Source organism: Melanostigma gelatinosum (assembly GCF_949748355.1).
Source record: "Melanostigma gelatinosum genome assembly, chromosome: 23".
Classification (NCBI taxonomy): domain Eukaryota; kingdom Metazoa; phylum Chordata; class Actinopteri; order Perciformes; family Zoarcidae; genus Melanostigma; species Melanostigma gelatinosum.
Window position 1 is genome coordinate 7,056,652 of NC_136656.1, and position 138,673 is coordinate 7,195,324.

At 45.5% G+C, this 138,673-nt stretch overlaps 8 protein-coding genes and 3 long non-coding RNA genes across 13 annotated transcripts; 2 read left to right on the forward strand and 9 right to left on the reverse strand.

The window, feature by feature from the left end:
* Positions 1-842: 842 nt before the first annotated feature.
* hgfac (HGF activator) lies at positions 843-10,388 on the reverse strand. The gene is made up of 14 exons (XM_079295723.1): positions 10,131-10,388; positions 9,964-10,027; positions 9,372-9,465; positions 8,113-8,186; positions 7,895-8,035; positions 7,099-7,230; positions 6,143-6,253; positions 5,668-5,842; positions 5,111-5,208; positions 3,945-4,209; positions 2,809-2,948; positions 2,367-2,507; positions 2,073-2,215; positions 843-1,168 (listed from the first exon to the last, which is right to left on the reverse strand). The coding sequence occupies exons 1-14, from the start codon at positions 10,194-10,196 to the stop codon at positions 995-997; spliced, it is 1,818 nt and encodes a 605-aa protein (XP_079151849.1). The 5' UTR covers positions 10,197-10,388; the 3' UTR covers positions 843-994.
* A 2,470-nt stretch (positions 10,389-12,858) lies between these two features.
* rgs12a (regulator of G protein signaling 12a) lies at positions 12,859-43,187 on the reverse strand. Of its 2 annotated transcripts, XM_079295417.1 has the most exons (18): positions 43,062-43,187; positions 40,254-42,139; positions 38,601-38,693; positions 27,060-27,081; positions 25,494-25,663; positions 24,668-24,760; positions 24,135-24,278; positions 23,322-23,504; positions 23,062-23,212; positions 22,209-22,306; positions 21,782-21,967; positions 21,480-21,553; positions 21,237-21,363; positions 20,666-20,762; positions 20,380-20,438; positions 19,808-19,919; positions 19,054-19,620; positions 12,859-13,950 (listed from the first exon to the last, which is right to left on the reverse strand). In XM_079295417.1, the coding sequence occupies exons 2-18, from the start codon at positions 42,054-42,056 to the stop codon at positions 13,670-13,672; spliced, it is 4,260 nt and encodes a 1,419-aa protein (XP_079151543.1). In that variant the 5' UTR covers positions 42,057-42,139; positions 43,062-43,187; the 3' UTR covers positions 12,859-13,669. The 2 variants fall into 2 exon arrangements, with proteins under 2 accessions (XP_079151543.1, XP_079151544.1); XM_079295418.1 differs by lacking the exon at positions 23,322-23,504.
* Positions 43,188-44,732: 1,545 nt separating this feature from the next.
* Positions 44,733-47,479, reverse strand: msantd1 (Myb/SANT-like DNA-binding domain containing 1). Its single transcript, XM_079295288.1, has 3 exons — positions 47,124-47,479; positions 46,724-47,020; positions 44,733-45,333 (listed from the first exon to the last, which is right to left on the reverse strand). The coding sequence occupies exons 1-3, from the start codon at positions 47,375-47,377 to the stop codon at positions 45,042-45,044; spliced, it is 843 nt and encodes a 280-aa protein (XP_079151414.1). The 5' UTR covers positions 47,378-47,479; the 3' UTR covers positions 44,733-45,041.
* A 1,684-nt stretch (positions 47,480-49,163) lies between these two features.
* Positions 49,164-59,736, reverse strand: dtx4a (deltex 4, E3 ubiquitin ligase a). Its single transcript, XM_079296018.1, has 9 exons — positions 59,618-59,736; positions 59,156-59,370; positions 56,376-57,543; positions 52,108-52,169; positions 51,814-51,975; positions 51,641-51,702; positions 51,192-51,512; positions 50,992-51,081; positions 49,164-50,883 (listed from the first exon to the last, which is right to left on the reverse strand). The coding sequence occupies exons 2-9, from the start codon at positions 59,361-59,363 to the stop codon at positions 50,653-50,655; spliced, it is 2,304 nt and encodes a 767-aa protein (XP_079152144.1). The 5' UTR covers positions 59,364-59,370; positions 59,618-59,736; the 3' UTR covers positions 49,164-50,652.
* A 2,117-nt stretch (positions 59,737-61,853) lies between these two features.
* Positions 61,854-63,584, reverse strand: LOC306796963. The gene is made up of 4 exons (XR_013773085.1): positions 63,446-63,584; positions 62,915-63,022; positions 62,485-62,625; positions 61,854-62,177 (listed from the first exon to the last, which is right to left on the reverse strand). It is a non-coding gene; the product is annotated as an uncharacterized lncRNA (long non-coding RNA).
* Positions 63,585-65,663: 2,079 nt separating this feature from the next.
* On the reverse strand, positions 65,664-71,849 carry coro1b (coronin, actin binding protein, 1B). Its single transcript, XM_079295957.1, has 12 exons — positions 71,647-71,849; positions 71,388-71,524; positions 70,228-70,433; positions 69,850-69,972; positions 69,451-69,580; positions 68,967-69,148; positions 68,741-68,860; positions 68,511-68,615; positions 68,252-68,397; positions 67,730-67,787; positions 67,277-67,615; positions 65,664-67,193 (listed from the first exon to the last, which is right to left on the reverse strand). The coding sequence occupies exons 3-12, from the start codon at positions 70,429-70,431 to the stop codon at positions 67,071-67,073; spliced, it is 1,530 nt and encodes a 509-aa protein (XP_079152083.1). The 5' UTR covers positions 70,432-70,433; positions 71,388-71,524; positions 71,647-71,849; the 3' UTR covers positions 65,664-67,070.
* Positions 71,850-74,198: 2,349 nt separating this feature from the next.
* Positions 74,199-84,000, forward strand: LOC306796224 (oxysterol-binding protein 1-like). Of its 2 annotated transcripts, none has more exons than XM_079295055.1 (16): positions 74,199-74,441; positions 75,357-75,529; positions 75,799-76,007; positions 76,104-76,272; positions 76,593-76,704; positions 76,853-77,036; positions 77,122-77,239; positions 77,506-77,563; positions 77,755-77,919; positions 78,833-79,078; positions 79,763-79,883; positions 80,146-80,249; positions 80,985-81,080; positions 81,204-81,388; positions 81,693-81,928; positions 82,036-84,000. In XM_079295055.1, the coding sequence occupies exons 2-16, from the start codon at positions 75,393-75,395 to the stop codon at positions 82,329-82,331; spliced, it is 2,436 nt and encodes an 811-aa protein (XP_079151181.1). In that variant the 5' UTR covers positions 74,199-74,441; positions 75,357-75,392; the 3' UTR covers positions 82,332-84,000. The 2 variants fall into 2 exon arrangements, with proteins under 2 accessions (XP_079151181.1, XP_079151182.1); XM_079295056.1 differs by lacking the exon at positions 74,199-74,441 and having other exon boundaries at positions 75,369-75,529; positions 82,036-82,074; positions 82,189-84,000.
* Positions 84,001-85,584: 1,584 nt separating this feature from the next.
* LOC306796710 (N-acyl-aromatic-L-amino acid amidohydrolase (carboxylate-forming) B-like) lies at positions 85,585-88,219 on the forward strand (the record flags this gene model as incomplete). Its single annotated transcript, XM_079295777.1, has 6 exons — positions 85,585-85,838; positions 85,915-86,110; positions 86,266-86,359; positions 86,444-86,551; positions 86,665-86,777; positions 87,977-88,219. 6 exons carry the CDS (start codon positions 85,585-85,587, stop codon positions 88,217-88,219), a joined length of 1,008 nt encoding a protein of 335 aa, XP_079151903.1.
* A 103-nt stretch (positions 88,220-88,322) lies between these two features.
* On the reverse strand, positions 88,323-92,790 carry LOC306796275 (claudin domain-containing protein 1-like). The gene is made up of 4 exons (XM_079295127.1): positions 92,041-92,790; positions 91,718-91,825; positions 90,612-90,749; positions 88,323-89,770 (listed from the first exon to the last, which is right to left on the reverse strand). Exons 1-4 carry the CDS (start codon positions 92,324-92,326, stop codon positions 89,550-89,552), a joined length of 753 nt encoding a protein of 250 aa, XP_079151253.1. The 5' UTR covers positions 92,327-92,790; the 3' UTR covers positions 88,323-89,549.
* A 9,750-nt stretch (positions 92,791-102,540) lies between these two features.
* Positions 102,541-104,014, reverse strand: LOC306796894. Its single transcript, XR_013773077.1, has 4 exons — positions 103,898-104,014; positions 103,252-103,316; positions 103,007-103,152; positions 102,541-102,911 (listed from the first exon to the last, which is right to left on the reverse strand). It is a non-coding gene; the product is annotated as an uncharacterized lncRNA (long non-coding RNA).
* Positions 104,015-127,211: 23,197 nt separating this feature from the next.
* On the reverse strand, positions 127,212-128,701 carry LOC306796718. Its single transcript, XR_013773071.1, has 4 exons — positions 128,585-128,701; positions 127,939-128,003; positions 127,694-127,839; positions 127,212-127,598 (listed from the first exon to the last, which is right to left on the reverse strand). It is a non-coding gene; the product is annotated as an uncharacterized lncRNA (long non-coding RNA).
* Positions 128,702-138,673: the final 9,972 nt, after the last annotated feature.

Below are 138,673 nucleotides of genomic sequence, written 5' to 3' on the forward strand. Positions count from 1 at the left end.
GCACACCAGTTCAATTGCACAAATAGCTAATCAGCCAATCACATGGCAGCAACTCAATGCATTTAGGCATCTAGACGTGGTGGAGACGACTTACTGAAGTTCAAACCGAGCATCAGAATGGGGAAGAAAGGGGATTTCAGTGACTTTAAACGTGGCACGGTTGTTGGTGCCAGACGGGCTGATGAGTCTCGATTTCAGCTGTCACATTCAGATGGTAGGGTCAGAATTTGGCGTAAACAACATGAAAGCATGGATCCATCCGGCCTTGTATCAACGGCTCAGGCTGGTGCTGGTGGTGTAATGGTCTGGGGGATATTTTCTGAGCACACTTTGGGCCCCTTAGTACCAATTGAGCATCGTGTACCCATCTTCTGATGGCTACTTCCAGCAGGATAATGCACCGTGTCACAAAGCTCAAATCATCTCAAACATGACAATGTTGTACTCCAATGGCCGACAAATCTGCAGCAACTGCGTGATGCTATCATGGCAATACAGGAATGTTTCCAACACCTTGTTGAATCTATGCCACCAAAGAATTAAGGCAGTTCTGAAGGCAACAGGGGGTCCAACCCTCGACTAGCAAGGTGTACCTAATAAAGTGGCCGGTGAGTGTACATGTTATTTCAGAAAGGGAATCAGGTCGCAAAATAGTAGAAGTGGCCCTTCAAATGTGTACGTATGTAGTACACAGAAGTTTATATCCATACCTATGAAATGCCACATCCTGTGTTGAAAAGAATGACCTCGCGGCCAAAACATTTTATATATTTAAACCATAAAATCAAGGTTACACATATCTGCATCTTTGATCTGAAGTAGTTGACACTCAAAGCTTTATCAAGTCATTAAAGGTTTATTCAGTCACAAAATGTTTCACAGTTAAAATAAGGACAACCTATAAACTTCCACAAGCATGACAAATAAAAAACTGTTAGAATACAATATAGTACAACGTCTCATATATTAAAGCTAATGTCCGGCTGATGTTCATTCATGAAGCCTTGGGTTTGCGTGCGATCACAGAATTGATCCAATCGATATAGTTCACCACTTTAGTGTAAACACCAGGTTTTCCAGAGCGGCCGCAGCCCTCTCCCCAGCTGATGATCCCATACAGGAAGCTCACGTCATCCCTCTCGCAAGCCAACGGGCCCCCGGAGTCGCCCTGGGGAAACACATAAAGTATCTACAGTTCGTACACATACATGCTGGGATCAAAGCGGAGTCGCACTAAACAGCTGAGTCACGCACTTTCAACCCTAATTCATTCCTAAAAAGTGCACGCTACCCGAGAGGTAAACAGATAACGGAGACATTCCGTGAAAGAGGAAAGGAACTTCAATGTAGTACACACGGCAGGTTGAGTAGCTGCAGACAGACCCTCGCTAACTTCCCTCTGGCTCTTCACTCAGGGGAATCCCTGCTGAGATCTGAAGTGTTGTTCCATTACTCCGATGCCTTGAGTCAACATACTGATACCGGCCAAGGGAGGAGGTCAACAACTATGTGGGCTCTGGGAGTCCATGTCGCCCACAACACTTTATGATCAGTTGTAATGTTCAGAGCAATAAAGGGGGGGGGGGGTATCATTTCATCCCATTAGAAGGGAGCCAAGCCATGGCTTTGTCTTTCAGGGCCATTAATGGAGTGAAGAGATCTCTCCTATTTCAAATGATATGTTTCTATCCTGCCCAGCAGATAGAAGGATACCCCATCATATGCCCTGGCAAGCAGATTATGTCAGTCTGTGATTCATGGTGCATGAGCTGACTTCCACTGTTGGACAACATAATAGCAGTCTGGACACATTCAGTATAGATGGAGGGAACGATGTCTTTCAGGGTGGACGGATGAATTACATGCAACGTGACATTTCTCGGAGCGAAACTTGGGTTAGATACAATAAACAGACCGGATCAAGCAAAAACGTAAAAGAAAAATGTTCCCGACAGTGCCGGTGGTAGCACTTTGTGCTTCGTCATACATTGACGATGAGGAATTGTGAGGACGTAACCACCAACTTGGCGGCCTTGGATTTAATAATCACCGTCTCGGAATGGCTTTCCTACCTGGCAGGCGTCGGCACAGCCGTTGAGCCCCGCGCAAATCATGTCAGCGGTGACATGGTTGCCGTAAACATCTGGCTTCCTACAAGCTTCGTGAGGAATCAGCCTCACTCCGGCCTCCTGCAGACGAGAGTAACCCTCGGCCTCTGTCAGAATACAAGCAGGAATAACGCATCACATGTTAGTATGAACAGGGCCTCAACAACAGTCGAAATCTTTATGTATTGTCATGTATTGTATTAATATGAATGCAGATAGGTGTTATGATGACACGGCCATGATGCCCTCATCACTCACTCTCATGCATGTGTCCCCAGCCGCTAATGGCACAGCAGTAGTCATCAGGGAACGTCATGCTTTTGTCCGGGAGACAGATGGGTCTGATGAACGGGGTTCTCCTCACACAGCGCCCGTCCTGCTTCGCCAGTTTGATCAGGACTGCCAAACACAGAGGACAGACGACGAAGAAGAGCAGTTAAAACGATGAAGCGAGCGGCAGACTCGGAGACTCCGTTGCCCAATGAAAACGACACACCCAGCAGCCCGTGTGTGTGTGTGTGTGTGTTTGTGTGTGTTTGTGCGGGGGAGCACAGGGACACAGCTGCTCAGTGACGCACACACAGCTGTGCACGCAGACTGGGGTCTTTAGTGAGTTTGTGTTTTTCTGAATGGGGACAGGAGGTCTTCTAGTTTACGTGAGTCACTAGTGTGTGTGTGTGTGTGTCCACTTAATGCTTACCAATATCATGTAGCGTTGGGTTAAACACTGAGAACTCTTTTGGAAAGATGTACTCCTGCACTCCAAATGTCCTGGTGTTGGGCCCAGTGACGTTGACATTCTGCTGGCCGAGCACCACTCGAAGCTGAGACTTCAGGGGGCTATAAGGGAAGACACACTGCTGTCAGTCCACGGTGCTCCAAAGTACGTACTACTAATACTCATGTCTGTGAAAACTACCCGCTGAATTTCCTTAAACTTTGATCCCCAGAGGGTGAACCGCGGGGATGCCGCCTCTCTTTTGTCACCAACATTGATTGGCCGTAAAATGCACAAGAAATATGGAAACCTAATGAGCAGATTCCCATTAAATATATCTCGTACATGGATGCTCCCCAGAGGATGAACCCTCCCCATGTCGGACCTGATTTAATGATCTCTTTCCCTCGGGACAAATATCAACACTTTCAGACCCAAGACTCTAATCACAGCTCAATCTCGAGCACGTTGTTCGTTATGTTCTGTGTGTTTGTACTGAGGTGTGTAAGGAACACTGTGGACTCTTGTTCTGCTTTCATTCGTCCAATCAAGTCCCAGCTGATACTGAATCCGTTTAGCAGTGACAGCATGTTTAGAAGAAAGCCTTGCAGGTATTATGGTCTGTATCCTTTTTTTTTAAAACCCTGAAAAAACTACTTTCAATCACTGCTGTTGGTGTCCAATTCAATGATGTCATGATTTAGCTCTTTGAACTTGAGCAGTGACAACAGATGCCTGTTTGCTGGCATCAAAGGGGAAATGTGTGCACTTGCATGTAAACAGCATCTGCGCGTGAGACGTTTTTAGGTTTTCCTCGAACTGGATGTCTAAATATAGGGCGTTCATGATGCTGAGGAGTCAAAGCCTTTGAATCACGTGCCATGTTCAGCTGCAAAGGTCAGAAAATGCTCCCCTCTGATCTATGAACGATTAGGTTTCTTGCTGACTCAAACTGAGCGCTTTCAGTCTTTTACACACAGGCCGAAAAGAGCTCCCAAGAACATGTCTTTTTTTTTCTGTCCCAAAGTTTCAGAGCGCACTTGGCTACTACAAAACCGTTGCCTTTTCTGCAAGTGACATCAATGCAAATACAAGCCTGAAGTGCACCCAGGACATACTTGCGGAAGAAGCAGTGAGCTGCAGAGACGATCCAGCAAGAAGAGACCAGGGTGCCGGCGCAGAAGTCCGATTTTCCGATATAAATGGCTGCTATCCAGGGGTGAGTACCCGGCAGAGCAGAGTTCCCGCCCATTATCCGGCCCCTGGCTACCGATAACCTCTTCTTGTGCTTTTTGCCGCACACATGCTTTTTGGTGGTTTTGGAGGGGTTGGGTCTTTTAATGGCGGGCAGGACATTAAACGGCATAATCCTTCGAGAAGAAGCTGCGTGAAGAAAAAAAACATTAAAATGCGTGATTATCTCAGACTTAGTGGCATTAATGCGACTACAAACTACAACTTCTAAACAGGAATTAGAACTACAACAACTATATTTTGCTACCACACTCCCTAGGATACCTCTTCTGAATGCTTTCGTGATTGTCGCTGGCTCATTCTCCCTTGCAAGAAAGCACAAACAAAAGGGTAGCAGAGCAACCCCGTGCTTTAAATCACATGTTGTGGATTCTGTGCATACCCCTGGCATCATGACAACTGCGCCAAATCCCACTCGCTACGTAAACAATTGGCAGCACCTGACGTGACATGTTGATTGAGGGTGAGTCATGCCTTATGCCTTCATCTCATCGAGCCCACGTTATTAAAAACAAGCTCTGCCAAAAACCAGTCAGCTTGGCTGAATTCCACGTTTTTTGGAGCAGCGTGACTCCACACAGCAGCTGTAGTCTCCGCCCGTCTTTATCATAAATGCTGGATTTCTGATTAAAAGTCGAGGCGTTTATCGAGGCGTCGAGAGGTTTCTGAATTTGACCCTGAATGAGTCATATGACCGAGGCAGAGAATAAAGATATTGAATGATGCAGTGGCCTTCGTGAATCGTCTTAGCTTTTCATTCCTGATAATAAAAAACATGTTTTAGCTTCGACTTACCTCAACAATGAGGCCGAGAAGAACCAAGGCCGGTAATCAATGGAAAGAACGGAGTGAATGCACGACTTCTTTCGCAAACGATGAAAGCAACATCAAGCTGTTATATCTGGCCAATCTAACAGATGTGTCATGCTTTACCAACAGGGAAGAGCATCGCTGTATATCGATGCAGCAGTTCAGTGATGGAACCAACTACACGACAAAAAGAAAACTCCTTTGCTGCCCGTTTACTCACACACAGGCATCACACAGGAGGGGACGTCGCAGTACTCCCAGGAGATGGCGCCGTCATTTAGTGTGTAGCACCACGGCCTCTTGTCCTTATCTGGGTTTCTACACACACACACACACACACACACACACACACACACACACACACACACTTGGCTTAAAGTTTCACTGAGCTGCAATGTGAAACTTTCCCGGCAATAAAACGTGTGTGCTAGTGTGTTTGATTTTCTTTGAAGTTTGGGACATTTGTGGTGCGCATGCCATATGGCTGCTGGGTAGTCATAGCAACAACGAATGAGGAAAGCTGGAAGAGGAGCGAATGTGGAGTAGATTAGTTGTTTTTTTTACGATACACAGGCTGGATTCATGTGCTTCTTTAATGCTCATGGTGGTTGTATGGTTGCCTCTGAGCTGCCCCAGCAGGCGGCTCTGCTAGCTCACGCTAAGCCCGTCGCTACCGCAGCAAACCGCAAGATCAACACAACGTCTCCTCAAACCAGAAGCGGCCTTCGCCTGTCATGTTGCTGGCTACCAGAATTAGCGGGACGTCCCAACACACACCTGCAGTAGGCGTGCTCCCCGAGGCCCTTGAGGGGCGAGGCGACCACCGTTCCCACGTGGAGCTCGTTGTACAGCAGGTCCGAGTTCCACGCCACGCACCTGGCGCCGGACACCGTGGTGCCCACCAGCCCTCTGTAATCTGTGCCCCTGCTGTTATAGCACTCGGTCTCCGGCTCTGCACACACACACACACACACATACACAAACCACAGGCGGAAACAGACAAAACAAAAAATGTCTCAAGCATGTTTCGATTTCGCAGTACAACGCAAATATGTAAACAATATGAATGCAATCAGACGGATGATGATGATGGATATCTTGCTTTCATACAAAAACAAACTCTCTGCAGACCAACCGAGCGCAGCTTGCCCATGTCTTCTCCTGCCACCATTAATCAAACCCATTGTCACGCACACACGTGCATGAACACGCATACATTACGAATAACACCACAGTCCTGCTTTTTACTCACCGAAGCTGCAGTACGGCCCGCTGTGGCCGCGTCGGCAGTTGCACACTTCCTTGCCGGTGGCTGTGATCAGTCGACACGTTCCGTCATTCTGACAAGGGTTTGAACGGCACGCTGGGGACACAGAGGGAAACCAGGTCACACATACATACTCTATATTTCCACAAAAAGCTTTATATCCGAATATGTCTGGTTTACAAATGGTTTAAACCCGGAAGAGAGTCGTACACACAACACTCACATATCGTAAATGGCAAATCTAGCTCTGTTTTTGGTCTCTACCAACTCGCGAGGGAAATATCTGGCTCTAGCATAGCGTCGTTTTCAGCCGCAGCAGTCAGCTGTTTTCAACAAAAAAAAGCTCTAATAAACTGACGTGTGCGCCACCAAACAGCAGACAGACAAAGCTACTAGCTGGTAAACGCGGAGGAGCGTTTAGCAGCTAAAGAGACAGATCTTTCCCTCAGAAGTTGCTCTGCTGGTTGGGGAAATGAGAAACTGTGACAAAAAACAGGTTTCGGCTCAGCGAGGATGAAACCACCTCACTGCCGTTCTCTTTTATAAATGCCCGTGAAGATCTCCCCCCAGACACATGGAGATGAAAGCACCTTACGGACCCATGGGGTGTGTCCTAAAACACCATTCCTGAGTCACAGTGAGTCATATAATCTGTCTTTTCTTCGCTGGCTTAGTCGTGTAACTATGGCGCTGTGATCAAAGAGAATAAGCATGTCTCCGGGCTGGAAGGAGACCTGACACGTATGAAAAAGCTTGTGAAATCAAAAAAGAAAAAAAGCATAAAGACGTCATTCCTCAGAGAGCGCTAATCTACATTCATCAGTCAGTATTTTACACACACATCCCCTTATTGGGTTTCACTCTCACCTCAACAAAAAGCAGACCACAGAGCAAAAACAAGACACAACTGAAGCAGAACAGCAGCTGAAAGCACATCTTACTTGTGTAGCGAACTCTTTCGCACTTGATTTCCCCCGCCACACATGTGCACTGTTCCACATTACGGAGGTGAATTCGTCCCCAAGACTCTCCGGTGTCGTAATAGCGCAGGTGTGCGGTTTCATAGCACCTCTCTGAAAAGCCGACACAGACGCATAAAAAAGCATGAGGGTGGAAATGCGAGAGGAGATTGAGGAGCTCAATGGAGCGTGCCGAGCAAAGATGGGCTGATGCTCTGCAAGCTTCTTTCGAAGTGGAAACGTGTTTGTGTGTCTTTTTTTGTGTTTTGCTTTTTGTTTGATTGTGAGCAATTTAAATGACTTTGAACGTAGAGTGAAACCGCTTTGGAGACGACGTCTCTGAAACGAGCGAAGGGAGTTAAGACAGGACAGAAGTCGAGCGTCAAATTTCATTCCTGATCTTGGAAATCATATTTGGCAAAAAAAAAAAAAAGAATCAAATTCAAGAGAAGACATCGTTTGAATATTGCCCGTGTGATTTCATTATATTGCAAAGCATGTCACATTTAGGACTTTTCTAAATAAACATCATGAAGCTGATGATGGAGTTTGTAATTTGCCGGCAGGGACTTTTGTTTCCTTCGGCAGCTGTCAGGTGATTGGCAGCCAAATGTGCACAATGATATGAAAACACTGAACTCGGGCACAATGAAAACATGACTGCAGAGAGAATCTGACAAAACAAAAACAAACAAAAACACATGTTGGAAGGATACCCATGACAACAACAACGGTGGTATTATATAAAATAATCACAACAATCCTAAATTGTACCTACTCTGCTCACAGAGTGTGCCAGTGAAGCTCTCAGGACAGGAGCACTCAAAGCGTCCGTGTGGGACCAGCATGCAGACGCCTCCATTCTGACACGGGCTCACCTGACATGGATCTGTGATCCTGCGTGACGTGTGGACAAAAACTGAAACAGGCCAACGGAGAAGACAGTTACAGGATGAACAACGCAGGATCAGGATTGATGGTGTTTAGTGAACTGACCCTCTGGCTGAGTTGTCTCCGGTGCACAGAAGCCCCACTGCCGGTCACGGTCAAAGTTACTCGTGAGGGAGCACCTGCAACAGAAGAGACAGAAATAGATCACAGTCACCAGCTCGTCGCCTGGATTACAAATGGAAGGAACATTGGCATTGTTGGCCAATAGGACCGTATTTTAAACTGTCAGAGATCTCTCCATTTAACGCCATCCTGAGGAATATTCAGTGATAACACATTGATTTGTCTGAATATTTAATATGTTTATATTGTGACATAAAACTACTTGTACCATGAGAGGGGATTTTTTTATCCACCTCTAAATGACATATTTCAACAGGCTGCTCGAACAATCGGAAATGCTGCACTATTTGAGGTCCAGTTTTATTCTGAGAAAAAAAAAGGGAAAATCTTTCTGAAGCATTAGCTCCCTAACTCCGTCAATCATCCACTACTTTAACCAAAGTAACGTCAGCAGACTCCTCGCTCACTGCATCTGCGGTACATAATCACAAACCTATCATGACGCTGAGCTCGTGAGCACATCACATAAACACGCAGAGTCACATTGTGTTTACTTTGTGTTGGTGGACCAGATATAATTACATTGATGCTGCTCCAACTTGCTGCTGGCAGCCACCCATGTCCTCTCAATTCCAAGGAATGATGACTGGAAAGCCCTTCAGCAAGTCTCTCAAAATAATCCAATAAAAGGATGATTTTGCAAGTAAAAATGCACCGTGATGGTTTAACTGTGACAGCTGTTTATCTACCCTCAGGATAAACTGCAGGAAGTCGTAAAAGTGTTATAAACTACCGCCATCGTCACAGTTTAAGATGGATGTTCTACATTCTATCTTATGTCACCTTTAAAATCTGGTTATAATAACGTCATAGTACCATATTCTAGTTGGGGGCACGCAAATCATTATAAGGCCCATCAACGCTTCATCAATGAGCAATTTACTGAAGCGAATGAGCTCCTTAACCTCATTAAATCGAACTTTTTGGGGCGAGTCATACAAACACCTGTGACGCAACACCTGCGGTCTGTGTGACAGAGACGTAGACAAGGTGTGTAGCTTATGAGCGGGCGTCTGAATGAAAACCAAATATGACGACGCAGCACTTCTACCTGTCAAGGGTTGCGAGACGTCTCTTGTGGAAGTCGAAGTGTGTGGTAACCTCGTGTGGCAACGCACGCGTTAGTGGTTTGTGTAACCAAAACAGCGGAGCCAGATGGGCCGGCTAATATGTGGACTCACCATGGTTTTGAGGATAGGATGGTGAGGCAGTGATGATGAATCCTTCCACCCTGACGAAATGGGAATTTACATTCTTTGTCCGTTGTTGTGAGAACTGGCAGCAGAGCAAAACAAACAAAAGAAAACACAGCTTGTTATTTTCAATGAACACAGATGGGCAAACACACAAAAGAGGGAAATCACAAACTGTTTCCCCCCTGCACCTCACGCACAAAGACTTCTTTGACTTTGTACATAGCTCTGATCAGAGGACAATAAATCCATGATCCTCTTCTTGATTCGCTAAATCGTCACAATCAGAAAAGGTTTATTGCCAAGTGTGTTTGCACATACGAGCAATTTGACTTGGTGACAAAGTAGCATGAAATCTGAAACTAAAAACATGACAATTCACAACAGAATATGAAAAAACAAAGAAATATGTTATGTTATTAAATAGATCATCAAGTCATGCTCCCACATGTTTTAGCTTTATGTTGCACCACTAACTTTCTCTGTTACTTCAGCTGGAAATGCATCCCATTCACTGCCAGTTCAACGTGCTCCCTCCTTTTTCCTCTAAATCAAACATACGACTGAGGTCGAAACCTACCTTTCCGGTTCTCCCTGACCGGCTCTTTGAAGATGACTCTTTCATACGAAGGGACTAATATGCGCTGAAATCAGGGAAGATACGTTATTGCACTTTTTCTTGGTTTTAGCGCACGCAAAATGGATGAAAAAGACGCGCAAGGCGTGCGTAAGAAGGGTACAACTTACCGCCCGTGTAGTGAAAACACAAGGTAGAAAAAGTAAAATAAAGTATGCCATCATGGAAGTTTGCATCTGCTGGTCCCTGGTGTCCGGAGAAACTTGCTTCCAGGAGTCGGAAGAGGTGTCTGTGTGCCTGTCACGTTATATCAGTAAGTTTCCGAGTCCTCAGTCTGGTTTTGGTCATAGGGAACGTGGGAAACCCTGCAAGTATTATCCTGTTCCTCACAATTCCAAGCTGTATTGAGTAAACCCGTTGCGTCATTGGGCTTGTCTATCTGTGAGGCATCCTATGTCCCGGCTGGTGTTCCCTGACGCCCACGGTGTATCATTGTGAGGACAAACCCAAATTTCCAGAGGCAGAGGCGGCTCATGGTGCTGCAGGATCCCTCCTCTCCAGCGTCGAGGTCCGTGTAACGTTAACGCGTTACTCCGGTGACTATTCATGTTACTTTTTTGCCAGGGTCACATAGCGCTTTTAAATGAGTTTAAGATGTTTAACATTAACATTTAAGAGTTTAACATTAACATTCTGGTTGTTGTCGTTTTTTTAAAAACGGTTTTTGTTGATAAAGCTGTTTGTATAAACAATGTCTACTTTTGACAGGTAGCGACAGTGAATATAACTGTCAGCTAATGGGGCTAACGCAAATTAAGCTATTAGTAGCGATTAACGTTAGCATGCTAAGCTAGTTAGCATATACACTAAGTTAGTTAGGTATGAGAAATACCTTAACTTAGACATAACAAAGCGATTTGCGGGTTTATAACAAAAACATTACATTAAATAACATGTCTAACATTAAAGCATGACAGAGGATTAAGCTAATACCGAACGATTTAGGGTTAAATACTGAAATCAATCGCATTAGTCTTTAGCTAACGTTAATTCCACAGGGAGTTCAGTTTTGTGACATTCTACATGAAACCTCTCGTTATTTTTGCATGCTTAGCAGTTAGCTTAAAGTATGATGAGCTCACTAAGTACTTAGTAGCTAACAAAACGTGGTTGGCTAACGTTAGTTAGCTAGCTAACAAAACGTTAGCCTGCCATTTAACTGTTGCTAAAACGTCGACCTGTCAGAGCATGTGACCCAGGCTGAAGTAGCTAACGTTACAACAAGAGGTGTTACTTGGGATTTAGTTTAAGTGCTCAAACAGGTTGAAGTCGCTCTCTATGTCGCACTACACAGTGCCTAAGCGGCTATGGGACCTGGCAGAGAAGCAGTCTAGACATGAAAACATCCACAGGTGGGTCATTAGTAGTGATGGCGAGATGAAGCCTCATGAGGCATCGAACCACTTCAGCCAATTGGTTCGAGAAAGAGTTCATTTCTCGAAGCTTCATGTGCACACGATACCACCTACTGGCCAAGTGTATAATCACAGGCAGCTGTATCTGAACCACATAATGTGATGCATTGAATTTTGTGTCTGTTATGGCTGTTGGGAATGACTGAATTACAAAAATGTATGACCAAATCATTTCTGTACATAAATTATCACATATGTGCATAATAAAATATTTTTTTAATGTATTCTGTGTGTGTACATTTTCCCAAAATGGTAGTATCATGATATGGCAGGTTGTGTAATAATGTTATTATGTCACTTTAGGAAAATGGCATGGGCTTAAGCAGGCAGAGGACAGTGAAAGTGCTTGTGGAACTAGGAAGAGGGGACTAAATATGCTTGTGTAACTTGGACAGTGATGTAAGTTACAGGACAGGGGACATTTTATTCATTTGTATTCAGAAATAACAGTTTCTCAACAGTTTTTGGTTTTAAACGATTCCTTTTTTTTGACACAACCTCTCCGGCCTTTGAAAACACCCTTTCACAGGGTACAGAAGATGCTGGCGTGCACAAAAACGCAAGAGCAACTCTATATCAATTTTGATACAGGAATTTTTGCCTCTCCCAGTACTCCAGAGGCAAAATCTGTACCACTTCCCGAAGCAGTCACGTGGTACAGCCGGGCAGCGAGGCTTCGGACGTCATCATTTATGGCTCCTCCCCTAAATGAAGCAAGCCTCAATACGCACTTCGAGGAAACGCCCCCTCCATTACTCGACACACGCTTCGAAGCGTCGGCACATCTCGTAACATCACCAGTCATTAGGCTAAAGATAAAATAAGTCCATTTTGGGGGTGTATCAAGGAGTTGTAAGGAAAAAGCTACTGTTCTAAGTTAATGAAGAATTCAACAATGACAGTGCCTTTGAAAAAGGGAAGTAGGAAAGTGAAGGGCCCAACCCTCTCACATGCCCCATGTGTTGTCAGCATTCTAGCAGTAACATGCTGTGTCAAGACTAACCCCATAGTCTAACCTCTAATTTCCACCATCTGTAATAATCTCCCCAGATGCTGAGCTAAAAATACAAAGAGGAGGCTGTACGACTGAACAGCATGTCGACATTGGACAACAACGTGTTTCCAAAGAGGAAATTGTTCAACTAAGACAACCATTTCTGTTAATTATTGGCATTTCTGACTAACTTAGCAAACACATTTAGCTGGCCAAATATGACAAGTAGGAGAATGCAGAGCTTTTTAGACAAGGGGGGGCTAGAGGTTAGGATGGGATATACCAGAATTAATCATATACATGTAACAAAAGAGAAGAGCGTCAGTTTTGTTGGAATTTACAGCCATGAAAGCTTTTTAATCATTTAACATGTGGACAACCTCAAAACCACAGAAGCAGGAAGTACAGGCAACAAAGGTACCGTCAGTATCTGCAAAACATAGGAATGATATCGAGGAAATATTTAAATATGCATTAAAAGTGTGATTTGCCTCCCCTTTGATCCTTAAAACAGAGTCCTGTCTAGCTTATGGTCCAACAAAAGTGGGTACCGCTTTCTAATAGGGCAAGAGTTGTTTGAGAAAAAATTCAAACTCAAGGTTCACTCACTAGCTTTTTTTTTTTAGCTTTCAACTGCATCTCACAGCCTTCCTCAGCATAAGACGAGCTGGAAAAGATAGTAGGTGGACATTAAGTCAAACTTCATCAATACTATTAGTTGTAATTAACAGCTTCATTAATGGTTAATCCCTTGGCTTGTATTGTTAGCTAACATAACTTACTTTTTAGTTATATAGCTATTTAATTAATTTTGAAGGTTTATTAGAAAGTAAAGACTTAATAAAAACGATAAATAAACCCACTAATCACAACTTGTAAACCATTTGCAATATATGCTTTACTTAGAAAGTAGTACCCAAAAGTTCATTCCCGGCTTCTTCCATGGTTGTCCTTGGTCTAACATGGCTCTTAATACAATTGCTTTGTACGTCATCATCAAACTAAACCATAACAAAAACATGTCACTGTCTAAAAATCACAACCAGTACTAAAAATCAACAAGAACACGCCAGAATTCGTAACAAATATACAATATCTATCACTGTAATATAGATTTTTTTTCTTCATTTTTTTTTTTTTGGAGTGTACATGCAGTCCATCGTTCAACAAATTCCCTTTCGAAAAGACAGTGCCTCAGGCTGAAAAAGTGCAGCAGTGGGGTGAGGGTGGGGGGGTCCCTTTAGACAATCGTGGCCTTGTAGAGGTCCGTCTTGCAGTCCTTGCCCTCCGGTGCGTTGCGGCCGTTCTGGGGCATCTGGGTACTCCTCAGCTTGCTCTGGCACTGCCGCAGCTCAGCGACGTAGCCCTGGAAGCTCAGGCTGAGCTCAGAGTCCTCTCCCTGGGATGTTTCGTGCGTCCTCTCCTCCAGGTGAACCCCCTCCACATCCATCACCTCCTGAACCGTCTGTGCAGCGTCGGCTCCGTCGGTGGGGGATTTGGTGTCCGCGTTTGGGTTTGTTCCTTCAGAGATACAGACAGACAAGGAAGATTTAAGAGGAGTTGTTGCATGAAGGACGGCCATGGTTGACTATTTATGAGCGTGGTCACTATGAGTTATCCCTTTCACATCGTAACTTCATCCATTGTTTGTGTAGAAATGTTGATGACTTCAGCTTTAAACAAGCAAATTAAAACAGGCAAACAATCTTGCTATCAAAAATATGTTGTTATATAATGGTGACTAAATATAGGTACAAAAAATGGTCCCATCTCTGTGCAGCTTTGACTCACATGGACCTGCAGGCCTCCTCATTAGACTGCATGATGACCAGATGCTTAGCATGAACGTATGAGACTTCAGAGGATCTAAGAAAATGGAAACGCTGTCACCCATGGCGTGGGTGCGCATGCATTTTAGCTCTACGCCGCTCAAGTGAACACATCAGTTTCATATGCGGGCGTAATCGGACAACTGTACAGCTGTGTTATGCATGTGGACCCCGTTTGTCCCCGTCTTCTCATGCCAGTGCACTCAGGCGGCTGCGAACCCAAGTTTCCGGGATGCAGGCATTACGGGTTATGACGACGGATAAACTCTCAACTTCTCATGTGAACCCTGTGGCCCCTCAGACTCTAAACACAGAGGCCCGAGTTACTCAAACACGGAACTTCAACACACAGACTCTCCTAGCTCTGCTGACTGTGATTCACTGCTGTTCAGTGCAGATGTAAACACAGCCTGTGAGCGCCAACAGCTGACCTTACACGGACCCTCAGCCACACAGCGACTTCAACCACCGAGGGGATCGCCAAAGATATTCAGGGGCTTTTCAGCAACTGTCACGGTCTTGTCTGAAGTTCAAGGACATGGTCCTGACATGTGTTTGGCAGTTAATTCGAATTTAAATATATAATATTAAATATTTTGTATAGTTGATACATCAACATGAATCTATCACAGGGTTTTTCCGCAGGATGTGATTTATTGACGCTGGTATGCAGAGTGGCAAGGTGACTCATGTCGTTAAATTGGGCTTTGTCGAACTCAAAACGAATTGTGCTTTCGACATCATGAATGTATTCATCAATCCATTCTTGGCCCCTACTCTCATCCACTCTCTGCACCCGCGGTTCCCAACCTGGGTACCAGGACCCCTCAAGGAGTCGCAAGAGAGATTTTAAGGACAATGAGATGATTTTAGGCAATACGAAAAATCCTTCATCACCTGCAATTTGTTTATAATTGCAACTCTCCTGTGAAATACTAGATTTTACCTCTTCAGGCTTACAAAATGTATTTTTATTTTTTTTTAAAGTTCAGCAAAATATAAAAAGTAAAAATCCCTTCTTGACTCAGGTCTTAATTGCTCATGAAAATAGTTCACCTTCGTCAGTTAACTTCCCTGCTTTATAAAGGCTCCCAAGTAGGACTGTAACTTATTTTTGCTTAATTATTTAAATAGTTGACTATCCTACTGTAACCCTTGCGCCACCACACCAATAGTTTTATTTACAAGAAATGGCTCAGCATCACGTTGAGATAGTTCAAACATGCCTGGTTTTGCAAACTCTCATCTCTGGAAGAAGGGAAACTCCAATGCGATGCATTCATTTTAAATTCTATGGATCAATCCGCACCTCTTGCCTTCTCTACATTATTTACCCAAAACCTTTTCTCAAACATGTGCTCTCTCTGCTATGACGTGGAAACACAATGTTAAACACACCGTGTCACCGCGTCTCCCGTGGAGAGTCTCGTCCACAGGCACGTCAGCAGCCGGGTGCTGAGACGGACCAGCCAGACTGGAACGGACCCAGCTACAGTCCTCACTGAGGCCGACTGCCAAAAGAGCCGCGTGGAGCCCTCCTCTGACCGCCAGATGTACGACAACGCTGGCCCAGGGTCAGAGGCTGCCAGCTTCGAGAGCTGACACAGAGACAGAGAGCCTGATGGTCCCTCAGGTCAGGTGTGCCGAGTCATTACAGAGCACTGTGTGTAGATAGAATGACTGTCCCATGTACTCCCAGGAGTACTTGAATCTTCTCGTATTGGGCCAAAACTTTCCTCTGAATTAAAGCCTTCAGTAGAGGGGGAAAGGAAACTTAATTTCTACAATTTATTAATATTACTGAGCATGAAACTAAAAGCTCATGGCCGTGAGTTCAAATCAGTCCTATGAATGGAGTTACACTGTGTGATGTCGCCCTCTAGTGGGCGGCCTCATCCCCACCAACCGGGCCTGCTGACCCAACGCTTGCCAGAGAGGTGATTAGGACATGATTGTGGTAACAACGGGCAGCAGTTCTCAGTTCTGGTCCTCTGGATACAGACCAGAGGCCTTTTGGTTTTGATTTCAGCAGTCTTAACTCTGGGATAATTCACACTTGATATGCCGAGTAAATGCAACTACCTGTAGGGCTAGAGGCACTCTGGGTACTCAGACTGTGCCTTAGAGCCACTGCTTTAGATGCAAATGCTTAAACTGATGTCAGGGTATAATGGTTTTTAGTCCAAAAGAAATTGCACCCCCTAAAAGAAATCGGTGAGGTCTATAAACACATTTTCTTGTGCTCCTTAAATGCATTCATGAGTTTGATGACTTTGCAGTACAATCAGAGGAAACAAAAGAGTCATAGTATTTTTTTGAAGGAGCTTATTTCTCATATGAAGAACATTTATCCGGACTTAGTCCTCTGCGTTTCTTTCGTCCTTTATTGTTTATGGCACAGTGGCAGTGATGTCTGAGGAAGATGTCGATCCGCCTCATCAGCAATTATTTATTCCCTCGTAACAGCAGAGGGCGTCCGTTTAACAGCGATACAATCTGTCAATGGACGTGTGCAGCGGCTGGAATCAAGCAGATTGACGCAGTAAAAAGAGCACAACTGCTCCTGAACCCCTGTTAACTTGACGGCCTGTCACTTATTCAGTGGGTGGTTTGTCTCGTAAAACACATTATTAAGCCCGTGAGCATGACTTTCCACTGGAATTTTAAAAAGTAACAACTTCATAAAGTCTCTAAAAAGAGTGGCGGCGTGTTAACTTGGATCCCTCACAGACTCAGAGTTAGAGAGAGATATACAGGCCTGAATCACAGCTCTGCTTCTATTATAGCTGGTGGGAGAAAGGGAGAGATGGAGAGAAATAGGATGGGAGATAGCAAACAGTGACAGTTTCTATCTGGAGCTCAAGTCAACTCGTGGATAAGGTTACCATGGCGCACAGGTGGTGGGAAGAATCAGGCTGATGCCCTTAGCAACCAGAGAAGAGGAGCTCCGATCCTTCCTCGCCGTCGTGTGTAACAGACCGTACATTAAAAGCCTTTCAACACAAGGCAGTAAGCTCAGAGCGAACATGCTCGTGCACCTTCGATGACGTGCTTTGAAGTGCGAGGGACCCGTCAGCTTTGTTGTTGGCGAACACGTAGAGCGCGATTATTTTCTCTTCCTGTAGAGTTCACAGGGTTTCAAAAGAAGCTTTCCTGGGATAAAAAAAAACAACGTGTGTTGCCTCTAATTGGATATCTGAAGACAGAAAGCTTTTGGCCTCAGTTGATGTATTCTGCTGTAGAAAAAACCCATCACCATCACGAATCAATTCACCACTTCATTGTGTACATTATGTAAGAAACAAACACAGTGGAGGAGTGTGTGTGTGTGACATGGATGGGGAAATAGAAAATGAGATCCATCTGCGGGAGATGATGATGATCTAGCACTCCATACACAAAGAGTCGACACACAACGGCAAGCTTTGAAAACACAAGTTTGAAAGAAGACGGACTCAAACGGACCCCGAAACGCCACGCTTAAGGCAACACACGACAGAGCGGTGACCCCGTCTGATAACACCGAGCAGGTGGAGCAAGCGGCGTTTTAACGAGGCCTCACAAACACCGACACACTGAGCAATCTGAGCAGAACACACACACACACACACACAGCGAGCGGCGACACACAGAAAAGTACACAAAGGAGTGGGAGCTGATGAGAGCAGAAAGCCACAGGATAAGAGTGAGACAGAGCTGAGGGAGAAAGGGGAGGAGGCATGCGGAGGAGGAGGATGAGGAGGAGGAAGGCGGGGGAGAAAACTGAGCTCACAAACGTGTAAAAAGACAGACGAGAGTGATTTACAATTCTAACATTTATTAGATCTACTCAATCACAGGTACAGAGTTCATTGGCAGTGATTATCTACAACAGGCATCTAGCGAGAGGGAGTGAATGACCCGGATAGAGGATGACGGGCAATTCAACAATGTCACCAGCGCTAAGGAGCACTTGTCCTCCGGTGACGAATTATTTTCGCCATTGCTCAATTTGCCGACACCATTTAATGACTCACTGGTTTGAGAGATACACAAAAAAAAGAAGAAGAAAAAAGAAGCTTTTTGACATTGTTGAATTGCTCTTAACTTGAGATGGTGGGATGGAGAGGAACACAGTATTTATATTGTACTGACTGTCAGCAGCCACAGGTCCAACACTGTAAAACAATTGCATGGGTCTGGTTTGCTGCGATGTTTTTTTTTCTAATTGCACATAATGAACCCGTATGCCAGGAAACACAGCTGCTAATCGCATCACTTCCAGTTGTTCTCAATTCACCGACTGCAGCGCTGTCGAATAGTGTTCATTAATCTGTATGCACTACGCATATATTATTAATATCCACACGCTCTGCAAATCAGTTACATCAGCATTCTCAGGCACCCAAAAACGACAAAATAAACTGAATATCTAACCGGAGTGAAGTCATCCCAGTCATGTGGCGAACCCCGACAATTTGTGGCGTGGGAAGTGACATCCAAGTAAACGTTGCTCACTGAACAAAATATACACATCGGTATTTACAAGACGAGATCTGAGTGTAACGAGGATCAATCACACACATGCTTTGCTAAGATTAATAAAACAAAATCAGTTTAAATGAATGGCAAACTGAGAAAGAGTCAGTATCAATTTGTCATTAAAGTGCATCAGAGTCAGTGTAGAGGGAGTTTAATGGTGAAGGTGGTCGGGTTGAGACCACCGGTTGGGGGGGGGTAGCGCACGCATGCACGCATGCACATACCACACACACGCAAACACACGGAGCACTGGTTTATTACACTGTAGAAGTACCTGAAGTGGACTTTCCCTTTCCACCCGCGTCTTGAGACCGGGGGCAGGGTGGTGGCGGTGGGGTGAAGTTGGCTTCGGGCAGGCTGCTGTTGAAGGACTGCATGGGGAACGGCGATGGAGGCAGCAGGGTGCTGTTGGGGCTGCTGATGTCGCCCTCCCCCACGAGAGTCAGGTCGCTGTGGGCGTCCTCCTCGACGGTGCGGAGGATCGGCCGGGTGTCCAAGGGCCGGGGGATGGGGGAGAGGTGGGTGCCAAAGGTCGAGTGGCGAGGAGGGGGCATCAGGCACCGCCTGGTCCCGGAGTGTCTGTTGGCGCTGGAGCTGAGGGAGGAGTCCAGGCTCTCCGAGCGAAGGCCGGCGGTGAGGGCCCCCCGCAAGGAGACGCCGTTCTCCCGACTTTGTTTCAGGGAGTCCGGAGTGGAGCAGGCCAGGTTAGAGGAGGTGGAGCAGGAGGAGGTGGGTGGGACTAGGCGCAGGAAGTCGGGAAGCACCAGGTGTTCTTTGCTCAGGAGTCCGCGCTGGTCGTTGGCTCGGGAGCTCTGCGCCCGGCTCAGCAGCTCAAAGAATTCTGCAACACAGATCAAACAGGTTCCCTCACTTAGACTTTCCAAATAGGTGAGCGCCTGGAAGGAAATGATTAGTTGAGGGTGTTAACATTCAGCGTAGCATCCTCACACCTGACGGGGAAAGCAAAGCAAAGCAAAGCTCAGAAATCCACCAATAAGTCAAAGAAAGAGAGAAAGAAGGACATTTACCTTCAGCTTCATCTATATTAATCTTTTTCTGTTTTCTCTTTTCCCCTGGGAGTGCTGAGTCTGGTCCACTTGCTCTCAGGGAAAAGTCCTTTGGTGTTGACCTCTCATCTCCCTGCAGATGCAACAATAACAATGCAATCTGTTAGGGGATGGGGGGGAGGAGGAGGAGGGGGGGGCATAAAGGGGAGGCTAAGCATGAGCTGCAGAGCACCCTACTGAGCAGAGTGCCCGGATTTACTGACACCCTCGCGTAAAAGATGAGCCATCTGCTGGCTCTCCGCGTCTTTACCGACCTTGCTAGCGTCCAGACCGAGTGCTATCTGCCTACGTACGGTGCAATAACTCACGCATGGAAAGGGAGCAAGTGAAGTCAGCCACAGGCAGCGTTAGGCCAAGGGATACAAACAAATCGGGAACCCACCAACTCAAAGCTTGTCAAAAGATTGTAAATGTTAATCAGGGTGAATGTGGGATGTTGCATAAGCGGCGCAGCAGCGGAAAGGGACAAGACACCACAGCGGGACATTTTTAAGCAGCATATATATGAGAATAAAGATGTCGGGAGTACTTACTGTGGCAGAAAAACTTCGACTTGGAGGGTGGTTTTTTAGGGAGGACGACTTAGATTTGTCTATTTGAAAAGAGAGCCGGAGAGAGATGTACAAGAAAATGAATCATCAGGCTGAGAAATTAGTGAGACAAAAATGAGAGGAGAGGACATTTTAGAAACCGTTGTTTACAAGTTCCAGTCGTTAAAACAACTTTTCATATTTAAAATTGAAATAAGTTCTTGTTTGCTTTTGTCAGTTTGTAATATTTAGCGTTGATATTGTCCTGCAGTGTGTTTGATGGTCTTACCTTTCCCTGAAGCTGGGTCGATTCGATCCAACACAACTCGTAGGCCATCCAAGCTCGATATGGGGGCGCCCAGGTCCAAAGGCTCCGTTTCGCCGCTCTGAAACGAAACACAAATCGATGGTCAACACGTTGCAATCTTCACCTGTTGTGCAGAAGTCTAAATATGGAATAATTCGTCTTAGTATGACGAGCACATGGCTGATATCTGAGTTCACGAGCCTTTGTTTAATTTATAAACTATTCCTCAGCTCTGGACGACTGTATAATACTGTTATAATGCCTGAAAACCCACAGGACTAAAATAAAATCTTCTGGCAGGCGTCTCGGGGAGGAGTTGGCATGTTTAAGGAGTGTCGTCATTCTTAATTATAGCCCCGGTGCTCCATCTTCGGAGGCTGAGTCACAGCGCTAACCACCGTGTACAGATGGAAAAGGATGCGGTCGCTTCCCTCCCCTGACCATGACACTCCACCCTGTGGCACTGTCACACACTACACAGGCTGCTCCCCGGACACACACGGAAGCTTCAACAAAATAGATTAAGGCATCGTAGCCACCGGGGACGACTTACTACTTTGGCCACAAGATCGCTGAGGTGGAGGCCGTATTTGGCCACCACGGGACGCAGGACCTCGGTGACTGGTTTGGTGGGTTTGGCTTTCAGCCCCACGGAGCGGTTAATGGGTACCAGGTCCAATCTAGGAGCAGAGAAAGAGCACAAGCAAATGTCAGAGCAGACATGAAAGTATGGACAGAATAGGTGGCTTTCAAAAGAAATTGACAGATCCGGCAAACTTTGATGAATTATTCATACCTGAACAAAGTCCGCTTCTCCACTCGCAACTCTCGAGAGCTGAGGGTCATGCAGTCTTGGTCCAACACCAAAGGCTGTGAGGAAAAACAATAAAACTACCCATTAGCAACACATTAAGCTCCAGTAAAACCAAAACCAAAACACTACATACTGTACATATCGTCCACTTTTAGAATTAGAAATCTTTTCAATTGAATTCAGCTTTTTTTCACCCAAGTTCGAACAATAACGCATGTGTAAATGGCGAGTGAAGAGGAGCTCGCAGCAGCTGTTTTTTAGCATGAATCGGTCGTTTCCCTCACCTTCTCCCCTCCCACCAGGAAGAGGTCAACAGCAGCCATGTTGATGCTGATGCTCTGACAGAGACCTTGGAGGACTTCCCTTATGGAGGCGCCGGGCCGAAGGCTGATTGAAGAGCAGGAACCGTTGGGCAGCACCACGCTGCATTGTTTGGGGGAACGCTCCCACACCGAGTGGCGATTATCAGACTACGGAAGCAAGATTTGGGAGAAAAAAAAAAAAAAAAAGAGTAAAGATCTGGATTATGGCTTTTAAAGTGTTAACGATACACGGATTCAGTTGAAATTGTAGCTCGTTGTTCTCTACTCTCTGATCTATGCCGTCCACAAACAAACAATGAGTGGGCTGTTCAACCTGCAACCTGTTACGATGACTTCATCAGACACAGGGCTCTGTGTTGCCATGGTGATCTGTCCAGAGGAATCTTACCTCAATCTTGCCGGCAGAGCAGGAAGTGGCCATCTCCAGACTGGTACCGGACGACAAGGAGCCCTGGGACTCCCTCCGCCCATTACTGCCCGAGTAGTCTGCACAAAACCGCACAGAGGAGGATGAACTCGTGCAGATAAGAGACACCAGCGCTCTACGAGCATTAAAAGCACACGTACGATCTGTAACACCAAGCGAGCGGCAAGCTGTAGCACGACTTACGGTGCGGCTACATTTACGTTGAAGCACCGGTGTGATATTTGGCTCAATTTAGCAAGAAATCACATGATTGAAATGGAGATAATTAAGATGGTGTCAAAAGTGTGCTGTCTGCAATGTTTTGTACACCAGAATGACTACTTTCAGAGAATATTTACAAACAAAGAAATGAATTTCCGCAAAGCTTGAAAGTGTAAAAACAAATCTGAGAATGACATAAAAGTCAATTGAAGCCTTTAAAACAAGACCAACTTTAAGCTATAATTTGATGTTATAATAATCAAAATCCCAAACGATGGTTTCAGAATCAATACTTCATTTTGGTATTTTGCCACCTTAAAAACGTTGGCCCTTTGCGGACAACACCCTCTCCAGCGGGTCAAAATGCCAGAGTTTCAACAAGTATGTTTCTGCTCGTGTAGCAGGACTGTGTATGCAATACTTTGAGGACTGCGGCGCAGCTGTGTTTCTACGTGCCTCCCCCGCATAGAGTTCATGGCAACCCTGGAGCTGACAGCGATTTTGGTGTCTAGTTCAAGGACACATCAGCACTTTGGAAGTTTGTGTGTGGCAAAAAAAAAAAACTTTCAAAACTGTAACCAGAAGGCAACCGGCTTGTTGATCAGATTCTTACCGAGGTTAATGTCTCCTATGTCCTTCTTCTTCGGGCCCTTCCCAAAGCTCCTGTTGCGTGACCACGAGAAGAAGATGCTGCGTTTCTTGTCAGCGCTCTCATCCCGGCTTTCTTCAGTCGGGGATCTCCCGGACCGCTGCTTTCTGGCCTCCTGTCGGTCGGAGAACAAAAAAAAAACAACAAAAAGATTTGAACTCTCGTACCGGTACGGCGAGCGAAGGACCAGTGGCTTTGACACAGTCGAAAAGCAATCGCGGCACCTTTTTGGGAGTGGAGAGGGCCGAGCGGTCAGAGGTGGCGCTGTGCTTCGAGGGCGCGGGACTGCAGGGAATCTGGTACGGGTCCGGCAGGGGTCGGCCGTCCACCTCGGCACGCATGCACTCCTTGTAAAGGGAGGACTTGAGGAATCGCGAATAACTGTCAAACTTCATCAGGTTGAAGATCTGTCGACGTAAAGAGGAAGTGTTTGTGAGTAAATCAAAACAATGAAAGCGACGGAGAGGTAGAGGTAAGAGACACACGAGGGTCAAAAATAAGGGGTTGAGGAAGCGAAAATGACACCCGGACAGAAACAAGAGAGACGAAACTACTCGTGTTAACATATGGTTACAGCTGATGTTATGACAGATCTCAACAGTGAGCGTTTTTAATCATGCTCGTGCGCAGCCTGAAAATATACAGAACACTGACTGCGTGTCTATGTGTCAGTGTGTAGAGGACGCGCTAGATTCTCCGTGGGCGTACGCCAGTTTGTGTTTATCACTCTTGTAAAGGCTCGGGGCCCTTTCGTAAACAAACCCAGATGGCCACCGAAGAAAACCCAATATGCTCGGGCAAAGTGACTAAAGGCTAGATGAGAAGCAAACCCCCTACTGTCAAGAGAAGCGTCTCCATCTTCAGTGTGAATACAGAACAACTCAACGCGCGTGTAAAGCCCCCCTGAGGCATTTGTGATGTTGAACATTGTAAATACACTTGAAAGTCGAAATGAACCAAAGACAAAAGCCAAATATTTAAAGAAACAATGTCTGTGTTCGGAGACGAGCTAACTACTGGGACTGTCTTGTTGGTACCTGTAGCTGCTGCGTCTTGAACATGTCGGGCCGCGGGGAGGTGAGCACGTCGTCGGCCAGCTGGGCTTGGCTGTCGATGTTGACCGGCATCGTGGCCTTGCTGGACAGGAAGCTGTTGTAGATCTCGCCCGCTCTCTGGCCCAGCTGCAGGACAGAGAGTTTGGATGATGGAGAATTTAAAGACCAAAACGTACTATTTTTATGGATATATTTTACATATCACATAAGCATCCAGATGTAATTTAATGTGCCCTTTGTAAATAGTGGCGACATCACTGTGATTCTAACAGAGAATTAAAAAACGTACGTATACCGGTACATATATTTTATCTACCCCATCCAAGCCTCTAAGGTTATTCAAATTCTACAACTTGAGGGAAGGAAAACTCACTTGATATTAAATCTGAGAGGAGAAGCCACACAGACTTTATTTTGTTTTGACGGTTTTATTTACCTGCAAATAGGTTGGGAACCATTCCAATCCGTGTGTGTGTTTGTAGCAATGGGATTTGCCTCATACTGTGTGGACTTACCTGCTTTTTATCAGCTGCAGGGACATGACTGAAGTATTCGCAGGCCTGCCAGAACAAGATGTTCTCCTCGCTGAATTCTTTCTTGAGAAATTCCTGTGGAAGTCACACGGCGCAAGAGTTTCTATACGATCTCAAACTCATTCTCTCTCTCATATCGTTCCAGCGCAAGTGTTGTCGAGAGCAGTAGTGAGGCAAGAAAAAAAAAAGCGATTGGGTGTGATGTTGCGAACAGGATTGGTGTAAAGCGTAGGCGTGGGATAAGTGTAGGCGCGTAGCTCTGATCGGCGCTGAGGGGAGGTGAGGAGCGAGGTGGTTCTGGGACGCCACAACTTAGCGTTGAGCCTCCTGAAAGTGGTGTGGGCTAAAATTCAAAGACACATCTTTTATGTGGGAGGTAACATAAATGAGGTGCCTGTGCTCAGAAAGGTTGGACATTGAGAAGTGGTTCTGAACTCGAACCTGTTCCAAATCTATATAAACCTAGGATTTGTCAAAAAAAAAAAAATAAAGTGCTTTCCAACTGCTGTCAACTCTCCAAAGTCTGGCAATGATTGAGAAAAACATACAACTAAATGTAACAGAAGAGCACTACGCACGAGTAAAACAAGTGTAAAACTAAAGAGGGTATTTTTCGTCAGGCTTCAGTAAGAAACAGAATTAAAAAGCAAAAATCAATAAAATCCAAACAACACTTCCTGCTCGCCCACTTTCTTTTACTCTTAAACCTGAAGCACCGAGACGCTTCACGCTGCTGGTTTTTGACAACACTTTTCGGTTCAGTTTGACGGGATTCAATCAATCTCGGACACTTTTTTTGTTTCCTTACCGAGAAGTAGCGCACACCCACTGGATCCTGGAGGAGGCGTTCGAAGCAGGCGGCCCAGCTGGCCACGCGCTGCTCCGGAACCCCTCGGAGGCTGCCTGCTCCTGGGAGACTGCCATTGCTGTTCAGGCTGCTCTGGCTGCAGCATCCCTGCAACTGGACTCCACTATAGTCTGCAAGACGGAGGAAAAAGGTTAGTGGGCTCCTACGTTAACGGGTAATCCGAGCCAGAGGGAACGTTGGAGCAATTCTGCTGTGTGCCCTGCAGCATTTTTGTGTTTTTCGTTAATTTTATCTGAGGAGGAAAACACAGCTTTCATAGAGATTTTTTATATCTTCAAAAGCAGACACATTTGAGTTTTGGCGATCGTGTAAGCGAATCTGTTCATCAGATTCGGGTTCTACACCTAAAACTCTCACTACGGCCTTGTCAACACTTTGCTTCAGAGTGCAGGGAACGACGTACGAGTTGTCAGCAATCTGATGAAAGCCGTGACCCTGTTGGAGTTAAGAGAGGGAAGAACTTGCCATAAAATGGTCTGGACAAAATGGGGAGCCAAGAGGTGGCCTGTATCGGCTCCAAACATAATTACAAACAGAAAGTGGATAAGGCTATTCAGTGAAGGTCAAGGGAAGGAAGGAAAGCTGATGGCTCTTCACTCCCACCGGTAAATGTCACAAAATAAGTGAAAGTGAAAGTTCAAAATGCACAAAGTGCTTGCACATCCTCATCTTGTCGACAAGGAGCAGGGAGGATTCACAAATCGGTGCAGTTCAAAAGCACTGTAAATAGTACATGACGTCACCAACAGTCTTTCAGAATATTACTACGGTGGCCTCGACATGACCTTTTTAAAAGCAGTATATCTCAGCAAGCAGTCCATCTGTCTTTAGTGTGTGAGAGATTTGCTTTCTTACAATCGGGCCAAATGGCTGGTTTCCCCTGGGGCCTCTGGAAGTCCCTGTCTAAAGTTTGCTGACAAGCCATTTGTTTGGACTTGTTGTTAATGTGTTAGTGTGGAGGCTTTGGGAGACGCGTTTACCACGTTGTGTGGCGCTCGGTTAATGAGATGGCTTTGGAAAGCAAACTGTCTGCATCCACGGTGCCCTTCCTCGGTCAGCCTGTTAACAAATGTTCTTAACAAACGGCAATGAAAGGACCAGACAGCGTGCGCGCCGGCCCCGACTGTAACCCCAAACACGCTCAGCAAACAGCCTCTGTTAATGAGGCACGCTGCTGCCTACAGTACAGCATCCTCACTGACTTAGTGTTGTTACACCAGTTGTATTGAGCAACTACGGAGTTCTGAGTCGAGTAGAAAATGAGAAATAAAAAAAAAATGCACTGCAAGCTGGAAAAGATCAAACAGCTCCACCGTTTTAGTTGAAAGAAAAACAATGATGAAGAAAAAGCCTTCAAATCTCGTCGCTCTTGTGATTTAATTCAGTTTTAAGAGTTCCACTTCGACGGCTGGCGGTATTTTCCACGCTTCACATCAAATACTCCTGTTTAGATTCTTCCATAAGAGTGTTTTAAAGTAAGTAGTAACAAAAGGTAATTGTACTCACCGCCATCTGAGGAAGCAGCCGACTGAAAGAGAACAAAGAGAGACATGGGTGAGAGGCTGCCCTCATGACCTCCTGTGCTGAGACAAGAAGCTGAAGATATCGCCGTGATAGCAGGCATCCCACCAGTCGCTCTGAGGTGTGTGTCCTTGTGGTTTCTAAGTGAGAGTGTGTGTGTGAGTGTGCTACTGGGAAAGGGTTGGATCCTTACACAAGACCATTCATTTGTAAGTGGGTGGACCCCAGGCCTCTACCACACACACAGCTGTTCACACCTCCACACCAGGACCCACCCTTAATTTTACACTATCCTCACACACACACACAGCCCCTGAATGTGTGCATTCCTGCTAACTGCAGTCACAAAGACCAGAGCTCATCAGCCGTCGCTGGCCATAATGGCCCTTCTTTCACTTGCTAATTCCAGCAGTGAGGAGGTCCTGCTGCTTTGTGGCATGTGTCGACGGCCATGAATAAAAGGCAAACAGCACATGTCCCTCCCTTGTGGGCATGACAATTTAACGGTGACAACTTTCCATAATTGGGTGCGATTATAGCCAAGAAATAACGCTGAATCAAAACACCGCTCAACAGATATTCACGTGGCAACGTTTCAGTTTGAAATCACTGCCTCAGCATCGGGGCTTCTCTAAAAACCCATTTCGGTTCGGCTGATGAAGAGGGATTAAAAGCCCAAACTGTGTAGCTGCTGTCGCAAATATATTTAAATGCAGGGGAGGATATGAGAGGCGCATCTTCGGGTTTGGTCCAAGAACAGGAGATCAAAACAAACACACAAAAAAAAAAACTGGCGCGTTGGAGGATTCATCTGAAAAGGGGAGACTATTTCCAGAAGAGTGTCTTCTGAGCTGCCACTTCAAAGTGTGAATATATCCGAGGCTGATAATACGTCTAAACAAGGCTCCCGTTGCCAGGCTGGTGCCTCGGTGCGAGCAGTACATACAGTTTGTACTTTAGTGGAGTTGCATAACACTGGACTGTAAAAAGCTGCAATAAAACAGGACAATGGGAATGAACTAAAGTGAGTTGGCTGTGAATGCGATTGGTTGGCGTTCAGCTCGATCGATCCGCCAGAAGAACAAGCTCGGACATATTCGTTGATGCTACGGGTCGTCTGAAGGCCGGGGCAACGCAACCGCGGTCATGCGCCCCGACGTGACGCTCCGTTCCATTTTTGGGGAGCGACCACATGTGAAAGCTCTATCACGACACAGACCACTAATTGTCTGTCACAGCCTCTTTACAACTCTGCTGCTGCCGAGTCCAACCTCGCTATAGTCAACAACCAAAAGCCACCCCCCCCCCATCCCCCCATCCCTTCTGTGGTGGCTAGCATGTGTACAGTAATCATGGAGGACCAACATGAAGCCCAAACAGAACAGAGAGAACACCCACTCCATCTGTCCGTCCCTTTTGGGTCGAAAAACAGCGAGACCGCAAACCTTAAATACATCGATTGAGCCGCGGTTCATTTGAAAAGAACCAGACAGAAATCACACGACGTGACGTAAACTTTGGGTTTGAACAAAAAGGTCTCCAGGCGGAACATTATGATTTGGTGTATTTCCTGCTCTCCTTTCTTTGGAAAGATTTGTCTTCTATGGTGACAAATATGATAGATATCCACTTCCTCTTATTCACAGACATGTAATATGAGTGGGAGAGTTTAATCATCATGAATGGCCTCTGGACACAGGGTTTTATGCAATATCATCGTTTAAAGCATGCTTCGTGTCAGAGGAGAAATATGCCGATGACAAATATGAATGTATAGGTTTGGTGAGCAGGCTGAGCGGCGTCTAAATGAATGGAAATGTTGCAGAATCCTGTAAGCAGCCTGTGACATAGGGTTGTCATACCGCTAAAAATGAGTCCACTGGTAAAGATTTGGCGATACCAGTTCCACCGCTGTGGCGATTCTCGCGTGATCAGGGGGGTTTTTTTCGTGTGATGTTGCGAATCCAAATGCCTTAAAGCGCTAACACGATTTGGGCAGACATGGAGAAAGTGAAGGAGGTTTCCAAAACCAACCCAAGCTGAGGAAAAACGGTTCAAATGTCTCAGTCACAGAATGCAGGAAAAGTTGTTTTTCTATTGCAACACTTGAAGTTATTGTTGTGAAGTTATTGTTCTCTTAAAGCCGTACTCCATTTTGACCAGATTTGAGTTTGATTGTTTTGAATCTATTGTGGCAGTTGATTGAATGTACAGTTACTGTGATATAGAAATACCACGATAGAAGCTTTTGGCAATAACGCCACACGGTTTGTTAGACATCATTGTTTTAGACTTCGTTCAAAATCTACTGGCGTTCTCAAATGATTATTTCAATTGCTGATTCATTTGCTCATGATTTATTGATTTATTTTTTCAAATAATAGATAAACAATAAAATGACAGAACGCATGTTCCCAATGGTAAAAAAAAACAAAAAAAACATTCAGTTGGCAAAAATAGAAAACTGAAAATCTGGAAATATTTGGCTGTTTTGCTTGATAAACAACCTAAATGATAAACACATTGCTGTTAGATCAACTCATCAATTACTTCATCAAGGACATAATGGTGAAGCGTCACACTTTTAAAAGTCGACCAGGTCGGGCTGTCAAATACACCGTGGCTGGTGTTTGTGTGTAGGAGGCTGCAGCGGTGAGACCACACACACACACACACACCACTCGTTATTACTTCCTCTGCCCACGAGTCCCCTGCAATGAGGCACACCGTCACCTCTCGTCCACCTTCCTCTGTTGACGCCTCCGGTGGCGAGCTGGTCCACCATGGGTGGCTCTGCGGTGCGACAGACCCGCAGAGATCCCATTTCACCGCTGGAGTCCCCTCTGAGAGCGGTCCACGTTAGGTTGTTATCAACCAAATGGACAAAACAATTCAAGTCACAGCGACGGAGCCGGATCTGGCTCTGGCTCTGGCTCGCCGGTTGGAAAATACTCTCCCAGCTTCAGTGAGGTACGGCCCCCACGCCACACAGTCTGGCATCCCGGGACGCCACATGCTGAAGGAACGTAGATGATCCCTCCAAGACAGATTCATGTGTGATCTCTGAAGTGAGCCACCCGCGACACAAGCACACTTTCAACGGTGTCAAATCAAGGATAGGCCGCATTTACACAAATGTCCCCCATTAACACTACATCTGATCTTTTAAAAGGGGATTTCTATTACCTTTTGGGCTTGTTTCAGCATGTTCCTTCCCTCACAAACTGGGTTGAGATGTACCTTGATCCACACTCAAAAAAAAAAAGAAAAAAAAAAGCCTCTTCTAAACTTTTACACAAGTCAAGGCTGATTCTAGCATCCCGCAAACAAACAACCGCGAGTCCCCACCGCTTCAGACAGCTGTTCTGAGTGGTAGAGAGGCGAGCAACAACGAGGGAGATTAATGAGAAAAGCAGCTGACTGAACAAAAGGAGTCTCTTCGTACGCAGGAGGAAGAGGAGGCTCGCTGGGCAAACCACAGTTTACTTACAGTGTTGACGTTCCAAGTCCTCTTGAAGGAAAGTCTCTTCTTGAGACTCATTGTTCCACAGTCTGCTACACCAGCAGCACACAGACAGATCGTGTGTGTGTGTGTGTGTGTGTGAGTGAGAGAGAGAGAGTGTGTGTGTGTGTGTGTGAACGCATACCTGAACATTCCCCACCCAAAACTCCGCAAACCATGTCTGTACAAGTCAGAGAGTGAGAGAGGAAGAGAGGGAGGGAGGGAGGGAGAGGAAGAACTCTGACATGGTACTGGACAGACAGAGAGAAGAAGAAGAGGGGGCGGAAGAGGGGGAGGGGGGGGTGAGAAGGAGGAAAGAACGATTTCCTTACTCCGCAGCTGTTGCCATGGCAATGCTCCCGACAATACATACAGCCTCCTCTGCCACAGTGGCATGAAGGAATCACATGAATTAACCTCCCCCTTTTGTTCCCCTCACACACACACACACACACACACACACACACACACACACACACACACACACACACACACACACACACACACACACACACACTGGCCATGTCCAAACCACAGTGCCCCCCCCCCCCCCTTCTGTTTCCAGTCGGGGGCACTTGCTCTCTTTAGTCAGTTTAAAATGGAAACCAGATGAATTTTGCCAAAACAAAATAAAAAGTTTGCTCGCCCACGAGTTGAACTCTGCGCTTCATTAGCCGCTGTCACGGAGCGCCGCTCCCGCTCCCCCAACTTTAACAATGTCTATTGGTGTTTTATTCCTCCAGCAATTTATCTGATGTGCCGGCAAAAACAACCAATTCTGGCTCCACTCATTGCCTCCGCTGCAGCACTGCGCCTCCACATTTCTGGCAAATCTCTACAATCAGCACGCCGCCTGTTTTGTTGGACAAACTGTTATTCTTGAAGCAATGGTGGCTCATTCTGAGGTCTTCCCGAGGCACACGAGCCAGCATTCCTTCGTCCCTATTTTGCCGTGAATAACGGAGGACACGCGGCGTTTATTAACGGCGAGGTTTTCGTGGCAGCTTTGTTTCATTGGATTTTCACTTGGTCTACTACTTTGGAAATTGGATGTTTGTCATATGTGCACGGTAGTGTTGATGATCACAAATGACATCTTAACCTGAAAGAGAAGGATTAATGGTGAAAGGCCTCCACTATGCTTCAAACACACTGGGTCCAACTGTCTACTTCAAGCCCTGCACTTTTGCCCTTTGACCTCCCTGAGGCAGCGCATCCACTGCAGCCAGGCGAGCACATCTAGCACATGACGAAGAGCAAAGCACGCTGCAACTCTTCAAACCAAAGGGTCGCTCACTGAAGAGTCGGCTGCCGCAAAGTAAAGAGGTTCCACGAGAGCTCCGAGCCGCCACTTGACTTTTAATCAATTCGTTAAAGAACCTTTCTGGACAGGCGGAGCGCCGCTCGTCACAAGAGCTAACTAATTGAATGTCAAGTTCTCCACCAGGCAATCTGTAGCGCAGACGGGAAAATAATCTCGGCCTGCTATCTGCGGCAGACGACAAACTATTCCCTGACAAGAACATCAAGAGAGCGCCTCGCATGGCGGCAACTTCCTTTTTGAGGCAGAAAGCGGGCGAGGGTGCGGTGACTGATAAGACGGAGGAGACATTTCATTCCCAACCAAGCAAGGAGTGAGTGAGGGGGAGGGAGAGAGAGACCGATTTAGAGAATTATGAAACACCCCCCCCGACAGTATCTGAGCGGAGATAGCGCAGTCAGACAACCGGGTGTTTGATTTTCGGAGGTTAAGGAGGATCCGGTGTTCTTACTGCGGGGGAAATCTTGTTTGTCGCAGCAAATCTGTCACACAATCACATTAGCAAGGATCCGATGAGGTCAGCATGCTTGTGCGATACAAGGCGGTCAGGAATGGTAAACAACACGAGCATAATTAGCGTGCCTTTAGATTTCCTATGTGTATTATGTCCATAGATCAAGGGCAGTGATTTTGAGTCCCTTCAGACAACAGCATGTGACTCACCGTCACGCTCCGTTGGGAAAATCCTATTTTTGACACGAGAGAAATTATGCCAGCGGTGTAATTTAACGTCACTTAAATTATGATCGGAATTAGTGTCACATATACTGGGAAATAACTTCATGTGATTTTTACTGGAAACAAGGGGACAGCAGAAGGCGGCGTTATTGCCAAAGTTAAAAAAATGTACGGCTCAGATTTACATACAAACATTAAGATTTGTTTTCCCCCACAGTGCACAAATTCAGATGTAAAATCTTGTCATGCTATCCATGCGAACAGATGTGACCATATTCCAGGAGCTGACGCGAGTGGGAAGCAAACACTTCAGTTGTTTCTGAGTTTAATTTAAAAAACACAAATCTAGTGAAAGAGAGGTTTCTAAGATCTTGACTCAAAGCTGACAGTGATGCTGGGTGGATACACGTCTGGCCCTCGGGCCATGAACACTCCAGACTTTTAAGTGTAATCCCCTCAGCCAACGAATGGGTCGTTCTCAATGCCTTTAAAAGACACGAGCGATTTGCATGCAAACAGAGGCCATCGCCACAATGCGTTTCATCTCTTAATCCCCCTCATCAGCGCTAAATCTTCCCCAACTTCAACCGGTTAGCCACGGCAGATGCTCCTGTCTGGATTAAAGTGGCATTACTATGATTTGTTCAGCGCTGCCGGTGTGTGTGTTCACCACTTGTTGCTGACAGGGAGTACCAGCATTCCTCTGGATGGAGATGTTTACCTTTTCCCCCCGCGGCTGCTCTACTTCTCGCAAAGACCGCTATCAGAATGTGTCTTTCCCAACTCGTGACGGCAATGTAAATTCTGTAAACTCTGCCTGAACCTGGACAGCTCGCGTCACCGGCCCCGCTGCCCGTGGCTTCAAGAAGCCTGAAAGCACGCGTGGAAAACATGGCGTTATCGTTGGAGTAGCTAGGTCGGAGGGAATGCTGCTGACAAATACAATACAATTTAAATTTACAAGGCACAGCTGAACAAAAATAGAATAACGTCAGAGAGGGGAACCAGTGGAACCAGTGACCACGACCCCTCCCATCTTAGTTTACCACCATAGAGAAAGGGCTGCACTCACATGAGCCTGGAGGGCTCGGGGTGGCTAAACCGCATGAGATACCACCACACCCTATTGCTGCTCTCTTTCTCCTCCATACAAAACACCAGAAATGGACTTTCCATCCTGAAACCCGACACTTGTAATTAGTCCTGTGAGGTTGTTGTTTTTTTTACACGAAAGCGTGGTACACGGTGTTTTGAACAAAGTCTGGGCGCTCGGGTACATTCGTTGTGTGCCGACAAGGCCGAGACATAAATGAATATCTGCCTCCTGGAAGTGCACGAGGCTGTAATGTTGCCGATGACAAAGGACTGCCATGATTGTTCGCTTCCTGTGTGAGCCCCGCTGACCTTACACCCCACTGGTAATCCTTTTGGTCATGCAGGGAACCTGAGCTTATTGAGGGAGACAGGAAAAGAGTTTATCCCTCTAGGCTGAGCGCTATATGATGGCATTTTGTCTCTATGGGTATTTGGCACGGCGACAACTGCATGTTAGTGTCACAAGCGACACTTTCTCTTCAGACAATGTATACGGCATCTGCATATGTGCTACATGTGCTGGTCACCTTTCGCTGAAACAAATATTTCATAATATGACACTCATAGCGCTGCATGATTTCAAGGCAACTGGGTTTTTTTTTTCTTTATCTACTGCCTTTAGAAATACCAGGACACATGGGGAAGGTCAACACATGGACAATGTGTATCAGTCTACTCCACGCAAAGCAGTGAGGTCATGCAATAACCAAGCTACATCAACAGACGGATCGTATTTCTTGATGTTGATGAATATGGTATAGGAATATATCACGAGGGAAATGTTGGTGTTTAGACTTCCGAATTAGAGCGCCAAGCCGATCCCTCGCGGTATCACGGGGAGAGCAACATGGCCGCCCCGACAATTCCATGTTCGTGACCTCGAAGGAGACAAGGCTTTGGCCTAATTCTGCGGCGACACGAGGCCTAAAAAGACACCAACTAACATTCACTTTCCGAGCCTCGGCGCAATCCTCTCCAGTTCAAACAAGACGAGCCGTCTTGCTCAACGTCTACAAAGACTTAAAGCGTCGCCTGAGCTACAGGTGTGAGGCAAAGAGTTGAGCACGACGAGTGAGCGGCCCCGCCGCTTCCCAGACATGTCCAAACTGTTTCCAGGGAGGTGATACAAGACTTTGGCACTTCTGAAGCCGTTCCTTGTTGAGCAACCTCCACACCCTTGGCAGCAGATTCTCGTTCAGTGGAGCAGAGACATAATAATAGTACGATTGAGGAAGGTAAACAGTGAATCACCCCCATTGGTTGCGTATCACACTCTTTTTTCCCCCCCACTCTAGCCAATCAGCACGGGATGACGAAATGCTGTGTATGCATCGTAACCCTGAATGTGGACAGATGACGTCATAGCGTCTCCGTCCAGAGATGGCGAGGCGGCCGGGCTATTTTTCCGTAGTCACGGTTTTTGGACTGTTAAATAACTTCTATTGTAAGTTTTGTTGCGTTAATATCCTGTTCTTTTTACCAGTTGGTGGGTTTGGAGAGACACTTAATTGCAACAAAAAAAAACCCCTCTTGTGGGAGAAGAGAGGAAGAGAAGGAATCATACCAGAGACATTTAGAGGAAAGAGCCGGGCTGCGTGGTCTTTGCATTCTATACTGGTAGCCTGAGGACACTTTTGCTGAGCGCAACTGTCCACCCACACTCCAGAGCCAGCCGTGTGATGCCAGCCAGATAAAAGTGTGTCGTGTTCTCCGTGCCCCTCTACAGCTAATCCTGCAGGAACGCACATATCCCTGCTCATCTTCTCAAATCATCACACCCACATCAACGAAAGAGAATTCACACGACGAAGTACGGCATCGAAATTTAGCAGCTTGACTGGAATATGAATAATAAGGATGATTCAACTTATTGGAGGAACATATAGGGGTGGGTTTGCGTGGACACACTGCACGGCTGTGTGGTTGAAACATACATATGAGCAACCCGAGGATCATGCAGTAGTCATGCAGCACCAGAAGACGATCTGTTTGAGATGCCTGCACAGGGGCAGAGAGAGAGGCAAGGCGAACACCACATCCATTTCAATTTCAAACTAAACTGCGGCTATTACGCGGTCCCCTAAACAAAACACAACGCAGGAGAATTTAGTTCCACCTGACCTCCCTCGCGCACTGGATCCAACTTCTCCTTAATGCCACCGAGTGATGGCAAAACGAGTCACTCCTCAGCGCGAGCGCAACAGAGCACACTTCATCCAGTAAGCGACCCTTGGTGTGCAGTTTGCGAGTACAATCTCGGGTCACTTCACAAAAACCCTTTTTAATGCGGCGGTCTAATTTAAAGTCAGCGCGCGTCCTGATATCGACGCTTGACCACTTTTTTTTTTTTGCTGTATAGAGCCACGCAGTGTGCGTGTGTGTGCGTGTGTGTCATGCAGCACATGAGAGTTCAGCTGGCTCTGGTGAAAACATTCCTCTGACAGACCGCACAAGCTAACCACTGTACGCCGCTCCAAAAAAAAGGGGCTACAACAGGAGCTACAAAGAGCCCAAAGACGGAGACGCGGGGGGAGGATGGGGATGGCACCGGTAAAGACAACAAGAGGAGAAGAAGCGGAGACAGACAAAACAATGAAATAATGATAAAGACTCCGGGATTTCCTGGCAAAGACTTACAGAGCCGAGGGTCAAAGTTTGCTCCATGTATGCCGCTGGGCGCGCGCGTTCCGCTGGCTTGTCCCCTCAGCGCTGCTCCGCACGCCTGCTGCGTGTAAACCCGTCCATCCGCTGGTGCTCCGGCGGCGCGTGTGTGTGTGTGTGTGTGAGTGCGAGAGGACGGTGTTTGCGGGTGCAGAGAGAGACAGAGAGCTAAACGGGGGAGGAGAGAGCGCGCGCAGGAGAGTCGAAAAAATCCTGACAGCTACTGGGAGTTCAAAAGCTCCCTCTCCCTCTCTCTCTCTCTTCCTCTGCTGCCGGCTCCCTCCCTCTCTCTCTCGATCCCTCCCTCCTCTTTCCCTCTCTGTCTTCATGCCTTCCCTCGGTTTCTGCTACGCCCACAAGATAGATCCATTACCCGCAGGCGTGCAAACAAGAGCCGCTAATGTCTCCAAACCTAAGAGGAGAGGAGAAACTTCACACTCACGGAGCAGGAAGAGGTGCCCCAAATGTCTTTCCCAGCAGGCACCTATGCCTGGATAGAAACAACGTGCTTTGACGAAAGCTGTGCTCACGTGCAGGAGGGAGAAATTGGCTGGTAGTGGCTGTGTTGGGATGTGGGGGGCCGATTTGCAGCAGAGCTCCGCGTGGATGTAAGACCAGCAGGTACAAAGCAGCACATTCTCAAACATGCCCCAACATAAGGGGATTAGATACGAAAGCCCAGCATGCATCACACATGTCAAAAAAATCTCTGTGCCATGAGGACAGTCCAAAATCCTTCCCAACAATACACAAGTTAGGGAGACCGTAAAGAGACCACTTCAACCCCTTGAGGTCGTACTTGCACGTAGAAGCAAGGAGTCACTTGAGGTCAGCAGCTCAGCCATCTCCTGTCTGATGCAAATGCTCTAAAACCACCAACTTCTCTACATGTGTAAGTCTTTGTAACGACACACTTGGTAATGCCATTGGAGTGCTTTTGGTTTGGCACCATCGGATCTCTTGACCATGAACCCAGGGTGAAGCTCAGCCCTTGAAACAAGAGCCCCGGGGGCAAGTGTGAGGATCTAACTCGCCTTTGGTGACCGTAAAAAACATCCCCTATGGTGCCTACCATGACTGAAAACTGCACGGGGTAAAAATGACTGTTCTTGATGATGAGATGCAGTCTGAACTCCTATTGAGCCGGATGAACCACGAGAACAGATTCTTTGATGCTATCTCACAGGAAGTAGAGTGATATCATCTCCAGATATCAGCGAATCAGATTAGTGCGACAATCTGCGTGTTTGCCTGCCGACATTGCAGCACAGAACTGAAACCGATCTAATTTAGAGATACTGTTGCCATTATATCGTGACACGGTGTCCAGCCGCATTCTTCATTCAGCGGCCAACGTGTCGGCGCGTGATAACGTCACGTTACCCATAATGCTTGCATGCGAGAGGCCGGTGTTTTTTTTTTGACATGCCTGATACGACACAAACACAATAGACTCGGTTTCTCCCCGTTGGTGTCATAGCAGCTCCTGATAGAGCAGGTGTGTGAAGTCTGAGGTTTGTACACACATTGCGTAACGAAGAACTCAACACACAATTACTACAAAGTGTGAAAGCAACCTGCTTTCGGTCCAGCCGCTGCTATTTTGTTCAGTGAAAAATAGTTCCACATAAGTGTCAGGTGGAGAAGTGTCCTCTCCGAGTACAATGTGTGGTCCGTGAGCGTTTGGCATTTGGTTTGTTGTTCATGTGCTTTTTAGAGCAGCGATGACATGTAGGATGGCTCCGGTGTGCGCGTGTTTGTTTTTTGTGTGCGAGTATGAATCAGTGTGCATGATGAGTAATGCCCGCATGCGAGCGAGAGAGAGAGAGAGAGAGTTCCTCAGCGACATTAACGCGAGAGAATGTGAGCACGACATATTGGGTCGCGCAGCAGTGCTCATTAGCAAAGGCCAAACAAACAGGGCCGCGCCTCTGGTGCGCACACAAAGACCACTTTGTGAGCCGCCCCGTGCCACAAGTTTAGCAGCGAACGCAGAGTTCAAGGCGGCGGAAATGAAAGGTTGAAAAAGAGCTGAAAGTGGAGCAGAATGAGAAAGGGGGGGGGGGGGTCAACTGAACGGCCACATTAATGGAGCAGACCACTTGAAAACACGCTGATGATTTTCCAGCTTTTGTGGAAGACAAACAATGAATCATATTTTGAATATATGAATGTTCCGATTCAAATACGATGAAGAAAAATGAATAAAATACAGAAGATAAACCTCTGAGGACAATAAAATAAAAATAAATAAAAAGGTGTTGCCTACCTCTAGGTCGTCCAGTGATCGTGCCAAGCTCATGCGTTTGGAGGAGCGGCGTTTGGAGGCCCGAGCAACACCCAGACCCCAAAACCTGGAGCCCTGTGACAATAAAAGGAGTAACGGATGAGAAAAGACCATAGACAGCATATTCACACTTACCCTTGTACTTCATTATGAATAAAAGGAAATTCAATTCAAATCTATTTCATTAAATTGTATTGTCAGTACTTGTCTGGATGAACTCCCAAAGCTCTAGAAACCTCAGATTTCCTACAGAGCTTCTGCATTTACATGTACTGTTATTTATTACCTGAACTACTACAGCACTGTTTCAAAAGTAACGACACAGCACTGACTTCACAGTCTACCACATTAGAGATCAAACAGAACATAGTTTTCTGCCCATTGTCATTTATGAGAAGATAAAGCAGTTTCGCCCATCGCCCCTATTCTTATGATTGGAGAGGCGGACTCTGATGTTTGACGGAGAGTTTAAGAATGGCAGATAATTACCGCTGCATGACATGCTACTGACATGCTACCCTGTAATTTGCCCGGCTTCCTGTGGAAGATGGTCTCCTTTCAGAACTAATGCAGGACACAATCTCCTTCATGAACACAGCTAAAAGGATTTGCTTGAATAAGGCAGAAAACGCCAATAAATGGCATAAATGAGAAGAAGAAAATAGATCGGGAAGGAGATAAATATCTGTATACAATAACACGCATGGCCACATCAAAACAAATGCAAAGGAATTGGCTGGACGTTAAACCGACATCTGGAAACTAACAGCTGAAGAGATTAAAGAAAAGGAAATGATCACCTGCAAGTTGAGTAACACAGAAGAGGAATTTAAAGGAAACTGGAGTAAATACGTCACTGTTAACTGGGCAAAAAATGACCTGAATTTAGGTTTGTAGCTGTTTAGCATGTTTGCATACATGTCTAATTGCATGTATCCACTTGGCTGAGAGAGTTAAATCGACTCTGAGATACTTCGTACACATCATGGATTTCCTCGGGGAGCCTCATTTCCGGGACTCATGGATGCACAGGGCCATCTTGTGGGCAGAAAGGACAGTTACATTAAAAATCCCTCTCTCTCTGCATGTTTATCACATCATTGACTTAAAACAGGTGCTTTCTTGAGTTCAATTCACACTCGGCACCAATTGACTGCTGAAAAAGGTGTGTTGTATTTCGTTGTATAGGTGCCGCCAAAAAACAGGCTCGCTATAACACCCCCTCAGTGTCTGGAAAGCCAACTCCGTCTGACCATTTAATACTTCCTGTGTCGCCGTGTTGAACATGAATGAAGTACAGAAACAGATGTCTTGGTGTGACCGAGCTGCCAGTGGAGCTCTAAAATGTCACCGTGTAAGGATTTCTCATTGACACGTGGCTAGAAAAAACAAAAAATGCAAAGATACCGTATATGAGAGTAGAAACAAGTACTCAAAATCCTATGATATCTGGAAAAAGTACACACAAATCAAGTTTTGACTTAAGGTAAATAGCCACGGGGAAAATGTTTTTACCTTCTTTATAATCAAAATATGAATGAATTTGAAACTCTTCAGGCTTCTAAAAAGTAAAATAAAACACCCAAAAATTGCAGACTTCAGTTTTAAAACGTAATTTTATTTTGTCTGACTTACATTTTTGGTACCGTCGTCTTTCCGCTGTTTCTCTCTCTGCTCAAGAAACCTTCTGGTCCATTCCTGTCTGGGAGGGAGCATCATGACCTCTGCTGAGCAGTACCTGTCTGATGGGATCTGGTTGATGGGGGGCGGCAGGATATTTGTGCCGGTGCTCAGGCTGGGGCTGGAGGACCAGCTGCTGGTCACCGGAGGCTCAGGGTTACCGCTCAGGGCTTTAGACCACTTTGGCTTTGTGAACCACCTTTGGCTCCCCCTGAGAGGGTCTCCAAAGAAGTTAGCTTTTTTGCTCAGAGGCAGGGGAGGTGGTGGGGGCTTGAACTGGAACTCGAGCCTGGGTGGAGGACCTCCATAAAAGCTGTGAAGAGAATCGGGGCCGGGTAGGGACTCTGAAAGGGAATGTGTGCCGGCACTGTTCTCTGGATTCAGTTTTTGCCCGTTCTTGGAGAGGTTTATTGGGGTGAGGTCTTCAGCCCGGGGATAATCCCATGGACAGCTGGGGAGGTGGGCTCCAGGGTGGTTTCGGATGGCAGAAGGGAAATCCCTGTCCGCTGTCTCCTCAGGGGGCGACGCATTCCCAATCCCACTGTCCCCATTGCTGCTGGCGCTGCCTTGTTTGCCGGCGCTGTCGATCTCCTTGGCTTGCTGCTGAGTCTCCATGTCCAGTTTGACTCGAAGCCTCTCCACGGCCTCCCCCATGTCACTGTACAGCACTGTGACGAAGTGAAGAACATCTGGCGGAGTCTGAGGGAATTCCAGGCAGCCCAAGGCACCTGGATCGGGAGTGCAGTCGAAGCCAAAGCGTCCGGCAATGCCTATGTGGTCGTCATGATTTCCTAGCTCTGGGTCGATGAAGAACACGTGGCAGGAGGCCCGCAGAGGCCCGTCCTCGGGCACGCGGCCGTTGATTATATGCGCTGTCGTGACCAGGCATAAAAAACGGGGGTCTTCAGCACACACGGCCCCTAAAACCAGGTTCTCGGCGGGCAACGCCGCCAAAACAGCTCCGGCGTCATCACAGAGTCGGATGCAGTCGAACATGATCTTCATCATCACCAGGCTATGGGTGTTCTGCTCCGTTCCCAGCAACCGTATTCGCTCCCGGATGGCTTTCAAACAGTCCTCCTCCGATTCGGTGGTGTTTAAAATCAGCTCTGTGGAGCTCAGGTAGCCCACCACCAAGGTCATGTTTAACATACTCCAGTCTGGGTTAGCTTCCTCTCTGTCCGTAAACACGGAGTCCGTGTCCCCCGCTCTGGGAGTTCCCTCCTCTCGCTGCTCAGCTAGAGAGTTCCACTGTTGCCCACCCCACTGCGACCATTGCGACATATCGGGCTCGGACACCGGCCTCTGTTTGGTGCCGCTGGCACGACTCGAGTTAAAGGAGGAGTTACTCGAATCGTGCGAGATGGTGCGGAGAACACCTGCCTTTTGGAAAACACCATTTTTCGGGCCGATCCCAAACTTTGCGTCATTGAGAATGCGGTTCCCCATGATTCGGCTCGCAGCAAGCACCACCAACTGTAAGGGCCCCGTGCAGCTGCCAATCAGCTGCACCACGGTCTCATGCAGGGCGGTGGACACGTCGTTCCCATTGATGGCCATTATGTGATCCCCCTGTTTGAGTCCCACCAGGTCCGCGGGGCTTCCCTCCAGAATGCCGCTCAACAGGCACGGCCTCTGTCCCGAAATAGTGAAGCCATAACCGGCCCGACCGCGGGTGACCTCCACGCCCCTCAGCTCACCGGCCGCGCTTAAATCCAGACGCCTCCTCGCGCCCTCGGGCTGTCCCTGTATCCTCATCTTTGTTGTAGGGTGCTGTGAGATCCGGCGAGTTGGAACTGAAGCACTTGCGGGTTTGCCAACACTATTGTGTTGTTGTCATCCTACAAAACAAAGTGGGGAAAAAACAGGATGACACTTTAAAAGCAGTTTGTTTGCCGTACATGAAATTATACCCACAAAAAAAATAAAAATAAAGAACAGAAGTATTATCATACAGTATTATCACACAGGGTCAGACAATAATTCAGCTGCTCTCAACAGAGACATGTGTCAAATTCCTTGGCATTGAATTGAGTCTTGTCAAATTGTAAAAATAACACCAATCACAGTTTCCCAATATCATGTCCAAACAACAAAGATATTTAGTTTACAGCCATTTGACACAACATAAAGACAATCTTTACTTTTGAGAGGCTGTAACGAGCTAAATGCCCAATTTGTGCAAAAACTAACTTCAACTATCAAAAAACAATCATTTAAATTGTAGCTAATCCTTTCTCTAGATTACACATATAATAACTATGTGCAGTTGAAATTTAAAATATACACTTAAATAATAATTCTTGTTGAGACAATTTGGTTAAAAATCATACATACAAATACACTTTACACAATACGGGCAGGGTGTTGCTCTAGCTCTGTCTTACTCATACTAAAGTAAAATATAAACCGAATAAAACACTGATATCAATCTTTTTTAAGCAATTATCTGTCAGAGATAAAGCTCACACAGCTTGCCTAGCCCCCCCTCCACCCACTCCCCTAAAACAGAGTGCCAGCTGGCTCTCTACTCACAGCAACATTTATTAAATGAGAATCAACCTCTTTGGTTTCGGTCAACCACTGTTTCTAAATGTTCCACTATTCTGCTGACCACACAAGTTAAACATTTGAACCTTGTGTTTTTGTTTTTATTTTGTATCAATTATAATAAAAAAAAACCATGACGTTACGCTCGCATTTAACGCCAAATCCGAAACTATCGACACAATGAGGCTGCGTGAGGAATAACTTTTTAATTACCTTTTTGCGGGAGTGAAAAGATCCACAAACGCTGCCTCGGGTTTAACTCTGCTTAACGCCTTAAAAGTTTACATTTTCACTTTAAACGTCCATTTTTTTTCTTTCCCTGCCGTGATTCAGTAGACCATATGGCAACGCGCGCGAGCACCGCCGCCCTCCATTCGCTCGAGGCGGAGATCACAAAGCGTCTTTCATTGTAACCATGACAGCGTAACGTCTCTGGAACACGTGACCTCCCTCTCTGGCCAATCACCACGTGTGTCACGTTCAATATTCAAACCTTTGGAGTGTCGCTATTGGCTGATGGTGATGACTGCTGACAGTTATCATTTTGCAAATAAATCCCATTTAACATGCATTTAGGTTGTTTTTTTTACTAAATAACGCCACTTAAATATGGAAATAGTGTGATTTAGCCCAAGTGTAAGCTCTGTTATCATCCCGGAAATATGTCACGTTAAATTTTAAAATGCACACAAACATTCAATGTTGATAAGTTCTCAATATAAATTAAAAACACACATTATTAGTCTTACCTATATGATTTTGCTGTTACTGCAGTATCTCCCAATCACTGTGCATGTGGTTCTCCCGCCCTGCTGCCTCTTCCACACAGGAGCAGCATTGACTGTGGTTAGTCCGTAAACAATACCTCTGTGGTCAAAGGGCAGCAACGGTTGCACTGTCACATGGCTTTATTACACATGTGCAGCAGCCTGAGCCAAGAGAGAAGGTTTGATAAAATATGTCGCATTGTGATTACTGACAAATGGCCTCATGCTATTTGTCATGAAGGAATTGTTTATTCCCTATGTATAGGTTTTGGAAACAGCAATATCACAGGTAACAATATTTGCTTCACATCTTGAACAAACAGCATTGTATTTTCCTCTTTCATGAAGCAGAGACTTCCATGGAGTTGGTGTAGTGTGCGAGGAAACTAACTTAATCCCCAGTTTCTCCAAATCCTCTTAAAATAGGCTGAAAGGCAGAGACTTTAACATTTTGGTTCTGTCAGGCCATGCCTTCTGCGTATATTTGCATGTCAATAACTACTCTGCAGTAAAAATGAAAGACAATACATAATGGTAGACTGTGTGTCGTTTTATTCAGCAGAAATGCACATACGAACAGAACTTTGCATATTCTAGCATTGAAATCTCAGGGAAAAAAAGTGTTTCTGTTTCCGTCTCCATTTGGCCTACAGGCCTTTATCTAATCCTAAAAGCACAATGCCGTCCGCGATTAAACTGCATGTCATTTGTTTGTCCTAAGTCAGTCAAATTAGTGTGCCGGCAGTGTGTGTGATCACACGTGACGCACAATCTGAATTTGCTGGATATGAAATATAAAAATGAGTCAGATAAGTCAAAAATTGTCCGATTTTTAATTTATTGCAGCTAAATAAGACTCACAAAATAGACATGTCTGTGGGCTGCAGCCGGTCATGTTGGCATTTGCTGACAACATTTCCAATCCCTTCATTATTGCCTCAACTTCTGGTTCTTAATGCTACAAATTGTCCTGTTTTGGCATTAACGTTATGCAACTTGTAATTATTCTGGCACAGTGAAAAAGTAACAAGATAAGTTGTTTTTTTTTGCAACGCTGTTGTTCCCACAGTGGTTTTAATAGGATACTTGACAAATTATCACGACAGGAGATCTGGTACAGCCATCCCTACAATAAAAGCCCACATCGGGGCTTAACATACATTAAATGTTTAAATGCCACATATGTCATTATGGTTATTAACATGGGCCATTCCATTTATGATATGCAGGCTGAGGACACTTTCAGAAATGATGACAGTACATTTTTGTAACTCTGCACTGACAAGAGCTACATGACATATGCCACATGACAAACCTTGAAAATGTTGTGTGTTGAACTGAAACCCAAAATAAACATTATTTTTCTTGCTTCAACGAGGCTATATGTGAGGCAAGATCATGATCTCTCCCCGACCACCCTCACGCTTCATGGTTTCACTGGTTCTTTGATCCCACTCTGACCCCATGATGCTGACGTGGCGGAGGGAGGCTGGATCATCTTCTCGAGAAGGTTCATCATACGTTCCTGCAGCTGCAGACACTGCACCTGCAGGAGGTTCTGTTGTTGCATGGCTCGACGGACCTCCCGGCACGTCTCCTCTATGGCCCGGCTCGACTTCCTCTGTTGCTGTAACATGGCCTGCATCAACCGCAGTTTCTTCCTCTTCATGGACAGCTGCTTGTTGGCATGTCGTTTCCTGGCTGAAGTAGGGTGGGAGCTGGAGAACAGAGAATGGGCCTTTTAGAGTCTAAAACAGTTTGTTAACATCAGCACATCTCTCCAAAAGCCAGAAATCGTTGAACCTGAGTACTTTAAAGGTAAAGAAAAATACAGAATAAACTAATTAAATTGGCATCGATGTAAACAGGAACTAAGTCAAAATTTAGTTAAGACCAGACCCAAAGTAAATGTTTTACCATATCAGCTGCTGAAACATTGCTAAACACCAAACCAAACAGTCAACTACCACTAGAGACCCCAAAGCTCAAGCTAGCTGAAGATAATCATTCTAAGTCAGACTTGGTTGAAGACAAATGTACGGACTGTTCCCACCTTGTTACGTCATATATATATATATATATATATATATATATATATATATATATATATATATATATATATATATATATAACATATGTAAGTTCAAAGAAAACCATGTGTGAAATTTGAAGTTGCTCCAAGAGAGCCAAATCCAGTTTAAGCTAGCTGATGATAAACACAGCTAGCCTCTGTTGAAGCTACATTTACTCCCCCAGCTGTTTCCCGCAATTGAAACAGATCAATTTGGAAAAACTAACATGATAGTAATTTAGTTTGTTATCCCACGTAAATAAGGCAGCAGCAAAATCACGTCATTAAGGATAAAAAAACAGCTAAACTACTCCTACTAAAAAGGTAACTAGCCTAGCTTCGCAGTGTAGCTTTCTACACTTGGAGAGCTCATGACTTGCTGTGGCTAAGCTGTTTTTAAATCACATATTCATGAACTTGTAAATAATTATATTCAGAAGAGGGAATACATCATGTTTAATTTGTATTGAATGTTTTCTAAATCATGTGTTCTCCGCTCATGTTCCCTGAAGTTTTTCTTCCAATGGTCATTGTTGTTTGTTTGTTGTAAAATATGAAAGAGAAAACTTCAATCCCCTTTTTCTCAACTTCACTTCTTGCTGTAGTTACGTTGCTCCGCTCTGTAAGGGTCAGCACAACCACAAGTTGTTCCTAATGACATGTTTACTTGTGAGTTTGTAAGTTCAGTCTTGACATTCAGTTTTGAAATCAGCAGTTTTGCAAAAACAATTACCCTTACACGTTCTGCTTATTTCAGCCACATCATTTGATTTTCTTCAGCAGACGGAGTGATTAAGATGTCATGGAGATGGTTTTGGCTACATTGTTGTCATGTGAAAGTATCATATCAAGGCGTTATATTATATGATATTATCTCATATGACAATGTCATATAAGTCTCTTTCTCTGTTACCGGCTCAGAAAGACGACAAGATATGGCTGAAAGCCAACTTTGAGCTTTTGCCATTTTGTTTTACTGTTGCTTTTGGGTTTTCTCTTCTTCAAAAATATACCGGTACATCACTAGTTCCTGTTACCTGGAGTCCTGCGTGTGTGTCTCGCTGTCAGAGCTCAAAGAGTCCAGCTCTTGTTTTATCTCCATCTCATCTGAGGAGCCCGTGTACTCTGGCAGGAATCCCAGCACCGCCTCCTCGCACTTGGGCAGCAGGTTGTCTGTCATCTGGGAGGAAGTGGAGGGACCTGCACCGGAGGCCTGAAACTCCAAAGAAGTCACACGCCCGTTCTCCAGCGGCTTGGAGAGGATCTTCTCGATGGCCTTGAAATACGGCCAGTCCGGCGTCTCCCCACTTTCACAAACTACGGCTTTCAGTCGCCTGTTGGATAAAAAAACCCCAAAAGAAACAGATGTTTAAAGTCATGCAACAGCTGGAGTTTGTTGTCATACCTCTGATTGGCCATTTGGATCCGGGAACTTGCCTGTATTGAAATGACATGTTGGTGATTTTCATCTTGATCTCCTCTTTGAAGCGCTGCTCTCCGGTCAGCTGGTAAAACCTCTGGGCCATCTTCTCGTAAACCTTGGCGTTCCTCTTGCTCATTTTCAGTTCGGGGTGGTGTTCCTCCCACACGTACAGGAGGGCTTTCATTTCCCCGTCGGTCCAGTTCGGGGCCCGCCGGTGTTTGTCACTGTGACCCGCCATTAGGTAGCTGAAACCGTCCTCTGCTGCCATTTTTCAAAATGGTGTCTCTTGGCCTGTTTGCAGAAAGAGGCTCTTTAGTGGTTGTAGTTGAAAGCCATTTACTGTGCTAAGAGCCGTGTTGGATCTGCAGCGAGGGAGTAATACATGCATGCAGGCACACACACCGTCCTGCCTGTGCCCTTCCCCCTAGCCTAGCTGAAAGAGGACTCAAAATGGGGCCTAAGGCGGGAGAGGAATCCGGTTAAAAGCTTTTAGTGGTGCGTGATGTCACCGTGACATGAAGTTGCCTTGGCAACGGCGAGGGGAGGACTTCATTTTCCCTCCCTCTCCACTAACCACTCCCATCCGCTCTCCCTTTCCCCTCCACTCTGCTCCACTGGCAGCACAAAAAGCTTTTAGTTGAAAGGCAGCAGCGTGAGCTGCATGAGATCGCTGACAGTTTTGAAATATGAGCCTCTGGGGGACTAGGGAGGGAAAAAAGAAAAGAAAAGGAGAACTGAGGGTATGTGTTTCCCTGGCAACGAGGCACCGGATTTGGTCGTCAGCCAACACACTGCTCCGTTTAAAAGCTTTTAATAACAGAGTCATTTTGAGACGGACGCCGGAGGTTTTACTGGAGAAGAGAGGAAGACACTTCTTCCAGGCTGCAGATTAGCCCTAAAAGGCAAGAAAAAAGCAGCTCACTGAAAAGCTATGAAACACTTAGGCACCATTGCAACGCAATACAAAATGCTGACTGCTTGCTGTAATCAGCTTTCTATTCATATCCCTGGTTTGAAGACAATGGAGCCCTGCAGGATGGGTTTCTCTGACCAGTTGGAGACCCCCTCCCCCATTTACATCTCAGCAAGGGGGCAGATCTCCGTCCACCCCCATCTCAAGCGCCCTAATCTATACCATATTATGTGCATGTATTCTCTTGCTCCCCTTCTCTCTTCCGCCCTCTTTGTTCCCAATCTTTCCTTCAAGAATATTTATGCATCAAAGATCAAAGCCACACTGCACAGACCTCAAACTGCTCCCTCCCCTGCAACATTTTGCCATTTTCTTTGTCTCTCCATATTGACTTCTGCCACCTAAAAAGTGCAGAAACGGTGAGGCACTAACACACAAGCCCCCCCCACTCACTTCATCTTTATTAGTGCTGGCCTGATTAGACATTAGACCCATCTGCTCCTCAGCGACCTGACACGCGGCCGGTGAATTTTCAAGCTACAAATTTGCCTCTTTGCCTGATCCATCACATCTGTCACTGAAGACAGACGTTAATCTCTGCGGTTACAGAAATGGAAGGGCAAATGAAAGTCGCTGTGAAAGGTTTGTTTTTCCACCGATGCCTCCAGTGTGCAGTTAAAATGCCTGCGTCTCGAAAAGTGAATCAGTCTTTTGGGTATGGGTTTCTAGTCATCGCTTTCTGACTCCCTTTTGCAAGGTTGTGATTGTTGCCTTGACGGTGGGTGCCATATGAGTGCAGTGCACGCTCACATGCACGAACTAAAAGGCATACAGGCCGACCGGTCGGCTACGTCAACAAAGCAGCGAGAAACTCAGATTATAACACACAAACGACAAGTGACTTAATTCTCTGCTCAGGTAGACATTACTTCGCTATATCTTTATATTACAAGCTGTTGTTTGATGCTATATAAACTCTCTGAATGTTGTACAGCAAACATTTAAAGTAGTGAGAGCTGGCACTGATATGGACTTCAATAAACACAAAATACCTTACATATAAAATGAAAGAGGAAACCAGAGTAAAGTTCTGTTATCTCTTTGAACCTTAGAAAAACGTTTAATGCAAATTTGTGCACATAAAACACATACATACAGTACAGTGCATACAGTAAGTATCATAAAGTATAAATGCTTTTAATGTTGGCCTACATTAGTATGTCAACACATACTGTTGTACATCTCATCTATTATACCTCATAATAAACCGGTCCACAATGGACCGAATGCAAACTAACTGGACCACTTTGGCCAAAGCTGGATCCACAACAAGAGATAGTCTTCATGGCAAAAACTACATATGACGAAAACAACTGATGAGCACATTTTGTAGTGTGATTAGAGCATTTGAGGCTGGTGTGTGTGTGTGTGTGTGTGTGTGTGTGTGTGTGTGTGTGTGTCCTACACAATAATACAGGAGATACAAGCTGTCCGGTTCATTTTGATACGAAGTAGAACGCTCTGTGCAAGTCTGAGCTCAGGCAGGCGGTCCAATCTTAGCTTTTTGGGAATTTACTCCTCCTGGGGGCCTTTCCATGGTAGCCTTTCCTCTATCAGTTCTTAACATCAACGCAGATACAAGAAGACATAGAAAGCTATTAAATGCACCCATGCTCTGAGGGCAGAACAATTAAGGAATGTCAGTTTGTGAGCGAATCTAATACAAAATACCAACAAAACAAAAAAGAAGATTTTTGTTGAAGGGGGGGGCTGGTATATGGCATATAAAGTGTCAGGCAAACTGGTACACCAGCAGCTCATCTTAACTTCACCCCACACCTGAAAACAATGCAAAGAAAACACACCATATAAATCAAAATGTCGAATTAAAATATAAAAAAAACATGATAGAATGGAAACAATATCATATATCAAGTAGTCATAATATACAACAATACAATAAAATATAAATCAAACCTAAACAGGAATGTTGTTCTGGAAAAGTACCACTAGAGGTCAGCAAATATTCATGCTCAGATATCCAGTTATACATTTGAAATATTTATCTGCAATGACAAGTTTATTCTGCTTGTGGACTTAACACTTGAAACAACTTACAGACCTTCACTCCTGTTCAGTTTAACCTCCTGTCAGCTCCACACACCAGCAGCAGTGGTAGACACTTTATCAATTCAGCAAAATTCACTTAGTTACATTCTTGAAATGAAGTCTCACAGTATAAATGACAGTTGTTGTTGTTGTTTTATCTAACACTGACTTGTATGTGCACAGTGGTCTCAAATGTCTCACTGAATAACATCTTCGATCTTGACACCGTCACTGCATTGGGAGGAAAAAACAAAAGTTTTCCCATGTATCGAAACTGACTCATGCAGTCATGAGAGACATCTTATTCCCAGCTAATTCTGCTGAAACACTTTCTCCAACGCTGCTGTAAAGAGTTTCGTTTTTTTTGAAGTTGCTGTCCACCTCCGTTGGTCAAAGTCCTCTCCGTTCATTTAAAAAAATTTTTTTTTAGCAGACTTAATAATTCATCAGTCCGGCTGCGGATCCCGTTCCAGGATCGCGTGTGTTCATTCCCGCGTCTGCAGCGTTTTGAATGTGTCCGTTCAGTCTCTGGACAGGCACTCCTCCTCGGTGATGCCCTGAGCCTTGAGCTCCTCCAGGACGTTGTCCAAGTGGCCGGGGTCGGGGTAGCCGTGGCCCGTCAGGTTGGAGCCGAACTCCGTCTTGTGGTGCACCTCGTTCCAGATGACTGTATCCGACTCGCCCGTGGTGCTGGATGTACCCACGGAGAAAATGAGCCGGCGGTCCCATGCTACCAGAAGAAGCCTCAGAACCTGGGCGAAGGGATGAAGAAAGGAAAGATGACGCTTCATCACAGATTCCAGTCACATTAACTTGAAAACATACAGGAAGTTCGACTGTAGGGAAGAGTTCTCATTTACCTTGCGTCCCTTCTCGCTGTCAGGGAGGTAGCAGTGTCTGGGGAACCCGCGGGCAGTGAAGGGTTTGCCTGGATTCGGGTGCTCTGGACCCTAAACAGCAAGAGCAAAGTTTATCACATCATCCAAGTAAAATCCAATAACGCTTCCCTGTAGTCATCATTTAGAAGCTAGTGTTCATGCAAGCATGGGTAAGACTTTACCTGGATGCCAGGAGGGATGTTGTAAATGATACGGACGGTTTTGCAGTCCGGGTGGCCCGGTAGCGAGTGGGGGATGACGTGGTACTCCATCTTGCCCGGGGGCTGGTTGCCGGTCTTGACTCCGTAGATGGTCTTGCAGGTGGGACACTGCAGGCTGCCGTCCTTGTTGCCGTTGTTGTACATTGCGACGAGGCATTGGAGGTGGTACTGGTGGCCGCACTGTGCGAGGCGGCCCACCGACTCGGCCCGGGAGATGCCGCCCACGCCGGGGCCTTTGTAGCCCGATGGCCCGGCCAGGGCCTCCATGCAGATGGTGCAGTCCTGAGACGGGAAGGCAAGTACGACTTATGACTTGCCCAGTCTGATACAGGCCTTTTAGGTTTAGTCAATTAAAACGGGTCTTTTCAAATTAACAAAATTTTAAAAAACATCCAAAAAGGAGAACTCACCTCCTCTGGGGGATTGCGGACTTTCTGAAGGTACCTCTTCACCACCTCCTCAGGGGTCTTTCCTACGAGACGGAAACAGAGAATAAAACGATCCGTTTATGACCAGAATGCACACGACAGGCGCGACTGCGTGAGGGTGAAAAAGCGCAAGCCGTCTTCATCGTCACACCCACCTTTACGAGCCTGTTTCTTCGTGGTTTTGCGACAGCAGTGGCCCAGACCGGGGATGGGCTTGATGTCACTCTTGCTGACGGGTGGAGGATGGAGCACCAGCTTGGGAGGGCGGGTCAGGCAGACGGGAAGTCCTGCCGCGCTCATCAGGATGCCTGTAATGCCTGGACACAGCCAGCAGAGGGGGAATGTTAGACACTGTATTTGGGGTTTACTCAGTAAGGAGGAGCTGTTTATCCAGGGAATCGATTTAAATATAATGAGGGGGGAAACAATGGTTGTAACAATGTATTTACCTGCCAGCGCAGGGTGAACAGGACTTGATCCATTCAGGTTCTTCACTGGAACAGTTGGCACTCTGAAAAACAGGAAAACCAACATATTAATCTACAGATTGCCGACACACTAAAAAGCAGACGTGCAACCGGCCACCTCAGGCTAAATTCAAAGCAAAGTAAACAGGTGGAATGACAGAGAATATTCCAGCTTCTAGTTCACTCAACGTCCGCAGGCTAAAGAGCTTTTGCCGAGTCATGTCGAGAAACAAACAGATGCTGCTCATCATGACTTGACTTACTGTCCTATAATTACCAGGTACTTCCTGCTCTGTAAGGCTTAAGATTATAGCATCGTGTGCACGGCAGCATTAGCGACACCGGGCACGTGGCAAATGACTTATTTCTTTCTATTCGCTATTTTTAAAGATGAAATTAAGTCTCTGTGTGGAAGCAGGGGGCGGAGCCTCAGGGGTCAGCGGGGCAGCAGACTGTTACGTTAACACTGTGGGTTCACTGAAATATGCAAAGCGATGGACGATTTCAAGGCACCCCGTAGCTGGCAGCACATTCCCAGACAGGCGTTATTTGCATAACCTGACCACGCACTGGGAATCTAAACAGTTGCTATGTCGAATGAAAACATTAAAACGGAATAAAGTGCGATTCTCCAGAAAGCAGAGGGCAGCACCGCGGGCCGAGCATGCTGCCCGTTCTGAACAGGCATGTTTTGAAGGGTACTAGTTTTAATCAGATGTCAAACCATCCTCCACCACTGCTGCACTGCACACTGCCAAGGCCGCCACAAGGCCGCCAGACACGAGCACATACGACTTGTTGATGTGCGAACGAACTGCCGCTGGATGGACAGCACACCTGCTGTCACAAACTCCTCACCTAAGATTTGGGCGGGGATGATTTGAAGACGTTAATGAAAGCTGTCCATTGAAGTTGCCCTCTGAACTCACTGTGCTCTCTTTTACTGCAGCTGTAATGTTTACAACCCACAGTCAGTTGCTCCTCGACTACCGAGTGGAGATATTTGCATCAATCTATTTATCTTCATTCTATTTTTTCTCACAAAGACAGCCCATCCTCTACCCTTTATTTATTAATTTGTTGTCATTATTTTTCTTTTATGCGTGTGGGCTGTTCCTTTATTTTTGCCATTTAGTCTCTCCTCTTGATTTGTGCAATGGGAGAAATATGCATAAATACATATTTTTTTAAACTCTCCCTCTCCTTGTTTTTGTATTTCTACAAAATTCATACTGTGTCGCATTATTTGACAGTTGAAGCCTGTGTTCTGGCAGCAACAACACATTTTAGCACAGTGTTTTCATGAGCTGGAAGATCCCTATAAATGATGCAACCGTGACACAGTGAAACTTACAGTCAAGAGTTACTGCGCTGTACAGTACCGGACAATCTGCGTACTGTGACACACAGTCTGGCTGGGTCACGTTTCTGTAATCCCGGCTAATCTAGTGGCATTCGAGCGACCTCCATCTGGGCCGCTGGATGACGGGAACGCAAGCCGCCAGCATGTGGCAACACACACACACACACACACACACACACACACACACACACACACACTTTGCAGTGTAGGTTTTGTGACATTGACACGCTTGCAGAAATCAAGCCCAGTGCAGTGAGAGGAGAAAGCATGACAACAGGTGTGTGGACCAAAGGCTGCTCTCATCACCGAGACCATCTGTGACGTTCGCGACCCCTCGGAACACTTCACTCGGAAACCATCTGCTCCGTTTCACTTCAGGCAAGCTCTTGCGATGATATAACAACAACAAATGTTATACTTTTTAAAATATATATATATTCCAACATGGAATCATAATAAAGTCTAAACTTTTGATATTATCGTCAGTAAACATTTATTATGTATCTCACTTCCTCATTTAGTTGCTTGTTTGTAGTTTGTTTTTTCATGCGTTATTTTAGATATATATTCTAGCTCTTTAAGGTTTCTTATCTGCATTCTGTATCCTGTACATCCTTTTTGCTGCTGTGACACTTCGGTTTATCTGTATAGGATCAATAACGTGAATCTTACCTTATCTTAACAAGTAAATGCTAAAGGGTGTCGCTCTAAACAATGAACCCGGTAAGAATAACACCGTACTGCAGCTCCCTTCAGCTCTACAGAGCCTTCGAATGTCTTTTAGCTCACTGTTTCGATTTTCTGGCCCTCAACTTGGTTGACTCTCAATGCTGCCTGCTGAGCACCAAACTGAAGACAGGCACAGTTAGCAACTAGCTGGTGAACAAAGATGACCATTTTGAAGCCTTTAAAATAACGCTAAGCTGTTGATTCTGAGGAATATAATGATTTTTTTGTTTTGTTTTTTTTGCCTTCCCCGCTTCCTACCCTGTTACATCCGGTGCCCTTGCTCGGACCACACCCATCTTCAAACTCTGCCTTCATTTTGATCTTTACACACCCGTTTTGCGTGGTTGGGACTCTACCACAGGGACGAAATCTGTCCTGAAGGACAGAATTAGAAACAGCTGGCAAAGTCCTAAAAACTCTTCTGTGGTAGCTCCTGCTACAGCAGGTGTGTCCGCTGACTTTTGCCCTAGAAAAACTGTCAGCTAAACATCAGTTACACCAAATGAGAAGTGGAAAACCTGCAGAGTAGGCAAACTGCTAAAATATTACATCAACTGATGAAGGCAATGCTTCAAAGGGTCAATTGTTTTCTTCATTAAATTCCTCAATACAGCCGAATTAGCTTCACGTACTGAGCTCTACCACTGGGCCCCCAGCTTAAGGAGCCTCTTCCCTCCTCTGCTCCGGTATCCATGCGGTGCCAGTTATGAATTTGGGGATAAAGCAATCAGGCGATGACAGCAGGAGCACTGAGTGGCGCTAAGAGCAAATAGAGGGAAACGTCGGAGGGGTGAGCAGAGGATCCCCGGCCGATGGGACCAGAGAGAGACTCTTCTTGATCTGTGACGTCGGCTGTTTTAGCAGCAGCAGCAGCAGCCGGTGCCGTCACCCGATAGGTTGAAAGAATGGGTCAGTCACACAGCTCACCCGACACAAAAAACAGATTACAGGCGCAGGAATATTAAGCCTGTGGTGTTTGGTATTAATCTGAGGCTTAGCTGGATAGCTCATGCGAGGATTCAGAGAATTGGGGTTCTCCACTGGGGCAATGTTGGGTTTGCTCACACGGAAATGTGGTCTTTTTTTAAATAAATTTTTTATTCACAGTACCAAGCAGCTCCGTTGCAGATCATGCCAACGTGACTGCATGCGTTGGATTCACTTCTCACAACTGCAAAACAAGTGAAATCTAGAGCACCCCAGAAACGTCGCTGTCAGAAATGTTATAAAAAGAAAGGCTATAATTGGAGTCTGTTGCTAAAATTCACCGGACGCTCACAGCGAGGCTTCAATGGAGAACCAGCTGCACAACTGACAGGAATGATAAAATGATGAAGGAACAGCAGTGCTCTTGGTCCTCGAGTCTTCCCGTAACCTCTTTCCAGCCTCGACCCCAGACATCTTGCTAATCAGCGGCCTCTGGCTATGACACCTGGACACTGTGATGGATTTCATTCATGAACACTGCTGCCAACGACTGTTGTGTTTTTAGTCATATACGAATATTCTGCTCTGAATAATTATTTGTGTCTGATGTGGATTTTCTACACAAAAAAAAGAAGTGAAATAGCTTTTTTAATAGCTGCCCTCTCTGGTGAATCGAATATTAAAATCAGTGAAACGGTAGTTGGAGCGTCGTTAGCTTCTGTACTGTGAGTATTCCCCAGCCAAACAGAATATTTGAGCGCTGTACCATCGCGTTTATTCAAATAAAATCCTTCGCATTTGATTCGAGCGCTAAAAGGTGGGCGGGCTCAGAAAAACCTCAATATTTTTGTCGACATTGCGCTCAAAATTTCCCGGACAAGAATGCCACTGATGGGAAAATCAAGCGTTCCATATCGACGGGGACATCCCAGATGTTACACACCAGTTCCAGATGTGGTTTGCGAAGCAAAACGGTCTTTTTTTACAATCAGCCCAAGTTTCAAATGTGACACACACACACACACAAAGCATTACCAGGCTTTTCAGATTTCTTGAGGCCCTGAGCGACAAATTGTTTGCATGAAAAAGGATACAAACTACGTCCTGTACGTCCGTGTGTATGAGTGTGTCATTAAGCGGTTGCTTGGCGAATGTCTGGAATGTGAAACACATGCTGGTAAAAGAGTATTTTGACCAAACTGATGTACCCCTACAGTGGTTGTGTACTCACCCAGAGGCAATGAGGGCACGCGACTGAGCCATGGCGATACGCTGCAGCGCAGGTCGGCTCAGCCCCGCGAGGCTGGACCGGGGCGGCAGAGGGGCTGCGCAGGCAGCGGCACCGGACAAAGACACTGGACCCAGGACGCGGGCCGAAGGCGACGGCGTGCAGGTGGAGGCAGTCGTGGAGATGAGAGGCTGGCCCGGAGCGGGCGCTGCAGGGGCGGAGAGGGAGGACGAGGTGGAGGGGTGAGGGGGAGAGGTGACCGCAGACGAGAGGGCGGTGGAGGGCGGAGCGGGAGGCGGTGGAGGAGGGGGGAGAGCTGGAGGAGGGGGTCGGGTGGAGGAGATGGAGAGGGCGCCGGTGGCCGAGCTGAGGAGGGAAAGAGAGTGGGGGAAGCCTCCGCCGTAACCGAGGCTGGCACCGCCAAAACCACCGCCGCCCATGTAACCTACACCTCCTGCACCACCCATACCACCCACACTGAAGCCACCTGTCGCCCCGACTATGGACGTCCTGTGAGGGGAGTAAGACCGAGACAGGGAAGGAGGTCGAGGGAGAGTTAGTGAGTACGACCCTCCTGGGACGGGGTAACTACTGATTTTGGGACTAGGTGGTTTGGTCTGTGGCGGTCTCCGACCCAGAGTGTGAGCGGACATGGCGCCCGATTTGACGCTCAGCACCAACATGCACTGCTGACAAGCGCACGGCTGTCCCAGGGACGTGATGGCTGAGGCCGGGAGCGCCCCGCTGGGGTACGCGCTCCCGTTTCCAGTCCCGCCGCTGCTCATCCGTATCCCCATGCCCACTCCGGACACGTCCACGCCGAGCAGTCCTCCGTGGCTGGGCATGGACATGGGCCCCCAGGCGTGGTGGGATTTGGGCAGGGGCCCGGACACCAGCGGGTAGGCCAGGTCGGAGCGGCGCTGGATGCGCCGGCAGCGCTGCGTCTGCCCGTTGATTTGGGTCATGCTCTCGAAGTCAATGAGGTAGCAGAAACCCAGCGGCGCCAGGTCCAGCCAGGGCTGCTGGCGATCGCGCGCTGCCTGGATGGCGATGCCCACCGCCGTGTCGTACGCCGTCCAACTGCCAGCGTCGTTCTCCCACTCCCACAACCAGCCCTGGCCCGGCGCTGAGGTGGGGTCGTAGAAGCTACGTCGTACCGGTCGAAGGGTACCTGACAGGGATTAGGAGGTCAGAACAATGCAAAAGACAAATGCACAGTGTTTGGATTTTGACAAGGCGCAACAGCTGTTAGCAATACAGTCATATTGCATTTGGACTCAATCTGTGAAAAGCACTTTGGGCAGATTCAATGAAGAGTGATGAGAGGTGGCTGCAATAGGAGGTAAGAGACTGGCTGTGGTACTATTTACCGCAGACAAGTAGATTGCAACCCTAACAAATTCAACATGTTTGTGTTTGCTCGCTAAGAATTTGGGCAAACAGGTTGCCCCTGGTAACAGCACACGGTGTTCTGAATTCTGATTGGCTGGCAGCCTCCATCCGACCTAAAAGCTGGCTGTGTTTGCTTTCCCAGGGTGTCCAGAGAAACTCGACAGAGCCTCCGTGCGCCGTGAAGCCTCCACACATCAAATCCTGTGTCTGAAATGCAAGAAGGGGGCGCAAAGGATTTTCTGGAGGATGAGAGTGAGCTTAAATCCACAAGTGTGAGATGAAACCTTTTTGGCGTTCACAAGACAATGTTGTCAGAAATGTAAAAAAACATCTACATTTTTCCCGTAGTATTGTTACAACCAAGCATTTTAAATACATGTAGGATCAAACATATGGCGTGGAAGCAAAACATCTCTGATGCCCCCTGAAAAAACAACTAAAATAATCTCATATCACAAAAAAATAATCTAAAAACAATTCCTAAAAAACTGTCTGCTCAGACATTTAAGACAACAAGGGGGTTCATTCATGAGATCTGCTTCCATCGGCCCCATTTCACCAATGACCTCAGACTCCTGAAATTCTTCCCCACCCTTCTCTCTCTCCCCCCTCCTCCTCCTCCTCCTCCTCCTCCTCCTCCTCCTCCTTCTCCTCGTCTCCTATTTAGACTGGGGCACCCTGTCTGCCTCCCCCCAGTTCAGCTTCTGCTGGGTTTTGGAAAACACACTTCACAAAGGCTTTTGTCAGCCAATGTTTAGAGAGAGAGAGAGAGGGAAATGTTGGCTTCTCTGCCAAAGTAAGACGCCTGACAACTGACAACTCCCTGCTTTGTCTTACTGCCTCTCTCTCTCTCTCTCTCTTGTGAAGCTTTGACCTGTGAAAGATGGTTTCTTATGCCCGTATTCTGCTATTAAAGACAGTGGTGCTGATGACAGTAATGTGGCAGTGGCTGTGACTGGACACTTCAGCTGCTACTGTGGCCTATGTGCCGGTTGCAAAACACACATTCCCAACCAGTATGACTCACTTCAACCAAACCAGACACCTTTCAGAATCGCAGACAGCATCTCTGCCTCACCTTTAAATGAAATGTCACATAATACAGAAAAGGTGTAACCTATAAGGAGACTCGAATTGGGAATCTAAATTGATCAAAAAAAAAAGAAGAATGGCATAGTCATTGCTGCAGGAAAAATGAGAAGCCATTTGGCAGCAAAACCCACCAGGGCATCAACTTCTGTTGCAGAATCAACACCAGGGCTTGCAAAGATATAAAGTAGACACACATGAGCAAAATAAAAAATGTTAAATCAATTTTAAAAAAGGCCTCCACCTCAGGCCCGGCCGCGCCGTTACAATCTAACGCTCCGCGCGCCTCTCTGCCGTCTCACCTGTGTCTTGTCGGAACTGGTGCATGGAATGCAAGTCGATGATGTAGGGCGAGAGGCGAGAGTCCACCTGGCCGAGGACGACACTACCACACCGCGGGTCGCTCCGGATGACTGCCTCGATGTGATGACAGACAGCCGGGCTGTAGGGCCGCCAGCGTCCGTGCTCGTTCAGCCATTCCCATACCACCACAGCGGATGCTAGTAACATCCTACTCCTGCAGAGGGGAGGGGAGGGGGGGAAAAAAATAATAAAACTGACAAATACGTATAGGCAAAAAAAACGCGAGGATGATTGGGCGTTTAAAGGCAACCTGCTGCCGCTCCACCGTGCATCCCTGCGCACAGCGGCGCTGCATCCATCTTGGACAGTTTGCAAGCCAGATGTGTTTCCTATCTGTGAATATAAATATATATATATATATATATCTGTTTTGTGCCCATGACACGACATGCAAACTGTACCTTCCATGTTTGTAGTTTCGGTTATGCAGCAATTAGTAGGTCCTTTAATCACACGGCGAGGGTACAGTGAGTTTCAGACGCGCCGAGAAGCTTGATGCAGGATGGTTGCATTTTTACTCCCTATGCAGATGAGTGACGTCTGCTGAAATCATTTCTCCGGCACAATCAAGTTAGGGTGAGAGGAGAAAATGCAACTTGGATGCTCACGGTGGTGCAGCACTCCTGAAGTAGGTTACTGTGGCAGAATGGCTCTGATCGTGCAGTGCTAGGTTTTTGCACTTGTTTTTTTTTGTACTAGATCTGTGCTCTCGGTGAGGGAGGATCAGATTCCTGCCAGCAAATGATTGACATATTTACCGGGTTAGATGGGCCCCGTGTCTCCGGTCAGATCACAGAACAGTTTGGGTGCTTTAATAGTTTCTGTCTGTGAGGGAGAGTCTTCATTCTTGAGGTAAAAATCCCAGATTTATGGTTACATAATTGCTTTGAGAAAGGTGTCACTGCACACAGTTCTGTTTACTTTGACTCTGGCATACTTATTGGTTGATCCATGATGTGGCTCTCACCCACCACTGGAGATAATTTGGCCGGAGAAAAATAAATGTTTGACACTCGCACGCACTTGCACTTGTGATATGTTGTAAAGTATCGTTAACCTGGAGAAAGTCGTAAAACTATGGAGATGCCGGGGATTGAACCCGGGACCTCATACATGCGAAGCACGCGCTCTACCACTGAGCTACATCCCCATTGATCGCTTTCACTGAAGACAATTGCTCTTTTGATCTATTAACGTATTTAGTGTAGACGTATAATTGGTAAAACAGTAGTAAAACGGTAGTACTTAGGTAAAGAAAACACTATTTTATGGATTTTGTTCGTGTACAACGACTCAAAATGAAAAGTATAATATTTTGCCAACAAAAACGACCATGAAGTGCGTTAAAATACGTTTGTACAGGGAAGTAAGTCAAATATGTACATGTATGACAATGGTTTTGAGTTTAAAGGAACATTATTGTATTTTCATTTCATGGCATCATCATTCTATCCTTCAACAAAGAAGAGATATACAGAGCTTAATCTTATAGTTTTGCAGTACATTCAACACTCTGATCTATGTTTACTTCACATTCGGCCACAATGTAACTCACATACAATATGAAATGTCACTTAATGGAAAGTTTGACTCCCACCTACATTAATATGAGTCCCGCTGCAACCAAAGATTTTACTGTTAATATTCTGCCTTCTCAGTTTATCACTATACCATCAATCCACGTTTGAGAAGCTGGGACCATCTACATTTTGTACATTTTTTGCCTAAAAAAGAATAAAAATCTTCTGTGGATCGCTCAATCGGTCAATCAATTTACTAATGTTTCAGCTCAACAAATGATATCAACAACAACACAAACACAGTCAAATCCATTTTTTTGTTTTTCTGTTTTTAATTTGCATGTAAATTAGAAATAAACATTCAAAGTTATAAAAACACATGAGTCCACAATAAACAGCATGCAATAGAAATGATACAAAGTTTGATTTGAACCGTTTTACAGGTCAACTTTTACACACACATTCAAAATGCAATCCATTTGTTCTCCTGCATATTCATAACAGCTTCATCCACCCATCACATTTTTGTCCTGATGCCTCAACATGAAGTGAAATAAAGACAAACCCGGTAGCTACCAGTGAGGACAATGTCTTCAGCGGTGAGCGGTTTATAGGGTGATTCCAGTATTTTAGACCACTTAAGGCTGACACAAAGAGTTACGTTTTGTTTTGGAAGTGTGCACCAGCATTTAGACCTTCATGTTAGGAAATCAAATTTACAGAGAATATATTTCAACATCTAATTAGGGAGACTTGGCCTCAGTAGGATATTACTTCTGAAGCCTCCCTTGTAATTGAACTTTTTTGTATTTATTCTGTTCTCACAGTGCAGTCACATCACTGTCTAAGGCCATACCTCCCTGTTCCTCAGACCAGATGGCACTTCCAGAGAACTGCTTTAGATCTATAGACAATCCAGCACCCCCTCTTGCTTCACCTGTACCTTCCCCATCTCCCACCTTCTCCCCCCTCTCTCCCTCATCCTCCGCCTGATCCGTTAGTCTGTCTTGCTCCTCTGCCTCCGAGTTCTCCAAACTTGAGTTGTCACCTCCTTCTCCCTCTGCCCCACCACACTGCTCCTCCTCCTCCTCCTCCTCCTCCTGGTCGTCTCCCTCGCTGTCACTGCCCTGGCTACCACCCTCCTCCACCTGTCCCTCCTCATCTTGGACTTCCTGCATCTCCTCTCCATCCTCATCAGCATCACTTTGAGGCCACAGCTGGACTCCGAGACGTGTCCCCAGAGCTAACGATGCACCTCTCACCCGGTCCCTGACCCCTCCGTCCTTATACACCATGCGCCGCACGGTGTATTCTCCATTGGCCTCCCTGTTCAACCACTTGTACAAGAAGAACAGCAACACAATCATGACGAGTAGACAGAATAAGAGGATCAGCACGGTCGGAGTGGACGATGCTGGGTTGTCCTTAGAGTCGGCCATGCCTGAAGTGAAGAGAGAGAGAGGGTGTTACAATGGCCACACATTGGGATTTATTCATTTCTTTGAATATGTTTGTACTCAGTGGCCCTGTCTCTTGAAAAAATAGTCAGACATTTCACGTTTTTCCATGAAGCTAACAAAATGTCACCGGAGGAAATATGAAACAGGTTGAAACGGATGCTGAACATTATGTGGACTGTTTCAACTCGGTCTCAATCCACGGCTAAGTCCTTTCCAAGAGCACCAGAAGTCATCTCATTCAAGCTGTAGACAAAGCCGAGACAGATTAGATTTAGAAATGTACTTTACCTCCTTAGAGTAGAGTAGAAAAATCCCTCTGGCTTGGAGTCACAGTTACAGGCAGAATTTAGAAGTCAAACTCCTTGTACTTTAAAGCAGTTGCGAAGTTTTCATCAGAAGGAGATCCATTGGTTGATTTATATTAAGGATCTAGAAAAAAAGAAAATTTGAAAACGTAATAGTGGTGCATGGTGTTTCCAGCTTAACCATCAGATGGCTTCACATGCAACATTACCCATTCACTTCAATTGTTGTGGCATTTGTGGTTTAACTGACCAAAGACATGTCAATAATACTACTTTAAAAAGCTGCAGAAGCTGTTCAATGTTGTTTTTTTCCAATACTAACATCTAATCCAGACACAATTACAACCACAGAGTTACCATTTGGGCTGGCTAACACGTCACCAAAGGTTCATAATTGCAATATAGACACGTACATTGGAGACGTGACAGGAAGTCTGTATTGCCTTGATCTTATGTGACTGTAAACTGGCTGTGCTGGGGTGACAGGAAGCGAGCAGACTGCTGGCAGCGTTGCTGGTTTCCTGTCAAAAGGATATTTGAACAGCATCAGTCATTGCCATGGGTGGAAACTTTTTTTTAGTCACGGTTAATCAGACTCCTAGAGATCAGGCAGAGTTGCAACATCATGTTCAAAGAAAACATTTAAATACGAATGTGAAATAAGTAAATGTACTTAACATGGATTGACAGTTGAAATGCACGAGGATAATTTGTGGTAAATTACTGCCTGAAATACTGTAACCATTTAAAACATAAAGCACATTAAGTTAAATATTGAATCTGAACTCAACAAATATATTATATTAATATAAGCTGTAATTAAATAGAGAAGAGATCATATCATGATTAATTAAGAATATCCAAAATGTGTGCAGCAAAAACGAGTTCAGATAGTGTTCAAAATATTTTTTAAAAGGTTGGAAATTGAACGGTAAAGAACTTACCCAAGTTGTGATCAGAAGATAAAGTTTGAGGTGTTTGACAAACGCTGCTAAGAGACTGACTTGTGTCTTTCTTTCTAATGTTGAACTGTGCGACAGCGTGTGTCTGTGTGTGGAGGAGACGATAAAAACGAGAGAGGGGCTGATGCATGAAATGTGGTGAAGAAAGTTTGCTGCAGCCCTTTGAGGTAGGAGGAGGCTGGACGGGGTGAGGACACAGATTAAAGAAAAAATCAAGCAGGGTGTGTTGGAGAGCACAGATAAGAAAATGTGCAATTATTTATGAAAAGAGGAACACTTGTTATTTTCTCCCTGCAAAGTTGACTTTTCAGTTTGCAGCACAGGTGCAGATGACATTATGCAGCAAATATCAAGTGTGCATTTTAAAACATTTTCTTCACTGACTGGAAGTCACAGGAAATACATGATACAGTAGGTTTATTTCCTGTTACACATTTCAACCATCGGTGGGTTGTCGACAACAGCCCAACTATACACAAAGGGCAGCTGAGGTCAACATGATGCCATGCTTTGTTAAAAAAAATTCTAATTTGACTTGCTTTTTAAAGTAGAATTGAAGTATTTTTGATCTTACACTGGAAAAGTCTAAACGTGTTATGTGAGCCCAAGACAACCCAAAAACTAAACCATGATCCAGATCAGTCTTTTTGATTTACACGAATAAATATAAAGGTTTTTAATCGACACTACAGATTTAAACTAAGAACACAAGGAGCACAGCTTCGTAAAGTGAAACAAGAAGACCACATCCTGTATTCTCTCTGGAGGCCAGGTAGCCACAACACCGACACCCAACAAAGGCAGTCGTATCACATCAGTACAGTCATTTTACACCATATACTCAGTGAGAGATCGGTGTAAAAATAACAGTGTTAAAGTGTTATCAAATATTATATTTATTTGTTTTTTGAACTATGAGATGAAAAATTCTCGACAGTCTTATTTCTCTGCTCTGGGTATATTTCCGTTCTTGTGTCTTTAGATGTCAAACATGGTAATAGAGTTCTATACTTCTGCAAGGAAAATGTAATCTGATTCCAATTCATGGGTTCACAAAATGTTTGTTGGAGTTCATACAGTTAATTAAGTAGGCTACAACAAAATACATGGTAATCTGAAATAAAAATGTCCTCCAGTTGGGTGAACCTTTAGCAGCTGAAATCTTCAGGTCACACTCGACAGGTTGTTGGATTTCTCTCGAACTATTTAAATAAAGTGATCGTTAGTTATATAATGTAGGTTATTTCCCACGTGGCCCTTCTTTTGTCCTTCTTGGCTGGATGCTCAGTTTGTTCAGATGACCGACTAAATATGAGACTTCCAGCTAATGATGGCCGTCAAACTCTTTCACTTCTCTCTGACGTTGCCCCATTAGCTTGCTGAAGTCTCTATAGCATGCATGGCATCGGCAGCTGTCATTTTTGCCCAGTCAGCTGAATTAGCCACTTGTGGACCCAGATTAAGTACATGTTTTACTGCTGTTCATGCCCCTCTCTGGTCTGGACAGTTCATGTAGCTGAAGCAGTTAGCTTAGTTTAACATAAAGACTGGAATTAGGGAGAAACAGCTTGCTGGCTCTGCCTAAAGAAATAGTCCAACACATAACCACCATAAAACAGGGAATTGTCATTTTTACAGAGCCACGCTAGCTGTTTCCCCGATGCTTTATGCTAACCTATGCTAGCTAGCCGTAGCTACATATTTACTGTACAGACATGAGTGGCATCAAGTATTTGGACATCCTATTCTGCCGTAACCGCTTGAGCGGTGGCGCATGCGCACACGCGCTAAAAGCACGTGCTGCCCACCTGGCTATGTCAACAAAGCGAGGAGAAATCGGGTAACAACACACAGAGAGGGAGAGGACTTCCTGCTCTGCGCAGGCAGACATTACTCCTCTATAGCTTTAGATAGCAGATAGTTGTCTGCTGCTATATCAATGTTCAGAATGTTAAATACAGCCCCTTTAAGAATACTTAAATATGATGAATTCAGACAATGGTGGAAAAAGCAAAGATAAAATGTGAGAAATCTTCAGGGTGTTACAGCCTGTATGGAGGCAACGTGTTTTGTGTCCATATGTCTATTTAACACACAGCAAACACACTCAACATGGAGACTATCCAAACATAAGTCGACCAGTAATTATAACAAACACCACAAATATGTGATCATGATCACATTTCTTTTAATACAAAGGAGGAACGCATGTTTATTAAGTTTTCACAATGTAGTCTCATTTAATCTGCTACCAGTTTTACAGTTAGTGTTGTGAGGTCAGTGCATAAAGAAATATAAAGTAAGTAATAAAGGGATAAGCTCTATGTGGAATGCACCATTGTTACACGACCATTGACTGACGGGGATGTAACAGAAGAATGCCTCTAAATGTAAATGGCAAAAAAAAAAACACAAAAATAATAATTAAATAAAAAAAATTTTTCCATCCTTTAAAACCAATACAAATGCAATTGCAAACTGTAAAAAATGCTTCCCATTACACAGTAACTTCCTCTTCTCTGATCTGCTGTTCTGAATAAAGCTAGTGTGAGACTGTAGTCTCACACAATTTGGGCCGAGTCCACTGAACACTTCATGTTAGCCTACAGCTCGAGGACAACCGACGACTAAACTCGAAATACTGGTTCTTTAGGGGGCGCAGAGAGGCAAGTATTTCTGCGTATTTACATCTCTTAATGATTAAGTGGACACATACTATGCCTTTTGATATTACAGAAACCTTCGTAAAGCCGCAGCTCGCTCCTGATAACATGAGGTAAAAAAAGAAAAACACAAAGAAATCACAAGTGCTACCTTTTCATTGACCGCAAAGACGACACAGAATTACGATACACATACACTCTTATCAGCTATCAGTCACACAACTCTCACTGTCACGGTCAGGATGTGTGTACCATCATAGCTTCCTACGGTTCACCTTACACATGGCGTCCTACAACGAAGCAGTAAAACAAAGCATAAGTCACACAACGAGTAACAGTTGGGGGGGGGGGGGGAGTGGCCTGATATGACATCACAGTTTAGCAGCTTTAACTACTTGACTAAATAGCCCTAATGGTTATATTTGTGAGTGCTTTAGGGGAAGAAAATCATGTTGGAGGTGCTCATTTGCTCGCTATAGCATGTAGACCTTCATTAACTTTAAAATCAACGCTTTGAATCACTACTTCGTGCATTAACGCGAGGCATTTGTGGAACTGTAACACCTTCAAAGCCCTTCAATATTAGTGTGGGGATTTTGCAAAGCTCAAAGCTGCACTATATGTACCACCGAATAGCTGCTACGATACTCCTTCATATGAAAAAAAACTAAAACTAAATATTATCTCACTGTCAGAATTCACTCTACGTAGATGATAACCCCGGTTCTCAACCACAGTCTGCAAAACAATCACAGGAATGATCAGCGGTCTGCTTTTCGTCGCACTATTTGACCTGTTTGTGAGCCACCGTGATCCAGAGTTAGTCGCTACCCCTGCACTACATTCTTCCACTCGCCCAGCTTAAGGTACTGTTGATTCTAGTAAGGCTACGATCTGTGGATTTAGTGAGTGTGCCCTCCGAATGTAGTGGTCCTCCGCCTCGCTCACACATCCCCATCCTCGATTCGAGCCAGCTGCCTCTCCAGTAGCTCTATTCTCTGGCTCTGGGCGAGGACGACGGCTCGCAGGGCCTTCATTTCTGCCAACAACTCGTTCAACAATTCGTCCTGCAAGACGGAGAGAAGGAACAAGTCAGAAAACAAACTTGGAGCACTTAAATTGTTGGTACGGTCACTACGTCTCAACTCGCCTCTCTCTTCGGCCTTTCGGTGTTTCCATCCGTCTCCCTTGTGGCTACTCGCGGCTGTGGCACCTCTTCTTCCGCCTCCTTGGCGGCAGAGCAATGTGTGGATGTGGGGGCTGCTGCGTTGCCTGTTGAAGGCGGGGCGGCCCCGGTCCCAGAGTCCTGCGAGTCCATCTTAGGTTTGCTTCTGAGGGTGTCCCTGTGCTTGGACGGAGGAGCCGAGTAGCCGCCGCCCAGAGAGACCAACAAGGGCGGTGCATCCTGCCCGGCGATCCATTCGTCGGCCAGGAGAGCCGGCTCTGAGCCTGCTGTGTCCGGGTAAAGGTCTACCTGAAACAGATCTGACTGGGGAGGCGAGACGGAGAAAGAAAAGTGTTTATTATACAGTTATGGATAACCTTCGTGGCATGCAAATGCTGCTTTCACTTCCTTTTTCAAAATAAAAACATGCACGCTTACCTTTCGTGGTACAGTCATAGAAATGGGTTCCACTTTCCTTTCATGCAGTTTGTAGAACCTACAGAAGACCAGGAAATGAGTAATCTCATTAAAAACTACAGCGCCCAACTTTTATAGGCTGTTACTGAGCCTTTATTTAAAATGAAACTATGCGTTGCATTTCCTGAATATGTTCTGTAGGAATTTGTAAACATAAAGAAAGCCTTACGCTTTAAGCAAACTTAACTCAAAGAGGAGTAAGTGGTGCATTTGTTGGGGACTATTTTCAGCTGCGGAGTAATACACATTTGATGTGAGAGTAAGAATGTTCCTAGTAATAAAGGATAAATGTGGCTTATTTATTTATTTGTATTAGTTGTAATAGATGACGAAGCTACACGAGGTTTTGGCTACACAGGCAATACTTAGTAGGAGCAATTTATTGCTGTCTCAGGAAAAATACATAATTCATCGCCAGCCATTTAAAAATATTTTTAAAGTAATTAAAAGAATATCGAGGAAAACATGACCAAGCATATTTACCTGGCAATTTCACACTTGTTGACATCGACACCTCTTTTACTCAGGAAGCCTGCTCCTCTCTGCGGCTCCTTGCTGCTGTACAAGCTGAGGAAGTGAACATACGGGGATTCGTCTGTCACCTCAAAGTACCGGATGGTGCAGTCCCCCTGAAAGCCAGCAGAGAACCGAATTAAGACCACTGAGACAAAAATGAAATCGATGCAAATTTTGAACATTTGTGTAATTCTGTGTGCGCTCAACACAATCCGTAGCGTCCTACCTTTCCACACAGGTACACCATGTTTGTGTCAGGGTCATAAAAGGGTAGAAGGACCCCGTTACTTGTGTCCATCTCCTGTACTGCCATTGGCTCAGAGAGATCCTTCTGTAAAGAACCAAAAAAAAAAAAAGCACAAAACATTTATTTTATAACACAATTACTTCCCACACTGACTCTGAAAGTTGGCATTGAACAAATTGTGCCCTGAAGAATCATTCAATAAGACTGACCGTATCCCACAACGCCAGCTGTCTCTCACTCATGCGGCTAAAGCCTGTGGTGAGGATCTTCCCGTCGGAGAGGAACACGGCTCTCATTGGCCTGGTGCCGTCATGGACCTTCTCCTTCACCTGGGAGAACAAGAACAGGACATTGCAAATCGGAAAGCCCCAGCATCCACACGCACGGCACAGTGTGGCATAACTCTCTTTTGTATGGCAAGAAACGTGGCATCACCTTGAGGACGGTGCCCCGTCGCGGGTCGATGACACGCAGAGCCTTGTCCTTGCAGACGGTGCAGACGGCACTGCCGTCCTTGTTCCAGCAGACACTGTAAATGAGGTCCGGGTGGGTGTCGTTCAGCTGGTACACAAGCTCCCCCGTGCCCACGTTCCACACACAAATCACGTTATCGCAGCCTGGAGAGAGGAAGACACAGCGCCCACCGATCCTTTAAGTCTAAGGTGGAAACCTAGTGTACGACTGGACCATGTCAATGTGCTAAATTGTGACCAAATTGTTACAGCACTAGTGAATTCCTGGATGTTAAATGTTCACCTGCAATTTTCTGTCGTGTTCCCACTGACATTTGTTTACAAAGTGTGCTGAAGTAGCGTAACACATGACGTGTTAGCACATAACAGCCACGTTTCTCACGGTTATTGTCGGTATTTATTGACACGGGGAAGTGAGAAGGAAAGACTGTGATGAGTGAGGTTACCTGCAGTCAAGAGGATATTGAAAGCGGTTGGGTGCCAAGCCAGGATTCCCACTCTTTTACTGTGTCCCTCCAGGTTCACAATGGCCTCAGTCATTGGGCTCGTCAGGCCCCCGTCTGGGATCTGCCACACCTTCAAACCGCCGGGCACAGCAGACATTTGTTTGTGAATGTGATCCATTCAGGTGCACGAGAGCTACTGTGGTTTTTAAGCAACGCATTGACTTACAATAGCTTCTTTGGTGACTTTGACGGAAACGCTCTTTAGGCAAACGCAATGAGGAATGTTCGGTTGAAAATCTTTATACCTAATTTCTGCTCTCTTACCGTATCGTAGCCAACATATATCCATCTTCTTATATAACTATTGGCAAGAAAGAGGGAATACAAGAGTTAACCTACCTTTACTGTGCAGTCCTCTGAGGCACTTGCAATGATGTTGTCATCATGAGGAGACCACTGGATGTCCAGCACCGGTGCTGCATGGCCGCACACCGTGGGACACGCCTGGTCGACTCTGCCGCTCTGTGGGAGAAAACAAAACAAAAAAAGTTAAGCTCACGACACTAGTCGGTTAAACCTTTGTTCCCTATTGGTCTGGGACCTGTAAAAGTGCTGCGTGTGCATTAGCCGGACATGGAGCGAGGCGTCGAAAGACTTGCTGACACATTGCTTTTAGTAGCAGAGTGGAAGATAGGAAACATGATAGAAGCTTTACAAATAAGAGATTGATCCTCTTGTCTATTTGACGCCGATATGAAACCGAGAGGGGTCGTGCACCTTGCTGATCGGCACAACGAGGAAGCAGCCTCCTCCGCTGGCTTCGATGATGACGGCGATGAATTTGGGGTTGACCGCGCAGAGGCCGGTGTCCCACGTCACGCGGGACACTCGGACGTCGTCGATGCAGTGCTCAGCTTTCCACGCCTGGGCGAAGACGTGGCGGAACTTGCTCTGCCGGACCACACCGCGCCGGAAAGACATGTCTGTGGAGACGATTTACAGTTACAGGCACTGCTGCACATTGCTTCAATGACTGTTCACATAAGAAACAAGAAAACAAACAAAACAAAAAAATGATCAACTTTTGGCTTGAAGCATTTCTTTTCTGACTTCTGCGATTCTGAATTTGACCTGCGTTTGTTCAAAGTATACTGCAGTGCTCATAATGTCAAAATTGATTTTTTTCTTTTCTGTTAATGTGTAACTGGACGATGTCTCGTTATACTTTGAGTTGAATAATTAGCTGTGTTTTGTAATCCCATGTGAGGTGGGCAAAATGTTTGACATGGAAATCAAACACACCAACACACACACACACGATAAATGACTTCTTTAGTCTTTTTCCATTCCTAGAAAGCGGCACAAATGACCTCCGATGTGGCTTTAGGTTGTCAAAACAGCAGGCCAAATTCTTTCAGACCGAGAGTCTGTCCTGAAAAGCTTCAGTGGACAAAAGGGCATGATCCGCCTGAAACCAAAACATGCCGTGGCACAGTGAAGGGGGGGGGGGGGGGGGGGTTGGGTCAGAGCTAGCAACTCTATGCAGTCTACCTAACGCTTCACAGTTGTCAAAGCAAATTGTATTTTAGCATGTATGCAGGTTGTCGTTTCCATCCCCCCCAGTTGCTTGCGAAGATAAAACAGCTCCACATCCATGCAGCTGTGTATAGTAGTACACTTCCATCCGTGTACGGCCATTAAATACTATTCTCCGATTGTATAACGGTGGTTTTAATTCCCTTCTATATAGTTACAAGATACCCACATAGTATTGTACACCATTTATATTAGTTTCTATTGTTGCCTGCACACAATGCGAGCAAATATGGCTTTTTGCGGTGCGTAACGGTATGCGTGCGCAGCAACGCATAGTTAGTACCAGACAGAGGCATTTTAAGGAAACGATAAGGTTCTTATGATCGAGCACAATAGCATACCTGGCTTTCGACTTATCCTAATTGGACAACGGATCGCTAAAGACTCGGGCGTGACGAGGCCAATAAAAATAATCCTCCGCCAGCAGCAGTAACGTAATCCTCTACTCCAGGCAGGCGTTCACGTTGATTGCGCAGACCTATAAACAAAACACGTCCATTAGAAATGAATGCGCATCCGTGCCATACACAAAAATGCAGCTATTGATTCTCATGTTAGTTTGTCAGTAATTACGCAAGTCGGATGTAGTACGAGCCTGACCTGACAGCGCATGCCCCGTGCTGATGTAGAGCTAAACATTAAACGACGCACGGCGACGCCGAATGGAGTCAAGCGGATGGAGTCGGAAGAAGTAGCGCAGACTGGGTAGCGCTAAATGCACACGGCGTCCGTGTTCGCCCCGTCTCCCCCTTTTGCAAACGACCAATTTGAAGAGCGTAGCAGAATCCCAGACACTTCCGCAAATGGCAGGATATATCAAAGACTACGCAGGGGAGTCAAGAGGGAGACCGTCCGTCTACATCCGGGTTCCTGTCTGCCAGACCGGATGTGTACGCATTTGCAGAAAACACTACATACCAATGTAGCCGAGGGTTATGTTGCACCTATACTTAATAATAGTAATAAAATAATAACACGGGGCTCCGTAGTCTGCACCAAGATGGCAACCACTTTATTCTCTTTTCACACACTCCACAATAACCTTTTTCCTCTTCCCCTCTTTCCGTTGTATCCTTCACAATAAAAGCCCCAGACACATACACGGAAACACGGAAACACTGCTTTCTAGAGAACTCTTAAATAAGTACTTTACTCAAGTACAATTTTGAGGTACTTGTACTTTACATGGGTTTTTCCCATTTTATGCTACTTTATACTTCTAGTCCACTGCATCTCAGAGGCAAATATTGTACTTTTTACCCCACTAAATGTATTTGATATCTTTAGTTACTTTAAAGATTCTTAACAACAATACAAAATATAATCAACAATTATTTTATCATGTATTATTATACGGTTAAAATAAAACTGGTGGTGAAATTCACCAGCTTCCTGGCAGTATATATCGTAAAAAAAAAAGAAAGAAGCTCTACCTTTACCAGCTGCAACATTAAAGTGATACTTACAGATAGATCCATTATGCGAAATGGGCCGTTGTGCAGAATGAGCACTTTTACTTGTTGTACATGAAAAGTCCATTTTCAAGCTAATACTATTAAATACAGGACTCGAAGACGTAGATTGATTCATTCTTGGTTAATGCTTGGTTGCGATACGAGCGCTGATTGGCCACCGCGAACAATTCCTGGTTGATTTGTGGTTACAGGTGGAAATTTGATTGGCTGTCACAACCAATAATTAGCTCGACTCACGAGTGTCAAGGACCGCGACTCAAACATTGGACCGTTTTGAGGTTTGTGCAAAATAAGCAGCTTTTCGTTCAGACAGAAGTGTGTTGAATGCGTTTCAGTGTTTCAGATTGATTTGAAAAGGCAATTCCTAGACATTACCTCAATTCAATTCGCTGGTTTCTGTATATGTTACTAAGATAAACTAGGCTGCAGTAGCAAACTACGTGGTGACTCGGTAGGGAACCGCAAAGCCACGAGTTCAATACCCCGCAGGTCCGAAGTTCTGAGTGTTTACCCACCTCTACCAGTTCACTGTGTACTCCGAAAAGTGAACTGTAATCACATCACTTGTTACATATTGACCCTTTGAAGACACGTTTTTAATCACTGTTACATTTTCATTATTCTCATTTTGCTAGAGTTATTGTTTTCATAAGTAGAGTGTTGTGAATGGAGCTTCAGCGCCACCTGCTGTTTAACATCTCACAAGGCAGGTTCATTATTTGTTCCCAAATGTGTTGTTTTTTGGAGCAAATGTCGGTTTTCGCTCGAGTTAACACACCAACGTCCATAACTTACTAACAGTCTACAATCCATACCTATCCGGGCCCTTTAATACCACAGTACATCAAGAGTGCCTATAAATACAACATAACTTCTTATATGCAACAAGTGGCTCCGTGGCGCAATGGATAGCGCATTGGACTTCTAGGTTGATCCGAAGGGATTCAAAGGTTGTGGGTTCGAGTCCCACCGGAGTCGAATTTTTGATTTGTGTGGCCCTGAAACCCTACAGTTCTTTTTATGTGAACTGAAATAGTGTCATTTGAAAGGTAGAGAGCCAGCTTGTTCAAACGTTTACATAAATGTAGAAGGGTTACTCTCATTAATATGCGTTCCTATCTGTAGTAAATGCGCTCTAAACATTGTACTGTAGTTTGCATATATTACAATATGAATCTATTTGACGTTATATAGCTGACATAAATGTTAGTTTAGCTAGCTAGTTAGTAGTAAAATAATCTAATGAATGTGTAAGGAGCGAGATTCAATCAAGGTTGTTTCCAATTGTATCCTTCAAAATAAAACATTATCATGATACAAATCATAGAGTGCACTACAGGAACAGTTATCAGTTAATTTACTGCTATTCTGTTATTAAAAGCACGCATAAACGAATGCATTTATGGGCATGTATATAGTACAGATGGTATATTTCGATCACTTTTAACTGAGACTAACATTATGACTTGTTTTTATGCGGGAGATAATACCGACACAATGTGCTATTACTTTGAAGGCAAAGAAACGGTTTCGTCCGGAAAACAATGTCGCCCATCTGTTTCCAGACGAGACCAAATTATGTTACACCGGGTGTAACCAACGAGCTAACGTTAGGCTAGTTTGATATAGCTAGCTAGCTTTAGATTCTTACCCGCGTACGCAGCTGTATGATGAACACTAAACACACGATTATAGAGGGATACTAATGGAACTCGTTGGTGTCACTTTATTTTACAACCACCACGCGGGTGTCGTCGACGTCTTCGGTTTAATTGTTTTCATCATTAGCCGATCCTGTGCTGGTCAGTTAGCTAGTTAGCCTCTTCAGCTAGCTAGGTACAGTAGCGTATGGGAGTCAAAGTTAGCTGTGACTTCCCCGGGTGTCTGGTGGACTGATCTCACATTTTCGGACACGTCAAGGTAAACAGTCATCCGTCGGCGAGCTTTAAAGCGAGCTAGTGAGTTAATGAGCATTTTGGCGGCGTGTCTTTTGCTTTTTACCATGTAGTGAATGTGCACGTCAGCTGGTTAAGTTCGAGAAAACACGACATGTTGGTGTTTTCTGTACTTCATGAGCTGTTACTACTGTGACTCCCACTGGCCTACCCGGAGCTAACGTCGGCTAGCCTCTGGTGTCATACTCATCAATATGTTGGGAGTTTTATCAATTTTTTTTGTTGATTGCACAACTGTCACATTTCCCTGACTATATTACAATCACATGTTGTTTTTTTAAATATTGGCTGCTGTGTCAATTAATAATATTTATCCAGGTCATAGGCAATTAAGAAGACAGAATCACACTAAGGGGGTTTAATCCCTCTTTTATGCACATCTTTAATTCCGCCTTCAACAACTTTTCTTAGTAAAAGTTTTAAAACGTGTCAGCAGGGGATCTGTATTGATTCCATGGTTAATCTTTTACCTGTCATACCACACTGAAAAATCAATATCAATCAGCAGTGTTTTAGTCCCGTCACTGTAAAATGAAATGCTGAGATGATTTAGTATTAATGTAGGACTGTGACTAACTGATTGCAATTTCACAAAGTCCAAGTCGACATATGAACACATCTTGTCTTGTCTGACACACACAAGATATTAACTTTGTTATTACTAAGAAAACCAGTGACAATATGCTAATTTGAGAGGCTCGGAGCAGCAAATTTGTGGTTTTGTTTGCCTGGAATAAATTGAACGATGAATCGATGAACAAAATAGTTGCTGATTAATTTGGAGGCAGTCTGCTTTATTGTTTAATACTTTCAGGCCCAGTATGAGAACACAAGCCCTGTCATTTAAAATAAGATTTTTAACTTTTAATTTCCCTTCAAGGTTCCTAAAATCTGTCTCTTGATTTTGGGGGCTGTGATGTCGGAGCCCAAGACCCCCACCCCCACCCCTGCTGGCGACACATACAAAGGATGGGTGTTCAAGTGGACAAATTACATCAAGGGTTATCAGCGGAGGTGGTTTGTCCTGAGCAATGGGCTTTTGTCCTACTACAGGTAGGCTTTCCTGTAAAACACACCAAATTGAAGGGTAGCAATGATCATGTCACCAGAGAAACCAAACTACTGATCAGCTGTTGATTAAGCAGGAAGGCAATCAACCTCAATTTATTCACTTTTATTTCCTCCTGTTGAATTTCGTTGTCTGATCGAAGCCCAAGTTTTGATATTGTACTCACCGAAACACAATCAGTACACATGCTGGTTTTTTTATGCTTGGTTACATTTTCCTCAAAATGTCGAATCAAACCCCCTCTGATTATTAGGACCCAAGCGGAGATGGGCCACACGTGTCGAGGCACAATCAACTTGGCCACAGCAACGATCGCTGTGGATGACGCCTGCAACTTTGTCATCTCCAATGGCGGAGCACAGACCTATCACCTGAAGGCCAGCTGTGAAGTGGAACGCCAGCGCTGGATCACTGCCCTGGAACTGGCCAAAGCCAAGGCAGCATGCATGCAGGCTGAGTCAGGTACAACACAGGCAGACGGGGGTGGGGGGGACAAGTATTCAGTGTCTTGTGAAAGCCTTTTTATTCTTAAGTGTTTTTTGCTGTGATCATAAACAGATGACTCGGGGGATGACTTCTCCCCATCTTCCCCGCCGGTACCACCCGGACAAGGTGGCGGATCACAGAATTCAGAAGTCCAGTCTGCTCTCAGAACACTCGGCAGCAAGGTGGAGGACCTCAGCACCTGCAACGATCTAATTTCAAAGCATGGCTCTGCCCTCCAGAGGTCAGGCTTTACCACACTATTGCTCTCTCTCTCGCTCTCTTTCTCTCTCTACATAGGAATGAAGGATCCAAAACACATACATCGAAAACATGACATGAAGAAAACCTTCTTTGAAGTAATGGCCTTGTGTCCAGAATATCATATCACTGTTGCTTTGATTTGTAAACGAGCACGTAAATGCACAAACACTGCAGTTGACGGACAAAACAAGCACGAGTTATAATAATAAACCTATTCAGCCTGAGGCTGATGGCCTTTTACAGTGTGATTTATGGTCCCAACTCCTTATTCACGTCGTACATTTTTCATATTCATTGCAGGTCTTTATCAGAACTGGACAGCTTGCGTATGACTGGAGAGGCTGGGGATAAGATCCGCCAGGTGACAGAGAGGGCCACGCTGTTTCGCATCACCTCCAATGCCATGATTAATGTAGGCGTCGCCCTCCTCGCTCAGTTTATCTATTTCTTGTCTGTGTTATAATGTACAAGATTCTCATATTCATTGAATGTCGCGTTCCAATGGTCTCCAGTTTGAACCCTGTTGGATGTTTTGCCCCCCCCCACACACACACACACAGGCGTGCCGAGACTTTCTTGCCCTCGCTCAGGGTCACAGCAAGCGGTTGCAGAAAGCTCTTCAAGCGGAACGGGACCAGCGGGTCAGGCTGGAGGAGACTTTAGAGCAGCTGGCCAAGCAGCACAACCACCTGGAGAGAGCGTTCAGAGGGGCTGCACAGGCTAATGCTACTTCCGACAATAAAAGTAAGATGTGACCACTGCAACAGGCAAAATGCTTGTCATGGAAAGGTTAAAAAGGGTTAATTCATAACTGTAAATGGGTTTTCAGTCTCTGCTGGGCCGGGAAAAGGTGAGGCCAGCGACGAGGACGACGACAATGAGTTCTTTGATGCCATGGAGGAAGCGCCTGAGTTCATCACTGTGCCTGCAGACCCGCGGTTCCACAAGTCAGTGCACACTCATTCGTCACACTGCAAATACAGCCACACAAAGAGTTTATTGTTCACTGTTCAACTCAGTTGTTGGTAGGACAAACAAGTATGAGATGTGATAAATTCACACGGGTTGATGGCTTCACCTCTCCTTTAGTCAGAATTAAGAGTCCGTTGACCCAGTTTATGCTCCATTTCCTTGTATGACACACTGGCAGTGAATGTAACCACGACGTTTTCAGACACTTACAGATTCTCTTTGTTTTTAAATCTCTTCACAGGAGGTCGAGCAGTAATATCAGCGGTTTCAACAGTGAAATGTGTCCCGATGATCAATCGGTAGGTTTCATTCTGTCCTCTTAAGATAGCTGTTAAAAGACTGGTTCACTTCATTAACATGATTCTAACCATCATTTACTACTATAAATATAAATTACAAAGATGTTTTCAAAGAAACACAGTAAATCTTTGTTATTTCCAGAAATATGCTGTTGCGCTTGTTTATTGACAGAATTTTCTGCCCTTTTTAGCTTAATGAGGAGCCTCTCGCGATGAACCCGGAATCTCCCTCACAGGAGTTGGTACCACTGAAGAAGAGGCGGACGCGCATCTCAGACAAACCCAACTACTCTCTCAACCTGTGGAGTATCATGAAGAACTGTATAGGCAAAGAGCTGTCCAAGATCCCGATGCCTGTGAGTATTCTCTTTAGAGGTTACTGCGAATCAAATGCGACTTCCAGTGAAAGGCCTCGGGCAGTTCCACCTCCTCTTCTAAAGCCACCATTAGCGGCTCCCTTTTTTGTCTTTGTATTGTCTCCAAAAATGCTTTCACTGTGAGAAGCGAACAAAGTGATGCGGCCACAATCGGTACGTCACAGACCTCTGGCAGCAGCATTCTATTGTGACGTGGGTTTGATGAAAACACTGCAAAACACCCTGTAAGAGTCATCGGTGGTTAACATATCTCTGTTGAGAGGTTGAATGACCAATCAGAAACAAGTACTATTAATATTAATATTATATTAATATTAATATTCCACGAGACAAAAAACAAACAAACCGGCCACATCCTCTGTTTTTTCATCATTATTACTGCTTATCGTTGTTTGTAGTCTCACTACCTCATCTTTCCTTCTTTTCTTTTGTCGTTACGCATCAGCCAAAAGCCGTCCGCGTCACAAACATACCCTCACCTAATCTTACATCAAACTCAACCTGATAGTATCATACAATCATACAATGTGCTCATTATGCAAACGGTACATGACTATATTGAGCCCGCTCAGTATCTATATTGGTCACAAAAGAGGGATCCTTATCAAGATACTTTGTTTAAAGTATGTGGTCATGTTTTTAGATGAGCCGATATATCGTGATCACATTTAACAAAAAAAACAACAATATCGGCTTCAAGAATCCAGTATTGGTAGGGCTATTGTATAATATAAAATGAACTATACTGTATATGTTATATAGTATAAGTGCACGCCGTATATTTCCATGTGTAAGTGGGCGTGAGAGTATAATTTCAAGCTAAATGTTATGGGCACTGTGAATGACAGGGACCGCTAACATCGATCCATCTCCGGATCGCTCCACTCTCTAGGTAAACTTCAACGAGCCCATATCCATGCTGCAGCGGCTGTCGGAGGACCTCGAGTACCACGAGCTCCTGGACAAGGCCTCCAAGTGCCAGAGTCCGCTGGAGCAAATGTGCCACGTGGCCGCCTTCTCCGTGTCCTCCTACTCCACCACCGTCTACCGCACGGGCAAACCCTTCAACCCTCTGCTGGGAGAGACGTACGAGCTGGACCGCCGGAGAGAGAGCGGCTACCGCTCCCTCTGCGAGCAGGTGAGAGGCACAAGTAACCCGGAACGATGGGAGAGATAAATCCAAGGAAGTGAAACAAAGAATGAATGAATGAATGAATGAAAGCCAGGGAGGAAGGCTTGAGAAACAATAATCCCACTGACTCAGCGTTTTTGACAGTGTGTTGCTTCCTTTTTGGATTCTTTGACGGATAAACAGAGAAGGAAGTAATATGTGTCGAAAGAAATCCTGGCTTGAATCCCATGTTTATCATAATTGACTGTTAGAGGAGTCGTGGTTAAACGTGACATGTAACATGATTACATCTTCGATTGTAATTATTTGTGGTAGCAAACGTGTCATGCTTATCATAGTGGCGGCATTGTGACATACGATACAAGAATCTGATGAAAATATCATTTTTGTGATCATTTGGTGCACACAAAAGGGGAGGGCGACAGCAGGACATCGATCGGAGGCTCATTGTGTCCGATCCAGTCTCATGTCCGGTGATCATGCAGCTGCGGAGGAGGCCGGTGTTTTGAGCTGCTTGATCACTTGGTTTGCCTTTCGACAAAGTGACGCCGAGGAATTGTTGCATCTCAACCGATAAGCTGTTGAATTGTTTTCCGAATACTTGTTGACAGCCCGTCCTTTGTGATGCGTACGGCTTCATTCTATTTTTAAAACCAAATGTACCCATCACGTCTTAAACCTTTTTCTCAGGTGAGTCACCACCCCCCCGCAGCAGCGCATCATGTGATTTCTGATCGTGGCTGGACCCTGAGGCAGGAAATCACTGTTGCCAGCAAGTTCAGGGGAAAATACATCTCCATTATGCCGTTAGGTAAGACACGGTGCGGTTCAGAACAACACTATGCACGCCTTTGCGGCCCGAGCACAGCTGCGGGTGTGACTGTGTCCTCGCAGCTCTTTCTAAACTCGTATGGAATGCACGAGTCAGTCGGTGTTCCTGTAAGAGAGAAGTTCACGAGGCCTGCGGAATGTGACAGAGAGCACACCTTTTGTCTGTTGAAAGGTCAACCGTACGTTTTGTTCGGTGAGACTTATTCACATTTCCGCCGTCTCCATTTTGTTTTTCCTCACAGGCACAATACACGCAATCTTTGAAAGGGGCGACAATCACTACACGTGGAAGAAAGTTACCACCACCGTGCACAACATCATCGTAGGAAAGCTATGGATCGATCAGGTGAGACTGACGAGAGTTAAAAGTAGGGTTGGGTATCGTTTGGGTTTTTTCCGATACCGGTGCTAAAACGATACTTTTAAAACGATACAATATATTAACTGTTAACAGTTTACAGTATACTTAAATAAATATAAATAAATACAAAACACACACGCACTCTGTACGCACACTACAGCTTCAAACTTCAGCAATTATTTTGTCGATGGAGGAAGTCAGTAGCCTGCCAGCCGTTTGACAGATCTCGTTTTTTTCAATAAATCACGGCCGAAGCTTCGTTAGAATGATGGAGGGGTTTGTTTCTAAGCGCGCACGGCTTGTCCGGTTGTAATAATATTGTGAGTGAGGAGCCTAGGATGAGCTAACCCAGGACGGAGTCATCAGAGTAGTGTAAAAAAAGTATTTCAATCGGCTCAGGCACCGGCACCGCACCGGTTTTCGGTACCCAACCCTAGTTAAAAGTAAGATGCCACATTTATACATACAATTTTGACGCATTTGATGTTTTGTTTTTTATACACTGGGAAAATTGCACAGCATTCTTTTCTACTTCTTATTGTTGACAATGCGCCTTGCTTTGTGCTAGGTGACACACAAAGCGGTGCCAGACTTACATGAGTGTCTTCATTGTCATGCTCCCAACCCTGAATGGAAGTTTAAACTTTTACTCGTGTTGAAAATGTCTCCGCAGTGTCAGCGATTTACTTCAAAACTTTCTTTTTTCGTCCTTTCTGCCAGTCGGGGGAGATTGACGTGGTGAACCACACCACCGGAGACCGCTGCCACTTGAAGTTTGCGCCTTACAGCTACTTCTCCAGAGATGTTGCCAGGAAGGTGAGGGGGGGGGGAAGGCCGCGACAGCATGTGATGTGTGGCTGGCAGCCCCCGACTTCAGACCCATGATGCTTCACTCCCCTGTTAACCCTCTCTCTCTCTCGCTCTCTGTTCTCTCTTCAGGTGACAGGTGTGGTGACGGACAAGGACGGCAAGGCCCACTACGTGCTGTCGGGCACGTGGGATGAGAAGATGGAGTTTTCGCGGGTAATGCAGAGCAGCAGAGGAGAGAATGGCACGGAGGGCAAACAGAAGACCGTCTACCAAACCCTCAAAGCCAGAGAGGTTTGGAGGAGGAACCCTCTACCGTAAGTACCATCAGTGCATGGCCAGGTGTGCGCAACGTTGTGCTCTAAATATTGTGACGGACTGAAAAGCACTAAAAACACGTCAGTGATCCAGCTAAAATGTAATCATACCACTAAGGTACTGCCTTTCTTGTAGAACTACTTGTAGCTTGAGAAGATATAGTGAGTCTCTGTAGCGCCGGTCTGCCATCGGTCCAGAGAACGAAGAAGTAGAGCTGGATCTATGGTCCATGTGCGTTTGGATTAAAGGTCTACTCGGCCCTTTGACCTTTCAGTGCTGGTCTTCCTCTTTGCTCTACCACAGTGAGGGAGCGGAGACCATGTACTACTTCACTGCCTTGGCGCTGACCCTAAACGAGCACGAGGAGGGCATCGCTCCCACCGACAGCCGGCGGCGGCCCGACCAGCGTCTGATGGAGGACGGCCGCTGGGACGAGGCCAACTCGGAGAAGCAGCGGCTGGAGGAGAAGCAGCGCAGCGTCCGGCGGGAGCGAGAGAGGGAAGCTGCCAGCCAACGCACCTCCAGCCAGTCAGAAGAAGGTGAGTGTCTAGTGTGTTATCTGTGTTCCTCTCTACCATGCATGCGGGAAAATCTTGGAATCAAGGGGAAAACAAATTCTATGATTCCCCCTTTTCTCTTCCAAAAGCTGTCGAGGAGGACTCGCTCACTGATCCGTCCTTAAAAAGCAAGTTCTACTACATTGCCGCCTCCTCACGCTGTCATTTCCGTTTGAATCTTCTATCTAGATTGTTTCGTCTCTTTTTTTTTTTTTGCGAACACAATTTGTCTTGTCTTCCAGGCGCGCCTCATAACAGCTACCAGGCACTTTGGTTCGAGCGCTGCGAGGACCAGATCACAGGTGAGCAAATCCATATCTATAAGGGAGGCTATTGGGAAGCCAAGGACCGTGGCAGCTGGGAGGGCTGTGTGGACATATTTTGACCTCGGCATTGACGGCACAGTGCCCACAAAGAGACTGATGCATCGAAGTCCATCCCCCCCACACCTCCCACCTGGACAGTTGACTCCCTCCAGTGGCTCTCTGTTCTAAGAGATCTCCAGGACTGTCGCTGCTGTCTGATCCAGCGGGGGAGCAGGGTTTCCCCCCCCCCCCCCCCTTTTCATCCCATTTCGGTTCCTGTCTCCTAGAATCTTAGCACCTAAACACCTTGTTGCCGTCACACATCGGAAAGGACTGGAACAAAAACAAAAATGTTGTACTGCATTGACTCTGGGTCAGGCTGAGAGGGGAGGAAATGAAATGCGCACTGCTTCCAAATCATGGGTTGATCATTGTTTCTAGTCTCTCCGCTCAAGTCTCAGATCAGCAGCAGAGCAGGTTTTGTGCTGAACACCCTGTGAGATAATATAGTGTTCCTGTTGTCATCCACAGCATTGTGTGCTTTGGTTAAAAAAAACAAGGGGTTAGACCTGGTTAATATATACAATTGTGTATAGATATGATTCAAATAATTTCATTTAAAAAGTCAACTGGTGGCCTTCAAGACGTTAGCGAGGATTTCTTGTTTATCTCTCTGATTTAGTGTCTTAATGTAACGAAGTAACGGTTCTAGTGCGTGTGTGTGTGTGTGTGTGTGTGTGTATGACTGCATATCTGCTCTTCCATCACTTTACAACACTGCCGCTGTGCAGGACACGGTGTTTAAAAAGAAGCGATTGTCTGAAAGACAGGTTGAACGTCCATATCCATGTATAGTAGGTGGAAGAGATTTATTAATTTTTTCTCCAGCACAAAAGGCCTGATGAAGAAAATGTTGATGGTGGAAAGTTTGATTTGGCTAACGGGGCCCTTTCTCTTTGCCTTCTCTCGTTTTTAAAGTACATTTAAAGTGGATTTAAGGTTTCTTGGATAAAAATTCTATCTTTGAAGAAGTAGGGAAAAAGACTACACAACGAGCTTGTTCCAGTGCTGAGAAAATCTCATAATAATTTCATAATAATTATGGAAATTACCATTTAATATTGGAATAATATTCTTTTCCATTTTGTACCAAGTGTGATATATTTTTTGTGTGTTGAGAGGAACACATACAAATAGGCAAAGGAAAAAAATTCTAAATAAATGCTTGTGGTGAAAATTGACCTTTTGTATCTGCTGAAGAGTTCATACATATGCAAATACATTTTGACACCAAAAACATGGGATATTGTGTGTGTGTGTGTGTGTGTGTGTGTGTGTGTGTGTGTGTGTGTGTGTGTGTGTGTGTGTGTGTGTGTGTGTGTGTGCGAGAATTTCACAATTTTGTTTGTAAGTGTACTTAAAAATTAATGAAACAAAGAATTTAAAACATCGCAAACAACTATGATTTTATAAATGTATAGAAATTCATTTAGTATTGACTGTAAGGTAGTTGTATTTTTGGTTCCAGTCATGTTATTGGAAAGTCTTCATTTTCAGAAAAAAAAGGGAGTTTCTATACTTCACTGAGAGGGGAGATATGACATTGTTCAGTATTTTGTATAAACACGGAAAAAGATAATGTAATAAACAAATGCTGTGATGTCAAAAGAAATAGCTTTTCATGCTACTGTTTGATTTAATTTGCTCCGTTCATTATTAATCGGGTCGCAAAATGAACGACTTGCCAGATCAATTCTTTTGGGAGTTTCTGTCATTCAGTAGGAGCTCAAGATGGGATGACAAATCTTGTCAATAAAAAAAATTAAACCCAATGAAAACAGGTCTGTGTTCCAGTTGAATTTGTTCTGTGCATTAGTTCATTTTAAATCAATATATGACTGAATTTTCACAGGTATCAAAATTAGATTTTAAGCAAACGCTGTTTTAAAAATCCCGTTTCATTTGTACGTTGTTGTTAAATTGCAAAATATAACATGAAAATTGTCCGCTTTTATTAAAATAATTGACAGTGAAAGCATGTTTTAACTGCTTCCCAGAAATGGGAGTATAAAAGACAACGAGGGGATATATGGAGCATCAAAACAGCTGCTTTAGATAAAAAGTAAATCTGGACTGACAAATCCAGGGCCTGGCCAGTTCATTCGCTTATTGCGGAATCATATTTTTGGTATTGGCGTTCATGTTAAGCGTAAACATCAAGAAGCTGCACCATAGACATGCCGGGGTTGGATATGTTTGAGGCATTTGAGTGAAATGTGTGTCAATAAAACTCACTGAATACAGAAATGATCTATTTTAAAAACGCCACTTGACAAAAGGAAAAACGTATTTCCATTCTGAAAAACGGGTATTAAAACAAGATTAAACCTACTAATCCTAGTTCTTCAGCATCCAAACTTGTATTTACAGTTTAAGATTGGATCCGTGTTTATTGTCCCTGTGAGAGGAGCGGTTTCTTTCACTGGAAACATCACAGGCGCCTCTCCTGCCGTGTCATGCCAGCAGATTTATTTTTAGCCAATATATATCTCTGAAAGGTAGACTGGAACCTACCATCCTATACATGGGGCAGAGAGAATTGGGGGGGGGGGGTGCACCACATCGCACTCAGGACACACCCTGCCTACCATAGAGTATAGTGCAGTGCAGTGGACAAGAGGTGGTAGAGAGGCGGTGAGAGTTTGCATAACAGGCAGCTATACGGCCTGTACAGAGGGAGGGATGGGAATGCTGAATCAGTGAAACTGCATGAGAGGGTGGGAGAGGGTAAACGAGAGAGGGAAGAGAGAGGGTAGACTGGGTAAGATGGACAGCACGAATCCTCTTCATTCATTTCACCTCTTGTTGGTGAATGTGGAGCTGGCCGTTAACCCTGTTTTACCTCGAGTCAAGAGACTTCAAATAGACTTTCAATCTCAGTGCGGCTTTAGAGTACAGTAAAGCCGGAACTGCCCCTTGACAGTTTCCAGCGAGCCCGAACGGCGAGGTAAGGTTTCAAAAATCAATGTCTCCGCTTTGTGTTGCAGTTGTTGTAGTCTACAATGTGCCCAGTGACATCAACACTGGAGTAAGGTATACCTCCCACTGAGTGAAACCAGGGAAATCAAAAATGCACGTGTCATCTTACGGCATTTGATATTGATGCATGCGGAATAAAAGCAGCGTACATGCAGAGAAAATACAACAGCAATCTGTGCGAGTGCCGCTCAAAACTAGATGCAGAATATTCAGCAATAGAGGATCACAAGATAAACGTCTTGCTGCAAAAATCCTTGCACTTTTTCCACTGTGTATCTGCCTGCTCTCGCTCAGATGGAGGTGGACGAGGTGGTGTGTTTGCCAAGGTTGTCCCGGGTCGCCGTGTGCGGCGGCACCCATGGCAATGAGCTGTCTGGGGTGTACTTGGTGAGAGAGCTGCTGAAGGTGAAGAAGGAAGTGATGGAGGAGGATGAGGAGGAAGAGCCTCTGTCGGTGCTGATGGTGCTGTCGAACCCCCGGGCCGTGCAGCAGTGCCGCAGATACGTCGACACCGACCTCAACCGCTGCTTCACTCACGCCACCCTCAAGTAAGGCGAGGAGAGGCGACGCTGCTCGCGGTTACTGTCGTGGCGACGATGATCTGATTGTTTCTCTGTCTCCCAGTGGTCCCACATCAGGCGACGTCCCCTACGAGCTGATCAGATCCCGGGAGCTGAACGCCACGCTGGGCCCCAAAGGGAGTTCTGCGGCAGTGGATCTTGTTTGCGACCTCCACAACACCACGGCCAACATGGGCCTGTGCCTCATCGCGTACTCCGACTGCGACTGGATCTGCCTGCACATATTCAGACACCTGCAGGTCAGCGCAACGTGTTCCGACTCACTCAAGTCAAATCAGTTCACCCTTGCATGTCTGAGGAACTTTACAGATTTGGGTACACTTAAATGGAACAAAGAACTGAGATCGGTAATGCCGATGGAATCTAAAGTTGAAGAGCGACTTGTCATTTTCAGAGGAAGATGCCAGATATACCAATGAGGTACATTCATTTTGAAGTCTCCAATAAAGAGTCATACTCCCTGGATTCAGTGGGGAAGCATGGCTTTGGTGAGTTTTTCACATTTACAATAACGCTAGTTTATCAAAAGCAACCGCTATGCTTGATGATCTGTGATATTTGTCATCTAAAAGCCATGGAGATCGGCCCCCAGCCCCACAGTGTGGTGAGGTCAAACATCTATTCGGCAATGAAAGATGGCGTGCAGCACATGCTCGATTGGGTTTGTTTCTTCAACTCAGGTACAATTTGAGCATTTTTGCTGCGCAACTCCAAAATGCCACAAGTCATGCAAACTTGTGTGCGTCTTTTAAGCCCTTTTTGGTCTCGTTTTAAACCCTCCTTTTGTTTTCAGGCACTGTTTTTGAAGGAGAGTGCGTGGATGTGTTCACCATGGTTAAACACATCGACTACCCAAGAGACAGTGAGACGCACAACATCACGGCCGCCATTCATCCTCAGCTCCAGGTACAGTCGGGAAACCTAATTGTACCTTCAAGCTTCATTGTCCTTCGGCAGATTTGAATGTCAGCTTAATTATATGGGTTTGAATCGACCAGGGAGTGGAAAAAATAACAAGGCCAACACTATGAATATACACAACCTAACACTACACGACAGCCAAACAAAATAAACGGAGCCTTTTGACTTGAGAAAAACAACATCCATTGTGTGCTTTGTGGCAGGTGATGCAATTATTTAACAATGGAAATGCCGTGTGTGTGCGTGCGTGCGTGCGTGGTGGAATTTGAATCGGTGTAAACACTGATCAGAACACTGGGTGGGGCCTCGATCACAGTCATAAAACATGCCTTCATACCAGCAACTGTAATTATCAGCTCTAAATTTAGATTATGAGTTGAAGATGCCAGAAAATGAGTCAGAAATCACTCATGTGTCTGTGACCTGAATAAACCTTAAAGGGTAACCCACTGGCTCCCAACCTGCGGTTCGCGAGGCCTCCCCGATTTTAAGAGGTGTGAGACAGCTTGCTGTAAAAATATACAGTTGGCCTATATCCATTTCTGCGTCGAAAACTAAATGCAATTCTTATTTTAAAAGTTTGGATTATTGAGGTTATAAACCTTGAAAGATCTCACAGGCTAAAGGGACGGAAAGGGTTAAGAAAAAGGATAAATGTGACAGTGATGTGTTGATCACACTGCAGCTGGTGTTTTGCAATATCAGCACAAAACAGGAATAGGGAACAGGTGGGTTAAGTTTAAAGTAGAATAGTACTTTGTTGTCGGGGACTGACGTGAATAACCGTTGTGAACTCCACCTCGTGGTTTTAAGGGTTGTTCAGTATGTGGTGTCACTGCAGGTGAATGACTTTTAATCATGACAAACAACCAGCCAACTCTGGATTTAAACAGGCACCAAACAGAAAACTCTGAGCTTCTAGCGTCACATTTAGCATCCATATACTATGAGAGTGGCCTCCCGTATATATCTGACTTCTCATCTAGCTACTTTCCTAAAATGTTGACCTTTTAAAACAGACCGCTTTTGTGACCACTGCTCCAACAACTACAGTAAACAGCTCGTAGGGACCTATAGTTTGCTGCCCAGCCGCTTTAACACCCCACATATAGAAGTGGAGATTGCTAAATCTCACAGGTGTTGCTCGTTAGCAATCAACCTAATTGACTGTCCCCTCCACACAGGACCGAGATTTCTGCCTGCTTCACCCCAAAGACCCGCTGTTCCAGACTTTCTCGGGGGAAACGCTGCGGTACAAAGGAAATGAACCCCTTTATCCTTTCTTCATCAATGAATGTGCTTATTACGAGAAGGGCATCGCTCTGTCGCTGGCGAGAAAAAGGCGCGTGATGATTCCCGCCATCCGGGTGCAGACAGAGCAGGAACGACAAGCGGCCGCGCAGGAATTTGCATCAGAGGAAGAGTGAGGATGGACTATAAAACACACCCGATATGATGAGACTGATGTGACCGTGAAATACATTTTTTACAAAAAAGCTTTTATTGAAATAACAGCAGTTGATTGGCACACTCACACATGATACTTAAGTGTACAATTATTAACCGTTTCAGCTCACAACTGGAGTGTGAACAACACATTCACTGTAGATTCACAAAAGCAGTCATACATGGACATTGGATGTTATAGTTACGCTACAGGGATGGAACAATTTCTTGAATTAAAGGGTTGAATTATGCAAAATACAATCCGATTAATCATGAGACCCATCAGACCACACATTTCTTTAGTTAAAAAAAAATTTGATATATCTGCAAACATATAGTTAACAGGGTATTATTCTTTTTTCTAAAATTAGTTTATTTTTGGAACACTAGTATTTTCAAAAAAATAGAAATTCACAACTGACCACGACAGCAATATTCAGGATATGTTAAAAATAATTTAAGTGCAAAGTAATACTGTAGTTCATCGCAATATGGCCTTCAATTTACATTCATAATGCCCAACAGGGAAACACTGTTTCCCTTAAATGCTGTTGAATTGAAATGGTGGCAACACATTTTTTTAATTAAAACAAACAAATACATAACAAACAACTGAATTCACAAAAGGAAACCAATGTATCAGAGCATGTAACGAAACAACCAAACATGAAATGTTGAAAAATCTTTTGAGCTTTCCTGCAAAAGCCTACAAAATCAGTCAGAATGTAAAAAACAAATGCTTGCGAACAGAAAACAGTTCATTGAGTAAACTAATTATAAACATAAACACAATCTGACCTTCATAATGGCCGTGAATAAATAAACGAAACAAAAGAGACCAAACTCTTTTAATAACAAAACAATCGACACAGAGACTAGTCGTCGCTAGACGCAACTGCAAACCAGTCATAATAAACTATCTTGTGGATGTGTAAAAGGTTTTTGTCTTACTGTCAGACAACATGGATCAAGTGCAACAAAGGGGAAATGTCACCACACCCAATCAATGTGAGTCTTGGGTGTAGACAGACATGCCAATAGACTGAGGAACAAATGCTGTCTGCCAATTCCGTACCCAATGTTGTTCTAGTACATATCACGTACTACTGTACACAATAGTCCCTTTTCACAGCAACCATTGTGACATGTCACAGCAGGGTAAACACTGACACAATTGTTGTTGTACCGATTGAAGTGTCGTGTCTTGAAACTCTGTCAATTTGATTGCGAGATTATTCTGAAATGCGTCTTGGTGACAGAGGAGGGTATAGAATCTAAAACAGGGGCAGAGGTCCGGAGCCGAATCTCAGCCTATGCCACCCGGTAGGCGCTCATGCGGTAGTAGTTCTGACTGTGACTGCGTGCCGCCCACACTAGCAGCGCAGCGGCCATCATGTGGAGCGGCGAGGAAATGAGGGCCAAGTAGAGGGACCAGCCCAGAGAGCCGTCCACCTTATCAGGCAGCATCGACACCCTGTGGAGCAAGTCCATCCCAGCCAGGTAGCAGCACACTGTGGCTAAGGTGCAGAGGCCTGCAGGGCACAAAATAAAAATAAAAAATTGCAATAAAACCAAAATTGTGATCAGAAAGACACACACACTCTTTGAAGCTGATTATCAAAGCATCTGCCACAGATGCACCAGGTATATTGCAACATACAGTATAGTCTGCGCACACAACTTTATTGCTTAGTTGTGGAATTTGACATTATGGGGCCCAGTGATTATTTTTTAGCAACAATAGCTGCATGGATTGAGGGATGGGATTGTCTGTCGGGTCCAGACTGAAAAATCTCAACTACTATCAGATGAGTTGCCATTAAAGTTTGTACAGACATTCATGGTCCCCTGAGGATGAATCCTACTGACTTTGTGATCCTATGACTTCTTCGCTGGTGCCATCCTTAGGTAAAGAGTTGAATTGATCTAATACTTTGGTTTATTACGAAATACCTACAACATTCCCATCAGCCTAATATGTACTTTGTGCTGATTGCTAATTGGTAAATGTTAGCTAGAACGTTAGTGAACAATTAACTAACATCATCGGCAAGTTAGCAAGTTAGCATTATGTCGTCAAAATGTATTATCGGCAATTCATAACATTTTGATTTGCTGTATGTTAATGCCTGAATGTATTACTTTGGCCATGTGTTCAATTCGGAAAACGCATAGCCCCTATGACTCCAACTTAAAGACCAATACCTTAAACATCAGTTCAAGCGCAAATACCAGGGAGGATTAAAAACTCTGTTTTCTGTGGCAGGTAGGCCCCCCCCCCCCCCCCCCCCCCAAGCTTAATTAACCATTTGGGTGATTCGTACGAAGCAAACTGCCAGTTACTAGGTTTTCATGTAGCTGAACAGGTCTTACCAGCCAGTAGGTGAAGTATTCCAATGCCAAGTGTGGGGGTGAGGCTTCGGCAGAGGCAGGCACAGAACCCACTCAGGCCTGCCAACACCACCAGACCCAGGGACACCAGTGGCAGCAGAAACTGGCTCCTCCACAAATCTATGCAGACATGCACAAACACGCAAACATGTATTAGTCTGTGTCACTAAGGTCTTCATTTATTCACCTTATGTGAGGAACCAGCCCTGACGGGGCATATTGGTCATAATGAATGCACTATGCAGTGAAGAGGCTGAATTTAGTTTTTACAGCTCATTGCAATTTATAACATTCAGCCCACTGTTCCTAAACGCTTATTAACTTGTCCACGCGTTTATCTTCAGCAGACTGGACGACTGTAACGGTGTGTTTACAGGTCTCTGTAAAAAGTCCGTCAGAAAGCTGCAGCTGATTCAGAACGCTGCAGCTCGAGTCCTCACTAAGACCAGGAGGGTGGATCACATCACTCCAGTTCTGAGGTCTTTGCACTGGCTTCCTGTCCAACAAAGAATTAACTTTAAAATCCTGCTGTTGGTTTACAAAGCACTGAATGGTTTAGGGCCAAAATACATCTCTGATCTGCTGCTACCTTATGAACCATCCCGACCCCTCAGGTCGTCTGGGACCGGTCTACTTTCTGTTCCCAGAGTCAGAACTAAACATGGAGAAGCAGCGTTCAGTTTTTCTGCTCCACATATCTGGAACAAAGTCCCAGAAAGCTGCAGGTCTGCTGAGACCCTCAGCTCATTTAAATCAAGATTGAAGACTTTTCTGTTTGCTGCTGCCTTTAATTGAACCACGTTCAATGAATATATTAATCAATTTCCTGCATTTCTGCATTTTACTACTGTATTTTATTTCTTACAGTTTTTTAAATCTCCTTTTCTTTTGCCTTATGTTTTGATGCTTTTACTGGTTTTATGTGAAGCACTTTGAATTACCTTGTTGTTGAAATGTGCTATACAAATAAACCTACCTTGCCTTGCCTTATTTCAGGTGAAATGAAGAGGTCAAATGTCATGTATGCACCTGTACGTATATTATGATTGTAATCAAGTTTTAATCAGGGTGTTTGTGACTGAACTTACAGGTGCGCAGCATGTCCTCTCCGCTGTTGTGGTTGCCTGGTTCTTTATACTTGGGAGTGAACTGCTGAGAGAGAGTGAAGCTTCGACACTCCAGCATCATCCTGGCATCTGAAAGAGGTTATTTATTTACAGCATACGCATGTCATGTACTGACAATACATAAAAGATGCACGAAGTGGCGCGAATGAATTCGGGGAATGCGCCACACCTGGTGGCATCTCCCTGAGACAAGGTGGGGCTCATAGTTGAGAGCAGTTCTGCTGTGACGTGACTCATCTGTGTAATGCAAACTGCCCTTTAGCAGGTTAGGGCGGCTGACGTACCTCGCTCTTTGTGCCAGTTGGTAGAAACGAGCACACACCGCCACCAGAGGCCCACGGTCCCGTTGAGGCGAAACAAGGTGTCGCTGTAGGTTTTCTCATCGAACTCCCCGTCCATGAACTCCTCGTACAGTGAGCGCAGCTCGGACACGTTGGCCTCTCCGCGCACGGCGGGGCTGCTGTACTGGTACCAGTGCTGCGTCCCGATGGCCACCGACAGATACACGGTGGCCAGCACGCTCAGCACGCAGGCGATGACCAGAGCTGTAGCGTAGCGGTTGTCAACCATTGTTCACCGAGCCAGAGACACGTCCAAAAGGGATTAAGTTGACGCCAGTGGTCGAGTCGAGTCGTCACTCATCAATTTGGTCAATTCTGTAATTGCTTTCGGTCACACGCACACTCTTAGACAAGTCACTGATCGTGGTCAAGTCAGCGGAATACCCTGTGTAACAGCTAAAGACAACCGTTCCTTTTATTGACCGATATTCGTTTCCAGTGCTGTCCTAATAGTCCGCGTCAGCAGCCCTGCAGGCCGGCTTGGATGCGCCATCTGTTCCCGTGTCCCACTTCCACAGATGGTGGGTGGCTTGACGCTGCGAGTAAAACACTAACGTTAGTCCGGGACAACAGCCCCCGTTCTTCACCAAAGACACAAAAACGGGCCTGTATTAAAGGATGGGCTACGTTATTCCAGCATGGAAATGCAAATTGCATGGGTCTATTTTGGACGGCAGCGTAAAGTCGGGTGCATCCGAGATGATAAGAGTTCTAATCCACACTAATCCATGCGTTTTCCTCTTCCGGTTCCGCTGATGAGCGGTATCTTTTTTTCTTTCTTTTTTCCGTAAACGTTACTGAGAGGAGTTTTGGGAGCGAGATGAGCAACACAGTAGCATTATCATAATAGAAAATAAAAGTATTCAAAGAAATTATAATGAATTTAATATTCATAGGGCTGCAACAACTAGATGCAATGAATATTTCGGTCGCTTAATCCTTTGGTCAAAAAGGCCCATCATAAACTCCCAGAGCCCATGGTGACCACTATATATGCTTTATTTATCCCGACAAAAGTTTTAAACAAAGTAACCGAATAGCTGGCACTATAAGACAAAGTAAAGAAGTATGTTTTCTGATTTAAGCCCAGAACCTGAACATTTTGGGCCTCTTTACGTGAAAAAAATCACTTAAAGATGATCCAAATCGACCAACTCTCTAATTAATTGGCTTTTGTTCAGCTGTATTGGCGGTTTTTAAAAACAATTTGTAGCGTGTGAGCTATTTGTGGCAATTAAAGGAATTTGAATATCAATATATTTACTGTAATTTCATCATTCATTCAAGAGTCTTGGTCAAACTATCTAACCTTGAAGGTGACAGAAAGCAAGACAACATTTTGTAAAGAAATGTTAATTTCTTCATCCCGCAAATAAAAAGCTGAATTAATAAGCAATAAAGCACCCCCTTATTCAATACACTATGCAGGGATATAGCCAGGATTTTAAAAGGCCAAGCTCCAATTACTTCCCATCCAACCTCAGAAAACCCTGACCGCAACACCAAAATAAACAACTCTAAAATGCAGTATTTTTATTCAAATAATGAATTTTATTTCATATAAATAGCATTTCCCAACACAAAGCTCTAGATGCTGGTTCAAAAATGTCAAATGAATTATATTCCATTTTAAAACTACTTTCAGGCAATTAAAACCCTCATGTGTGATATTTGACTGCAGAATTCCACCAGTTTGCTAAAACCCCCAAATTGATTCTTTTGTTCATTTTGTGAAAGTCATCTGCACTTTTATTTCTTCTCTTAAACACTAGCCCTATTTGTAGGCCTCTGCTCGAAAATAGCATACCCATACTAAGGAGACCACAGTTCTGTAACTACAAGGTCTATTTTAATAATTTTTGAGGCTATAATCAGATCACAACACTGGGGAGATTGTTCAGTGCAACACTGGGGAGATTATTCAGTGGGTAATATTGTGTATATGTTGCTGGTTAATATAGTAAATGAAGACATTACACAGATCAAATTGAAAATATTCAGGTTCGCCTGAAAAAAAGCACTTTTATTGATATTGTGTTTTTGAAATAATGCAGCAGCTCCCTAAAACTCTCCTAAATCATTGCACAACTGATCAGTAGTTGCTGAATAAAGGTTAAAGTGGGATGAAGTGAAGAATAAGAGGCTATAGTACAGAGAGGTCACGCAAGGTCATAATTTTCGAACCTGCTGTTGCAGCTCTTACATTGTACTTTTATATACTATATAACTATATATTTCACTTTTTTATCACTCATATTATTCAATACATCCAAATACAGCTGTTAGGAATCATTTTGAGATTCCGAATCATTTTGGAATTTTGGTCCTTTGAGCATTTTGAGATTCATAACATCATCAGAGTATGTTTCTGGCTGTCATCCATAGGATTTTTTCAGTTCATGTGTGTGTATTGGGCTCCAGCTCCTCCTATGATTGGTCGATCTCAGTCATTGAGCCTCAGGAAGGCGGGTGTAGAATTTGGTGTTGATTGACAGAACTTTCAGCGAGTAACGTTGCAAGAAGTGCCGCTTATCCTCGAGCGTAAAATTCTATTGGCCGAAAGTCTGACCCCTGGCTTGAGGTGGGTTGACCCCCCCCTTCCACAGGAAACAGCTCGGAAGTAAACAGGAAGCACTTGGCCTCCATGACGGTACCGCTAAAATGGATTATTTTCGATGTTTTTGTACTAATATTTCATAAAACGTCACAAAGAACCATGGATTTTTTTGGCTGAAGACCAGCGCCATGATACCCTTGTCCACTGACAGCTTTATACTGGTTCAACGGAGAGAAAAAACGAAGGTAGTTATGATTTCTGTGTCGCATGCTAATGATAATTGATGTACGGATTAGCCCGCTAGCTCCGAGCTAAGTGGCGCAAATATGGATTTAAAGCACACATAACGCAGATTTCTGGCCAGGGTTTTGTCCTTTTATCACACATTTTCTAGATGCTTATATGAGTAGTATATAGTTGTGTTTGGAGTGTGTAAAAGGTGACTTATATGATCGTGTTGCCCATACGTCCGGAAAATGAAATATAACGTTACACATGTACACTTCTGGCTATCAAAATGAGCAATTTCTGGACGCTACTTATGAGCCCCCCTCCCCCCGAGAGCCCCCAAATTCGGGGGCGTCGTGCTTAAGAGGTTTTAATGACCACTGCAAGATTCTTTGCTCCTATAAAGTGTGTTTAGGCGTGACTCTAAGATAACAGAAGTGGCGTTTTTGTCAATTTCAAAATGAGAACTTTGGAAATAATGAGTGAATGGCAAGTTTCAAAGGAGATTTATGGTAAAGATTATCTTAATGTAAGTCTTTCACAACATAACTGTCTTTTAAAATGCTTCTTATTTGTGAGAGCTATTTCCGAAAAGGAGCAATGGTTGATGCTGGTGTTGACTTTCAGCTGATTAAATAACAATGTGTCTTTTAGGCTGTCTGATGTGGTGTTTGAATAGATAGAAGAATCTCATAGGCAAAGTAAACTTTGCACCCCTCCCAGTTCTCTTTCTTAACAAACCTGATCCACGGACACAACAAAAGCTGAGGCTCATTGTAAGTCATTAAACAATCCCTGATACACTTTCACTTTTCCCACCAAAATTGCAAAACATTACAGAAGAGACAATTTCAATTCTTCAAAGATTTGTTATTCTGATCATAGGAAAGTTTCTGACAAAAATTGTACAAACAAGATATCTCACAGAATACAGCAATTCATTGATACATAAATACACCTTGTATGAATAAGAAAATTGACAGTGCAATGTTTTGACATACCGGTATATGCCGTGTATATCGTGATGATAAAAACCTAGACCTATGTATTTGTTCACGGTTGGGATACACAGTTCATAATGAGCTGCAGTGTTGTTTCTTCAATTAACTTAAGACACTTGTTCCATTTGTCATGCCAGTGATGGCAGTCATACAATAATGCCGATTCAAACAATTCAAACAGCAATCAGCAATGACGCTATTGCTGACTTGGCAATAGCCATGACAACAGCACAAGGAAGGGTGCAGTGGTGAGACTGATCTTGTGGCTTACTCCACTTGAAAAGTCTGTAAATGTTGAGAAAAGGAAACAAGACATTGCTTTTAACAAATAAAATAACAAATCTGTTATATCTAAAAATGTTACGAGGTAGCATTTAATATTGCTTACTTGTGCCATCCACAGAAATGGAGGTGGTGTCAATGTTGAAGGCGGTGATGTTTGAAGCTGCTCTGACCAAAACATTTCCAATCTGAGGGCCATTAGGAACAAATGTTGATGAAAATCCAACGGTCATGTTGTTGATGATTGATCCACTTCTGCAAAAGTAAGTACAACATATTGAATTGTTTTATTCGTATAAATTCATCATCAGTGCTTTTGAGATTATATCATCACAACATTAACAAAGTACCTGAAAGAAATCACCGTCACGGCGCGGAACGTAGGAAATTGTCCTCGGTAGAAAGGTTCAAGCTGCAGAAATACAAGCAAATCATTTGTTACTACATTTATTTGTAACACTATTTTTTTCAATGACTACCACATCATGTATCTGTGTCCTATTTAAAAATTAAATATTACACATACACGTATACATAAGTTGTCAATGTTATTGTGATTGTATCAACCTATCTTTCTTGATGCAGACAAGCTGAGACCAGAACACGAATGACTAACACTGAAGCAGAGATTGGGATTGAGTTTCATCAAACTGCTTCAGCTGCAGAAATCCCACAGGCTGATGTTGTTGCACAAACCTTAGTCGACACTGTGTCTCACCCTAACAACACCTTCAACCTCACTATTCATGCCACTTCTGAGACTGATCTTGTGGCTTACTCCACTTGAAAAGTCTGTAAATGTTGAGAAAAGGAAACAAGACATTGCTTTTAACAAGTAAATTACAAATCTGTTATATGGAAGGACAATTTAAATAGTTTCGTCTTTGAAAACTCAACAACATGCCACTTTTTTCTGTCCATTTTGAAACGAGAAACAATCTATCCTCTATTACTTACTGCTGACTTTATCAACAAGGCTCGGCTTTGAAACGCTGCAGATGATGGATTCTGCAAGTCAATTGTAAATGTTTCTCCAGCAGATCTGAAAGTCAATAGCCTTATTATGACTGTCTCAGCAGTTGGAGTGGTAGCCATTACGGACGTGGAGGTTGTAGGCATTGTGGTTGTAGTCAATGTACCATTTGTTGCTGGTGCTGCAGTCGTAGCTGCGGCTGTTGTAGGTGCAGCAGTTGATGTGGTGGTTGTAGGCGTTGTGGTTGTAGCACTGGTTGCAGGGATCATAGTTGTATTTGCAGTAGCCGTAGTATTTAAAGTGGGGGATGCAGTTGTTGGATTTGATGTAATATGTCTGTCTGTAAAAAACAAATAAAGATGGAAGAAATTAATAATGATAGCCAGAGGGCCTTCTCTTGAACAAACATAAACATTACAACATGAGTATAGTTTTGGTAAGTCACAGTTAAAGTAGTCATGCTAATGTCCCAGTGGATTTCATGGTAATTATGATTGTGTATGCTCTTTTTCAAACCAGCAATTTGTGAAAAATGGATCAGGAAAGGACACACACCAACTCACAGACTCCGATAGATGAATTACAAATGACATGGGGTGTATTTCTTTGCTTTAACCATTGGAGTGAAATGCAGGCCTAGTGTTAACTTCCGAACTACAGAGATGGAAGTGGCATCAATAGTGAGGTTGAAGGTGTTGTTAGGGTGAGACACAGTGTCGACTAAGGTTTGTGCAACAACATCAGCCTGTGGGATTTCTGCAGCTGAAGCAGTTTGATGAAACTCAATCCCAATCTCTGCTTCAGTGTTAGTCATTCGTATTCTGGTCTCAGCTTGTCTGCATCAAGAAAGATAGGTTGATACAATCACAATAACATTGACAACTTATGCATACGTGTATGTGTAATATTTAATTTTTTGTGTCATTACTAGGTTTAAACATTGTGAATAAAGTAACTCAACATTTGAAATGTTACCTGAACGCAATCACAAATGAGCGTATGAAACGTTGGTCAAATATGTCCCTGTAGATTACATCGAACTGTAGGAATGGAAAATAAAAATAAAAACCATGAACAAATTAAAAGTACAGTAATCTTCAAATTAAATTAAAAACTGCAAAAGCAACACAAAGACAAATAATGAGAATGAGTACTAACCACAGCTACAACTATTGCCGCAAGCTGTTGGAATTGAATGCTGTTTGTATCATTGAGTTCTGGTACAAATGATTTACGAAAGGTTGCTGAGAGGACCACAACTACGGGAGCTTGAGTAGTTGTTGATGAACTTCCAATTGTAGTCAAAGTACCATTTGTTGCTGGTGCTGCTATTGTAGGTGCTGCTGTTGTAGTTGCTGCAGTCGTAGTTTCGGCTGTTGTAGGTGGTGCAGTTGTAGGCGAGGCAGTTGTAGATGGAACAGTCGTAGGTGCTGCAGTCGTCTGTGTGGCTGTTGTAGGTCATGCTGTTGTAGTTGCTGCAGTCGTCTGTGTGGCTGTTGTAGGTCCTGCTGTTGTAGTTGCTGCAGTCGTCTGTGTGGCTGTTGTAGGTCCTGCTGTTGTAGTTGCTGCAGTCGTCTGTGTGGCTGTTGTAGGTCCTGCTGTTGTAGTTGCTGCAGTCGTATGTGCGGCTGTTGTAGGTGCTGCTATTGTAGTTGCTGCAGTTGTAAGTGCTTCAGTCGTCTGTGCGGCTGTTGTAGGTCCTGCTGTTGTAGGTGCTGCAGTCGTCTGTGCGGCTGTTGTAGGTCCTGCTGTTGTAGGTGCTGCAGTCGTCTGTGCGGCTGTTGTAGGTCCTGCTGTTGTAGGTGCTGCAGTCGTCTGTGCGGCTGTTGTAGGTCCTGCTGTTGTAGGTGCTGCAGTCGTCTGTGCGGCTGTTGTAGGTCCTGCTGTTGTAGGTGCTGCAGTCGTCTGTGCGGCTGTTGTACTTACAGAAAATGAAAAGATAAGAGATGAAAAGTTCCAAATTCCCCTTTCGATCTGCTTTTGATGTTTAAAAACAATTTCAGTGTCAATTCATTTAGTCCACTTCACATCTGGGATATTGCAAACCTTCCACCATATGTGACGGTCTACATCTCTTCAGGCCTTTATATGGAAACGGTTTATAGGCTGAAGACGTGGGTCATTGCAACATTGTTTAGATATGTTGATACACCTCCACAATGATAAAAACCAAACAATGTGCTCTCTGTGGTCTGCTGTCAATTCATCAGTTTCTTGATTTAGTATTTCACATTCCCTTCTTTTAGCCTGTTAAATCTGTTAAGTTACTGGTGCTTTCCACTTACGTAAGTAGAAGGAAGTTCCACCAACGTGACAGTAACTTCGAACAAAAAAATGAATTTAGATACATTTGGAGAATTATATAGATGACACAATATAGTAAAAGTACAAAACAATAATGTTCATATTGAGACATCAAAAAAAAAGCATCTTAGCTTTGTTTCCTAATATTCTTCTGAACAGTTCATTACATTAGTATGTTCCAGTATGAAATCACTATATTTATTAAATGGCGAATATCAACTGGTCATTTTCTTCCAACCATGAATGTCGGAGGACAATACCAAATTGTTAATGTTAACGATTGCAGCATATTGTTCTAATAATGACAAGTAAACTGCTGCTCAGGCTTTCTGTAGGCTTCACCATGTTAAATATAATACTTTTAAAGACGTTTTTAAGACCATTCAATGTACTTCAAAACCAGTTTCATGATCATACTGGCTAAAGTATGAAAGTATGATGTAAGATTATCTTAGTACTCCCCAACAGTATCTAATAAATTTTTATGATAAAACTAATTTAATTAACTTGACCTGGATAAGCAACACAAAATGGATTGATGAATTAACGACACATTTTTTGAAGCGTTTGACTACATTGACACCTGCCCATTGATTATGATTCAATTTCCTAGCTTTACTAGGTCACAGTAGCAGCAGTGTTTTCTCCAGTTTGATGGTGCTGACTGAAAAGCTACATAAAGGGATTGCAGTGTGTGACGTCACGCACTTCAAAATCAGATGTTTTTTGTTTGTCACGAATATTACTACCTACGACCAACAAGAAAAAATAATCAAGTTAAAAGAAACAAATAGTTTTGTCAATGAAATTTAAGACTTTTTGATGCCTCGTTAGGCTTTTTTTGCTGAGAGAAATGAATTCAGTGCTCTTTAAGACTTTTCAAGGCCTGCAGATACCCAGTTATACAAACGTTTCACAAGTGGATTGAGTATTTCTACCTTCTAGCTTTGAGACAGGGATTTGTTTGTCGTGAAAAATATTTTACATGTCTCTTATTTCCAAAACTGCACCATAACAATTCTACTGAAAAGAAAAAAACCTCACGAAACGATGATGCAGGTCAAAACTGTTAAATAATATAGGTTTGCTCCTCAGCCTGTTACTGCGAGTTAAGTTATTGTCATTTTTCACAATTTAGACTGAAGATAACGACCTACGACTCAACGGCAAAAATACACCCACAGCAATGATGCAGCGAATTTAAAGGATGCCCTTACAGTAACAAACAACAAACAGCACTTATTAAAGTCACAAGACAAGTTATTCCTGGTGCATTAGGTATGTTGTGTTGGGAGTACAATCTGCTAATAAGATGGAGGCAAAAAAATTTAAATGATACTGTGGCTAATTGTGGAACATGCTTTGTGTTATACTATATATTTGTGTTTTTTTCTTAACTTCTGGCATCTGTGGTCAAATCTATCAGTACCGGGGAAGTAATTTGTTTGTTAGAGAGGAAGAGCAGAATGAAACATTGGAAATAGAAAAATGTTGTGGATCGTTAATGTTGATGTTTACTTTGAGCGGTTTACCTCTGTTGACCAGCCTCAGGCATGCCGGCAGTGTTAATACATCACTAGTCATTTTATACGACTGTCATATGTGAAAAAGTCCTGATATTAAGCTCTAGAAAATTAAAATTGAAGACACTGGTGTTGTGGTTTTCTTTTCTTTTATTTGGAAGTTTTAGTGAATACAAAGGAACATAGAAACATTGTGGAAATATAACAGATACAACAACAAAATCCATTACACTGAATTAAACGTATATGTAGGAAATAAAATAGGAGTTTCAAGAGTTCTTATAAAGATTTAAAATCACTCTGAGAAGTGTGTTTATCATTATGTTTGTGTAATTTCTCCATGAGTAAGACCAAGTGTAAAGAGAAAATAAGATATATTTACATTCTGTTTCTTTTTCAACTATAAATGTCCTTATCATGTAGTTTGAATATGTTTTCCTTATAACATGCTCAGTATCCATCCAGAACATTTGTGTGTGAATACAATAAAAGAGCAGATCACAAATGTCTTTTTTCTAATCAAAGAAGTCACAAGAGTATTCAATATACAGTTTAAACCTCTCTAACAAATTCGATCTATTTCTTGATCTATCTGTTGCAAAATTCTCAAAGAACGGGAAAACGGTTAGAGGGTAAACACGGGGAAAGTCTGTCATAATGCGAAGAATGATCTGCAGTGTTAGGGCAGCAGAGTGAGATAGAGTGACAGGAGAGAAGGGGCAGAGCTCTGACAGTATCTTAATAGCTGTACAAATTACAAATTACTGCAGCTATTACTAACTTAACCATGAAAGTGCTCAGCAACATTATTTATTATGTTACTTATTATTGACCACTTTCTTTGTCAACTTAAACAAAAGGAGAATGTTGCACATAATGAGTAAATGGCAAGTTTCTACGAACATTTATGGTAAAGATTATGCTTACTGTGGTAGCCTTACGTCTTTTTCAACATAAAATGCTTCTTTTTGGTGAGAGCCATTACATAAATGGCTCGTCACCGAGTCTTCCACAAGCTGCTAGCTTGACAACTGAGAGTACTAACAATCACCATGTTTGTTGTTTACGTTCATTATATGTTCGCGTTCATAATGCTAATTTTGGTAAAGTGACTTTTGAGGAAGGCCTGAAGGGACGGGCTGTCAGTGGTGGCAACTTGCGACTTTCTTGCGAGATGTAGCAACTTTTAGAGCTGGTGTTGCTTGCTACTTTCATTGGAAAAGGCATGGCAACATTGTGCTGGGTTTATCGGCTGGATGATTTTTTTAATCTAGCGTACTCTTGCTAGTTGCTCAAGATTACCAATCCTGCCTTCAATGTTATTTTACATTAAACATGACTTGATACATTTTGTATTTACCCACCAAAATTGCAAAACATCACACAAGAGACGATTTCAATTCCTCAAAGATTGTGTATTGTGATCATTGTAAATGTTTTGACAGAAATTGTACAAACTAAAATATATATCCCAGAACACAGCATGATTACATAAATACACTTTCTATAAATATGAAAATTGACAGTGCATTATTTTTGACACATGTATACCATTACCTTTGATATAACTTCCTTCAAACAAGGGTGAAAGTGATTTCCAGTGTGGCTAGTTTTACTTTTTGATTAATTTGACAGTAAGTAAGTTTATCCGAAGATGTAAAAGACTTCGACGACAAGAATCTTAGATTTTTACTGACAACAAAGTCATTTTTCATACCAGTGATGGCATTCATGTATTGATGTAAAGTCAAATGGAAATCAGCACTAATGCTATTGTTGGCTAGACAGTAGCCATGACAACACTACAAGGCAGGATGCGGTGATGAGACTCATCTTATGGCTTCCACTTGAAGCTGTCGTTGCTTCAGTTGGTGCAGCTGCAGTTGCAATCGTAGGTGCTGCTGTTGTAGGTGCAGCTGTTGTAGGTGCTGCTGTTGTATTTGCTGCTGTTGAAGGTGCGGCAGTGAAACAAACCATTAGTTTGACAAACATTTGTGCAACTTTTGACATTTTTGATCAAGTAGCACTCATAATTGCTTACATGCGGCAGTTACAGTGATTGAGGTGGGGTCAATGGTCAATTCGGCGACGTCTGGAGCGTCCATCAATGCTTCTTTAATCACAGTTGTATCAGGAGCAGATGTCGTGTTAAAGTCAAGTTCCACATCATTGATGATAGATCCATTTCTGCAGAAGGAGAAACAAAAAATGTAGTTTGATGTGTTCGATTTAAGCCACTATTATTGAATTGTAACAATTGTAAAACTGTATCTCTCAACATAATACCTGAATCTCACCACTCTTGAGGAGCGGAAGGAGGAAGGGAAGCTTCTTTTGTACACACGATCAAGCTGCAGAAACAGAAATGAAGTTGTATTTAAACGACCAGTGTGTAGGTTTGCGGGGGATCTATCAGTAGAAATGAAATAAATCATGCATAACTATATTTCATGAGTTTCGTCTGAAATCAGCTGTTACTATGAATCTAACTAAGAATGTGTTTTTGTTGGCTTAGAATGAGCCCTTCATGCCTATATAGGGAATGGATCCTCCCCACGGAGTTTGCCGTGTTGCAACACAGTGTTTATACAGTAGCCCACAAATCAAATATTGGCTCTACAGGGAGCGTTTTTATGTTTGGTTGAGGTCATGTAGTTTTCCGACATGCTAGTGAGTCTGCAGTAATGTGAGCCGCGGTTTTGTAATCGCCGGCTTACGCTTTCCGGTAGGAGTGAGCGGAGGGCCATTCAGTTTGTTGGTCCCCTTAATGTCTCCTTCATTAATTCCTTCTGGAAATTTGAATATGTGACTTTTTATATCGAGTATGTATACTCTCCAGTAAGTTTTCAGTCCTTTGATTGGGTGCTTAAGCTCTGTGATAAAATAATTCAGTAGTTGAACCAGCAGGTTTTATTCGAAGTGTGAGACTTACCGCTGTCGTTACCATTTCGGATCGATTTTTGAAAGCTTCAGATGATGGATCGTTAAAAGCAGGTATAAAAACGACATTCACAGATCTGAAAGTCAAGGCCGCTGTTGTAGGTGCTGCTGTTGTAGGTGCAGCTGTTGTGGGTGCGGCTGTTGTAGGTGCAGCTGTTGTAGGTGCTGCAGTTGTTGTAGGTGCCGCTGTTGTAGGTGCTGCTGTTGTAGGTGCAGCTGTTGTAGGTGCGGCTGTTGTAGGTGCAGCTGTTGTAGGTGCGGCTGTTGTAGGTGCTGCTGTTGTAGGTGCTGCTGTTGTATTTGCTGCTGTTGAAGGTGCGGCAGTGAAACAAACCATTAGTTTGACAAACATTTGTGCAACTTTTGACATTTTTGATCATGTAGCACTCATAATTGCTTACATGCGGCAGTTACAGTGATTGAGGTGGGGTCAATGGTCAATTCGGCGACGTCTGGAGCTTCCATCAATGCTTCTTTAATCACAGTTGTATCAGGAGCAGATGTCGTGTTAAAGTCAAGTTCCACATCATTGATGATAGATCCATTTCTGCAGAAGGAGAAACAAAAAATGTAGTTTGATGTGTTCGATTTAAGCCACTATTATTGAATTGTAACAATTGTAAAACTGTATCTCTCAACATAATACCTGAATCTCACCACTCTTGAGGAGCGGAAGGAGGAAGGGAAGCTTCTTTTGTACACACGATCAAGCTGCAGAAACAGAAATGAAGTTGTATTTAAACGACCAGTGTGTAGGTTTGCGGGGGATCTATCAGTAGAAATGAAATAAATCATGCATAACTATATTTCATGAGTTTCGTCTGAAATCAGCTGTTACTATGAATCTAACTAAGAATGTGTTTTTGTTGGCTTAGAATGAGCCCTTCATGCCTATATAGGGAATGGATCCTCCCCACGGAGTTTGCCGTGTTGCAACACAGTGTTTATACAGTAGCCCACAAATCAAATATTGGCTCTACAGGGAGCGTTTTTATGTTTGGTTGAGGTCATGTAGTTTTCCGACATGCTAGTGAGTCTGCAGTAATGTGAGCCGCGGTTTTGTAATCGGCGGCTTACGCTTTCCGGTAGGAGTGAGCGGAGGGCCATTCAGTTTGTTGTTCCCCTTAATGTCTCCTTCATTAATTCCTTCTGGAAATTTGAATATGTGACTTTTTATATCGAGTATGTATACTCTCTAGTATGTTTTCAGTCCTTTGATTGGGTGCTTAAGCTCTGTGATAAAATAATTCAGTAGTTGAACCAGCAGGTTTTATTCGAAGTGTGAGACTTACCGCTGTCGTTACCATTTCGGATCGATTTTTGAAAGCTTCAGATGATGGATCGTTAAAAGCAGGTATAAAAACGACATTCACAGATCTGAAAGTCAAGGCCGCTGTTGTAGGTGCTGCTGTTGTAGGTGCAGCTGTTGTGGGTGCGGCTGTTGTAGGTGCAGCTGTTGTAGGTGCTGCAGTTGTTGTAGGTGCCGCTGTTGTAGGTGCTGCTGTTGTAGGTGCAGCTGTTGTAGGTGCGGCTGTTGTAGGTGCAGCTGTTGTAGGTGCGGCTGTTGTAGGTGCTGCTGTTGTAGGTGCAGCTGTTGTGGGTGCGGCTGTTGTAGGTGCAGCTGTTGTAGGTGCTGCAGTTGTTGTAGGTGCCGCTGTTGTAGGTGCTGCTGTTGTAGGTGCAGCTGTTGTAGGTGCGGCTGTTGTAGGTGCTGCTGTTGTTGTAGGTGAGGCTGTTGTTGTAGGTGCAACTGTTGTTGTAGGTGCAACTGTTGTTGTAGCTGCAGCTGTTGTTGTAGGTGCAACTTTTGTTGTAGCTGCAGCTGTTGTTGTAGGTGCTGTTGTTGTAGGTGCTGTTGTTGTTGGGGCAGCAGTTATTGTTGGGACTGCAGTTGTTGTTGGGGCAGCAGTTGTTGGGGCTATAGTTGTTGTTGGGGCTGCAGTTGTTGTTGGGGCAGCAGTTGTTGTTGGGGCTGCAGTTGTTGTTGGGGCAGCTGTTGTTGTTGGGGCAGCTGTTGTTGTTGGGGCAGCTGTTGTTGTTGGGGCAGCAGTTGTTGTTGGGGCAGCAGTTGTTGTTGGGGCTGCAGTTGTTGTTGGGGCAGCAGTTGTTGTTGGGGCAGCAGTTGTTGTTGGGGCAGCTGTTGTTGTTGGGGCAGCAGTTGTTGTTGGGGCAGCAGTTGTTGTTGGGGCTGCAGTTGTTGTTGGGGCTGCAGTTGTTGTTGGGGCTGCAGTTGTTGTTGGGGCAGCAGTTGTTGTTGGGGCTGCAGTTGTTGTTGGGGCAGCAGTTGTTGTTGGGGCAGCTGTTGTTGTTGGGGCTGCAGTTGTTGTTGGGGCAGCAGTTGTTGTTGGGGCTGCAGTTGTTGTTGGGGAAGCAGTTGTTGTTGGGGCTGCAGTTGTTGTTGGGGCAGCAGTTGTTGTTGGGGCAGCAGTTGTTGTTGGGGCAGCAGTTGTTGTTGGGGAAGCAGTTGTTGTTGGGGCAGCAGTTGTTGTTGGGGCTGCAGTTGTTGGGGCAGCAGTTGTTGTTGGGGCAGCTGTTGTTGTTGGGGCTGCAGTTGTTGTTGGGACTGCAGTTGTCGTTGGGGCTGCAGTTGTCGTTGGGGCTGCAGTTGTCGTTGGGGCTGCAGTTGTCGTTGGGGCAGCAGTTGTCGTTGGGGAAGCAGTTGTCGTTGGGGCTGCAGTTGTCGTTGGGGCAGCAGTTGTCGTTGGGGCAGCTGTTGTCGTTGGGGCAGCTGTTGTCGTTGGGGCAGCAGTTGTCGTTGGGGCAGCAGTTGTTGTTGGGGCTGTAGTTGTTGTTGGGGCTGTAGTTGTTGTTGGGGCTGCAGTTGTTGTTGGGGCAGCAGTTGTTGTTGGGGCTGCAGTTGTTGTTGGGGAAGCAGTTGTTGTTGGGGCTGCAGTTGTTGTTGGGGCAGCAGTTGTTGTTGGGGCTGCAGTTGTTGTTGGGGCAGCTGTTGTTGTTGGGGCAGCAGTTGTTGTTGGGGAAGCAGTTGTCGTTGGGGCAGCAGTTGTCGTTGGGGCTGCAGTTGTCGTTGGGGCAGCAGTTGTCGTTGGGGCTGCAGTTGTTGTTGGGGCAGCAGTTGTTGTTGGGGCTGCAGTTGTTGTTGGGGCTGCAGTTGTTGTTGGGGCAGCTGTTGTTGGGGCAGCTGTTGTTGTTGGGGCTGCAGTTGTTGTTGGGGCAGCAGTTGTTGTTGTTAGGGCTGCAGTTGTTGTTGGGGCTGTAGTTGTTGTTGGGGCTGCAGTTGTTGTTGGGGCTGCAGTTGTTGTTGGGGCAGCAGTTGTTGTTGGGGCTGCAGTTGTTGTTGGGGCAGCTGTTGTTGTTGGGGCTGCAGTTGTTGTTGGGGCTGCAGTTGTTGTTGGGGAAGCAGTTGTTGTTGGGGCAGCAGTTGTTGTTGGGGCTGCAGTTGTTGTTGGGGCAGCTGTTGTTGTAGGTGCTGTTGTTGTAGGTGCTGTTGTTGTTGGGGCAGCAGTTATTGTTGGGACTGCAGTTGTTGTTGGGGCAGCAGTTGTTGTTGGGGCTGCAGTTGTTGTTGGGGCAGCAGTTGTTGTTGGGGCTGCAGTTGTTGTTAGGGCAGCTGTTGTTGTTGGGGCTGCAGTTGTTGTTGGGGCTGCAGTTGTTGTTGGGGCAGCAGTTGTTGTTGGGGCTGCAGTTGTTGTTGGGGCAGGAGTTGTTGTTGGGGCAGCAGTTGTTGTTGGGGCTGCAGTTGTTGTTGGGGCAGCTGTTGTTGTAGGTGCTGTTGTTGTAGGTGCTGTTGTTGTTGGGGCAGCAGTTATTGTTGGGACTGCAGTTGTTGTTGGGGCAGCAGTTGTTGTTGTTAGGGCTGCAGTTATTGGGGCTGTAGTTGTTGTTGGGGCTGCAGTTGTTGTTGGGGCAGCAGTTGTTGTTGGGGCTGCAGTTGTTGTTGGGGCAGCTGTTGTTGTTGGGGCTGCAGTTGTTGTTGGGGCAGCAGTTGTTGTTGTTAGGGCTGCAGTTGTTGTTGGGGCTGCAGTTGTTGTTGGGGCAGCAGTTGTTGTTGGGGCAGCTGTTGTTGTTGGGGCAGCAGTTGTTGGGGCTGCAGTTGTTGTTGGGGCTGTAGTTGTTGTTGGGGCTGCAGTTGTTGTTGGGGCAGCTGTTGTTGTTGGGGCTGCAGTTGTTGTTGGGGCTGCAGTTGTTGTTGGGGCAGCAGTTGTTGTTGTTAGGGCTGCAGTTATTGGGGCTGTAGTTGTTGTTGGGGCTGCAGTTGTTGTTGGGGCAGGAGTTGTTGTTGGGGCTGCAGTTGTTGTTGGGGGTGCAGTTGTTGTTGGGGCAGCAGTTGTTGTTGGGGCTGCAGTTGTTGTTGGGGCAGCTGTTGTTGTTGGGGCTGCAGTTGTTGTTGGGGCAGCAGTTGTTGTTGTTAGGGCTGCAGTTGTTGTTGGGGCTGCAGTTGTTGTTGGGGCAGCAGTTGTTGTTGGGGCAGCTGTTGTTGTTGGGGCAGCAGTTGTTGGGGCTGCAGTTGTTGTTGGGGCTGTAGTTGTTGTTGGGACTGCAGTTGTTGTTGGGGCAGTAGTTGTTGTTGTTAGGGCTGCAGTTGTTGGGGCTGTAGTTGTTGTTGGGGCTGCAGTTGTTGTTGGGGCAGCAGTTGTTGTTGGGGCTGCAGTTGTTGTTGGGGCTGCAGTTGTTGTTGGGGCAGCAGTTGTTGTTGGGGCTGCAGTTGTTGTTGGGGCAGCTGTTGTTGTTGGGGCTGCAGTTGTTGTTGGGGCAGCAGTTGTTGTTGTTAGGGCTGCAGTTGTTGTTGGGGCTGTAGTTGTTGTTGGGGCTGCAGTTGTTGTTGGGGCAGCAGTTGTTGTTGGGGCTGCAGTTGTTGTTGGGGCAGCTGTTGTTGTAGCTGCTGTTGTTGTAGGTGCTGTTGTTGTTGGGGCAGCAGTTATTGTTGGGACTGCAGTTGTTGTTGGGGCAGCAGTTGTTGTTGGGGCTGCAGTTGTTGTTGGGGCAGCAGTTGTTGTTGGGGCTGCAGTTGTTGTTGGGGCAGCTGTTGTTGTTGGGGCTTCAGTTGTTGTTGGGGCTGCAGTTGTTGTTGGGGCAGCAGTTGTTGTTGGGGCAGCAGTTGTTGTTGGGGCTGCAGTTGTTGTTGGGGCAGCTGTTGTTGTAGGTGATGTTGTTGTAGGTGCTGTTGTTGTTGGGGCAGCAGTTATTGTTGGGACTGCAGTTGTTGTTGGGGCAGCAGTTGTTGTTGTTAGGGCTGCAGTTATTGGGGCTGTAGTTGTTGTTGGGGCTGCAGTTGTTGTTGGGGCAGGAGTTGTTGTTGGGGCCGCAGTTGTTGTTGGGGGTGCAGTTGTTGTTGGGGCAGCAGTTGTTGTTGGGGCTGCAGTTGTTGTTGGGGCAGCTGTTGTTGTTGGGGCTGCAGTTGTTGTTGGGGCAGCAGTTGTTGTTGTTAGGGCTGCAGTTGTTGTTGGGGCTGTAGTTGTTGTTGGGGCTGCAGTTGTTGTTGGGGCTGCAGTTGTTGTTGGGGCAGCAGTTGTTGTTGGGGCAGCAGTTGTTGTTGGGGCAGCAGTTGTTGTTGGGGCTGCAGTTGTTGTTGGGGCAGCTGTTGTTGTAGGTGCTGTTGTTGTAGGTGCTGTTGTTGTTGGGGCAGCAGTTATTGTTGGGACTGCAGTTGTTGTTGGGGCAGCAGTTGTTGTTGTTAGGGCTGCAGTTATTGGGGCTGTAGTTGTTGTTGGGGCTGCAGTTGTTGTTGGGGCAGGAGTTGTTGTTGGGGCTGCAGTTGTTGTTGGGGGTGCAGTTGTTGTTGGGGCAGCAGTTGTTGTTGGGGCTGCAGTTGTTGTTGGGGCAGCTGTTGTTGTTGGGGCTGCAGTTGTTGTTGGGACCGCAGTTGTTGTTGTTAGGGCTGCAGTTGTTGTTGGGGCAGCAGTTGTTGTTGGGGCTGCAGTTGTTGTTGGGGCAGCAGTTGTTGTTGGGGCAGCTGTTGTTGTTGGGGCAGCAGTTGTTGGGGCTGCAGTTGTTGTTGGGGCTGTAGTTGTTGTTGGGGCTGCAGTTGTTGTTGGGGCAGCTGTTGTTGTTGGGGCTGCAGTTGTTGTTGGGGCTGCAGTTGTTGTTGGGGCAGCAGTTGTTGTTGGGGCAGCAGTTGTTGTTGGGGCTGCAGTTGTTGTTGGGGCAGCTGTTGTTGTACGTGCTGTTGTTGTAGGTGCTGTTGTTGTTGGGGCAGCAGTTATTGTTGGGACTGCAGTTGTTGTTGGGGCAGTAGTTGTTGTTGTTAGGGCTGCAGTTGTTGGGGCTGTAGTTGTTGTTGGGGCTGCAGTTGTTGTTGGGGCAGCAGTTGTTGTTGGGGCTGCAGTTGTTGTTGGGGCTGCAGTTGTTGTTGGGGCAGCAGTTGTTGTTGGGGCTGCAGTTGTTGTTGGGGCAGCTGTTGTTGTTGGGGCTGCAGTTGTTGTTGGGGCAGCAGTTGTTGTTGTTAGGGCTGCAGTTGTTGTTGGGGCTGTAGTTGTTGTTGGGGCTGCAGTTGTTGTTGGGGCAGCAGTTGTTGTTGGGGCTGCAGTTGTTGTTGGGGCAGCTGTTGTTGTAGCTGCTGTTGTTGTAGGTGCTGTTGTTGTTGGGGCAGCAGTTATTGTTGGGACTGCAGTTGTTGTTGGGGCAGCAGTTGTTGTTGGGGCTGCAGTTGTTGTTGGGGCAGCAGTTGTTGTTGGGGCTGCAGTTGTTGTTGGGGCAGCTGTTGTTGTTGGGGCTTCAGTTGTTGTTGGGGCTGCAGTTGTTGTTGGGGCAGCAGTTGTTGTTGGGGCAGCAGTTGTTGTTGGGGCTGCAGTTGTTGTTGGGGCAGCTGTTGTTGTAGGTGCTGTTGTTGTAGGTGCTGTTGTTGTTGGGGCAGCAGTTATTGTTGGGACTGCAGTTGTTGTTGGGGCAGCAGTTGTTGTTGTTAGGGCTGCAGTTATTGGGGCTGTAGTTGTTGTTGGGGCTGCAGTTGTTGTTGGGGCAGGAGTTGTTGTTGGGGCTGCAGTTGTTGTTGGGGGTGCAGTTGTTGTTGGGGCAGCAGTAGTTGTTGGGGCTGCAGTTGTTGTTGGGGCAGCTGTTGTTGTTGGGGCTGCAGTTGTTGTTGGGGCAGCAGTTGTTGTTGTTAGGGCTGCAGTTGTTGTTGGGGCTGTAGTTGTTGTTGGGGCTGCAGTTGTTGTTGGGGCAGCAGTTGTTGTTGGGGCTGCAGTTGTTGTTGGGGCAGCTGTTGTTGTAGGTGCTGTTGTTGTAGGTGCAGTTGTTGTTGGGGCAGCAGTTGTTGTTGGGGCAGCTGTTGTTGTTGGGGCAGCAGTTGTTGTTGGGGCTGCAGTTGTTGTTGGGGAAGCAGTTGTTGTTGGGGCTGCAGTTGTTGTTGGGGCAGCAGTTGTTGTTGGGGCTGCAGTTGTTGTTGGGGCAGGAGTTATTGTTGGGGCCGCAGTTGTTGTTGGGGGTGCAGTTGTTGTTGGGGCAGCAGTTGTTGTTGGGGCTGCAGTTGTTGTTGGGGCAGCTGTTGTTGTTGGGGCTGCAGTTGTTGTTGGGGCAGCAGTTGTTGTTGTTAGGGCTGCAGTTGTTGTTGGGGCTGTAGTTGTTGTTGGGGCTGCAGTTGTTGTTGGGGCAGCAGTTGTTGTTGGGGCAGCAGTTGTTGTTGGGGCAGCAGTTGTTGTTGGGGCTGCAGTTGTTGTTGGGGCAGCTGTTGTTGTAGGTGCTGTTGTTGTAGGTGCTGTTGTTGTTGGGGCAGCAGTTATTGTTGGGACTGCAGTTGTTGTTGGGGCAGCAGTTGTTGTTGTTAGGGCTGCAGTTATTGGGGCTGTAGTTGTTGTTGGGGCTGCAGTTGTTGTTGGGGCAGGAGTTGTTGTTGGGGCTGCAGTTGTTGTTGGGGGTGCAGTTGTTGTTGGGGCAGCAGTTGTTGTTGGGGCTGCAGTTGTTGTTGGGGCAGCTGTTGTTGTTGGGGCTGCAGTTGTTGTTGGGGCCGCAGTTGTTGTTGTTAGGGCTGCAGTTGTTGTTGGGGCAGCAGTTGTTGTTGGGGCTGCAGTTGTTGTTGGGGCAGCAGTTGTTGTTGGGGCAGCTGTTGTTGTTGGGGCAGCAGTTGTTGGGGCTGCAGTTGTTGTTGGGGCTGTAGTTGTTGTTGGGGCTGCAGTTGTTGTTGGGGCAGCAGTTGTTGTTGGGGCTGCAGTTGTTGTTGGGGCTGCAGTTGTTGTTGGGGCAGCAGTTGTTGTTGGGGCTGCAGTTGTTGTTGGGGCAGCTGTTGTTGTTGGGGCTGCAGTTGTTGTTGGGGCAGCAGTTGTTGTTGGGGCAGTAGTTGTTGTTGTTAGGGCTGCAGTTGTTGGGGCTGTAGTTGTTGTTGGGGCTGCAGTTGTTGTTGGGGCAGCAGTTGTTGTTGGGGCTGCAGTTGTTGTTGGGGCTGCAGTTGTTGTTGGGGCAGCAGTTGTTGTTGGGGCTGCAGTTGTTGTTGGGGCAGCTGTTGTTGTTGGGGCTGCAGTTGTTGTTGGGGCAGCAGTTGTTGTTGTTAGGGCTGCAGTTGTTGTTGGGGCTGTAGTTGTTGTTGGGGCTGCAGTTGTTGTTGGGGCAGCAGTTGTTGTTGGGGCTGCAGTTGTTGTTGGGGCAGCAGTTGTTGTTGGGGCTGCAGTTGTTGTTGTAGGTGCTGTTGTTGTAGGTGCTGTTGTTGTAGGTGCTGTTGTTGTTGGGGCAGCAGTTATTGTTGGGACTGCAGTTGTTGTTGGGGCAGCAGTTGTTGTTGTTATGGCTGCAGTTATTGGGGCTGTAGTTGTTGTTGGGGCTGCAGTTGTTGTTGGGGCAGGAGTTGTTGTTGGGGCTGCAGTTGTTGTTGGGGGTGCAGTTGTTGTTGGGGCAGCAGTTGTTGTTGGGGCAGCTGTTGTTGTTGGGGCTGCAGTTGTTGTTGGGGCCGCAGTTGTTGTTGTTAGGGCTGCAGTTGTTGTTGGGGCAGCAGTTGTTGTTGGGGCTGCAGTTGTTGTTGGGGCAGCAGTTGTTGTTGGGGCAGCTGTTGTTGTTGGGGCAGCAGTTGTTGGGGCTGCAGTTGTTGTTGGGGCTGTAGTTGTTGTTGGGGCTGCAGTTGTTGTTGGGGCAGCTGTTGTTGTTGGGGCTGCAGTTGTTGTTGGGGCTGCAGTTGTTGTTGGGGCAGCAGTTGTTGTTGGGGCAGCAGTTGTTGTTGGGGCTGCAGTTGTTGTTGGGGCAGCTGTTGTTGTAGGTGCTGTTGTTGTTGGGGCAGCAGTTATTGTTGGGACTGCAGTTGTTGTTGGGGCAGTAGTTGTTGTTGTTAGGGCTGCAGTTGTTGGGGCTGTAGTTGTTGTTGGGGCTGCAGTTGTTGTTGGGGCAGCAGTTGTTGTTGGGGCTGCAGTTGTTGTTGGGGCTGCAGTTGTTGTTGGGGCAGCAGTTGTTGTTGGGGCTGCAGTTGTTGTTGGGGCAGCTGTTGTTGTTGGGGCTGCAGTTGTTGTTGGGGCAGCAGTTGTTGTTGTTAGGGCTGCAGTTGTTGTTGGGGCTGTAGTTGTTGTTGGGGCTGCAGTTGTTGTTGGGGCAGCAGTTGTTGTTGGGGCTGCAGTTGTTGTTGGGGCAGCTGTTGTTGTAGCTGCTGTTGTTGTAGGTGCTGTTGTTGTTGGGGCAGCAGTTATTGTTGGGACTGCAGTTGTTGTTGGGGCAGCAGTTGTTGTTGGGGCTGCAGTTGTTGTTGGGGCAGCAGTTGTTGTTGGGGCTGCAGTTGTTGTTGGGGCAGCTGTTGTTGTTGGGGCTTCAGTTGTTGTTGGGGCTGCAGTTGTTGTTGGGGCAGCAGTTGTTGTTGGGGCTGCAGTTGTTGTTGGGGCAGCTGTTGTTGTAGGTGCTGTTGTTGTAGGTGCTGTTGTTGTTGGGGCAGCAGTTATTGTTGGGACTGCAGTTGTTGTTGGGGCAGCAGTTGTTGTTGTTAGGGCTGCAGTTATTGGGGCTGTAGTTGTTGTTGGGGCTGCAGTTGTTGTTGGGGCAGGAGTTGTTGTTGGGGCTGCAGTTGTTGTTGGGGGTGCAGTTGTTGTTGGGGCAGCAGTTGTTGTTGGGGCTGCAGTTGTTGTTGGGGCAGCTGTTGTTGTTGGGGCTGCAGTTGTTGTTGGGGCAGCAGTTGTTGTTGTTAGGGCTGCAGTTGTTGTTGGGGCTGTAGTTGTTGTTGGGGCTGCAGTTGTTGTTGGGGCAGCAGTTGTTGTTGGGGATGCAGTTGTTGTTGGGGCAGCTGTTGTTGTAGGTGCTGTTGTTGTAGGTGCAGTTGTTGTTGGGGCAGCAGTTGTTGTTGGGGCAGCTGTTGTTGTTGGGGCAGCAGTTGTTGTTGGGGCTGCAGTTGTTGTTGGGGAAGCAGTTGTTGTTGGGGCTGCAGTTGTTGTTGGGGCTGCAGTTGTTGTTGGGGCAGCTGTTGTTGTTGGGGCAGCAGTTGTTGTTGGGGAAGCAGTTGTTGTTGGGGCAGCAGTTGTTGTTGGGGCTGCAGTTGTTGTTGGGGCAGCAGTTGTTGTTGGGGCAGCTGTTGTTGTTGGGGCAGCAGTTGTTGTTGTGGCTGCAGTTGTTGTTGGGGCTGTAGTTGTTGTTGGGGCTGCAGTTGTTGTTGGGGCAGCTGTTGTTGTTGGGGCTGCAGTTGTTGTTGGGGCTGCAGTTGTTGTTGGGGCAGCAGTTGTTGTTGGGGCAGCAGTTGTTGTTGAGGCTGCAGTTGTTGTTGGGGCAGCTGTTGTTGTAGGTGCTGTAGTTGTAGGTGCTGTTGTTGTTGGGGCAGCAGTTATTGTTGGGACTGCAGTTGTTGTTGGGGCAGCAGTTGTTGTTGGGGCAGCAGTTGTTGTTGGGGCAGCAGTTGTTGTTGGGGCAGCTGTTGTTGTAGGTGCTGTTGTTGTAGGTGCTGTTGTTGTTGGGGCAGCAGTTATTGTTGGGACTGCAGTTGTTGTTGGGGCAGCAGTTGTTGTTGGGGCTGCAGTTGTTGTTGGGGCAGCAGTTGTTGTTGGGGCAGCTGTTGTTGTTGGGGCAGCAGTTGTTGGGGCTGCAGTTGTTGTTGGGGCTGTAGTTGTTGTTGGGGCTGCAGTTGTTGTTGGGGCAGCTGTTGTTGTTGGGGCTGCAGTTGTTGTTGGGGCTGCAGTTGTTGTTGGGGCAGCAGTTGTTGTTGGGGCTGCAGTTGTTGTTGGGGCAGCTGTTGTTGTAGGTGCTGTTGTTGTAGGTGCTGTTGTTGTTGGGGCAGCAGTTATTGTTGGGACTGCAGTTGTTGTTGGGGCAGCAGTTGTTGTTGTTAGGGCTGCAGTTGTTGTTGGGGCTGCAGTTGTTGTTGGGGCAGGAGTTGTTGTTGGGGCTGCAGTTGTTGTTGGGGGTGCAGTTGTTGTTGGGGCAGCAGTTGTTGTTGGGGCTGCAGTTGTTGTTGGGGCAGCTGTTGTTGTTGGGGCTGCAGTTGTTGTTGGGGCAGCAGTTGTTGTTGTTAGGGCTGCAGTTGTTGTTGGGGCTGTAGTTGTTGTTGGGGCTGCAGTTGTTGTTGGGGCAGCAGTTGTTGTTGGGGCTGCAGTTGTTGTTGGGGCAGCTGTTGTTGTAGGTGCTGTTGTTGTAGGTGCAGTTGTTGTTGGGGCAGCAGTTGTTGTTGGGGCAGCTGTTGTTGTTGGGGCTGCAGTTGTTGTTGGGGCAGCAGTTGTTGTTGGGGCTGCAGTTGTTGTTGGGGAAGCAGTTGTTGTTGGGGCTGCAGTTGTTGTTGGGGCAGCAGTTGTTGTTGGGGCTGCAGTTGTTGTTGGGGCAGCTGTTGTTGTTGGGGCAGCAGTTGTTGTTGGGGAAGCAGTTGTTGTTGGGGCAGCAGTTGTTGTTGGGGCTGCAGTTGTTGTTGGGGCAGCAGTTGTTGTTGGGGCAGCTGTTGTTGTTGGGGCAGCAGTTGTTGTTGGGGCTGCAGTTGTTGTTGGGGCCTTAGTTGTTGTTGGGGCTGCAGTTGTTGTTGGGGCAGCTGTTGTTGTTGGGGCTGCAGTTGTTGTTGGGGCTGCAGTTGTTGTTGGGGCAGCAGTTGTTGTTGGGGCAGCAGTTGTTGTTGAGGCTGCAGTTGTTGTTGGGGCAGCTGTTGTTGTAGGTGCTGTTGTTGTTGGGGCAGCAGTTATTGTTGGGACTGCAGTTGTTGTTGGGGCAGCAGTTGTTGTTGTTAGGGCTGCAGTTGTTGGGGCTGTAGTTGTTGTTGGTGCTGCAGTTGTTGTTGGTGCTGCAGTTGTTGTTGGGGCAGCAGTTGTTGTTGGGGCTGCAGTTGTTGTTGGGGCAGCAGTTGTTGTTGGGGCTGCAGTTGTTGTTGGGGCAGCTGTTGTTGTTGGGGCAGCAGTTGTTGTTAGGGCTGCAGTTGTTGTTGGGGCTGTAGTTGTTGTTGGGGCTGCAGTTGTTGTTGGGGCAGCTGTTGTTGTAGGTGCTGTTGTTGTAGGTGCTGTTGTTGTTGGGGCAGCAGTTATTGTTGGGACTGCAGTTGTTGTTGGGGCAGCAGTTGTTGTTGTTAGGGCTGCAGTTGTTGGGGCTGTAGTTGTTGTTGGGGCTGCAGTTGTTGGGGCTGTAGTTGTTGTTGGGGCTGCAGTTGTTGTTGGGGCTGCAGTTGTTGTTGGGGCTGCAGTTGTTGTTGGGGCAGCAGTTGTTGTTGGGGCTGCAGTTGTTGTTGGGGCTGCAGTTGTTGTTGGGGCTGCAGTTGTTGTTGGGGCAGCAGTTGTTGTTGGGGCTGCAGTTGTTGTTGGGGCTGCAGTTGTTGTTGGGGCAGCAGTTGTTGTTGTTAGGGCGGCAGTTGTTGTTGGGGCTGTAGTTCTTGTTGGGGCTGCAGTTGTTGTTGGGGCTGCAGTTGTTGTTGGGGCAGCTGTTGTTGTTGGGGCAGCTGTTGTTGTTGGGGCAGCAGTTGTTGTTGGGGCAGCAGTTGTTGTTGTTAGGGCTGCATTTGTTGTTGGGGCTGCAGTTGTTGTTGGGGCTGCAGTTGTTGTTGGGGCTGCAGTTGTTGTTGGGGCAGCAGTTGTTGTTGGGGCTGCAGTTGTTGTTGGGGCAGCTGTTGTTGTTGGGGCTGCAGTTGTTGTTGGGGCAGCAGTTGTTGTTGGGGAAGCAGTTGTTGTTGGGGCTGCAGTTGTTGTTGGGGCAGCAGTTGTTGTTGGGGCAGCTGTTGTTGTTGGGGCAGCAGTTGTTGTTGGGGCTGCAGTTGTTGTTGGGGCTGTAGTTGTTGTTGGGGCTGCAGTTGTTGTTGGGGCTGCAGTTGTTGTTGGGGCAGCTGTTGTTGTTGGGGCTGCAGTTGTTGTTGGGGCAGCAGTTGTTGTTGGGGCAGCAGTTGTTGTTGGGGCAGCAGTTGTTGTTGGGGCAGCAGTTGTTGTTGGGGCAGCAGTTGTTGGGGCAGCAGTTGTTGTTGGGGCAGCAGTTGTTGTTGGGGCAGCAGTTGTTGTTGGGGCTGCAGTTGTTGTTGGGGCTGTAGTTGTTGTTGGGGAAGCAGTTGTTGGGGCTGTAGTTGTTGTTGGGGCTGCAGTTGTTGTTGGGGCAGCAGTTGTTGGGGCTGCAGTTGTTGTTGGGGCAGCTGTTGTTGTTGGGGCTGCAGTTGTTGTTGGGGCAGCTGTTGTTGTTGGGGCTGCAGTTGTTGTTGGGGCAGCAGTTGTTGTTGGGGCAGCAGTTGTTGTTGGGGAAGCAGTTGTTGTTGGGGCTGCAGTTGTTGTTGGGGCAGCAGTTGTTGTTGGGGCAGCTGTTGTTGTTGGGGCAGCAGTTGTTGTTGGGGCTGCAGTTGTTGTTGGGGCTGTAGTTGTTGTTGGGGCTGCAGTTGTTGTTGGGGCAGCAGTTGTTGTTGGGGCTGTTGTAGGTGTGGCTGTTGTAGGTGCCGTGACAAAAGTAAAACGAATATCAAAACTTATCATGATCTTCAGGTTATAATCCACTGATCAACAATAAACATTTGATGAGATGTCGGCAAGAACTCCACCTCAAATTATTTTTTTCTTTGCTACAAATTTTTAACTTTAATTGATCATTAACTTTTAAAAGCGATGGATTCAATGTCAAACAACTTACCTATCAGTATCAGGAAAATCGATACTATCTGTCCGACATCCATTTCGTTTTTTACTCTGAATCTATAAAATCAAACAATACAGTTTTTTCAGACACAGCATGTCAAAAGGTTTTGCTCTATGACTCATTACAATATTACATATTGCAATTGTTACTTTTAAAATAGATAAAGCAATATCAGCAGCATTACACATGTTTCTGTATATATCCTCCCTCTTGTGTTTATCTTTGAACAGATGATATTTAACAAGATTACCAAACATTTTACAAATTCAAGTCACTCAGAATAGTGGCTTCCAATTTGTTTTGGCAAATCGCCAAGTTCCCTTCTCAAGACCTAATTTCAGTCTCCCAAAGTCAAAGCAATACAGAGAAAAAAATAAACCATGTCAGGTTTTCAGTGTTTTGCTAAAACTGAACCCTGCCTGAAAAAGTCCACCTGTTTCTTCACATGTCACTGACAAATTGCTTCTCATATTCCACATTCAATTACTTGTATCTATTTTTCAAAAAAAATTATCTAGGTTAGAGCTAATGGAATATACATGTCTACTTGCAGTACCTCAAAAAGCAGAGTACTTGAACAGGCAGGTGCAACAATCTGTGCTACTGTTTACAGTAAAAGAGATTACACGAACAACACTGTATCATATTTTTGATAAAGATCTATACTTATTTTTTATCAGCTCGATCAATAAGTCTTATGAGTGAGTTGTACTCTTCGGATTTACAGTGCAGGATGCTCATGTGGTTGTACCTAAGCAGTGCATTTTTACCACGCTGCCAAAAGAAAGGTTACACCAACCATGGAGATGGAGGAAACATCTCTGAAATAACACCTTTCATTGGGGAATAAACTAGGATATCAGCCAAAGACAAACCGTTGAAGCAGGATATCACAAAGTATTACAAAAATGTTATGTTAGTTTAAAAATATCACATGTTGTAACTTTTAACATGTGAAATGATGCATCATTCCGATTGAAACAAAGGTGATTATGAGCTTCCTATATAACGTATCAGTAGCAACCATGTTTGCTCCTGGTCTGGTGGTGCTGACTGAAACACAACAAAAAAGGATTAAACTCCCTCCTGAAAATTGGAATGCACAGATTGGTATCTGTGATATCGCAAACCTTAAATGCCATGTGACAGTCTACATTCATTAAGGTCTTTATTTTGGAACAAAATAAAACTAATAATGTAAATCGTAGATCTTGCAGCACAGCAAGGTACAAAACCAAATTTCAGGATAAATAATTTCAGTATAATGGCATCCTCCATTCCATTCCTGAGCATTCCACCTAAACATTGAAAGGAATTTACGTGAGGACAAACACTTGAATATACATTTCTAGTGATGTGGAGCGGGAAGAAATGCAAGAAAATGTTTTTGCACAAACAAACATGTTGAATAAATATTATATGTTTGTATATGTTATCTGAGTAAATATATAAATGGATGATCATACAATCAAAGTACAAAACAATGATATTATTATTACACATAAAAAGAAAAGCATCTCATTTTTATTTTCTAATATTTACTTCAGACACTAACAGTGTCACTTGGTGACATCATTATGCTCCAGTAGGAAATATGTAGTATGAAGTATGAAATATATTGTGAATATATATATATATTTCTTCCAACCTCAATGTCAATAAATGAAACAGAGTTTTTGAAATGACTAATTGTGGCATGTTGTTCATGCCTGTTTCTTGATTTACTGCCCGAAGTATGGAAGTATGGTTGAAAACCAGTTGGGAGAGTGCAACGTAAAATAATTTATATCTGTACTTCTCAAGGCAAGGCAAGGCAAGTTTATTTGTATCGCACATTTCAACAACAAGGTAATTCAAAGTGCTTCACATAAAACCATTAAAAGCATCAAAACATAAGGCAAAAGAAAAGGAGATTTAAAAACAATTAAAGAAACAGTGTAAGAAATAAAAATTCAGTAGTAAAATGCAGAAATGCAAGAAATTGATTGATATATTAATTGAATGCGGTTCAATTAAAGGCAGCAGCAAACAGAAGTATCTATACGTTATCAATACCCTGCAGTCATATCTTTTTATATATTTATATAAAAACCTGGGTCAGTTTAAACTGTTCATAATTACAGTCATGTATCATTCTCTGGTCCATATGTGGCTACGAACAGCCAAAGATCAGTGTTCAATCAGTGATCCCTTTTAATTCAACCACAACATGATGTTCTGGTGTGTGTTGAAGAAAAGCCTCAAAAAAAAGACAGAAATGCTAGCTTCCAAATACACACACGTTCTCACACACACACACACACTCGCTCAAGCACACCACGGCACCTGTCAAAGACCAAAGGAGCAATAACACTAAAGTTAAAATATCAACTCCTTTTCCCAAACCTGCTCACCCTGTTTAAGTCTGGAGCCTAATAATGAACTTCGTTACTTTTCTTTTTCTTTAAATACAAGGGCTAGTGTACTGAATGCACAGATTATATCTATACAGTCAAAAAAGTAAAGGAGATTTAATCGATGTCTCCCTGAGACATTACGCTGCACGCAATCAACCACACACTGCCGCAGTTCTGCAATTACTCGCACACAAACCACGTCTGGAAAAGATCTCTGCCGATCTGCGTTTTATAGTGTACGCCTTCTCAGTGCGATAGAAAATTGATTCTTAGCGATATAATTAATTAAATGAATGCACCCTCGACCTGGATAAGCGGCATAAAATGGATTGGTGGATGAACCAAAGTAAAATGTATTTATTTAAGTTTATTGAAGCTTTTGCTTAAATTGGCACTTGCCCGATATGGGTCAATCAGCTTCCTAATACTTTAGGTAACACTAGTACAGTGTTTGCTCAAGGTCTCATGGTGCTGACAAAAAAAGATTAAATTGCCTCCTGAACGCACGATCCAATCTAGCAACAAACCCTCTTTTAGTTTGGATGGACCAATGTCCGGACAGTATTATCAACAGATTTAAGAATGTACTTACCCAAAAGGATGAGAAATAAGATGAAAAGTTATAAATTGCCCCTCTCTTTCTGCTTTCAATATTTTAAACTATTTCAGTGTCTTATAATTCAGTCCAGTTCACATCTGTGATGTTGCAAACCTTTCTCCTTATGTGACAGTCCACATCTATTGAGGCCTATATATTGAAACGGAATGAAGGCTAATGACGTAAGTCATAGATGTCTTTTATTAAACCCTGCCATGAAGACAAAACAAAGCATATTCTGAATTGCAGCTGTCAATCTGTCAGTGTTTTGGTTCAGTAGCATGGTACACTCCCTTCTTTTGTCCTGTGAATTACTGGTGCAGCTATGTTCCACCTATGACAATGTTGAAAGAAGACTTTCCAGCATGACAGTGAAACAAAAATATAAATATAGATACTGGTGACACGGTGATGGAGCAGGAAGAAATACAAGGGACAGAAAGCCCATTAAAACATACTTGAAATTATCAGAGTAAATATGTGATTACATGATACAATACAGTTAAAGTACAAAGCAATAATATATATATATACTGTAAATATTGACATATCAGGAAAGCATCTCATCTTTATTTCCTCATATTCTTCCAAGAAAGTGTCATTTTTATGTTTGTCTTAAATCACTATTTTTAACGAATTATAAATTTGTACTTGTACTTTTTTTCCACCCTAAATATCAATAGAAATGAACTATTGCAGCATATGTTTTTGGTGAAAACAAGTAAACTGAAGTTGAAGTATACAAAGTGTATTTTGTCAACTATTAATTCTCTTGAGAGGCATCATAAAACGATAAAATGGTGCTCGTTCTTCCTCGCCTGATATCAAACAGAATTGTCAACTCGTTGCACTCTGTTTCCATCTTCAGTCTGATATTGCCTCCACTCCACACTAATTTGGGTTGTGGGTTGAGGTAAAATTTTCGCTCACCAATCACTAGAGATCAATGTATCTGCCGAAATGCAACTTCATTTTAAGTTGACAGATATGTGTTGCCATGAAAACATATTTTGTGCCAGTGTTTTAAGAGTGGAGCTGAGCCAGTTAAAAGAGAAATCTAGAAAAACAAAACTAGCCTAAGATGTGTGGCGATATTGAGCTTGATGTGAAAAAAATCTTTTTAACCTCCCAGTGAGAAATAATCACGATAGAAACTTCTTAAAGTATCAAAAACATATTTAATAAACAGACACTTCAATCAAAATTGAGCTGAATGGATCGAGCTCTTTCTCCACGGATGGTTCGGAGGTCTAACAACAATAAAAAACCAAAACAGAGTATATATGCGAGTTATCTCATCTCCCCTCCCTTCACCCTCCCCCTCACAGATGTTGTTGGCCACTGCAGCCACCAAGGCCAGGTTCCCACCCTTTTCGTGAGAACAGGGTTATGCAGGTTTAAGCAATACAAGTTATAACTAAAATAACCATATGATAAATTTCCACAACACTTGACATGCCGTAAATGTTAAATTAATTTCTTATTCACAGGCATTAACAGTGAAAGATGTTGGATAATTCTCCCCTAACAAACCAGGCGTCTATTCTGGGAGGATTTGTGTAAATGTTTCAGATTACTTGGAAGGGTTCAGTTCAGGCTGGCAAGGATATTGTTTTTCATATGCGGTAGAACCGGTTTCTCAAAGCATTTCCATCACAATGAGGTTTAGTGACACAGGTAATAGTCATTTGGGAACACTCTCCTGTGACGGTGATGTGTCAATACATCAGTTAGCTGGTTGGGACATGTTCTGCTATTCTTTTTTTAAATGTCTTATCAAGATGCATTCCTTTTAGTTTCAGTGACGTCTTTGGCTACATACTCTATCCCTGTGTATTTTTGAATTGCACTTCCTCGTGATCAAATCAAACAGTGTTGACAATCCTGTGACGTACATGTTGATTTATGGCAGAACTCTGTCTCGTATTTCCGAAACCGCACAATAAGAATTCAGAAAACAATCAAACTGTTATACAATGTAGGTTTGCTCCTCAGTCACATAAAGTTTACTGTGAGTCAAGTTATTCTTAATTCAGACTAAAGACAATAATCATACGCCTAATAGGCAGACATTTAACAACAGCAATGATGCAGCAAACAGCACTTATTAAAGTCACAGGACAAGTTATACATGATGCATTAGGTATGTTGTGTTGGGAGTTCATTCTGCTAATAAGATGTAGACCTACTGTATTTTTTTAAATAATACTTTGGCCTATTGTTGAATATAATGTTGTGTTAAATCACTGGTTCTTTCTCACTTTCTCTCTTACCTTCTGATATCTTGTAATTTTTTCATTAAGCAGTAAAATAGCGTTATGCCAAGTTGCCAGCTTTGAGTGTTTTGTGCAAAAGTAGGCTATTTTGATAAAGAGTGAAGGAGAGACATGTGGGGGATATCAGACCGGAGGATCTGGCAACCCCAAGCTGTGGCTGGTAGCCTACTACACATTTTCGATGAGCTGAAACACCAAATCAAGGTAACCTTAGCATCTGTCAGATGAAATTAGAAGAACCGGTTGGTATTTTTTAATTCATGACTCTACAAATATATGTTTGCTGGACATAACTAGCATCACTCATTTGATATTATGTTTAAATTTCAGGTGTAGGCTAATGTGCTAGATAGTTTGTGTTCGTTTCTCAAATGTGATATTTTAACATCAACCATCTTGAGTTGATATTGTAGACATTTTAAAGAGGAACCAAAGTGCAACAAAATCTCAATTTCCTGGTCGCAGCAGCAGCAGGTATTTACATTGTAACAATTGATCAGCAGTTTCAAGCTCCCCATTGACCCCTCCAGTCATCTCCTTCCCCCTCTGAGCCTTGTCAAACAACAAGATCTGTCTTTATTACCCTTGATTACCACTGGGAATCTTCACACCTAAACATTTTCTGGTTAAACTGCACCCCCATTCAGTTGCTTCCTCTTATCAAAGCAAAGGCAGAAATACCCCATATGGTCCCGTTACCATTTTGCTAGGTATACAATCATATGTCACATATATAGTTTTGTTAGTGAGTAAGGCACATGAACTAAGTCACAGTAGAAATGTACAAGCACAGGGGAAATTCTCCATCTGGCAAACTGGCAACCAGGATGTCATCTAAGTAGACAAACGGGAAAGGCAGGTCTGCACAGTATCCATTAGACGCTGGAAAGTCTGCGCTGCATTTTTGAGTCCAAACGGCATCATCAAAAAATTAAACAGGCCGAAAGGACTTGTCAGCGCTGTCTTGGGAATGTCCTGCGGGTGAACCAGGATTTGATGGTAACCATGTACAAGGTCCACTTTAGAAAACACAACACCACCCGACAAGCGGCCAGAAAAGTCCTGAATGTGCGGAACCGGATAGCGGTCCAGGATCGTTGCCTCGTTTAGGCGGCGGTAATCTCCACACGGGTGCCACCCGCCACCAGGCTTTAGTGCAATGTGCAGGGGTGAAGCCCACGGACTGTTGGAGTGCCGAATGATGCCAAGTCGCTCCATGATGTCGAACTCGGCCTTGTGGATGGTGAGCTTTGCTGGGTCTAGGCGCCGGGCCCGGGCATGTACCAGTGGGCCAGTGGTAGAGATGTGATATGCCACCCCATGGTTGACAGTGGAGGACGAGGAAGTGGGGTGCGAGAGGTCTGGGAACTCGGCCAGCAGGCGAAGAAACTCATCAGCAGCTGAAAGCATGTTAGGCAGCCTGGTAGAGTCAGTTCCACAAATTGTACATGGATAAGAAAGGTCACAGCATTTATCAGACAGTGGCCCTTGTTGTCCACCAATGGTCCATAAGCACACAGGAAACCTGTGCCAAGTAGGGGAATAGCAACTTTAGCAGTACCAAAGGCCCACCTGCCCCATGAAACACAGTTTTATGCATTGTGTCCCAAAAGTGCGGATGGGGATACCGTTCATTTTATATTTAGAGTTTTTATACTCGATTTTATACTTTGAAACAACTGTGATTAAAAACACAACTAAAAATAAATTAAAAGTAAATTAAATGCAACTTTCACATTTGCGAAACTCATCTATGTTTCAATATAATGTACAAAATGTTTGTCAATGTGACATTCTGACAAAATACAGCAATCATAACAACCACATTGTATTTGATTATAATTGACGTACATGCAAAACACTTTAGTAGATCCACCCCACAACATTTTGAAGATTACCAGCAAATTCAGAATAGTAAGTAATTCGGGAGAGTGGCTATCATTTATAAGACCTCATTTCAGTTTCCTACATCCAATGCAGTACAAACGCAACAAGAAACCATGTCAAGTCTTCAGAATCAAAACTAAAAGCCAGTCCACCCATTTTATAACATCTCACTGAGGTAGGTTTTTCTTCCCATAGTTTAGTGTCTTTATACTATTCTCCATAAGATCTACAGGCTAGAGCCAATGGAATATACTGTACATATTACAAATTCAACCAGCAGAATACTTGAACAGATTGAGCACTGTGTGAGGAAACTGCCCTTGAACTGCCCTAAACAATCTGTGCAACTTTACACAACCATCAACCAGGCTGACATAAGTCCTTTGTATTGCAACAGAATAAAGGCTAATGTTGTGAGTCATAGGCCAAACCTTTTTTTCAGCATGGCAGAAAATGCTGAACATCTTCGCATGGCCAAATCATAAGATGCACGCTATCATCTTTCAATCTGTCAGTTTCTTGGCTCGGTATGAAGGCATACTCTCTTTGTTTGTTGCGAGAAACAAATTCCTGATGCATTCGAGTCGACTATTTGAACATTACAAGAAGTTTCACCAGTGATACAACACAGTACCGTAAGTTATGACAAACAAATGAATATAGATTTCAGTGAAGTAGTAATGCAATGGGAAAACAATGCAAGAGAAAAGAAAAAGAATGACATAATCAAGCATATTGAATGAATATTTTATATTTGGAGTCATTGGAGTAAATATGTCCATAGATGATACAATACATTCACATTACTGTTTTATACTTTTAAAATATAAAACAACAACGTGAATATGGACACATCAAAATAAAAGCATCCCAGCTTAATTTCCTCATATTCTTCTGAGTAAGTGTCGATATGGACTAGTATGAATCAGATAATCTAATAAATGGTGAACGTCTACCAGTATTTTTCCTCCAACCTAAAACCTTCATGATAACAATTGCAGCATATTGTTGAAATATAAGTAAAGTGCAGGTGCATTGACAGAGTTTCTCTAAGGTTCACCATGTTAAATGTCAGACTTTTAAAGGCCATTTTAATACCACACCAAATGTACTTTAATCCTTGTTTCATGATCATACTGGGCTATGAAAGTCAATCTGGAGCATACAGCCTAAATAGGTGTGGTTGTTATGATTGCCTCAATGTTGTGACACCTTAGCGACAAGTCAGATCTTAGGATATAGTGCTGTCAATTTCTTGACTCAGTGTCATGGCACACTTCCAGCTTTTGTCCTGTGAAACTGTTTCCTGGTGCATTCTAACTACGTGAATGTTGAAAGAAGTTCGACGAGTGATACGGTGAGTTATGACAAATAAGAATTGCATATATAACATATTGAACAAATATTCTATATATTTGGAGTTATTGGTGTAGATAATACAATACACGAATTCTGCTAGTGCGAGAGTGAATTTTGCTCGCGGAGTGACGTAAAAGCGCTCGTCAAAGTAAAATACGCGTGCGGCTGTTTGATTTTCGTGCACGCATGGATCTCATTTGCGCTCTCGGATTTTGACAGTGATTTGCCTTCATAGCCTTACGTCTTTTTCAACATAACTGTATTTTAAAATGCTTCTTTTTGGTGAGAGCCATTACATAAATGGCTCGTCACCGAGTCTTCCACAAGCTGCTAGCTTGACAACTGAGAGTACTAACAATCACCATGTTTGTTGTTTACGTTCATTATATGTTCGCGTTCATAATGCTAATTTTGGTAAAGTGACTTTTGAGGAAGGCCTGAAGGGACGGGCTGTCAGTGGTGGCAACTTGCGACTTTCTTGCGAGATGTAGCAACTTTTAGAGCTGGTGTTGCTTGCTACTTTCATTGGAAAAGGCATGGCAACATTGTGCTGGGTTTATCGGCTGGATGATTTTTTTAATCTAGCGTACTCTTGCTAGTTGCTCAAGATTACCAATCCTGCCTTCAATGTTATTTTACATTAAACATGACTTGATACATTTTGTATTTACCCACCAAAATTGCAAAACATCACACAAGAGACGATTTCAATTCCTCAAAGATTGTGTATTGTGATCATTGTAAATGTTTTGACAGAAATTGTACAAACTAAAATATATATCCCAGAACACAGCATGATTACATAAATACACTTTCTATAAATATGAAAATTGACAGTGCATTATTTTTGACACATGTATACCATTACCTTTGATATAACTTCCTTCAAACAAGGGTGAAAGTGATTTCCAGTGTGGCTAGTTTTACTTTTTGATTAATTTGACAGTAAGTAAGTTTATCCGAAGATGTAAAAGACTTCGACGACAAGAATCTTAGATTTTTACTGACAACAAAGTCATTTTTCATACCAGTGATGGCATTCATGTATTGATGTAAAGTCAAATGGAAATCAGCACTAATGCTATTGTTGGCTAGACAGTAGCCATGACAACACTACAAGGCAGGATGCGGTGATGAGACTCATCTTATGGCTTCCACTTGAAGCTGTCGTTGCTTCAGTTGGTGCAGCTGCAGTTGCAATCGTAGGTGCTGCTGTTGTAGGTGCAGCTGTTGTAGGTGCTGCTGTTGTATTTGCTGCTGTTGAAGGTGCGGCAGTGAAACAAACCATTAGTTTGACAAACATTTGTGCAACTTTTGACATTTTTGATCAAGTAGCACTCATAATTGCTTACATGCGGCAGTTACAGTGATTGAGGTGGGGTCAATGGTCAATTCGGCGACGTCTGGAGCGTCCATCAATGCTTCTTTAATCACAGTTGTATCAGGAGCAGATGTCGTGTTAAAGTCAAGTTCCACATCATTGATGATAGATCCATTTCTGCAGAAGGAGAAACAAAAAATGTAGTTTGATGTGTTCGATTTAAGCCACTATTATTGAATTGTAACAATTGTAAAACTGTATCTCTCAACATAATACCTGAATCTCACCACTCTTGAGGAGCGGAAGGAGGAAGGGAAGCTTCTTTTGTACACACGATCAAGCTGCAGAAACAGAAATGAAGTTGTATTTAAACGACCAGTGTGTAGGTTTGCGGGGGATCTATCAGTAGAAATGAAATAAATCATGCATAACTATATTTCATGAGTTTCGTCTGAAATCAGCTGTTACTATGAATCTAACTAAGAATGTGTTTTTGTTGGCTTAGAATGAGCCCTTCATGCCTATATAGGGAATGGATCCTCCCCACGGAGTTTGCCGTGTTGCAACACAGTGTTTATACATTAGCCCACAAATCAAATATTGGCTCTACAGGGAGCGTTTTTATGTTTGGTTGAGGTCATGTAGTTTTCCGACATGCTAGTGAGTCTGCAGTAATGTGAGCCGCGGTTTTGTAATCGCCGGCTTACGCTTTCCGGTAGGAGTGAGCGGAGGGCCATTCAGTTTGTTGGTCCCCTTAATGTCTCCTTCATTAATTCCTTCTGGAAATTTGAATATGTGACTTTTTATATTGAGTATGTATACTCTCCAGTAAGTTTTCAGTCCTTTGATTGGGTGCTTAAGCTCTGTGATAAAATAATTCAGTAGTTGAACCAGCAGGTTTTATTCGAAGTGTGAGACTTACCGCTGTCGTTACCATTTCGGATCGATTTTTGAAAGCTTCAGATGATGGATCGTTAAAAGCAGGTATAAAAACGACATTCACAGATCTGAAAGTCAAGGCCGCTGTTGTAGGTGCTGCTGTTGTAGGTGCAGCTGTTGTGGGTGCGGCTGTTGTAGGTGCAGCTGTTGTAGGTGCTGCAGTTGTTGTAGGTGCCGCTGTTGTAGGTGCTGCTGTTGTAGGTGCAGCTGTTGTAGGTGCGGCTGTTGTAGGTGCAGCTGTTGTAGGTGCGGCTGTTGTAGGTGCTGCTGTTGTAGGTGCTGCTGTTGTATTTGCTGCTGTTGAAGGTGCGGCAGTGAAACAAACCATTAGTTTGACAAACATTTGTGCAACTTTTGACATTTTTGATCATGTAGCACTCATAATTGCTTACATGCGGCAGTTACAGTGATTGAGGTGGGGTCAATGGTCAATTCGGCGACGTCTGGAGCTTCCATCAATGCTTCTTTAATCACAGTTGTATCAGGAGCAGATGTCGTGTTAAAGTCAAGTTCCACATCATTGATGATAGATCCATTTCTGCAGAAGGAGAAACAAAAAATGTAGTTTGATGTGTTCGATTTAAGCCACTATTATTGAATTGTAACAATTGTAAAACTGTATCTCTCAATATAATACCTGAATCTCACCACTCTTGAGGAGCGGAAGGAGGAAGGGAATCTTCTTTTGTACACACGATCAAGCTGCAGAAACAGAAATGAAGTTGTATTTAAACAACCAGTGTGTAGGTTTGCGGGGGATCTATGAGTAGAAATGAAATAAATCATGCATAACTATATTTCATGAGTTTTGTCTGAAATCAGCTGTTACTATGAATCTAACTAAGAATGTGTTTTTGTTGGCTTAGAATGAGCCCTTCATGCCTATATAGGGAATGGATCCTCCCCACGGAGTTTGCCGTATTGCAACACAGTGTTTATACATTAGCCCACAAATCAAATATTGGCTCTACAGGGAGCGTTTTTATGTTTGGTTGAGGTCATGTAGTTTTCCGACATGCTAGTGAGTCTGCAGTAATGTGAGCCGCGGTTTTGTAATCGCCGGCTTACGCTTTCCGGTAGGAGTGAGCGGAGGGCCATTCAGTTTGTTGGTCCCCTTAATGTCTCCTTCATTAATTCCTTCTGGAAATTTGAATATGTGACTTTTTATATTGAGTATGTATACTCTCCAGTAAGTTTTCAGTCCTTTGATTGGGTGCTTAAGCTCTGTGATAAAATAATTCAGTAATTGAACCAGCAGGTTTTATTTGAAGTGTGAGACTTACCGCTGTCGTTACCATTTCGGATCGATTTTTGAAAGCTTCAGATGATGGATCGTTAAAAGCAGGTATAAAAACGACATTCACAGATCTGAAAGTCAAGACCGCTGTTGTAGGTGCTGCTGTTGTAGGTGCAGCTGTTGTGGGTGCGGCTGTTGTAGGTACAGCTGTTGTAGGTGCTGCAGTTGTTGTAGGTGCCGCTGTTGTAGGTGCTGCTGTTGTAGGTGCAACTGTTGTAGGTGCGGCTGTTGTAGGTGCTGCTGTTGTTGTAGGTGAGGCTGTTGTTGTAGGTGCAACTGTTGTTGTAGGTGCAACTGTTGTTGTAGCTGCAGCTGTTGTTGTAGGTGCAACTTTTGTTGTAGCTGCAGCTGTTGTTGTAGGTGCTGTTGTTGTAGGTGCTGTTGTTGTTGGGGCAGCAGTTATTGTTGGGACTGCAGTTGTTGTTGGGGCAGCAGTTGTTGTTGTTAGGGCTGTTGTTGTTGGGGCAGCAGTTATTGTTGGGACTGCAGTTGTTGTTGGGGCAGCAGTTGTTGTTGGGGAAGCAGTTGTTGTTGGGGCAGCAGTTGTTGTTGGGGCTGCAGTTGTTGTTGGGGCTGTAGTTGTTGTTGGGGCTGCAGTTGTTGTTGGGGCAGCAGTTGTTGTTGGGGCAGCTGTTGTTGTTGGGGCTGCAGTTGTTGTTGGGGCAGCAGTTGTTGTTGGGGCTGCAGTTGTTGTTGGGGCTGCAGTTGTTGTTGGGGCTGCAGTTGTTGTTGGGGCTGCAGTTGTTGTTGGGGCAGCTGTTGTTGTTGGGGCTGCAGTTGTTGTTGGGGCAGCAGTTGTTGTTGGGGCTGCAGTTGTTGTTGGGGCAGCAGTTGTTGTTGGGGCAGCTGTTGTTGTTGGTGCAGCAGTTGTTGTTGGGGCTGCAGTTGTTGTTGGGGCTGCAGTTGTTGTTGGGGTTGCAGTTGTTGTTGGGGCAGCTGTTGTTGTTGGTGCAGCAGTTGTTGGGGCTGCAGTTGTTGTTGGGGCTGTAGTTGTTGTTGGGGCTGCAGTTGTTGTTGGGGCAGCTGTTGTTGTTGGGGCTGCAGTTGTTGTTGGGGAAGCAGTTGTTGTTGGGGCAGCAGTTGTTGTTAGGGCTGTAGTTGTTGTTGGGGCACCAGTTGTTGTTGGGGCAGCTGTTGTTGTTGGGGAAGCAGTTGTTGTTGGGGCTGCAGTTGTTGTTGGGGCAGCTGTTGTTGTTGGGGCTGCAGTTGTTGTTGGGGCTGCAGTTGTTGTTGGGGCAGCTGTTGTTGTTGGGGCAGCAGTTGTTGTTGGGGCTGCAGTTGTTGTTGGGGCAGCAGTTGTTGTTGGGGCTGCAGTTGTTGTTGGGGCAGCAGTTGTTGTTGGGGCAGCAGTTGTTGTTGGGGCAGCAGTTGTTGTTGGGGCAGCAGTTGTTGTTGGGGCAGCAGTTGTTGTTGGGGCAGCTGTTGTTGTTGGGGCAGCTGTTGTTGTTGGGGCTGCAGTTGTTGTTCGGGCTGCAGTTGTTGTTGGGGCTGCAGTTGTTGTTGGGGAAGCAGTTGTTGTTGGGGCTGCAGTTGTTGTTGGGGCAGCAGTTGTTGTTGGGGCTGCAGTTGTTGTTGGGGCTGCAGTTGTTGTTGGGGCAGCTGTTGTTGTTGGGGCAGCAGTTGTTGTTGGGGAAGCAGTTGTTGTTGGGGCAGCAGTTGTTGTTGGGGCAGCAGTTGTTGTTGGGGCAGCAGTTGTTGTTGGGGCAGCTGTTGTTGTTGGGGCAGCTGTTGTTGTTGGGGCAGCAGTTGTTGTTGGGGCTGCAGTTGTTGTTGGGGCAGCTGTTGTTGTTGGGGCAGCAGTTGTTGTTGGGGCAGCAGTTGTTGTTGGGGCAGCAGTTGTTGTTGGGGCAGCAGTTGTTGTTGGGGCAGCTGTTGTTGTTGGGGCTGCAGTTGTTGTTGGGGCTGCAGTTGTTGTTGGGGCAGCAGTTGTTGTTGGGGCTGCAGTTGTTGTTGGGGCAGCAGTTGTTGGGGCAGCAGTTGTTGTTGGGGCTGTAGTTGTTGTTGGGGCTGCAGTTGTTGTTGGGGCAGCTGTTGTTGTTGGGGCTGCAGTTGTTGTTGGGGCTGCAGTTGTTGTTGGGGCTGCAGTTGTTGTTGGGGCTGCAGTTGTCGTTGGGGCAGCAGTTGTCGTTGGGGAAGCAGTTGTCGTTGGGGCTGCAGTTGTCGTTGGGGCAGCAGTTGTCGTTGGGGCTGCAGTTGTCGTTGGGGCTGCAGTTGTCGTTGGGGCAGCTGTTGTTGTTGGGGCTGCAGTTGTTGTTGGGGCAGCAGTTGTTGTTGGGGCAGCAGTTGTTGTTGGGGAAGCAGTTGTTGTTGGGGAAGCAGTTGTTGTTGGGGCAGCAGTTGTTGTTGGGGCTGCAGTTGTTGTTGGGGCAGCTGTTGTTGTTGGGGCAGCAGTTGTTGTTGGGGAAGCAGTTGTTGTTGGGGCAGCAGTTGTTGTTGGGGCAGCTGTTGTTGTTGGGGCTGCAGTTGTTGTTGGGACTGCAGTTGTTGTTGGGGCTGCAGTTGTTGTTGGGGAAGCAGTTGTTGTTGGGGCTGCAGTTGTTGTTGGGGCAGCAGTTGTTGTTGGGGCTGCAGTTGTTGTTGGGGCTGCAGTTGTTGTTGGGGCAGCTGTTGTTGTTGGGGCAGCAGTTGTTGTTGGGGAAGCAGTTGTTGTTGGGGCAGCAGTTGTTGTTGGGGCTGCAGTTGTTGTTGGGGCAGCAGTTGTTGTTGGGGCAGCTGTTGTTGTTGGGGCAGCAGTTGTTGTTGGGGCTGCAGTTGTTGTTGGGGCTGCAGTTGTTGTTGGGGCTGCAGTTGTCGTTGGGGCAGCTGTTGTCGTTGGGGCTGCAGTTGTCGTTGGGGCAGCAGTTGTCGTTGGGGAAGCAGTTGTCGTTGGGGCAGCAGTTGTCGTTGGGGCTGCAGTTGTCGTTGGGGCAGCTGTTGTTGTTGGGGCTGCAGTTGTTGTTGGGGCAGCAGTTGTTGTTGGGGAAGCAGTTGTTGTTGGGGCAGCAGTTGTTGTTGGGGCAGCAGTTGTTGTTGGGGCTGCAGTTGTTGTTGGGGCTGCAGTTGTTGTTGGGGCAGCAGTTGTTGTTGGGGCTGTAGTTGTTGTTGGGGCTGCAGTTGTTGTTGGGGCAGCTGTTGTTGTTGGGGCTGCAGTTGTCGTTGGGGCTGCAGTTGTCGTTGGGGCAGCAGTTGTCGTTGGGGAAGCAGTTGTCGTTGGGGCTGCAGTTGTCGTTGGGGCAGCAGTTGTCGGTGGGGCTGCAGTTGTCGGTGGGGCTGCAGTTGTCGTTGGGGCAGCTGTTGTCGTTGGGGCAGCAGTTGTCGTTGGGGCAGCAGTTGTCGTTGGGGCAGCAGTTGTCGTTGGGGAAGCAGTTGTTGTTGGGGCAGCAGTTGTTGTTGGGGCTGCAGTTGTTGTTGGGGCTGCAGTTGTTGTTGGGGCAGCTGTTGTTGTTGGGGCTGCAGTTGTTGTTGGGGCTGCAGTTGTTGTTGGGGCAGCAGTTGTTGTTGGGGCTGCAGTTGTTGTTGGGGCAGCAGTTGTTGTTGGGGCTGCAGTTGTTGTTGGGGCAGCAGTTGTTGTTGGGGCAGCTGTTGTTGTTGGGGCAGCAGTTGTTGTTGGGGCAGCAGTTGTTGTTGGGGCAGCAGTTGTTGTTGGGGCAGCAGTTGTTGTTGGGGCTGCAGTTGTTGTTGGGGCTGCAGTTGTTGTTGGGGCTGCAGTTGTTGTTGGGGAAGCAGTTGTTGGGGCAGCAGTTGTTGTTGGGGCAGCAGTTGTTGTTGGGGCTGTAGTTGTCGTTGGGGCTGCAGTTGTTGTTGGGGCAGCTGTTGTTGTTGGGGCTGCAGTTGTCGTTGGGGCTGCAGTTGTCGTTGGGGCAGCAGTTGTCGTTGGGGAAGCAGTTGTCGTTGGGGCTGCAGTTGTCGTTGGGGCAGCAGTTGTCGTTGGGGCTGTAGTTGTCGTTGGGGCTGCAGTTGTCGTTGGGGCAGCTGTTGTCGTTGGGGCTGCAGTTGTTGTTGGGGCAGCAGTTGTTGTTGGGGCAGCAGTTGTTGTTGGGGAAGCAGTTGTTGTTGGGGCAGCAGTTGTTGTTGGGGCTGCAGTTGTTGTTGGGGCAGCTGTTGTTGTTGGGGAAGCAGTTGTTGGGGCAGCAGTTGTTGTTGGGGCAGCAGTTGTTGTTGGGGCTGTAGTTGTTGTTGGGGCTGCAGTTGTTGTTGGGGCAGCAGTTGTTGTTGGGGCTGCAGTTGTTGTTGGGGCTGTAGTTGTTGTTGGGGCTGCAGTTGTTGTTGGGGCAGCTGTTGTTGTTGGGGCTGCAGTTGTTGGGGCAGCAGTTGTTGTTGGGGCAGCTGTTGTTGTTGGGGCTGCAGTTGTTGTTGGGGCTGCAGTTGTTGTTGGGGCAGCAGTTGTTGTTGGGGCAGCAGTTGTTGTTGGGGCTGCAGTTGTTGTTGGGGAAGCAGTTGTTGGGGCAGCAGTTGTTGTTGGGGCAGCAGTTGTTGTTGGGGCTGTAGTTGTTGTTGGGGCTGCAGTTGTTGTTGGGGCAGCTGTTGTTGTTGGGGCTGCAGTTGTCGTTGTGGCTGCAGTTGTCGTTGGGGCAGCAGTTGTCGTTGGGGAAGCAGTTGTCGTTGGGGCTGCAGTTGTCGTTGGGGCAGCAGTTGTCGTTGGGGCTGCAGTTGTCGTTGGGGCTGCAGTTGTCGTTGGGGCAGCTGTTGTCGTTGGGGCTGCAGTTGTTGTTGGGGCAGCAGTTGTTGTTGGGGCAGCAGTTGTTGTTGGGGAAGCAGTTGTTGTTGGGGCAGCAGTTGTTGTTGGGGCTGCAGTTGTTGTTGGGGCAGCTGTTGTTGTTGGGGCAGCAGTTGTTGTTGGGGAAGCAGTTGTTGTTGGGGCAGCAGTTGTTGTTGGGGCTGCAGTTGTTGTTGGGGCAGCAGTTGTTGTTGGGGCAGCTGTTGTTGTTGGGGCTGCAGTTGTTGTTGGGGCTGCAGTTGTTGTTGGGGCTGCAGTTGTTGTTGGGGAAGCAGTTGTTGTTGGGGCTGCAGTTGTTGTTGGGGCAGCTGTTGTTGTTGGGGCAGCAGTTGTTGTTGGGGAAGCAGTTGTTGTTGGGGCAGCAGTTGTTGTTGGGGCTGCAGTTGTTGTTGGGGCAGCAGTTGTTGTTGGGGCAGCTGTTGTTGTTGGGGTAGCAGTTGTTGTTGGGGTTGCAGTTGTTGTTGGGGCTGTAGTTGTTGTTGGGGCTGCAGTTGTTGTTGGGGCAGCAGTTGTTGTTGGGGCTGCAGTTGTTGTTGGGGCTGTAGTTGTCGTTGGGGCTGCAGTTGTCGTTGGGGCAGCTGTTGTCGTTGGGGCTGCAGTTGTCGTTGGGGCTGCAGTTGTCGTTGGGGCAGCAGTTGTCGTTGGGGAAGCAGTTGTCGTTGGGGCTGCAGTTGTCGTTGGGGCAGCAGTTGTCGTTGGGGCTGCAGTTGTCGTTGGGGCAGCTGTTGTCCTTGGGGCTGCAGTTGTCGTTGGGGCAGCAGTTGTCGTTGGGGCAGCAGTTGTCGTTGGGGCAGCAGTTGTCGTTGGGGAAGCACTTGTCGTTGGGGCAGCAGTTGTCGTTGGGGCTGCAGTTGTCGTTGGGGCTGCAGTTGTCGTTGGGGCAGCTGTTGTTGTTGGGGCTGCAGTTGTTGTTGGGGCTGCAGTTGTTGTTGGGGCTGCAGTTGTTGTTGGGGCAGCTGTTGTTGTTGGGGCAGCAGTTGTTGTTGGGGCTGCAGTTGTTGTTGGGGCAGCAGTTGTTGTTGGGGCTGCAGTTGTTGTTGGGGCAGCAGTTGTTGTTGGGGCAGCTGTTGTTGTTGGGGCAGCAGTTGTTGTTGGGGCAGCAGTTGTTGTTGGGGCAGCAGTTGTTGTTGGGGCAGCTGTTGTTGTTGGGGCAGCTGTTGTTGTTGGGGCTGCAGTTGTTGTTGGGGCTGCAGTTGTTGTTGGGGCTGCAGTTGTTGTTGGGGCTGCAGTTGTTGTTGGGGAAGCAGTTGTTGTTGGGGCTGCAGTTGTTGTTGGGGCAGCAGTTGTTGTTGGGGCTGCAGTTGTTGTTGGGGCTGCAGTTGTTGTTGGGGCTGCAGTTGTTGTTGGGGCTGCAGTTGTTGTTGGGGCAGCTGTTGTTGGGGCAGCAGTTGTTGTTGGGGAAGCAGTTGTTGTTGGGGCAGCAGTTGTTGTTGGGGCTGCAGTTGTTGTTGGGGCTGCAGTTGTTGTTGGGGCAGCAGTTGTTGTTGGGGCAGCTGTTGTTGTTGGGGCAGCAGTTGTTGTTGGGGCTGCAGTTGTTGTTGGGGCAGCAGTTGTTGTTGGGGCTGTAGTTGTTGTTGGGGCTGCAGTTGTTGTTGGGGCAGCTGTTGTTGTTGGGGCTGCAGTTGTTGTTGGGGCTGCAGTTGTCGTTGGGGCTGCAGTTGTCGTTGGGGCTGCAGTTGTCGTTGGGGAAGCAGTTGTCGTTGGGGCTGCAGTTGTCGTTGGGGCAGCAGTTGTCGTTGGGGCTGCAGTTGTCGTTGGGGCTGCAGTTGTCGTTGGGGCAGCTGTTGTCGTTGGGGCTGCAGTTGTTGTTGGGGCAGCAGTTGTTGTTGGGGCAGCAGTTGTTGTTGGTGAAGCAGTTGTTGTTGGGGCAGCAGTTGTTGTTGGGGCTGCAGTTGTTGTTGGGGCAGCTGTTGTTGTTGGGGCAGCAGTTGTTGTTGGGGCAGCTGTTGTTGTTGGGGCTGCAGTTGTTGTTGGGGCTGCAGTTGTTGTTGGGGCTGCAGTTGTTGTTGGGGAAGCAGTTGTTGTTGGGGCTGCAGTTGTTGTTGGGGCTGCAGTTGTTGTTGGGGCAGCAGTTGTTGTTGGGGCTGCAGTTGTTGTTGGGGCTGCAGTTGTTGTTGGGGCTGCAGTTGTTGTTGGGGCAGCAGTTGTTGTTGGGGAAGCAGTTGTTGTTGGGGCAGCAGTTGTTGTTGGGGCTGCAGTTGTTGTTGGGGCAGCAGTTGTTGTTGGGGCAGCTGTTGTTGTTGGGGCAGCAGTTGTTGTTGGGGCTGCAGTTGTCGTTGGGGCTGCAGTTGTCGTTGGGGCTGCAGTTGTCGTTGGGGCAGCTGTTGTCGTTGGGGCTGCAGTTGTCGTTGGGGCTGCAGTTGTCGTTGGGGCAGCAGTTGTCGTTGGGGAAGCAGTTGTCGTTGGGGCAGCAGTTGTCGTTGGGGCTGCAGTTGTCGTTGGGGCAGCTGTTGTCGTTGGGGCTGCAGTTGTCGTTGGGGCAGCAGTTGTCGTTGGGGAAGCAGTTGTTGTTGGGGCAGCAGTTGTTGTTGGGGCTGCAGTTGTTGTTGGGGCAGCTGTTGTTGTTGGGGCAGCAGTTGTTGTTGGGGCTGTAGTTGTTGTTGGGGCTGCAGTTGTTGTTGGGGCAGCTGTTGTCGTTGGGGCTGCAGTTGTCGTTGGGGCTGCAGTTGTCGTTGGGGCAGCAGTTGTCGTTGGGGAAGCAGTTGTCGTTGGGGCTGCAGTTGTCGTTGGGGCAGCAGTTGTCGGTGGGGCTGCAGTTGTCGTTGGGGCAGCTGTTGTCGTTGGGGCAGCAGTTGTCGTTGGGGCAGCAGTTGTCGTTGGGGCAGCAGTTGTCGTTGGGGCAGCAGTTGTCGTTGGGGAAGCAGTTGTTGTTGGGGCAGCAGTTGTTGTTGGGGCAGCAGTTGTTGTTGGGGCTGCAGTTGTTGTTGGGGCTGCAGTTGTTGTTGGGGCTGCAGTTGTTGTTGGGGCAGCTGTTGTTGTTGGGGCTGCAGTTGTTGTTGGGGCTGCAGTTGTTGTTGGGGCAGCTGTTGTTGTTGGGGCAGCAGTTGTTGTTGGGGCTGCAGTTGTTGTTGGGGCAGCAGTTGTTGTTGGGGCTGCAGTTGTTGTTGGGGCAGCAGTTGTTGTTGGGGCAGCTGTTGTTGTTGGGGCAGCAGTTGTTGTTGGGGCAGCAGTTGTTGTTGGGGCAGCAGTTGTTGTTGGGGCAGCAGTTGTTGTTGGGGCTGCAGTTGTTGTTGGGGCTGCAGTTGTTGTTGGGGCTGCAGTTGTTGTTGGGGAAGCAGTTGTTGGGGCAGCAGTTGTTGTTGGGGCAGCAGTTGTTGTTGGGGCTGTAGTTGTTGTTGGGGCTGCAGTTGTTGTTGGGGCAGCTGTTGTCGTTGGGGCTGCAGTTGTCGTTGGGGCTGCAGTTGTCGTTGGGGCAGCTGTTGTCGTTGGGGCTGCAGTTGTCGTTGGGGCAGCAGTTGTCGTTGGGGCAGCTGTTGTTGTTGGGGCTGCAGTTGTTGTTGGGGCTGCAGTTGTTGTTGGGGCTGCAGTTGTTGTTGGGGAAGCAGTTGTTGTTGGGGCTGCAGTTGTTGTTGGGGCAGCAGTTGTTGTTGGGGCTGCAGTTGTTGTTGGGGCTGCAGTTGTTGTTGGGGCTGCAGTTGTTGTTGGGGCAGCTGTTGTTGTTGGGGCAGCAGTTGTTGTTGGGGAAGCAGTTGTTGTTGGGGCAGCAGTTGTTGTTGGGGCTGCAGTTGTTGTTGGGGCAGCAGTTGTTGTTGGGGCAGCTGTTGTTGTTGGGGCAGCAGTTGTCGTTGGGGCTGCAGTTGTCGTTGGGGCTGCAGTTGTCGTTGGGGCTGCAGTTGTCGTTGGGGCTGCAGTTGTCGTTGGGGCAGCTGTTGTCGTTGGGGCTGCAGTTGTCGTTGGGGCTGCAGTTGTCGTTGGGGCAGCAGTTGTCGTTGGGGAAGCAGTTGTCGTTGGGGCAGCAGTTGTCGTTGGGGCTGCAGTTGTCGTTGGGGCAGCTGTTGTCGTTGGGGCTGCAGTTGTCGTTGGGGCAGCAGTTGTTGTTGGGGAAGCAGTTGTTGTTGGGGCAGCAGTTGTTGTTGGGG

What these genes read in the sequence shown, in the direction of transcription:
- rgs12a (XM_079295417.1), bottom strand. Translation starts at nt 42,056, where the DNA reads ATGAGGATACAGGGACAGCCCGAGGGCGCGAGGAGGCGTCTGGATTTA. An exon ending in TCAAGACGCAGCAGCTACAG is followed by an intron (nt 23,505 to 24,134) that starts GTACCAACAAGA and finishes TTACGTCGACAG; the next exon opens with ATCTTCAACCTGATGAAGTT. An exon ending in TAATATAGATGAAGCTGAAG is followed by an intron (nt 19,621 to 19,807) that starts GTAAATGTCCTT and finishes TCTGTGTTGCAG; the next exon opens with AATTCTTTGAGCTGCTGAGC.
- LOC306796224 (XM_079295055.1), top strand. Translation starts at nt 75,393, where the DNA reads ATGTCGGAGCCCAAGACCCCCACCCCCACCCCTGCTGGCGACACATAC. An exon ending in CATCTCCATTATGCCGTTAG is followed by an intron (nt 79,884 to 80,145) that starts GTAAGACACGGT and finishes TTTTCCTCACAG; the next exon opens with GCACAATACACGCAATCTTT. An exon ending in CTCCAGCCAGTCAGAAGAAG is followed by an intron (nt 81,929 to 82,035) that starts GTGAGTGTCTAG and finishes CTCTTCCAAAAG; the next exon opens with CTGTCGAGGAGGACTCGCTC.
- hgfac (XM_079295723.1), bottom strand. Translation starts at nt 10,196, where the DNA reads ATGCAAACTTCCATGATGGCATACTTTATTTTACTTTTTCTACCTTGT. An exon ending in GGAGACAACTCAGCCAGAGG is followed by an intron (nt 8,036 to 8,112) that starts GTCAGTTCACTA and finishes GGCCTGTTTCAG; the next exon opens with TTTTTGTCCACACGTCACGC. An exon ending in GCTCACTGCTTCTTCCGCAA is followed by an intron (nt 2,949 to 3,944) that starts GTATGTCCTGGG and finishes CTTCCCTTATAG; the next exon opens with CCCCCTGAAGTCTCAGCTTC.
- msantd1 (XM_079295288.1), bottom strand. Translation starts at nt 47,377, where the DNA reads ATGGCAGCAGAGGACGGTTTCAGCTACCTAATGGCGGGTCACAGTGAC. An exon ending in AACATGTCATTTCAATACAG is followed by an intron (nt 47,021 to 47,123) that starts GCAAGTTCCCGG and finishes TTTATCCAACAG; the next exon opens with GCGACTGAAAGCCGTAGTTT. An exon ending in ACACACACGCAGGACTCCAG is followed by an intron (nt 45,334 to 46,723) that starts GTAACAGGAACT and finishes TCTGTTCTCCAG; the next exon opens with CTCCCACCCTACTTCAGCCA.
- dtx4a (XM_079296018.1), bottom strand. Translation starts at nt 59,363, where the DNA reads ATGTTACTAGCATCCGCTGTGGTGGTATGGGAATGGCTGAACGAGCAC. An exon ending in TCCGCAATCCCCCAGAGGAG is followed by an intron (nt 51,513 to 51,640) that starts GTGAGTTCTCCT and finishes TTCCCGTCTCAG; the next exon opens with GACTGCACCATCTGCATGGA. An exon ending in ACAGCGAGAAGGGACGCAAG is followed by an intron (nt 50,884 to 50,991) that starts GTAAATGAGAAC and finishes CCCTTCGCCCAG; the next exon opens with GTTCTGAGGCTTCTTCTGGT.
- LOC306796275 (XM_079295127.1), bottom strand. Translation starts at nt 92,326, where the DNA reads ATGGTTGACAACCGCTACGCTACAGCTCTGGTCATCGCCTGCGTGCTG. An exon ending in CAACTGGCACAAAGAGCGAG is followed by an intron (nt 91,826 to 92,040) that starts GTACGTCAGCCG and finishes AACCTCTTTCAG; the next exon opens with ATGCCAGGATGATGCTGGAG. An exon ending in AGAGGACATGCTGCGCACCT is followed by an intron (nt 90,750 to 91,717) that starts GTAAGTTCAGTC and finishes ATGTCTGCATAG; the next exon opens with ATTTGTGGAGGAGCCAGTTT.
- coro1b (XM_079295957.1), bottom strand. Translation starts at nt 70,431, where the DNA reads ATGTCTTTCCGGCGCGGTGTGGTCCGGCAGAGCAAGTTCCGCCACGTC. An exon ending in AACAAGTGTGAAATTGCCAG is followed by an intron (nt 67,788 to 68,251) that starts GTAAATATGCTT and finishes GGTCTTCTGTAG; the next exon opens with GTTCTACAAACTGCATGAAA. An exon ending in CCGAAAGGCCGAAGAGAGAG is followed by an intron (nt 67,194 to 67,276) that starts GCGAGTTGAGAC and finishes TCCGTCTTGCAG; the next exon opens with GACGAATTGTTGAACGAGTT.